General features: G+C 40.2%; 31 protein-coding genes across 31 annotated transcripts; 16 read left to right on the top strand and 15 right to left on the bottom strand.

Moving 5' to 3' along the window:
- Positions 1 to 1994: 1994 nt before the first annotated feature.
- On the bottom strand, positions 1995 to 4866 carry MELLADRAFT_70522 (uncharacterized protein; the record flags this gene model as incomplete). Its single annotated transcript, XM_007403701.1, has 7 exons — positions 1995 to 2530; positions 2625 to 2815; positions 2879 to 3206; positions 3277 to 3486; positions 3553 to 4115; positions 4179 to 4259; positions 4724 to 4866. The coding sequence occupies 7 exons, from the start codon at positions 4821 to 4823 to the stop codon at positions 2294 to 2296; spliced, it is 1710 nt and encodes a 569-aa protein (XP_007403763.1).
- A 469-nt stretch (positions 4867 to 5335) lies between these two features.
- Positions 5336 to 7694, bottom strand: MELLADRAFT_76369 (uncharacterized protein; the record flags this gene model as incomplete). The annotated part of the gene is made up of 6 exons (XM_007403700.1): positions 5336 to 5583; positions 5670 to 5949; positions 6013 to 6058; positions 6364 to 6698; positions 6769 to 6851; positions 6922 to 7694. 5 exons carry the CDS (start codon positions 7497 to 7499, stop codon positions 5690 to 5692), a joined length of 1302 nt encoding a protein of 433 aa, XP_007403762.1.
- Positions 7695 to 13997: 6303 nt separating this feature from the next.
- On the top strand, positions 13998 to 15030 carry MELLADRAFT_101382 (uncharacterized protein; the record flags this gene model as incomplete). Its single annotated transcript, XM_007403863.1, has 6 exons — positions 13998 to 14011; positions 14163 to 14262; positions 14424 to 14532; positions 14572 to 14626; positions 14785 to 14869; positions 15004 to 15030. The coding sequence occupies 6 exons, from the start codon at positions 13998 to 14000 to the stop codon at positions 15028 to 15030; spliced, it is 390 nt and encodes a 129-aa protein (XP_007403925.1).
- Positions 15031 to 15409: 379 nt separating this feature from the next.
- Positions 15410 to 16225, top strand: MELLADRAFT_58713 (uncharacterized protein; the record flags this gene model as incomplete). Its single annotated transcript, XM_007403864.1, has 1 exon — positions 15410 to 16225. One exon carries the CDS (start codon positions 15410 to 15412, stop codon positions 16223 to 16225), a length of 816 nt encoding a protein of 271 aa, XP_007403926.1.
- Positions 16226 to 22065: 5840 nt separating this feature from the next.
- Positions 22066 to 22872, bottom strand: MELLADRAFT_101380 (uncharacterized protein; the record flags this gene model as incomplete). The annotated part of the gene is made up of 2 exons (XM_007403699.1): positions 22066 to 22193; positions 22425 to 22872. The coding sequence occupies 2 exons, from the start codon at positions 22870 to 22872 to the stop codon at positions 22066 to 22068; spliced, it is 576 nt and encodes a 191-aa protein (XP_007403761.1).
- A 10837-nt stretch (positions 22873 to 33709) lies between these two features.
- Positions 33710 to 35011, bottom strand: MELLADRAFT_58711 (uncharacterized protein; the record flags this gene model as incomplete). Its single annotated transcript, XM_007403698.1, has 1 exon — positions 33710 to 35011. The coding sequence occupies one exon, from the start codon at positions 35009 to 35011 to the stop codon at positions 33710 to 33712; it is 1302 nt and encodes a 433-aa protein (XP_007403760.1).
- Positions 35012 to 38975: 3964 nt separating this feature from the next.
- MELLADRAFT_114936 (uncharacterized protein) lies at positions 38976 to 40281 on the top strand (the record flags this gene model as incomplete). Its single annotated transcript, XM_007403865.1, has 2 exons — positions 38976 to 39571; positions 39665 to 40281. The coding sequence occupies 2 exons, from the start codon at positions 39040 to 39042 to the stop codon at positions 40012 to 40014; spliced, it is 882 nt and encodes a 293-aa protein (XP_007403927.1).
- Positions 40282 to 40476: 195 nt separating this feature from the next.
- MELLADRAFT_101377 (uncharacterized protein) lies at positions 40477 to 41579 on the bottom strand (the record flags this gene model as incomplete). The annotated part of the gene is made up of 5 exons (XM_007403697.1): positions 40477 to 40683; positions 40791 to 41043; positions 41110 to 41197; positions 41303 to 41430; positions 41521 to 41579. 5 exons carry the CDS (start codon positions 41577 to 41579, stop codon positions 40477 to 40479), a joined length of 735 nt encoding a protein of 244 aa, XP_007403759.1.
- Positions 41580 to 42509: 930 nt separating this feature from the next.
- On the top strand, positions 42510 to 43322 carry MELLADRAFT_58708 (uncharacterized protein; the record flags this gene model as incomplete). Its single annotated transcript, XM_007403866.1, has 1 exon — positions 42510 to 43322. One exon carries the CDS (start codon positions 42510 to 42512, stop codon positions 43320 to 43322), a length of 813 nt encoding a protein of 270 aa, XP_007403928.1.
- A 167-nt stretch (positions 43323 to 43489) lies between these two features.
- MELLADRAFT_87111 (uncharacterized protein) lies at positions 43490 to 44873 on the top strand (the record flags this gene model as incomplete). Its single annotated transcript, XM_007403867.1, has 4 exons — positions 43490 to 43712; positions 43778 to 44208; positions 44266 to 44537; positions 44612 to 44873. 4 exons carry the CDS (start codon positions 43490 to 43492, stop codon positions 44871 to 44873), a joined length of 1188 nt encoding a protein of 395 aa, XP_007403929.1.
- A 1264-nt stretch (positions 44874 to 46137) lies between these two features.
- On the top strand, positions 46138 to 48574 carry MELLADRAFT_101375 (uncharacterized protein; the record flags this gene model as incomplete). Its single annotated transcript, XM_007403868.1, has 5 exons — positions 46138 to 46624; positions 46794 to 46898; positions 47003 to 47435; positions 47956 to 48357; positions 48478 to 48574. 5 exons carry the CDS (start codon positions 46138 to 46140, stop codon positions 48572 to 48574), a joined length of 1524 nt encoding a protein of 507 aa, XP_007403930.1.
- A 10175-nt stretch (positions 48575 to 58749) lies between these two features.
- On the top strand, positions 58750 to 61358 carry MELLADRAFT_87109 (uncharacterized protein; the record flags this gene model as incomplete). The annotated part of the gene is made up of 6 exons (XM_007403869.1): positions 58750 to 59135; positions 59205 to 59389; positions 59489 to 60184; positions 60325 to 60696; positions 60745 to 61075; positions 61142 to 61358. 6 exons carry the CDS (start codon positions 58750 to 58752, stop codon positions 61356 to 61358), a joined length of 2187 nt encoding a protein of 728 aa, XP_007403931.1.
- Positions 61359 to 63316: 1958 nt separating this feature from the next.
- Positions 63317 to 64179, bottom strand: MELLADRAFT_123801 (uncharacterized protein; the record flags this gene model as incomplete). Its single annotated transcript, XM_007403696.1, has 5 exons — positions 63317 to 63345; positions 63417 to 63482; positions 63597 to 63707; positions 63836 to 63901; positions 64032 to 64179. The coding sequence occupies 5 exons, from the start codon at positions 64177 to 64179 to the stop codon at positions 63317 to 63319; spliced, it is 420 nt and encodes a 139-aa protein (XP_007403758.1).
- Positions 64180 to 65083: 904 nt separating this feature from the next.
- MELLADRAFT_54536 (uncharacterized protein) lies at positions 65084 to 66622 on the bottom strand (the record flags this gene model as incomplete). The annotated part of the gene is made up of 2 exons (XM_007403695.1): positions 65084 to 66534; positions 66603 to 66622. The coding sequence occupies one exon, from the start codon at positions 66529 to 66531 to the stop codon at positions 65989 to 65991; it is 543 nt and encodes a 180-aa protein (XP_007403757.1).
- MELLADRAFT_32371 (uncharacterized protein) lies at positions 66555 to 68060 on the bottom strand (the record flags this gene model as incomplete). Its single annotated transcript, XM_007403694.1, has 5 exons — positions 66555 to 66778; positions 66864 to 67269; positions 67541 to 67689; positions 67763 to 67933; positions 68015 to 68060. 5 exons carry the CDS (start codon positions 68058 to 68060, stop codon positions 66555 to 66557), a joined length of 996 nt encoding a protein of 331 aa, XP_007403756.1.
- A 3143-nt stretch (positions 68061 to 71203) lies between these two features.
- MELLADRAFT_32479 (uncharacterized protein) lies at positions 71204 to 73592 on the bottom strand (the record flags this gene model as incomplete). Its single annotated transcript, XM_007403693.1, has 5 exons — positions 71204 to 71850; positions 71954 to 72091; positions 72167 to 72761; positions 72850 to 72992; positions 73079 to 73592. 5 exons carry the CDS (start codon positions 73590 to 73592, stop codon positions 71204 to 71206), a joined length of 2037 nt encoding a protein of 678 aa, XP_007403755.1.
- A 156-nt stretch (positions 73593 to 73748) lies between these two features.
- On the top strand, positions 73749 to 76515 carry MELLADRAFT_87105 (uncharacterized protein; the record flags this gene model as incomplete). The annotated part of the gene is made up of 3 exons (XM_007403870.1): positions 73749 to 74153; positions 74237 to 75890; positions 75962 to 76515. The coding sequence occupies 3 exons, from the start codon at positions 73749 to 73751 to the stop codon at positions 76513 to 76515; spliced, it is 2613 nt and encodes an 870-aa protein (XP_007403932.1).
- Positions 76516 to 77878: 1363 nt separating this feature from the next.
- On the bottom strand, positions 77879 to 79039 carry MELLADRAFT_58702 (uncharacterized protein; the record flags this gene model as incomplete). The annotated part of the gene is made up of 1 exon (XM_007403692.1): positions 77879 to 79039. One exon carries the CDS (start codon positions 79037 to 79039, stop codon positions 77879 to 77881), a length of 1161 nt encoding a protein of 386 aa, XP_007403754.1.
- A 520-nt stretch (positions 79040 to 79559) lies between these two features.
- MELLADRAFT_87104 (uncharacterized protein) lies at positions 79560 to 81116 on the top strand (the record flags this gene model as incomplete). The annotated part of the gene is made up of 3 exons (XM_007403871.1): positions 79560 to 80162; positions 80238 to 80326; positions 80393 to 81116. 3 exons carry the CDS (start codon positions 79560 to 79562, stop codon positions 81114 to 81116), a joined length of 1416 nt encoding a protein of 471 aa, XP_007403933.1.
- Positions 81117 to 81648: 532 nt separating this feature from the next.
- Positions 81649 to 86410, bottom strand: MELLADRAFT_46455 (uncharacterized protein; the record flags this gene model as incomplete). Its single annotated transcript, XM_007403691.1, has 10 exons — positions 81649 to 82049; positions 82120 to 82185; positions 82268 to 82396; positions 82502 to 82679; positions 82754 to 83088; positions 83159 to 83449; positions 83564 to 84062; positions 84153 to 84810; positions 84892 to 85189; positions 85267 to 86410. 10 exons carry the CDS (start codon positions 86408 to 86410, stop codon positions 81862 to 81864), a joined length of 3786 nt encoding a protein of 1261 aa, XP_007403753.1.
- Positions 86411 to 89339: 2929 nt separating this feature from the next.
- Positions 89340 to 90603, bottom strand: MELLADRAFT_58699 (uncharacterized protein; the record flags this gene model as incomplete). The annotated part of the gene is made up of 4 exons (XM_007403690.1): positions 89340 to 89803; positions 89859 to 90075; positions 90144 to 90257; positions 90334 to 90603. 4 exons carry the CDS (start codon positions 90601 to 90603, stop codon positions 89340 to 89342), a joined length of 1065 nt encoding a protein of 354 aa, XP_007403752.1.
- A 6547-nt stretch (positions 90604 to 97150) lies between these two features.
- MELLADRAFT_76364 (uncharacterized protein) lies at positions 97151 to 99888 on the top strand (the record flags this gene model as incomplete). The annotated part of the gene is made up of 6 exons (XM_007403872.1): positions 97151 to 97385; positions 97465 to 97652; positions 97772 to 98188; positions 98265 to 98841; positions 99081 to 99245; positions 99320 to 99888. 6 exons carry the CDS (start codon positions 97271 to 97273, stop codon positions 99553 to 99555), a joined length of 1698 nt encoding a protein of 565 aa, XP_007403934.1.
- Positions 99889 to 100186: 298 nt separating this feature from the next.
- Positions 100187 to 101869, top strand: MELLADRAFT_70516 (uncharacterized protein; the record flags this gene model as incomplete). The annotated part of the gene is made up of 3 exons (XM_007403873.1): positions 100187 to 100689; positions 100789 to 101663; positions 101760 to 101869. The coding sequence occupies 2 exons, from the start codon at positions 100294 to 100296 to the stop codon at positions 101257 to 101259; spliced, it is 867 nt and encodes a 288-aa protein (XP_007403935.1).
- Positions 101870 to 102455: 586 nt separating this feature from the next.
- On the top strand, positions 102456 to 104030 carry MELLADRAFT_70515 (uncharacterized protein; the record flags this gene model as incomplete). Its single annotated transcript, XM_007403874.1, has 3 exons — positions 102456 to 103151; positions 103238 to 103330; positions 103409 to 104030. The coding sequence occupies 3 exons, from the start codon at positions 102522 to 102524 to the stop codon at positions 103805 to 103807; spliced, it is 1122 nt and encodes a 373-aa protein (XP_007403936.1).
- A 2541-nt stretch (positions 104031 to 106571) lies between these two features.
- Positions 106572 to 109244, top strand: MELLADRAFT_76361 (family 27 glycoside hydrolase; the record flags this gene model as incomplete). Its single annotated transcript, XM_007403875.1, has 7 exons — positions 106572 to 106779; positions 106853 to 106932; positions 107009 to 107042; positions 107112 to 107264; positions 107381 to 108001; positions 108071 to 108503; positions 108573 to 109244. The coding sequence occupies 7 exons, from the start codon at positions 106594 to 106596 to the stop codon at positions 108773 to 108775; spliced, it is 1710 nt and encodes a 569-aa protein (XP_007403937.1).
- A 350-nt stretch (positions 109245 to 109594) lies between these two features.
- MELLADRAFT_101362 (uncharacterized protein) lies at positions 109595 to 110527 on the top strand (the record flags this gene model as incomplete). Its single annotated transcript, XM_007403876.1, has 1 exon — positions 109595 to 110527. The coding sequence occupies one exon, from the start codon at positions 109595 to 109597 to the stop codon at positions 110525 to 110527; it is 933 nt and encodes a 310-aa protein (XP_007403938.1).
- A 923-nt stretch (positions 110528 to 111450) lies between these two features.
- On the bottom strand, positions 111451 to 112572 carry MELLADRAFT_87097 (uncharacterized protein; the record flags this gene model as incomplete). The annotated part of the gene is made up of 2 exons (XM_007403689.1): positions 111451 to 112137; positions 112219 to 112572. The coding sequence occupies 2 exons, from the start codon at positions 112570 to 112572 to the stop codon at positions 111451 to 111453; spliced, it is 1041 nt and encodes a 346-aa protein (XP_007403751.1).
- Positions 112573 to 113959: 1387 nt separating this feature from the next.
- On the top strand, positions 113960 to 115572 carry MELLADRAFT_87096 (uncharacterized protein; the record flags this gene model as incomplete). Its single annotated transcript, XM_007403877.1, has 6 exons — positions 113960 to 114023; positions 114165 to 114320; positions 114423 to 114568; positions 114633 to 114758; positions 114815 to 115006; positions 115075 to 115572. 6 exons carry the CDS (start codon positions 113960 to 113962, stop codon positions 115570 to 115572), a joined length of 1182 nt encoding a protein of 393 aa, XP_007403939.1.
- Positions 115573 to 116202: 630 nt separating this feature from the next.
- Positions 116203 to 117463, bottom strand: MELLADRAFT_70512 (uncharacterized protein; the record flags this gene model as incomplete). Its single annotated transcript, XM_007403688.1, has 3 exons — positions 116203 to 117011; positions 117104 to 117195; positions 117290 to 117463. The coding sequence occupies 3 exons, from the start codon at positions 117347 to 117349 to the stop codon at positions 116732 to 116734; spliced, it is 432 nt and encodes a 143-aa protein (XP_007403750.1).
- Positions 117464 to 129446: 11983 nt separating this feature from the next.
- On the bottom strand, positions 129447 to 132016 carry MELLADRAFT_32282 (uncharacterized protein; the record flags this gene model as incomplete). Its single annotated transcript, XM_007403687.1, has 5 exons — positions 129447 to 129885; positions 129952 to 130104; positions 130183 to 130319; positions 130384 to 131463; positions 131594 to 132016. Coding segments are annotated over 5 exons (2232 nt in total), but the record flags the coding sequence as incomplete, so codon positions are not given.
- A 7184-nt stretch (positions 132017 to 139200) lies between these two features.
- Positions 139201 to 140036, top strand: MELLADRAFT_58689 (Hypothetical protein; the record flags this gene model as incomplete). Its single annotated transcript, XM_007403878.1, has 3 exons — positions 139201 to 139330; positions 139418 to 139453; positions 139534 to 140036. 3 exons carry the CDS (start codon positions 139201 to 139203, stop codon positions 140034 to 140036), a joined length of 669 nt encoding a protein of 222 aa, XP_007403940.1.
- Between the last annotated feature and the right edge of the window lie 647 nt (positions 140037 to 140683).

Here is a 140683-nt window from a genome sequence, read left to right as displayed (position 1 = left end):
TAAATAATATATACATTGGTATATATATATATATATTTTCTAGTTGCCCTCTGTCTAAATAAATAATATATACATTGGTATATATATTTTCTTTAACTTGGACAAGCAAATAAGGCCTTATGGGCATATGGTATATGATTTGTAGTTTCCCTGTGCTAAAATTGGTATACATTTTCTTTACCTTGCATATGATATATGATTTGTAGTTTCCCTGCTAAAATTGGTATATATATTTTCTTTAACTTGCGCAAGCGAATTAGGCCATCAGTGCTGTATATGAAGATATCATCAGGTACAGTAATCAGTAAATGGTCACTTTGTTCTCTTCAAAAATCCATTAAAACAAATAACTGGAGGTCTTTGATGGTCACACCAAGTCTTACATTCTATATATTATCTGACAACATCTTCAGTTCATATAGATTATGCACTTAAGATTTTTAAGATCAGAAAGATCATAGGACCACCACAAATCAGAATTAACTTGCATAGTCTAAGATATCAAGACCCATGTTTGAAACCAACTCACACATTATTGTACTTAGCAAAGATGACTAATAGTACAACAATCAGTTTATTAGCAAAAATAACTAATAGTCAAACAATGAGTTTTGGATACTAGACATGATATCTAGTATCATCTAGATATCATGTCTAGTAACCAGAGCCATGGTTAATGGTCATTGATCAAATGATTAATGTACTTAACAAAGATGACTAATAGTACAACAATCAGTTTATTAGCAAAGATAACTAATAGTCAAACAATAAGTTTTGGATACTAGACTTATTGTTTGTAATCATCTAGTCTCAATACATGATCTCAAGAGCCATGGGTAATGGTCATTGATCAATTGACCAATGCCTATAAACAGACTTACTACATGTTTGCAAGGTTGCTTGCAAATATGTTACACAATCCTGCACATGATTTTAAAGTGCTATGAAATGCAATCCAGTGGATGTGATACGCGTACACAAAGCAAGTCATCAGTATAGTGTCACTATAGTTATATCCAGTGTTTGCCATCCTGATACAATGCACTACATTTCAACTTGTGCAAGCAAAACAAGTCATCAGTATAGAAGACAAATATTATATATGCTACGACTATTATGTTGAGCCAGACAAACAAGACATGTATAAAGTATATACACTGGAATAGTATATCTTCGTCAATAAGCGTCAATATGTAAGAAATGGCATGACTTGATTGAAATGTAATCTGAATTAGATTACATCAACATAATCCTGATACATATAACACATAAGAACAATAAAAGGTCATTCTTGAAAGGCTTGTATCTGAATAAAAATATCATAAAGATTATAACAAACAACTTCCACTCACCTTGAACCACATAATTAAAGCAGATACAATAACAAACAAGTTCCACCAAGAAATTCCAATCAAACAACTTCCACTCACCTTAAACCACATATGTAAAATATCATAACAAACAAGTTCCACTCACCTTGAACCACATAATTAAAGCAGATACAAGAAATTTCAATCAAACATGTGCCACTAACTTGACACATAAACTTTGATAATGAAATTATAAATGGTTTCATGATTTCATATTTCATGAAACCATTCATAACATGTAAAGCTCTTGTTCATGGTTTCCCAAGAACAAGCATATCATACATGGTTTGTGCTTCAAAGATGAAACACCACATTTGTATCTCATTCCCCCTAAAAAGACACTATTTCAGTGTTCCAGACATCAAGTTGAGTTACTATCATTTGAAAAAACAAATGATAGTAACTCAACTTGATACTTATATAAAACTTATATAAGTATTACTCACAGTTTACAGTGAGTATATGAAACAATCAGTGAAAGTTGGCAATGTAGATTTTTTACGTTTATCAAGTTCCAAAGCTGACATCGAGTGATGAACTCAGTGATATAAATTCCGAAAGCCTCCATCTACACAGTATTTTAGTATTTGTCGCGCAAATGACTGTTACTAATTTATCAACTTTACAGCGATCAAACAATAGTTGCGATTACCACAGTGACAATTGAGTTACATATGTAATTGACTACAAAAGACTGTTACTAATTTATCGACTTTACAGCGATCAAACATTAGTTGTGATTTCCACAGTTACAATTGAGTTACATAGGTAATTGACTACAAGTTCAAACAACTTCAAGACAGGACCTTACAGAGATAAAATACATGAAATCTTAACAAATATTTCATCACAGGGGTCTTAAGCAGGAACAGCCGAAGTAATGAAATTAAGGAAGGAAGTGTTTCAAAAATAGAAAACTACAATTAAAAACGAGAATAGAAAAAGACGATTGAAAAGACAATAGAAGGGATCAGGGAGAAGTTAACAGATGAATAAGCCAGTACCAGTTCAAACACGTCGAGCTTTCTTCTTCCAAGACTCTTCCTCCTTCCGTAAAATCTTGCGACAAGTTTGGATACAAAAGTTCCCAGGGGGAAAAGGTAGCCACATTGAGGGATCACTGAACTGCGAACGATTTCTGCGAGCCGCTGAGATTCTGGCTGGCCCAGCATAGGTATCAGCATGGGCATAAAGCGCCAGCGATATGCGCAGAGGTGGGGACGTGATATCGGGGCCCTGTAAGATAGGGCTCACACCATGATCCAAAAGTTTGAACCTTGCGTGAATAGAATAGCCAGGATCAGCACATAGACTGACCCCAAGTGAGCCAAAGTTAAGGCGACCTCCAGTATAGTTACGTCCGTAAAAGAAAACTGAATCGAGAAGGTTGGAATTCTTGCCATCGCGATGGGTTCCGACTTGAATGTTGTAGTTGATCTGTTGGCCTATATAAATGATGTGATGTGTCAGGCCAAGTCCGAGGATTCTAAAACAGTCACTTTACTAACCTTGCATTATTTTGTTGTGCAGGCCCTGAATACGCTTGGCAAAAAGTGCACTGGAGTTACTCTCAATGAAGCTAGTGACTCTCTCGGCCGCCGCGTACGTCTCCGGATTTACAGCAGCATTGAGAGCCCTTGACACTTCGTAGGGCCAAAGGAGTTCTGGAAGGAGACGAGCATTTTCGATGCGTTGAAATAAACTTCCATCACCAAGTCCCATAATTTGTGGCAGGTGGTGATTAGACTTCGGACCTTCTCCCTCTCCAACATCGTCCAAAGTATATCCTTGTCGTTCCAAGCCCATATGCATCTTAGTGTCAGCTCTAGCAAGGTTCTAAAAGAGATGTCAAATCATGTTAGTGCGGTGCCATTGGGTTGATAGAGGTTTTGGTTAGGATTCATACCGAACCCAAAGGGTAACCAAAGGCCTCGTAAGGAAGGGAGCCATACACAGCACCTGGTGATGCCACAGGTTTGTTCTTTGCTCGAGAGAGCCGAGGTTGAATCGATTGACCGGTGGCCAGGACTTTGCCATCCTCATCGTTTGGAATACCGTTCATACGAGGTAGAGCATGGACTTGTGCGGCGCCTTCGAAAGCCATCAAAGCTCGATCCTACTAGCGAAATCAGTTATTCTGCGTGGACACCCAGAATAGGTAAAGACATGCAAGGTATCGTACCTCACTAGACATATGACCTTTTTCGCCCGGTTTCGAGGCTATCTTTTGACTTTTGGGTGCAGATTGGGCCTCTTTCGGTGGTAAATTCATCGCGAGCATGCGACCAGCCAAGTCTACCAGGACCACAGCTTTTTCGGATGCCAGTGGGCGCAAGCACTTAGACCTTTCCGAGATGAGCTTGTTCAACGAATTGAGAGTTGGATACCTAAGCCCGAATGGTTTGATTGGACCTGGGTTTGAGTTGTAGACATCGATTGTAGACTTGATGTATAAGGCACAGGTTCTAAGATCGTTTTGTCGGCCAGTGATTGAAGGGAGGGTTTCAAAATCAAATAGTATCTGGTCGACGGAATGAGGGATACAGCCGATTGGAAGATGGTCAGTTTCTTCAAGGAAATAGGCGACTGCAATGTCATAATCGATGACATCAGGTGTAATATTGTTCAGCATTTGGCGCAGGTATTGGTCACAGACAGAACTGCGCATATAGTTGTTGGCATATTGATGACCAGGGATGGGAGGTATGAAGTGAGGATCAACGTGTGGGGTTCGCGGTTTTGGTCCTACACAGAAACATGAAGTCACTTATACACTTATAAAGGACAAAACACGAAATAAATGCTTACTAGCCTGAGCTCGGTCGTACGGCTTAGAATCTCTGTTATCGATCTTCTCGTGCTTTCGAGAGGCTGGCATTCCTATGAGATCTGGTTAAAAGACGAATCTCGTTAATGAAGGGTGTGTTGGTGAATGCAGACGAGATATTGAGTAACATAAGAAGTTCATAAAATCAGTCTATAGTTGACTGAGGCTCGCGAAGAGCTTGAGACCTGTCAATGCTAATCAGCCGCCTCAGAGTCATGTAGCAGCCTGATGCCTGTCAGTGCTGCACAGAATAAAAATTAAGAACAGTCGGCGAGAGAAAAAGATGAAAAAAGATGAAAAGGAGAGGTTGAGACGAGTTTGAGACCTGTCAAGCTCGTGGCAATGAAGGGGAAAGGTAGGTATCGATGGAGCAGCCTGATGCCTGTCAGTGCTTCCCAACGAACCACGTGGAAAAAGGATAAAGGGGCCGATAAGTCGAGGAAGGAAGGAAGGATGCAAATGGGAAAGGTAAAACGAGAAAGATTGAAGAATGAAATGTTTAAATGTAGAATGAAACTACACAAACCAAAAAGCGAAAGGTTGTTGAATATTTGGAGTAACCCGAGGTGGGAGGAATCAAGGATGGATGGGTCTTGATGATTGAGGTGGGGTTGAGTTCGTTTCATGCTGTTGTGAGAGAAGGTTGACTGTCTTATAGCACAATCGTCAGGATCGTTTGGGAGAAAAGACCCTTCTGGGGAGCGGAATCACGGAAACTTGAACGCGTGTGACATTCAACCAGCTGTGAAGCATCCGATTTAAACCTCGTGAAAGTAGACCCTTGAAATACATATCAAAGTTGTATTTAACCCCAATCCAGCACAGCGACGATGAAAATGAAATCTATTATAAACGCTTTCAGCCATAAAATGATGACTGAGAGCGTAATGTCAACTCGTGATCACCCATTTCCGGGTGGCCTTTCCTGCTTTGGACAAGGACTGACAACTCACACCATTTGATTAATTAATTTAATGTTAATTTAATGTCCATGTTGGACCTTAAATTAATTAATCAAATGGTGTATCTGTTTGACCGTCAATTAATTAACTGATTACATCATGTTTGATGATTAAACGACTTTGATCGAGACAGTAGAATCCGATTTGAGTCTTGTAGAACTTGAGTTGAGTGTTATAGGATGGAAATTATAGGTATAGAGAGTAGTCATTTGACTAGAACATTATGACCTTTGATTAACATATTAATAAATGGACCACAATGGCTAACCACAGAGACAACAGCGAGTGGGAACCAACAAATGAAAGAAATGTATTAAGAAATTTTGGATGAAATAGATAGACTCGACTCAATGAAAAAAGGAAAAAACTGAAGGAAAAAAGATAGACCCATTTGTTTTGGTGACAGTCGGTGGCGAGTAGAAATCTATGAGGTCATAACCATAGTAAGCTGCGTGTAAAATGCAAGGCTGGGGCTGCTGCGTGTAGAGGTGTTTATTCATCATAGCTTACCATGCTTCCGAGAGTCTCCTTTATCCATTGTTTGTTGCAATATATATAGAATATCGCCCTTCTTCAATGTCGTCGATCCAAGTTTTTACTTGTTTGTCAGTAAGACGCCCGCCTTTGGCCCCGATGCTCAGCATCTCCTGAGTGACTTGGGAGTCGGTGGCTTGGCGGACGGCTAACTGGAGGCCTTGGAAAAGCCGGCTGGCTATAGTTGCGTGTGGATTGGGGGTCTTTGGATAGACGTCTTGCTTTGGTCCCTCAGGCGGCTTTGGCAGATTCTTTCCTGAAGAAAGAGTGTTAACAAACAAAATAAATAGTAAAGACTGCCTCATCATAGATCACTTACTTATCTCATGATTCAGCAAGTTGGTGAGCTTGGTCCGTATTGATTCCTGTGGGGTTTTGCTGTTGTGATTATTGCCTTTTTTGTTTTCAGCGGTCTCGATTTGTGCGGCAGTTGATCAAATAGCAAAGTCCCTGGCTAGGTGGAGGTTCTTTTTAGCAAATTCAGCCCATCGAGGGCATGTTGTATATTCGGGATTCCACATGGGATCGTCTAACTTGGTCCTTGGATTCTAGCTGGCAACGAGGAGGTGCGAATGGATACCAAAACGTTTAAATATACTTTGTAGCTACATGTAAATTGAAGTTGTGAGTTTGAATCGGTAATGTGGAATGTAATCTGGATTGGACTTACCTGAGTAGCCACTTTTCCAATCTCTTCACGACCCCTCTTCTCAATGACCGCAAGAGACTTTGCTATTGTCTGTCCCAGCACACCACTTTGGAGGTGTTTGGATACCTTGACCAGATTGGCGAGTTGGGTGAAATGAATCATATATTGAGTTACCTCTTCTTCTGTTGCGCGTTCTTCATCAGAAACCGCGGTGGCAATATTTGAGAAATGGGCGTAAGCTAGCTTTTCGAAAAGTTTTGGCTGAAATATCTCTTTTTCAGGATCGGTCAGTTCGGTCCATTTGCGGCAGTTTTGATTATGTTCAGCAAAGCCATCGGGTTGTCGGCCTGCAGGCACTGCATCAGAGTTCATTAGTATCAGTAGTTCATTACTGTTTGGAATTTTGGTCGAATTGCATGGACTTACTGGAGATTTCGACTGTGTTGGCCAGGCTGTAGCTCATCCATGTTGTGTAGCCGTTGCGATCGCGTGATATAGGACCTTCGAAGCTGTGAATAGTAAATAAAGATTACTTATTTGAGTTGATGATGAAAAGTGAATTGTATTGAAATTACGCACAGTGCGGATTCCAGAGTGGCAAGGGAGGTGTTTCCAACCAAAGAGAGACTCATCTTATCCATTGTATAATATCCCTGTAGCGCCTGAGCTTCACCTAGAACGTTTGATGGGGGTCGATTCTGAGTCTTGCGCTTTGGATCATTCAACATCCTCTCAAGTGCCGGTCGGCCCAGCTGTCGACCATTGGTAGAATAGTTCTCAAGGGTTAGTGATGTTGTGATGGGAATACGAGGTGGTACTGTTTTGGCAGGGTGTTTTCTCTTTGTAGCGTTGGATTGGGTGTTTGTTGGGGGAGCGGGTCTTGAGTTGTTAGCTGAGGGACCTGGTCTAGATGAAGTTCTGTCGGTGGGGTCTTCTTTTCGCATGTCGTCTAATTCTTGTTCTTCAAGTTGGAGGTTAGGTTGATAATCTTCATCATCTGAGTCTGATCCGTCAAGTGCGATCTCCTCAGGGGTTAGAGATTGCTTGTTATTTTTCTTCCGTCGTTTGTGAGGCGGTTTTGAAGGTGGTTTGCCAGATATTGAAGATCTTTTTGATGTTGGACGTCGCTTGGTGGGCTTGCGCTTGTCTGTAGGCATGGTGAAGGAGGAATATTGCAAGATCGGTGTGGATGAGGAGGATAAGAGTGAGTGGCAGGTTTGGTAAAGGGAGTGGGAATAGGGCAAGCGACTGCCAAGTGGTGAAGTTAATGGTGGGCTTGGTGAGCTGACCAGGGTGGGGTGGTGGTGCGGTGAGCTGGTGTACTTGGGGTGGAGTTTGGTGGAGTAGTGGTGGGCTGGTGAGTGTGGTGAGGTAGTGTGGTGAGCGGGTGAGTATGGTGAAGTAGTGTGGTGAGCTGGTCATCAACTGGTGAGGTGGTGTGGGTGTGGTGGGGTTTGTGGTGAGATTGGTGGGCTGGTAAGCCTGGTGAACTACTGGTAAGCTTGGTAAGTGACCAACTTAGCTCACCAACGGACTTGGAAGAATAAAAATTCAAAAAAAGTTCTAACTTGAGATCTAGCACTAGATCTAAGGGGAAATACGGAACATATCCGATGATAGGGCTTTTTTTCTCATCGGATAGTATAGGGGAAAATGATAGGGACACAGGTGGTCAGGTTGTGGGCGCGGCACAAAAAACATGCCCTTGGCGCGCCTAGGCGTTGGAAAAATCATCAAGATGAGGGTTGGCACACCTTTTCAAGAATCACACCGAGTCATAGGAGTTCTATGTCCTGTCACCAATATTGGAGACTTGGATACTTGCTGTGCGCTTTGATGCCAGCTTTTCTTAGCTTTTCTCACCTTCAAAAGGCAATTTTGCTGTAGTAGACAGCTCTAGTAATACAAACATCTAAAATATAAAAACGTACAAGCCACTCACATGAAGTACTGTGTCTTGGATCTGGTTCACTTTGCCCCAGGTTTCTTTTCATGATTTTCAAATGTTTCATTTTGATTGTGATAGTGTTGTCTTTGTTTGTAGTGCTTATCCGTGCATTTCCCACTCCGTGGAGAGTAAGAACTAATGCGTGCAATCACACTCTCCTTGTCAGTCAATGACAGTCAGAATACAATATGTAACATTATTTTTCTTTGTTAGTGCATGGCTGTACTGTTCTCACCAGTGCTTTTCCTGCCCGTGGATTGGAAGTCTACCTTTTCATTATCACTTTTCTGTTTTTGTTTGCCTTTGATTTGTTTAATTATACAATTACAATCTTTGTAGTCTTTTGACCTTCAACCCTTTTGTTCCTTTTCCTTGTGATCTTCAATTATGCTTATTCCAAATGTGGCAATCTCCAATGTCAATGAAGATCTTTTCTGCCTCTTGCTCCAAATTTTTTTTATCCCGCTTGGTATATGTTTATTTTCACCCTATAAAAATGCCTTGCGGTATGTACCAAAGTTGATGAATTCTCCTGAACAATTGGCCTCTCCCAAACCAGTTCACACATGGATAATCCTAGCAACACATCCTCTTAGTATACAAATATCCTTATTATTATTGTCCTGTTTTATTTTACTCTCCAATCAACTACTTCCTCTGTTGTCTTCAGCCTCACCATTTTGTCTTGATCTCCAGTTGATTTAATTGTATACTCAACCTACGCTCTGAAACATTCATATCTCTTCTGTATTCATCTTGCCTTGCGTGTAATCAATTCAATCTTTGCTTGCGAGCTTTGCTATTTTTTATTACAAATGCCCAATCTCCTATGACAAGCTTTTTGACTCTTCCTCTAAGTTTGTGTCTCACCCTTTATATATTGTCATTTCCACCCTATGAAAAGGACCTATGGCACCCACTTCATTTCTTGAACTCTCCCAAGTTAATTCAAACTTGAATCCACTTACCAACTAATCCTCTCAGTTTACAAATATCTTTATCATTAAATGGATTTTTGATGTTCAAATTATCTCCTATACAACTCTAGTGTTTGATTCAACCGTACAGCAATTTTGCAGTTTTGATTAGTCATCACTGCAGAGGTTGAACACAAGATTGAATTTGTAAACCTTTTTACCTGCCAATAACTTCACAGCTTTTACCCCTCACATGCAGCAGGCATTCAGTGGTGTACTCTTGACTTTGTTTAAATTGATCAACAATAAGGTCAAGATGCATTATGTCCCAAATTGTTGGTTCCCACTTTCAATGCACTTGGTTTTTGTTCCTCTTTTGACCTTCTGCTATCTTTCCCAAAACTTGTCAGATTTCAGCAAGAGAGATAGAGAGAGACAGAGAGGTCTAAAGAGCCAAATAGAGAAAAACAGCTATTTTTCAACTCCTATAGTCTCATGACTGTAAGATCAAACCTACTAATAAATAAAAATGATGCAGTTATATATTGCACAGAGTGTAAGGAAATTAACAAGAAGGAGACACTCATTTTCAAACTTCTCTGCACTATAAAATGGCACAATTGATTTGACCCAATCCATAAAAAGAACTTGATGATTTTTGATATCTCAACAAAAAGTACACATTTCTCCTCTTGATAATGAATCAAGAAATCAATGTTTCAAAAAGAGGTGTAACTCCATTCTGGTTTCTAAAAAAGAACCATAATCATCCAATTATAAGCAGGTGGGACAGGGGCTCTTCCAGTGACAAGAAGATGGGTTTAAGTCCCATTCTTAGTACATGGTACTAGTGGGTACAAAAGAATGTTCTGGTGGAAAACCAGCTCTGTTGATTCTTTGTAACCACAGCAAAATAGATAGAACATAATGCTAATTTGTAGCATGGATACTAACTACAGATGGTGGTGTGGGGTGGCCTAATGAGAGCAGGGAGGAGGAGGACGGCTAAGTTCCTCTCCCAACTGCCAAACTCAGTAGGCAAAAAGAAAGAAATGTCAAGAGATGGGCTTCTCTCCAGGGAGGTGGGCGGGTGAGAAAAAATTTCTCCAATTCTAGTGTTAGTGTGCTAAGACTAAGAATCAAGATGAGAGTGAGAAGATCCTGGAAATTGGCAAAGGTGGATGATTGAGAAAGAGACAAAGGGAGTGTGTGAGGGAACAAAGCATTGTTCCCCTCACTCATATATACTCTCTTTACAAGAGTGACCTGAATTACCAACCGCTAGGGCTGGGCCAGTCAGGACCCTTAACCTCAACCGAGGCCAAATCAACCACCCTGCCTACTGAAATTGGACTTTGACATACTGTTGAAGGCTTGGGGGTATACCATCAATACATCCATATAAACCTTGTATTCAGATTATAGAGGAGATCCATCTATTCATCACAAAGAGAGTTGTGAATTTGTTGCAAAATTGACTTTTATTGATTTTGTCATTGATACTTCTCAATCAAAAGATAATTTGGCAAATCATGGAGAATGATAATTTAGATTCAGCTTCAGTGACAAGTTGGTCCCAAGAGACTGACTTGAGTTCAGATCTTCAAATACTTCAGTCATTTTGAAGTGAAACTCCAGAAGCATTATATGAAAAAAGTGAGTCCAAATGATATCTCTGTATGGAACCCTATTCCAAAATAGCAAGTTCTGAGACCTGGTTCAGCAAGTTTACACCATCATGTCCCATCCAATCAATCACTACGTGATTCCACATACAACAAGAGGTCAACCCAATAATTTACTTGAAATACCTGATTCAGAAGTTGGCCAAGGACGGCCAAATTATCAAAATCCATCTTATCCTCAACTTCCTGAATTTGATCAACAAACTCATACAATTGATTCTTCTGATGATAATCAATTTCCAGATCAACTAGACATCTTCACTCCAACTGAACCAACACCTATCAATGCTTTTAGCTTTTCATGAATTTTGCAATTGAAATTGTGATAACCAAACTATAATTATTTTCCAGTGTCTGATTCTACTGTAAATTCTACATTTTCTTTATCTATTACTCATCAAGATGAAAACTTGATACATGAATCATCTACTCATTATACTCTTGCTCCACTTTTGGTTCAATTTTATGGTGAAAATTCCGATGAGAATTATTTAAATCATCATTCAAACAATGGATTTAACCACACAGTTGGAATCAGAAATAGAAATTCTGGAACATAAGTTTTAACTCCTGTGTACTGTCACAGTGACAAAACAAACCCAAACATTCATTGGTTGTTTATACTATTAGTAACTGGTTTAGAAAACATTGTTTTCCTTGAAGATTTTGCTTGGTGCAATAAATCTTGCACCAATCTTGCACGTTGGTCTTGCACAGTTTTTGCACAGGTTTGAGGACCATAATTGTACAATCATTCATGGGTATAGTGTGACAGAAACCTTTGGGAACATTACTGCTTTGAGGTACACTCTCATCAACTGTAAACAATAGTGGTACATGCAATTTCACAACTTGGCACATAACATATTAACATGGCCAGTTGAATGTTTTGGTAGGATAGGTTTAGAAATATGATATGGAGCGGTGTGGCATTGCTTATGGCTGCTATGGAGTATTACATGTTTGCAAGGGTGTTAAGGCACAGTTTGGAACAATTTGATACTATTTTTGTAAAAGTTCCCTTGTTGCAGGCATGCCCTCATATTCTCTAGTAGAATAAATAACAATACAAAAGGGACATTTTGGCTTCTTCTTTTTTTTAAGTGCATTGGGCTTTATTGCATTTTAACTAGCTAAACAAGTTGAATTGAACAGGACCAGTACACCTTGGAGAATTCAGCCATCTGGTCAGAGCAAAGAGTGTTGTTGTCATTCAATATTAAGAATTTATAATCTTTCTTCTTCTTCTTTTTAGGTTGCATCAATATCTTTTTGCAATGAAATGCAATTTTTAGTTTTAAGATTCACACCTATGTGCAAGCACAGCCCTTTTGATTGGGAGTCTGGTGGATGTTTTCCTTATAAAAGACAACAAAAGTTGAGCTTTTTATTAAACTGCCTTGCTGGTTATTACCCAACAAACTCCATAACGAGGTTTGACAGTACACTGTTTCTGATATTTTTCAATCAAACCCAGTTACGTGAGTACTTATTGGCGGTTTGTAAGAGGAAATGATGGTGATAACTGCCTCACCAGTTATTACCCAACAAACTCCGTAAAGAGATTAGGCAGTACACTGCTTCTGACATTTTTCAATCAAACCCAGTTACATGAGTACTTATCAGCGGTTTATGAGGATGATATGATGGTGATGATAACTGTCTCGCTGGTTATTACCCGACAAACTCCGTAACAAGGTTTGACAGTACACTGTTTCTGATATTTTTCAATCAAACCCAGTTACGCGAGTACTTATCAGCGGTTTTTCTTCTTTTGATTGATAAATTTCTTATTATCTCTTGACAACTCGCTCTTTGCTCAATGGTCGTTCTCCTTGGTTGTGGTCCTGTAAATATGAATGAAAATGTACAAATCTTTTAGTCTTCACAATAAAGTCTGATAGCGATGGAAAAACTTCAGGTAAATCTAGGAGTTTATTGGTGTTATTCCAATATACCTGGATACCTTCTTCTTTCATTTTTGATCTATGTATTTTTCGGATTCTTGAATAACGTCTGCAGTAAAGGAGAAAGTGATTAGTGTTTTCTCTAAGCTTGCATGTTTTGCACAGAGGTGAGTCAGTTGGATTTCTCTTGAATGAATGATCATTGAGGGGACTGAACCCCGCTCTAGGCCTTTGGTGATTCATTTGGTTTTGTGCTGAATGAATTTTTTCCCAGGATGAATGTAAATTGTTTGATGTTGAAGTTTGTTTGTGTTCTCCTTCTTAGACTTCCTAAGCTAGTCGGGATCTGCATGGTCAATTCTTGATTTTCTGCTGTTGAACTTGTACCTGCTAGTTCATCATCTGATTCATTTAATTTGACTCCCTTATGTCCTGGGGTCCAGTATAATTTTATTTCAGCTAAGGGAGGGATTCTCATTAGTTGGGTGCGGATTTTGATTAATAAGTGTTGGCCTGTTGTTGATTTTGGAATATCTTGGACTAGTTGGATTGCACCTTGGTTGTTGTTGAAGATAGCTAGGTTCTTAGGCTGTGGACGCTGTGTAGAGAAGATTTTATTAGCAAGTAAAATACCAAGCAGTTCCATTTCATGATTTGAGTAGTTATCTGTAAATTCAACTGCTTGTGCTCTGCTGATGGTTGTGGACACTGCTGCTGCACCTCCTCCTTCTTTTCTGACTGAACCATCAGTGAATATGATTAATGAGCTTCTGTCTTCTTCTGATTTAATTTTTTTCGGTAATAATTTGACCACCTCTTCTTTCTTTTTACCTATGTTAATGACTTCACCAAAGCTTTTTGACCACGGTGCTATAGGGAATGGGAAGATTGTTTCAATCTTCTCTTGAATTAGCGGTTCAAGGTGTTGCGGGCTGAGTATATCTTGAATTGGACTTGGATGAGATTTGCAGGTATTGTGTTGTTCAAATTTGATAAACTTGCGAGTTGGGTGCGATTTTTTTTGTAAGAAAACACGCCCGGCGCGCCAAGTGGCCCCTAGGCCCGCCCGAAAGAACCGAGAAAACCCGCCTCGGCGCGCCTACAAAAATATGAGCGCGCCCACAACCTGAAACATGTGAAATTGAAAGCACTATCAAAAAACAGCAAAACTGGGTTGACTGCAGCAGTTCCATACACCATGAAACGCGAAAAGTGTGTCAGGACTCAGGAGCATGCTTGATCCTTTTCCGAGCGATTACATCGGTTTGACGGCGCAAGTAATTCCGAAGAGCGTCCGACTGGTTTTGCACCGGGCAACTCTCCAGCCCCATTCTGAAACATGACGGCTTGCGGGGCGAATAAGCATCGGTGGTAACCGAATCTTACAGATCATCGCCAACCGGCCAAGGCAGGGCGGTGTGGTTGTGGATAGCTATGTACAACACCAGCAACGCCAATCGGAGGTGAGGAGCATGCTAGATCCCTTTTCGAGCGATCAGGTTTGACGACGCGATTGATTTCAAAGAGCGTCCGACTGGTTTTGCACCGCGCAACTCTCCAGTCCCATTCTGAAACATCTCGGCTTGCGGGGCGAATAATCATCGGTGGTGACCGAATCTGACAGATCATCGCCAACCGGCCAAGGAAGGGCGGTGTGGCTGTGGTTAATTGGACCCGGAAGTCTACAAATAAAGACGGATCTGCTCAAGTTGGCTGCGGTTACATAACGCCAAGTTAGCAGATCTTTGATCTATCATTAACCAATGGCACAGCCACTTATTGCGCCAAAGCCCCTCTACCATACCCCGACTCAGCAATCAGGAGTGCGTATGTATGCAGGTTACTTATCGCACAATCGACGGTCAATGAAACAGCTGCGCACCGCTTGTTGCACGTCATACCACACTCATACCTGCTGATATACGTCTGCATGTTTGGAGAACAGCCAAGGTTCAAGCTTGAAGGGATATCGCACTGTTCAATAGTTGTAGTCACCCTTGGAACAACACTGCAACAGTCGGAGAGCTCGGTCACATTGGATGTTTGATCTTGAGTCCAAGCTTTCGGCGGGTAGGCGTGACGTAAAATGATACTGCATATAACGACTCAACTCTACTTCGCTTACGTGAAGGTTTTTCATCGTGCAAATTTTATCACTATTTAACTACTCTAAAGAACTTCAGCATTGGAATTTTGTTCTGCAGCTAGGAACAGAGAGTCAGAGACCCTGATAGAGTATCTTCAAAAATATATCTCTGCAGTCTCACACTTCTATGATAGTCTTTTGAATATTCAAATATAAAGTGCCACCTCGGTTCCAGTATTTCTTTTGCCTCTGTATTCGATTCGATCAACATATCATTGTCTTTCAAGATATCAAAAATTACAACAAGACTTGAAGTCGAATAAATTTTTTGTTTATATAGAGAGTTTGAAGATATACTACCCTACCCTGATTTGGTCAATTTCAAGTTTTTTTGGTTCGTCTTGCTCTGAATCTTCTAGGCCATTTATATATATCTAAATCAAACTCATTTCTTTTTTGTCTTCTATGATTCCCATATTGAAGCCGCAAACGATCACAAGGTTCACAAACATCCTGTTATCATTATGGCTCTCTTCGCAAATTTTTTGACACTCTTCATAGCCCTTCCCAACCCTGTGTTTGGTTCGATAACGCCTTCATATGCCTTAACCAAAACAGATCCTTCAATCTCAACTGTTGCGCCCAATCAATTCTCGAGTGGTGTAGAATGGGATGAGAAAACAAATGAATTCATTCAAAAGTATCAAGACCTGAGACAGCTTCATGATTCTTTACTACGGAACTATGAACCATTAGCAAGAAGCGAATCAGGAAATTTGTTGCCGCCTTCAGAGAGTCGTATGGATTATAAGGATAGACGTTACAAAAAGCCAAGCTCCAATCTTATGACTCATAGAAGAACTACCCCAACAAATATAGAAAAACATAAATATGATATTCTGTCAAAGTTGAAGAGAATCGATGAAAAATTGAAAAAAATTGTCCCACAGGATGGCACGATGAGATATGAAGGCAAAAGAGTATACACTACTGATGAATTGAAATATGTTGAAAGCAGGGTAAAGGAATTAAAAAACGGCTATGATTACATCTATCTAGGTGACGGAAAATTTGTAAGGGTAGAAGAAGAAACTTGTGATCTCTCTGGAGTATTTGGTAAGATTAGAGCATTTGACGAAGATGGACAGACAATTCTTTATCAAACAGGTTGTTGTTTTTATAATTGGAATTCGTTTTCTCCGGGGGAGAGTTCACTTTTAGAACATATTGTTTGGATAACGGCCTGTTTGCCTTTGAAGGCTGCTTATGATCATTTTACAGAAAAAACTTGGAAAAAGTTTGAAGCCAAGTTTTTAGATGGGTTGGCGGGTTTATGTTGATATGTTTATGTACTTACATTTCAGATATACAGATACAAGCAATTTTTAAGAGTTGTGCAATTAACGGTCTTTTCTCTTTCTATCCCTTGTCTCCAGCAAGGCCACGTGTCTTTATTTGTGAGGTGAATATCACAGCATCAGCTCAAATTCACCTATGTGTGTAGCAGCACCTGAATGCTCAGCTTTGCACTGTTGGCAAAATTTAGTAGTGGGGTGATTTTTCACTACATATAGTTGTCTCAACGCTCCGCTGCCAAAAGAGAAGCGCTACAGGCTTAAGACAGCGGTGTGGAGCTTTGAATTGCTAGCGCTTTGCTTTGTTGATTTTTTGGCCCAGGTAGTGGCTGGGAGCAATCAGGATCATTCACATTTTTTCTTTCAATATGCACAAGTAGAAAAACCTGGTACACCCAGTTGCCTTTTTGGCTGGGAGCTGTCAAAAAACATAACACATACTAAGGGGAACTATAAGGAGTGACTAACTAAGTCAACAGGACAAGAGGAAACAAGATGAGAGAAAAACTTAAGAGAAAATAAACTACCAAGTGACAAGATAACAAATCAAGAGGAAATAAACATGTGACAAGATGAAATAATGAAATAAGATGATGCTGAAAATATAAGATAATAGGATAAGATGTATATTGACCCCAATTAGTCTACCAGATTAATGGCAATAAAATGAAGTGAGAGCTATGAAGAGTGGAAAGATGATGTAAGAGTCCATTCTCTGACTTGCTACCTATAGCGATAGGTAAGGGAGTTTGTTGGGGATGAGTGCTTCTAGCACCTCATAGGCTACGTATAGCCATAGTCCACCCTATAAGGCACGATCTTTACAATCAAGTCAAGATCGAGCGGGTTGGGGGTAACGGGGCCCCGGCCCGGGGCCTTGGTTTTCCTAAACCAAGAAGCCCCCAAGGTTTGGTTTTCTAGAACCAGGCTCACTTAGCCGGGGTCCTCCTCTCGATCTTTCCCTCCCGCCTGTCTCGAGCTTTCGGGTTCAACCTGTGGGACTGAGTGTGCCCGGCCGCCCATCTCTCAGTGGCCTGGCCGAGTGTCCTGAGCCTTCCGGGCACACCCCACTTACGCTCGTGACGCCACTGACCGCTCTGTCATCTTCTATGACCTTCTCAGCCTGTCGATCATGTGCTGCTCACTTTTGCGGCTCAAACTTTAAACTGATTCACAACTTCTTACAGCGTTCAGGTTCAAACCGGTCAGTCTTTTCTCACATGTGTCTCTATTCTACGTTTCTTTCCGCTTTGATATCAATTATTTTCTTTGCATTTCCCACCTTTGTGGCCACTCTCTGTCTTCAATTGCCTCTAGAAACTTCTTCGAGTCTAGCACGTCTTCTGGTGAGTATGTCTTCAAGTACGTGAGATAAGCCATTGAACTCCAACGTCCTTGCTTTGCTATCCTTCTAATGTCCATATCTAAATTGAATCGCAGGGATGCTCCGCCGACTCTGAAAGAGTGCCCGCTCCAAGACTTAATCCCGTGTTGACCCCAGATCTTTTTCACTCCGTTCAGGAATCTCATCTTTGATAACGGCTCCAGTTTCCCGTTTACTTTTGAGCTGAACAGCGGTGTTTCTGGGCTTGCATTCGGGTTTTTTTCTAGTAAGCGTGTTATTGCTGCTACTGGGTCTAAAACGTTGAGTTGTTGCTGAATGTGGATGATCTGGATTTCTCCGGGTAGGGCTGTCTTTGCTTTCCGAAGGTGTAATTTTATGTAGTTTGTACCCTTCTTCGAACCGAACTCGACGTGTCGTCTTAAGATTGCACCTTGGTCTGCTGCTGGGCAAAGCAGTTCTCCCAATCGTGCCATCCCCCAGAAGGCCACTATCCCTACTACTCCTATCAGTTCTTCGGTCTCCGACTTTCCGTGAGTTTCTTTCAATAACTTGAACAACTGGCGGATCACCACCGGGTTCTTTTCCGTGACTAACTCTTTCTTTTCTTCCTTTCTCTTATGTGCTCGTATCAATGTCTTCACCACTTCTGGGTGCGCCGTTGGTATTTTCCGGTGTTTGACAATTTGCCAAGCTCTGATGCCATCTAGGTATTTTTTGATCGTTGTCGAGCTCAACGGTTTTTCTGGTCCATCCTTGGTAAGTCCTTTTTCTTCTCCAGCCCATGCTACAAAATCGTATATATCCTCATCGGATATCACTTTGTTGGGGTTGAAGGCTCCTTCTGTTTTTTCTTTAAACTGAATGAATTTTGCCATCCCAGATGAATAACCGGAGAGTGTTGATGTGGCCCAGCTTCCGGATGCTGTGTGTCGGCCCGCTCTAGATGTGTTTTCGATCGCAAGTTGGAAATGTTTTGGTAGGTTTGTCATAGTTTTTTCAATTTGATTCAATTTTCTTGTATGAGAAGTCCTTTGAGATCTTTAGGAAGCGGGATTACCAGCATTTTTCTCCTGTGTTTCGAGGAGTCCAGACCCCTCGACAGTTTGTCGGCAGAGTTGTCTTCCGACGTCACACGTTTCACTTCGATACAGACTTCCTCTTTGATCAAGATGCTCTGGATCTTTCTCCACTCTAGATTTACGTTCCGGTCTCGCGATTTGCCGTTACGAATCGCGTTTTGCCGTTACGAATCGCGTTTTGCCGTTACGAATCGCGTTTTCCGTTACCGTGTTATCGGTAAGCATGATGAAGCATTTACCCTTGATGTTGAATAGCTGCATTAACATCAGGAGGCCTAGTCTTGCTGCGACTGTCTCCGCCCAGGCGATGCCTCTTTTGGACCTGTCTCTTTGCTCGTCGTTCCAACCTTGTCGAAGTCTAAATTTGGACCAGTGTTTCCCTATTATTATCCCCACCCCGTATGAGGTGGACGCGTCACCTACCCAGTTTACGTTCAGTTGTTCAGGTTTCGGGATCAATCTTTTTGGCTTCGCTGTCAATAGGGCGCTGTGCCATACCTCTAGGTCTTCTTCGACTGTTACTGGTGTTTCCCTCAAGGCCGAGGGGTAGTGCCATTCCGCCATCCACCTGTTGATATCTACTCTGTAGCAGTTCAGTTGGGGCAGCACCATCGCTGTGTGGTTGAGCTTACCCGCGATTTTCTGGACCTCCTTCAGTGTATGTCTTTTTTCCTTCCTGAATTCTTCTATCTCTAGTAGTCTCGTGGCAATCTTTTTGTCGGGTAATCTCACTGTCTTTTCCCTGCCGTTCCAGATGAACCCAAGGTACTTTTGCTCTTCAGCAAAGTCGTGCCTCTTCTCTACGTTTTCTACAATTCCCATCTCCTGGCTGACTTTGGATATATCGTTGAGATCAAAATGTAAGTTATCTGATTTTGACTTTACAAACAGGGTGTCGTCGACCCAGCGAAAGGCTGCTAAAAAGGGGAACTTTCGCAGCATAATCTCCTTCCACACATCTGCTACCATTCCAAAACTCCCGCATCCGGCAACTCCTCCAAACGTGATTCTGGTGTCTAGAAGGACCTGGTCTTCGAATGTCAACACCATAAGGAAGCGCCACTGATCTGGGGCTGTCGGAATCTGGCGATAAGCTTTGGCCCAATCGAAGATTGCCAAGAGTATGTCTTCGTCTAGGGAGCATAAAAATTCAGCAACGGCTCTGAAATCGTCCCAGGTAGTTTCGAAGTCGTATTTATCGACTTCCTCGTTTACTGACTGTACCATGGGGTTATCTTTTGGGAAAGACAGATCATTTATTGGTCTCGTCGTCCCGTCGCCGTTCACCACTGCCCCTAGTGGGTTTGTTCTGAAGAAACCAAAGTGTGCGTGGGCTTCTTCCTTTGAGTAAGGACCTATCATCCTTCCCTCTGCGATTTCAGTGGCGAAAGATTTCCTGATTTTCTCTTCTGCCGCTCTGGCTGACGCGTGGTTCGGCGGACAGAAATAAGGTACCCCTGCTACGTACGCGTCTCTTATCCCTTGATCAAATCCTTTCACTAACCCAATCAGTATGTCTTTATATTTTTCTGCCAAGTTGACCTTTTTCATCTCAGCTTCCCACACCCTTACGTTCATCTCGCATGATGCTTTTTCCGGCCATCGTGGTGTTACGGCCTCTCTAGCAACAGGAACTGTCCTTGCTATGGGTTTCTGACGGAAGGTGTCCGAGTGAATTTTTGCTTTCCCATAGCGTACGGACTGGGGGGGTAATTCAAGGTAGGCAGATTGTCTCTCAGGAGGTTTCACAAAACGTACTGATTGATTGGACTCAATCTGGGGGCTACAGATTAGGGTAGGAGGCAATTCATGCAGGTCAACTTTTCCGCTTCTCACTTGTGACTCTCAGCTGGTGTGTCATGTCTGTTCACCATGAGTGGGCATATGTCATATTGACTTCATTTCATTCAAATTTCTAAATAGGCTTACGCATAGCGTCCTTTCCTGCCTTTCCCACCTTTGGGGCTCCGGCTCCGTGAGCGGCTTCTTTTCTGGTACCGGTTTTTATCATCACCGCCTCCGTACCTCTCCCGACCTCTCTCTCGGTCTTCATCTCTTCTACGCGTCAAACCGCCTGGTCTCCTCGCCAGTTCTTCCTTCCTCTCATCTGAGGACATTGTTTTCCACTTTGCTGACGGGATCCAGTTCGGATCTGCTGGTCTGCTGTAAGAAGCCTCTGTCTTGACTGCTTGATAAACCTCGTACGGTTTCTTTGGAAATGCCGATGTTGATGATGCGGTGTGGTTGGGGTTGGACCTTGCTGCTCCTGTTAGAGGGTTTAGATGAGACAGGGGGCCTCCAGGTGCGTAAGGGTTTGTTCGATAAGCCCTTTCTTGGCGCGAATCAGCCATGATCTTTGCCTCTTCGAATATAGCTGACTGTAGAACGCTGAAATTCCTTATTTTGTTGTCGGCTGTCTCCCTCATTACACCCTGCCTAATTCCTCTGCAATACCTCAGTGCGATCATCCAACCAAAATTATCTCTCAACTCCATCACCACCTTTCTGTGGCCTTCAAACCGTTCGGCTAGGGTTTCCCAGCCTGCTGCTTCTACGTACTTAATGAACAGGCTAATACTATCGATCCAGTCCTCAAATTGCATGGTCATCTCTTCTGGCGGTGGCGCACCTCCATACACTCTCAAGGACGCACTTCCATCTTCGATTTTTGACTCCGTAGGTGCTTTACGTCTACTCCATTCTTGCTGGTCGTCAATGAGAAATTGTTTGTTGAAAACTGTCAACGGGATGAAGGATTTAAAGGTTTGTAACCAGTGAGTTAGGACGGGGGAAAGTTGGTTCAACCCTTTCTCCATCTCTTCGTCCGTGCTTGCCACCAGTCTCCTCCCATTTTCAATCACATCTCCATTACGTAGGACCAATCTTCCTTTCTTTGTCGCCATCAGCACCTTAATCTGTTCCTCTTCTTCTTCCTCCGTTAGGATCTCTCGAGTTTGGTTTGATGGTTGGCTGGGGGCGGGAAGTCTCATTTCTTGACCTTCAGAGCGGCTGAGGCCGTGTCGTAAATTTTGTCGATCTTTGTAATGAACATATCGAAGTCTTTGTGGGGGTTCTTCCGTTGGCCGATTTGTGTAGGGGGTAGGAAGGTGAGCACTTCTTCTCTCGGGAGTATCTTCTGCCGTAGAGTGGTTGTCGTGTCTCTCGGGGTTTCGCTCCCTTCTTGGTTGATTTTCGTAACCTCTTCTCTCTATTTTGCCTGGCTCGGTAGGGTTATGGAGGGGCTGTTTCCTGAGAGCGGCTTGTCGAGTCGGCTCTTGAATTCGCTCTCTCTTGGTTAGTGGCAGGTTTCCTAGCGACTCCGTGCTATTGGTTAGGTTTTCCGCGATGAGTGCGTAAGGTCGTGTGCTTGGAAGCCCGCTTCCGCTTGCCACTGGGTATGTTCAAGCGATGGAGTTTGCTCTTGGATTTTCACACCGATCCCACTGGTCGAGTAAGGCCATTGCTTCTGCACGGCGACCTTTCGCAAATAGGTACTCCACCCTATCGTTTGGTTGGATGGGTGAATTTCCTGTTCAATCGTAACCAATTCAAAGAACACAGGTTCGTCAGACTCTTTCTTGTCTTCCTGTCAGTCTCTTCATCCCCCCACTTATTTGGGATCTTGGGATTGCCATCAGACTTTCTTGCATCTCGGCTCCCCCCTGTCTGGGATCTGGGTAGCTCGGAATTTGCCAACCTCTTCGAGGATCTTGGCTACTTGTCATGGATGTTTAATTTCCAGATCTAAAACTCTGCTTACCATCTTCAAAGTGCAGTTGAGATTTGTCTCCTGAATCGAATATCGGTGAGGGTGAGCGCGCTGAAGACGACGCTCGTCTCTTCCCCTTGCCTTCTTCCCGTCTTTGGATTGCCTCTGGCCTCCAGGAGGTGTTGTCGTCCTCTTCTGATGGAATTAAGGATCCGTTTAGTAACTGTAGGGTGTCGACGTCGATCTGAGATTTGACCTGTTGAGTTTCCTCTAACTCTTCTTCGCTATCCGTCTCTCCTCCTTCGATTCTTGTTGGCTCCCCGTCTATTGGATCTCCGTCTAGGTCGTCAACCGGGTTGCCTCCTTCTCGGGGGATAGTTTTGGCTCGTCTGGGTGTAGCCAATCGTGGGCCAGGCTGTTGTCCCGTCGCCGCTGCCCTCATCCTGGTCAATGTCAACCTGGCTGCTTTTGCTTCCGCTAGCGCTATCGCCTCGTCCATCTTCTTTGATATTTCTTTCTTTCTTTCCGGGTTTGTTTATGTGTTGTATTGGCGTTTGAAGAAAAAAGAAATTGGGAAAATTTTTGGAAATTAATCAACAAAAAAGCTAGTAGCTCTAAACCCCAAGGGTGTCTTGAGCTACTACGGTAGATGGACTTGCGGTGAAAGGCTCTAGCGCTTGAGGGCCTAGAGCAGCGAGGTATGAGAAGGAAAGGTGTGAGAGCGAAAAACCTTTCCTGTGGTGCACGGCAGAGTGTCACTAGTCAGCCTCGGGGCCGAGTGCCATGCGGGTATCTCATTCTTACCTCCTGCGGTCACCGCAAGTCGTCATGGACCTACGAACCACCTGTGTTATGGTGGTTCTCTCAAGAAAACACAGATCAAGTATACTCATCTAGTTAATCATTGTGTTTTTTTCTTATTCTTCATATGTTGTTTGAACAGAGCAATGCAAGTAAGAACATCAGAGGACTGGTCAATGGTGGTGATACCTGCTCTCCACCATCCCCTACAACCAACATCACAATGAACTTAGGTGTTAAGGAACCTCTTTGAGGAACAGAAATATCAGTGGCCAAAGAAAATATTTGTTTTGATTGTTCTGAGGCACACAACATAGCCGCAATAGTAAGATAGATGTGTGCCAAGGAAGCAAGAGCCTGGAAATTCAAAGAGTTTACCTGTGAAACAAAGAAATACATACAACAACATATGTTCAGATGTCAGTGAGTAAAGACAACTTACATTCCACCACACCAGTGGAGATTGGCCAGGACAATTGGATAATCTACCTGCTGGTACAAGGTGAGCTCAGATGTCTGAATCAATTTGGGTGATTGAATAGTGGCAGATGAAGTAACAATATCAACCTGATTGAATGATATGTGTGAAGTAGAGGGGGTCAGTGATGGGGAAGAGTCTGGGGTAGCTGACCAACTTTTCCAAAGCTGAACTGAAGAGTCCTTCAACAAGCTCCTCATCTTGTGAGGCATGCTCTGGGTAGTGCAAGTCAGAGAGCTTTGATCAATACTTGGGATTGAGGATATTCACCAAAATTTTCACATTGGAAGAAACACCCCAATCAGAACAAAACAGATTGATATTTCCGTAATTTTGTTTTGTTTGCCATGTACTAGATAAACTACAATAAAACACAACTTGAAACAAACTCAAGATGCAAAAGAAATTTATTGTGAATTTTGTAGGTACAAACAGTTTCAAATGAGCCATTAGGTTGATAAAGGAGGAGCATGGAAACAAATCGATGGACTAGGATTTTGTAGTTTTTTTTGAAAAGATAAATTGGAAAAATATTGAATTTTAAAGCCCTGCTGAACAAGTGCTAACCCTGGATAATGTTGAGACATGTGGCAATCTTCAATCAAATCATGGGCCAGGTGGCTTGATCACATCTTTTTTTATTAATATAGTGGGAACCATCAAGAGGCAAGAAGCCACAGACCGAGGAATTTGTAATTACAACAAACAATCCGGTTTTCACCTGGTGCACTCTTAACCGTATGTATGGTCAAAAAGAACAAGACTTTCAAAAGTGGGTCTTCTGAGGATATCTGTGAATAGCCCGGAACAAGAGGACCCCAAAAATATCTTGATTTTTGAATTGAGTGATATTGGTGACTTTGACAATCTTTTTTGAAAACTTATCCAATTAAGTGGCTCTTGATGGTTCCCACTATAGAAATTCTTTAAAAATCACAAGAGGAAAGAAAGTAAGGCCAATGATTATGAAGATCCTCATGCAAAAAACTTGAGATCAAGATGAGCACACTAAAGGCTAGAGCTATTCAAGTTAGTTATAAGAAGAAAAAAACTTACAATGAAAAAGGCAAGAGAAACAAAAATGATCCAGTGATTTAATTAATAAGAACAATGCGTTCATCTGATTTTCTTTCTATTGTATTGCCCATCCTGATTAACTAACTAGTTGTAAAATAATTCCTTGAGTTCTGAAAAGCTCCTATAAGCCTTGATTGTAGTCTTTTATGGCAATCAAGCATCTCTTAAATCTTCCCACATTGTCAACAAGGAGGCTGAAGAGGACCCTGGAGAGCTACTATTGAGGCACTCAATGTAAAGAATATTTCCTTATGTTTGCTGTGAATTCCATAGCTTGTAAAAAGTCTGCACATTTGTATTGCTATGGATTCCAAAATTGACCAAGCCCCTTGCTTCTTGCTGGGCCTTGTTCAGGAAAGAGCAAGGAACTGTATCAAATTTTTATGAATTCAAACTTCAGTCAAGTATATGTGATGTAAGAATTTTTTTACATCATGTGCCTCAATACAAGCTGTCCAGGGTCCTATTGAGGTGGTCAAGATCATAATATGACTGTCAGCTCTCGAGCTCTTAAGCATGAAGCGCCAAAAGAGCTACAATAAAAAAATAATAATATAATAAAAATATTTCACTTCCTTTCTACATTTTTACAACACAGACAACAAATGTAAAAATGCAACTTAATAAAACACACAACTTCTAGACCTAGTTTCAAAGGTCCCAAAAGCTATCAAAGTAAGGAACTTCGATATAACTAATGATAGAAATAAAATAGTAACATATAAAAAATATAGAACACAAGTATATATTAAAACACCGACATTGTTTCCCGGCTTAGTATCAAAAGTCGCGGGAAAGAGATATCCTTACATAATGAAGAATTGAATTCATTGAGAGAAATTCTAGAAAAGAATTACTCTTCTAGGGAACTAGGTCGGAGGAAGCCAAAAAATCCATAGATTACCTAACAAACTAATCATGCCAAGAAAGGATCATGAGAACAAATTATTACAGAATAAACATACTACTGAAATGTCTTACCTAAAACTATACTAACGGATACAATATCACGTAAGGAAGGCAAGGAACATTTCGAAGCAACTAGATCATTAGCTTGGAAGAGAAAGCTGCGCAGCATTTACCACAAGCTGAACCAAGACATCAGAAAGGTATAAATACCTGGTGAGGAATCAGAAAAGAACGGACCTTACCTGATTTTACCCATACCAATATTTCTATTTAGAACCAAGAAGTCTAAAGCAAGAAATTCTATCTCTTTTCAATTGCTAGCTAGTAAGAAATTCCCGAAGAATAATCATATTAGTTCCCTTTTGAAATTAGTTATTAAATCAGTGTCACGCCTTTTATAAAAATTTCCTTTAATCACTAAAACCCCACCATTGCTGAGTTACGCTATCTGTGAATCTATCACAGGTTAGTCTTTCTCTTCCATTCTTCTGGTCAAGGACCCAGGTCTTGCAACTGAACAGTTGGCAAGATCCCTGTGGATTTTAAATCCCAGGCTGCTCTTAAACTTTCGAGTTTTAGAGATAATCACGGCCCAGGCTTGACCTGCTACCATCTGTTAACTTACAGTGGGCCTGTGATTCCAGTTTTATATTAAATCAAAACCCTTTATATTAGGAAATACTAATATACCTACCTTTCTCCGGCGTTCCTCAATAGATATCAAGCTTACATATTCCCCGTACCCAGCGGAATATCATTCAGGACCTCCTCACGAGTTGTTGACTAGACCAAATCGTGAGTTATAATTGTAGCCACCCTGACAATGACCAGATAGGGCTGGCCAAGCTTGCACTTTGTTCAGCAGGGCCTTTTTTGAGGTCAGGAATGTTATTTTTGACAAATCTGACAATGTGAGTCTGACTCAAGTGGCACCTTAGAGCCACCATAGCTTTCTGATGTGCAGTATAACTCACTCAGTCCACATTAGGAGTACCATTACTGCCCCACAAGCCCAAAACCCATACAGTATGATTTGGGTATACTCATGCTCATACTTGCATCCCTGGTCCTGACCAGATGGGATCAAATAACTGAGAAGAATGTTTTGCCTCCCAAAGATGCACCCATACATCCCATTTTATTGGTTTCAGGTTTTGATGGGTTGGAAATCACTTGCTTTGGATTTCAATTGTACTCTAGGTATTGATTCTTTTTCATTTTGTTTTGCCTTTGAATGGTAACTCCACCACGGTATCTCACTCTGTGATCCAGGAAACACCAATGGTACAGATCATCATGCTGAAGGTCTCTTTCACATCAACTAACAAAGTTTCTTATGCATCCATTTTATGTTTGACTTGTACTGGTTCTTTACTCAGTCAGTCTTTGGGTAATGGTGAAGTAGCATTAAGGGTACACAAACCTGGAACCCGACATGGAAAACCCATGTAAAAATCCCGTGACAACCCATCTGAATTTTGGATTTTTTTCACGGGTTTTTTAAATGGGTTGCCTTGGACAGGTTTGTACGCCCCAACCCATCAACCCAACCCATCCCTATATTTAAATTATGACTCGAATCTCTGTCCGCAGGCAGCTTCTGTCATCACTTGACGCCTCTATCTTACTTCATGTGTCTCTTCTTGCTTCTACCTCAACCATAACTCCATCCACTACCCCATCTCTCCTTCAAAACTTAATTGCTGGTTTAATTATGGTGTCTTTCATAAATTCTGATGACGATGACCACGACGATGGCAACCACGACGATTCGGACAATAATATTGGTCATCAAGAACGTATCATTATATTTTCTTACGCAATCATGATGTTATCTTCCATGGACAACAGGGCCTACATGAATCAACGGAAGAGAAGACTAGAAGATGATGAATCGATTCTAGGAGTTTTATTGAAGATCCGAGAAGAAACGAAAAGACAAAGATACCCTCTACCCAGGCATCGCAGGCCTCGTTGTAGTCTGAAGGCTCAGACTTTTCAAGCGTGGTTTGATGAGACCGATCGCACTTGGTTGATGGCGGTGAGCTCTTTCCTTTAATATCATTCTGTAAATTACATAGTTGATCAATCATTTTCCTTTCCTTTTGAGTCTAGGCACGCATGTCAAGGGCAGACTTTACAAATCTTCTCCACCAAATAGGATCATGTCCTATCTTCTACAATAACTCAAGTTGTCAGCAGGCACCGGTCCAGTGGCAACTATTGGTGGCTTTGGCAAATTTAGGCTTATCGGGAAATGGAGGCTCTCTTGTTATGAAAGCAAAACTTTTTTCTTTGGCAGGTTTGTCAAAGTCATGATCTTTTCACAAGCCACTCGTCTGATCTTGTACTGAAAAGGTTTGTTCTTGGATTTTCAGAGGGCAGTGTCGATAACTATACAAAACGCTGCATCCACGCAATTCTCCAGCTCGAGTCCAAATATGTACAATGGCCAAATGTAGATCAGCGAGCGAAAATTAAGCAACAAATTGGTCGTTCTTCGTGGTTTCAAGATTGTGTAGGCTTTATTGATGGAACGTTGGTACCTTTAGCATCTGCGCCCTCAAAAAATAAAGAGGATTACTACACACGAAAGTCGATATATGCTTTGAACTCTCTTATAATATGCGATGATCAGCGAAAGATACTATACGCCCATCATGGATGGTGTGGTAGCGCACACGATCAACGAGTGTTGAAGTCTACTCGTGTAAGTGCATTCATTTCATCACTCTCTATCCTCTCTCTCAAGCTGATATTATGAATCCTTTATGTGTAGTTATATCAGAATATGTCCTCCCATTTTTCACATGGAGAGTATATTCTAGCCGACTCTGGCTATGCTTCAATTGAACATATCGTTCCGGTCTTCAAACAATCACGAAGTGGGCCGTTATCAGAAGCTCAAAATCACTTCAACAAATCGATCTCCAAAGTCCGAATCGCATCTGAACACTGCAACGGCTTGTTACAGATGCGATTCGGCTCCCTTCACGAGCTGCGACTGTCAATCAGCAACGCCAAAGATGCTGCGTTTGTATGTGATTGGATTGCAGCTTGTGTAGTCATCCACAACTTCTTGATTGTGGATGGATCGGTAATGGTAGGTATTAGCATGTTCAGTCACTCAGAGACTGTAGATGAGCCATCCTGTCCAGCACAAAGGATGGCTTATTCACAGGGGCCAAAATAGATACTCACATACATGTGAGCGTTGTAGACTTTTTGGAATTCTCCAAAAAAGATTCATTTTCTTTCAGATTGATTCAATTCACAATCTTGTTTGTGTTCAGGTGATCATCCTGTGGTTCTCATATTGTACTTGACATTTATTGAGAAGGCTCATTTCCATCTTGGATGAGCAATAACTGATTCCCGATGAGTACTCAGGATCAGCTCATGAGGCACTGAATACTCAGCAATTTGTTCAAAATGAAGATGAGCACATGAACTATACCTTCCTGAGGCTTCATTTTTCAGTGAAGAAGCCTGCCCAGGGGCGTCCCATTTGAGCTGCTCAGCAAATACTCAGTAGCATCCCCTGACTGGATCACTGATGGGCCGGACTTTTCTCAGACTTCCTTGCTAAGGAATGAAGCCTGATAAAAGTGTCATCCTATCTGCTCATTGCTCAGCTAATCCTCAGTGATATCCCTGGATAAAGTTTTTCACACTGAGGGGCTGAGATCAACTGAGCAGCCCCTCAGCCAATACTCAGTGACATCCTTTGGAGCCTTCTGATCCGGCCAGGAATGTCCCTGAGGACTAGCTGAGCAGGCCCTCATCCAATGAGCAGTGAAATCCTCCGGATCCTCCTGATCTCAGGGATGCCCCTGAGGAATAACTGAGCAGCCCCTCATCCAATGAGCAGTGAAATCCTCCGGATCCTCCTGATCTCAGGGATGCCCCTGAGGAATAACTGAGCAGCCCCTCATCCAATGAGCAGTGAAATCCTCCGGATCCTCCTGATCTCAGGGATGCCCCTGAGGAATAACTGAGCAGCCCCTCATCCAATGAGCAGTGAAATCCTCCGGATCCTCCTGATCTCAGGGATGCCCCTGAGGAATAACTGAGCAGCTCAGTTGAACGAGCAGACGGGCCTCAGGCTTCATTCCGGAGCCATGAAGCTTGAGGCAAGCTTGGCGCTCTGTGATCCATCTGGGGGATACTTCAGAGACTTAGCTAAGGAAATACTCAGTTCAGCTCAGCCCCTAAGCTATACATTGGTGGCATCCCTTGGAACTTACTGAACCATGGAATGCCGCTCAGGATCAGCTGAGCAGATGGATCAGCCCTTCCTCAGACTTCTTTGCTCAGGAATAAATGCTGAGGAAGGCTTAGTTTGTCTGCTCAGTTCCTGATGATCACGTAATCAGCTGACAAACAGAAAGAAAAGGGAAACAAATGGGAAACAAATGGGAAACAAATTGGAAACAAATGGGAAACGAATGGGAACAAAACAGGAAAATTTCAACGCTCACATAGTTGTGAGCATCAATTTTTGCCCCTGTGATTTGGACTCAGTGGGACATCAACGCCGTGATTGTTTATTCCGTGATTTTTGTATTGAAAAAGGGTATTGAATTGTGTACAGACAGCTTTGGAGAAGAAAAGGAACTCTGTGTACTCAAAGTAGTCAATCGAAGATTTCACACATTTGTCTCTAGACCCGTTTTTTTGAATGAACTCATTTCCTTTCACTTCTTCTTTTTGGTGAATCAATCAACTGATTTGTACGCTAATTAGTCCAAATCGATCAAAAATTTTGTGTTTGAAATTGAATTTTTTTATTTCTTTACTTTCACACTGCAACCTGAACCAAACTAGAAGATCGAGAGAGAGACAAACATTTTAGAAAATAAAAGACAAACGACATTTTTTTAATTTTGAAGATCGATTTGATCTCGAACGAGTCATCTCACATATTTTTAAAGGTATCAAGTAACGAATAGTAAACTAATTTTCGAATAGTTCAAAATAACTCGATAGGATCAAACTCCTTCAGACACATATACTATAAGAAATAAGACATCTCGGACATCCTCAATAACCAAACATTACTCGATGAAAATAGATTGTAATCAATCTAGGTATCCTCAACAACATTGACCTACTTGATTTGATGAGGTTTTGAATAGAGCCAAAGTGAAATTGTCTCTATTCACTTTGGGTGGTGTGTGAATGAGATCCTGATTGAGTGGCCTCGGCATCTGGTAATTGAGATGGCTGGACATCGGGTAACAAGCGCAAAGCCAGGGCCTCTGCTGCAACTGGGTCCATGTTTCCACGTATAAGATCTACAACCATCTTGCTACGAGCGATTCGCAACTCCACATTCATTTTAGAAATTGCCAGGCTTTCTTTTGATGCCAATTCAGTTGCTCGAGTAGTTGTCATCATTTTCGATATTTCTTTGGTAAAGTTCAAACTGATATGTTCTTGAGACTGTGTAGCGCGGGTTTTGCTAGCCTCGCGTTCTTCTTTGGGGGGAGGTGATTCAAGATTGACATGAAACCTCCCAAAGAGTCTTGAGGGGACTCTTTAGGTGCAGTAACCATGGGTGTCGAGTTACTGCTGACTCGTAGACACTTGCCAGAGGGAGTAGCAGAAGGGGTGACAGGTCGAGTCGCTTTATTCGACTGAGTTGGTTGATTGTGTTCTTGGGAAGCTGGTAACTTGTCTTCAGACTGAAGACAAGGTGGCGTTTTGTCCCATGTGTAGTTCACAGATCCGGTTGGACTTTGAGACTGCTTGTCTTGATATTGAGAATCCGATGTCTGTACTTGTTCGCCGAGTGAGTCTCTAGAGGCCAAAGGGTGGGCGGAAGGTCGGTCTCGAAGAACTGGCTCAAGTTCCTCGTACCACGGACATCTACGGAGAATTCTGACTGTAGAAACAGTCTCAATCAGTCTCGATCCAACATAAATGAAGCAAGACTGAACAACGTACCCTGAAGACTTCCTTGATCATCATCATCATCTTTCTTACCCCTCCTCTTATTCCATTTGAACACAGCAATATCAGCTTTTGACACAGTGAACTCAAATCTTTCTTCGTCGTGATTGCCCTCGCCAGTCGCTTTTTGAAGACTATTAGCATCCCTGAACCATGCTTCGAGATTTCCAATCTAGATTATAACACGACAAGCAGATTCAGGACCAATGATAGATACTTACATAAAATGAGACTTACTTTTTTTTCACACTCTTGACCTCCTCTTTCTGCATGTCCTTTGGAAACAAGAAAAGCAGCCACTCTCTCACGTACTACCTTCTTCTGTTGAGTGCGCCAAGAATTGTAGTTCTCAAAATTGCTACACCATTCAGCAATGAGATCTAAGTTGGATTTGCCATCACTTTCAGGGGTGAACCAGCATTTCCTAGACTTGAAGACATCCGTGTCTTTCTCCTCGTTATGACTTTGAGTATCATCTTTGCCTGTAGTTTGAATTTGAAGATCAGACTCCGGTCGAGATGATTGAATGACTTTAGACTTCTGGGGAGACTTTCGAGAAGGTGCTGCTGCTGGTGACTTTTGAGGTCGTCCTCGTGGCTTCTTAGGCGGGTCTGAAGTTGCCATGATAGCAGGGTTGTTGGCTGATGGTGGATTGGGCATGGAAGGTTGGTTGTCTGATGGTGAATTTGAGGTGGTTACAAGCTGTTGAAGACGTAACCAATCCGCTGGGGAAAGGGTTGGAACCGTGAAAGGTGTTGAGGATAAAACGGGCTGAGATCCTGCGGTGTTTGTGCTGATTGCAATCAAAGGGGGTGGAACTGCTTGAACAAGGTTTGACAGAGACGGAGTTGGTGTGGGAGGGTTGACATTTGGCGTTGGTGTGGAAGCTGAAGGGGTAGTTGAGTCCATAACTCAACTATCTTTTTTTTCCCATGGGTCGAAAAAAAAAGCTGATTTCAACCCATGTAAAAAAACCCGTGAAAAAAATCCAAAATTCAGATGGGTTGTCACGGGATTTTTACATGGGTTTTCCATGTCGGGTTCCAGGTTTGTGTACCCTTATATTATGTTCAAGAAAAAATTCATCTTCAATCTTTGATAAAAATAAAGAGAAAGTCAGATTGATAAAGAATAGTGAAGAAGTCAAATTAAAGATTCCTTCCAAAACACTCTCAAACCAAATCCCTCACCTAGCTTATTTTCATCATTACAACCACCTTGTCAATCACATACTTCACCTGTATAACTATGTATGAATATACACACATACTCAAAACAAAAAAAAGCTTATCTAAAAACAAAAAAAGGTTCTCATATCTATCACCTATCTCAATCTCAAAAATTTACAAAAAAAATCAACAATTTGAAATTCTCTTTCAAAAACTTTCTTTATAAACACCACAAGACCTATCTTTTGCAACCCATATCATTTCTTTAAGTGTTCAACAAACAAATTTAATTAAAAAGAAAAGTGAACTGTCCAAATACAAAAAGACCATTTTTTTTCTCAATACAATTTTATACTAACTTATAAAAAATATTAAATCAAATCAAAATCAAAATGGAAATGAAAATGAAAAAAAAAATGAAAACCTAAAATGTACACTTATTTTTTTCTTATCAAAACATTTCATAAATCATCAATTTTTTTCTTTCTTATTCTCATTCTTAATTCTTTTTCAAATACAAAACAACAAAAAAAAATCAATGTAAATCAAAACCAAATCACAGAGAAAAGAAAAAGATACAAAGAAAGTCCAATCTTAAAAAGTATAAAGTGGTTTTTTTCGAAATTTTTAAAACTTAAATTCACATCTTTCTGTTACATGATAAAATTATTTTCAAAAAAACATAGAAAAGAATATAATCAGGATCAAAGAGAATAAGACCATCAAGTTTTTAAAAAGTCTTCATAACTCATCCAGCTGTGGTGTACAAGCTCAGACAACCAAGTTTTCAAAAAACACACTATCAACTCAACCAAACCGCGTATCTAAAAGAATCCCAAATCCGTTCAAACTTCAAATCAACAAACCAATACTTCCAAAGAAATTGATCAACCAAAACTTAAACTGTCAAAAAAAAAAAACTCACCAAAAAAGAAAAGAGACCAAGATTAATAATCAAACCAACTAAACCGATCCTTGAACCGACGATGACCCTCAGTTTTACCTTCTTTGATCTCAGAAGGTTTCGATTTCTTTTGAATGATTAAATTAGGTGGTGGTAAAGGTGGTAAAAGATCTAATAACCTGCGTTCAGCTTGATTCAATTGACTTTGATCTGATAACTTTTGACCCGATTGGATTTGTTTTAAACTTTTCACATAAGGTGAAAGTGAGGATCTATTTGATTGATGATTAGGTCTTGGATCATTTAGATGAGTGGGTGTAGTAGGTGAACATCCTTCTTCATGACTTTCAACTGATTTTCTTCTTTTTGAATCTTTTTCTTTCGACACTTTTTTGTTAGGTTGATTTGTTGAATTCATCAAACGTGATCCGATTGGTGAATGTGATGGACTAGTAGAAGGTGAAGAAAGACTTTTACTTAAAGAAGATGAACGTAACTGAGGAGAAGGATCATTAGATTTTCTAGGTTTTTGTTGAAATCGACTGATAGCTAACCGATGACGAGCCGAAAGTTCTGTAAAACTCATAGACTGAGGTCTTGATTGTGATTGATTTAGAGTTGGTTGATCAGGTCTTTGTTGAGGAGGAAGTGAAGATCTTAAGATCCCAGTCACGATTCGTTCAGGTTGATCATGAGAACTTGATCGAGATTCTTGATGATTAGCAATTTTCGAAAGCGGACTACGAGGACTATTGAGAATTGAAGAGATCGGATATGAAGTGTTGGTCGAACTAGGTGAAGAATGTGGTGATTCGAATGATGCTTGAATAGGATTCACATTAGGAACTTCTATCGTAGGTAATCCATGCAATGAATGGATCGAATTAGACGCTTGATGATATGATACATGATGACTGTTTGGCATGTACGAAAGTCTTTTGTAGGTTAATGGATTGAATTGGTTTGGGATCTGAAGCGGAGCATGAGTAGGAAATTGTGGTCGGTTGAGAAAGTGCGGTTGTGGTTGTTGTGGAATTTGACCAGCGGCACCGCAGTAAGAATGTCGACTAGCTGGTACTTGACGAGGAGGTGTTTGAAGGTGTGGTGATTGGATGAAATGATTGGGATTGAGCGTAGAGTTTCTCTGTGAGATGTGATTATTGTTCAAAAGGTTATTGGGATTGTTTGTTCTGTGAGAATGGTGTTGGTCTTGTTGTTGTTGTTGTTTAGTGTTCATAGTATTAGACTGAATCTGACTAAGTGGACGTGAAGTAGACTGGCGATGATGTTGATGGGTTGGTGAAGTAGTCTTAAAATGATTAGATTTATCTTCAACTCTAGACATTTCACTAACAATAAAAGATCAGATTGGTTTTGAAAAAGATTGAAAAGAAGCAAGGAGGAATGAAGAGTGGAATTGGATAAAGTTTTTTTCTTCTTGTTTCGTGATTCAGATTTAGATGATGAAACTTATGGAATATTAATCACAATTACCCCCCCCCAAGGATATGATAATTGAAGGTGTATGTATTCAATAGGAATCAACTCAAGCTAGGCTTGGGGCTTTGCTAAATGTAAGTAAGTAAGATGAAGGATTAATCAATCAGTAGATTTGATTTGGAGATAAAAGAAGTACAAAAGGAGTGATTAGGATATATATATAGTGAGAGTGAGAGTGAGAGTGAGAGTAAGTAAACTGATTTGATCCAATCGAGTTGATATTCTAAAAGTTTTCAAGTCTGAGATGAATGGATTGTGTACGGACTTAGATCTCAACTTTACTTGGACTGACTGGATTTCTTCATTCAGATTCACAAATGAACCATCACCAATGACCAATGACCATGACCATCTCAAGAAGAAGCATTCAACTCTTTTGACTCATCACAAGCATTCCCAAAGCTTTCTCTGTCTCTATCCGATTCCGACCGAAAATTAAATTTACATAACTTAACCAAGACGAAGAAGCTCATCAAACCCAAATCAAGAATCTTAAAAATTCCTTCCCTGTCAGTCAGTCAAATCAGTTTACGAATACCTCGGCCAAAACCAAAGCCAAGGTCAAACCAGTTGACTTGTGATTGGATTCGATTCGATTCGTCGGACTCGTATCTGTACACCATGACCAAGATGATCAAATCAATTCACCCGACATCAGAATCCAGATTGGACTGAAGCGAATTTCAAACTTTAAAGATCTTGGTACATACAATTTATCTTCGCTTAACGCAAACTGTTTATCACAGCTCTTCATCTCACAAACTTACACTTGATCACATCAGAACTCATCCTATCTCAGGAACAACCCATATGTTATGCTGTAACACTCAAACCTTGAGAAGTGCGTACAAAGAATCGGATTGATGATCTTTGACTTGTGTGTGTAGATTTAAGTGCAAGTTGTGTCATGTCTACCCCATACCTGTGCCAAATGAGAAGAACCTTATACATACATAAACTCACTAACTTGAAAGATTTTCATCCGTGAATCTTCAAAATAATAAGTAGTTACACTCAATTTACTAAAGCTTCACCAACTTTGCCCAAACTCGAGCAAATTCAAGGGGAATTTGTGACAAGGATTTTTGATTTGACTTCAACTAAGTCTTAGGAGCCAAGCCACCATTTGACATCATTCTTGTGAAGTGTCGATGGTTGACTTCCTCTGGCAGATGAGATCATGCCACAATCTCGAGATGAGAATCAGATGATGTAGGCAAGACGCGCTGCGTGAGTATGACATCCTGTCATCAATGCAGCGCACACATGAGGCCTAACGCTTTTCATGCTCTCGGGCACTACATTAGGGGTTCTCAAAGTTGGCCCGGTTTCAAGAAAACCCAGTTGACCCGGTTGCTTTTTGGCAGTAACCTTGTGTATCGAGTTGACATTTTTTGACAGATCACAGCCAAAAAGTCAACTGGGTCAACCGGGTTTTTACAAACCGGGTCTACTTTGAGAACCCCTATTGCGCATCAGAGGCAAGCATAAAGGTCATGATGATGAGAATCAGACCAGATTCGCCGGTAAACACAATGTTATGACGCGACATCTTACAGCTGTGATCACGCCTTGTCAGTCTGACCCCGCTTTTCTGAATCCTTGAAATACGGAAAACGCTGAAACTCTCAGTGTTCTGATGCGTTTCTCAAGAGGCAAGTACAAACGACACGAGGAACATAGATTGGAATATCAGAGGTATAGACATCGCTATCGCATGACAATGAATATTGCCGGAACAAAAACTGCTGGTGGACAATGTTTAGAGCGGTCTCGCCCCCACGTTGCTTCATATATACTGAGACGTTGGTAATAGCAGAGGTAGTACAGCGTGAACATGCTACATAAAGTTGCCCATCAGAGAACACATTGTTTTGCAGTGAGATCGAAACCCAATCAAGGCTCGGCCCCTATGCTTTGTTAATTTCCTTGCGAGCGTCAAGGCAACAGGGAATTGGTAGCAGTAGAAAGAAAGTGGGAACATATTGTCACCTATGTGGAGTAATTTTATCTTTGACAGCATGAGTATCTTAGCTCGTTGATACCTTGATAAGATGTGGCATCACAGTGAATTGTTTCCACATTTAGTGACAGTCAAGTGTGTCCCATCGCATAGTCCTTGGGCAAGATTGAAGTTCCTCTGATCAGAGTAGGTACTAGTGGTCCTCTGGGTTTTAAGCACAGCTCATACCTTGGAAAAGGAAGAAAGTTGTGAAAGTTGAGGATTTCAGGTGAGACCATCTCATTGTGTTCCTCTTCCACAAGATCTATAGACATGTAATCAGACTCTGTCTGATGGCTGGGCCTGCTTTGTCGTGTTGTCATGTAGTCAGTTTGTAAGTGATAGAGTGGGGGAGAGCCATAGCAGAAATAGTGGATTGTGATCGGAGAATGACTGTCAGCAATTGAGTCTTGCAAAATATAAAGTGCTGCTTTGATATAGTATGGTTCATTTTGGCATTTTAAGGGTCACAGAATCCAATTTTTCTACAGAAACTGCTTGAGTGAATGTCCCCTCAGGTTGCATTCAGTTAATCAATTTATGGCCAGAAATTGCATTATTTAAATTATAAAATGTAAGAAATGTACCATACTCCATTAAACCAACACTTTATATTTTTCGGAATGCAATTTCTGACCAGAAATTGCTCAAGTGATTCATCTGGAATTCTATCAACGATGTGAATAGGATGATCATTAGACAATTAAAATCTCAAGTGTGCAGAACTAACATGAACTTGTTATTTAAGAGTTCAAGTTCAAAATAATCATAAAAAATAAATCATCCAATTGCACACTGTGCAGCTATAGTAAAGAAATCACCAGACCAGTATCTAGGTAATGTCACTACCTCCTCCAAAGGATGACTGGAAGTACCTTCAACAAAAAACAAACAATCATACGATCAAAATTGAATACTTAGAAAGCCCTTGAAGAGTATGACAAGAAATACCACAAGAAGCAAAGTCAGGCAGATAAGTAAAAGTCAAGATATCCATCTGGCTTTAGAAATTTCTTTCCTGAACTGTCTTTCTCATGAGTCAGGACCATATACGCCACATGGGTGAAAATCCAAATGATCGAGTTTAAGATTACTTTCAGTTTTGACAAAAAGTTTTTCTTTTCTACAAGGTAGATTGTATGTATGTCAAAGTATGAGGAAAGTTTATTTGTCAAGATAAAATGTACAATTAATATTGTTTGGCCATCAATTTTAGGAAAATTCGGTTTTGGAAAACATGAGGTGTAAAGAGAGTACAACAGATTGAAGTGGTATCAAAGATCAAATTCCAAGGTTAAGTAAACTGAACCGGTTTACAAAGACCTATGAACCGAATCTTTTGATTAGATTCATGATGATAAAGACGTTCAAGAGAAGTACAATAAAGAATTTAAGAAAAGTCGAACTGCTTTTAAATTTTATGGGAGAGTGAATGAATTTATAAACTGGTGGTAAAACGTGGATAAGGAAGAAGCGCATGTAAGATGAGATTTTTCTACCTTATTCGTAACATTCACTCTTTAGTTGTTGTATGATTCTGATTCACCATGTTTGGACGCTGAAAGAAACAAAGTAGATGTTTTGTATAAGAGATATAGAAACAATGAGGTACGCAGTGAAGATTACTTGATCCGATACTTGATTTGGCCATAATAAGTCGGGCTTTTGAAGTCAATGATCCGGGACGAATCGGATATGTAAAGATGAGGAATTTAAAATCTGATCATCGTCATTCTCCGGCTACATAAATAGCACCACATCATTCCTCATCCGAATCCGAACCTAAACCTCAACCTACTTCCAATCACTTCTCAACTGATTATACAAACCTACTATCAATCCATCAATCCATCAATCCATCAAATCAAAAAATGTCATCCAATGCACTCTTACAAGAAGCTGTCCTTCGAGCTGCTCATCAACATGATTCCAACCCGAATCTCGATTTACCAAGTTCACCCAATAAATCATACTTGAACCATAACCATACCAAAGAATCATCTAATTCATCATCAGATACAGAAGATTTAACCATCACCACAGTCCATACACCTGTTCATCCAAGATCACCTCAACCCGGTTGTACTCCCATCAGTAGTCGACCTACTTCACCTACCTTTACAAACCAATCTTCAAACCTATCACCAAGTTCTAGTCCACAAAAAAACAAATCCAAGAATCGAGTTGGACTTAAAGCCAAAAGAGCTGCAGCTGCTAAACTTAAAGCTAATTCTTTTGATCCACTCTTGAGATTGCCTCAACAAATCAGTATTAGAATCTTTGAATTGATCGGTTTAGGTTCAGATGGGACAGGCGGTTCTCATGGTGATATCTTTTCAGGTGTAAGAGATTTAATGAAGTGTGGATTAGTTTGTCAGAAATGGAAAGAAAGTTCAACTATAAGTTGAGTGATTTTTTTCTCTTCAACTATCAAAGATCCTTTTCAAAAATCTTCATCGTACTGATTTTACTTCTCTGTCTTCTTCATAATATTAGATTTCATTTGGTTTAAACTTTATAGTTCGATTGGTTATTCTTTACCAGAAGAAGCTTTTGCCACAGCTACCTGGACCCGTAAAGATTCCAAGATAGATTGGTCATCAAGATATCGACTTAAACATGCAGTCATCGATGATCAACCGGTGCAACCAATCAAACCTCCAAAAGAAGGGATGACAGCTAATCAATTGAAACATAAAGAATGGGACGAAGGACCCGATGGAAAGTTTGCTAATAAGTTGGAAGCTAGAGCTTATTATAAAGAGTTAGGTGGTAGGAAATCTAAAAATAAGAATGTTAGAACTTACTCAGATCGAACTGGTTGGGATACTCTTGAGCAAGATTAAATTAGATTCATGTTATGTATCGTCATCTTCTTCAATTCAACAACTGATCGATTCACATCTGTACCTTTCAACAATTAGTCATGTTTCTTACCTACACTATAATATATATATATATATAATCATTAAAGCACCATTAACTTATTCATTAAAGGTTCATAAATTTCTCGTTTTTCTTCAGCTATGTCTTTCTGATCTACAACTCGATGCAATCATGTGTTGTATATCTACTAGATTGTCAAGATATTCATTTGCATCCATTCATCACGTAGTTTTTCTTGTGAAGTTTTATTGCGTAATGTACGTTGATTCTATAAGCTGTGTATGTTCCAAGACCGTGTTTTTTTGTGTGTGAACGAAAGAAAGTTTTGAGCCACATGGATTTAGATAGGATGTAATGAGTGCGTGGTTAGTACCACCATAGAGTTCCAGTTTGATAGACTTTTGAGTTGAGTAATGATCAGTCTAAGGCCATGGAAGGATCCAAAATTGAACCAAATTACTACCTTGGTCATCTGAAGTGATCTTTTTGGTTGTAGTCCATGAAATGTTATATTGATGAATTGGATCCTTTGAAAGTGTCAAGTTAAGATGAGATGATGAATTGAATTTGAATCTTAGTTCGACTTCTTGAAAATAATCATTGATCTTGAATTCATTAAACCCAAGTTTCTGAAATCAAATCAAAAAGAAACCAAGCAAAAGTTAACCAACACAAGACTTTCAGATATGGTTTTCATGATCAGAATGAGAAGAAACATAAAACTTGAATGACTAACTTTGAAAAGATTTATACTTGATTGATTGTTTAAAGCAATCTTGACGAGATAAAAATCAATTTGAGGTAAGATACTCAAATGAGAATAATGCATAAAGATCTTCATGACTTCTATACCTAAACCGATTCTTCTATGAGCTTTAGAAGCGATCATGATTTCTAATTCACCTATCGATTTCTCTTCTTCTTCATTCTCATTCTCATTCTCATCAAGAGAAGGAGATGTGTTAGATAGAAACAAATTCACATCACCACTATCTTCCAAGAAACCATTCATGATCAGATTCAATACCAATTTTGCTTGAGTTGATTTGACTCACATCATTCGATGATCACCTAAATGTGAAGACCTAAAAGATTGATTCAAGTTTCCATTTTCCAGTTGAAGAGGTAAAGACGTATCTCTTTCTAAAATGATAAAAGTTAATTCTATCCTATGTATCAATCAAAACACTCAATCCAAATCAGTTATCTTGAACGCTCTTTTCCAGAAATCCAATCCAAAAACTTAACTATCTGAATCATTTGACCAACTTTGACACATTTGATATTCTTCTTCTAGACTTAAACTTTCACTAGCCGTTAGTGTTTGTAATTCTAAATCTTTCATCCATTGGTTATACTGTTTTACATGCTCTTGCCTTTCCATTCAAAGTTATCTTCGATCAGTTCAGTTGACTCCTTTTGATCTTTCTTTCATTGATGAGTAAAGGTGAATGTTAAGTACTCACCGATAAGGTACTAACACTACCCTTGGTCCTACTAAGGCAGTATGTTCATTGAGCTTCATCTTTTGAGATGAGATCTTTGCTTGATTTCCTTTTGGTTTCTTGCTTGAAGGTTTAAGCTGAGAGACTGATCAACTCCGACACGAGTTCTTATGGCCCTGAAGAAGTTGGTCTCATGACCCCGGTTATTGAAACCTTGACCCGAGACAATTTGTTCAACTTTAAAAATCTATTGCACCGATTTTCATGGAACCAGTCCCATGCTTCAATTCCAAAATGAGAGGATGTCTAAATTCCCTGGAAGAGCAAGTATGACTTGATGACTTGCATCTTGATCAAATCGGTCATTCAACCGATCCGCCAACAAACAAATCTTCACGATCACCTCTCGAGATTTTCACTTGGATCTTTCTCGAAAATGGTGATATCATTTGGATGATTCGGGGAGACAACAAGATAAATATATATGAATTGTCTCGTATACCTTCTGAAATAAATCTGACTCGATTCAAGATCCTTACAATTCACCCAAACTGTAAATTCTTGAAATGCAATCCGAATCTATGGAATACGTGTAGACTCATACCGACATATAAACATGACATGGATTCCACATGTAATTTTTCCATGTCATGTTTGGTCGAAATTCATCTCCAAGCCAAAAACCGTCCGACATGACTCATACCGACACACATCGACATGGATTTTTGATTCAAAAAAACCGTGTCGTAACATGAGTCATTGCGGACGGTCTGACGACCGAAAAGTGTCATGCCGACAAAAAACATGACACCATATCACATCTAATAGATTTACCCGTTCACCACCGGTACATAGGTTTCAATATATGGCCTTTGTCTTTATATCCACTCTTTTTGCGCTTCTATCAGATTGTATCACTAGACTTTGGCACAAAACAACATAAACTATCTATTATCATAGTTCATATTACCAATATTACCACAACCCCTTTGTAAACATATTCCTTGAAGATGTCTAGTGTCTGCAAAAAATGCAACATCAACTTAGTCGAACAACAATACACACAATTTAAAATGTGTGAAGACTGCCTCAAGAAGCTTAGTGATGATGTACCAGCTGTTGCTAACAAGAACAGTCAACTCTCAAGTGCTTCTGGAAATCATGCATTTAATAATCACATATCAGTAGCAGACAAGAAGAAGGAATCACAGGCACTTCGAAACCGCTTTGCTGCAGTGAAATCACAGGAACGTCAAGGCCTCTCACGTCTGAATCAATCAGCCTCATCTTTGTCTTCTTCTTCGAACCAACCAACCATATCAGCCACTCAATCATCATACACTTTCACTGCTAAGCTCGCAATGTATCACCATGGCCGTATCAGCCAAACGTTCTTTCCTCATCATGCAGCAAACATCAAACTTTTAATCACTGAAGAGGAAACTGATCATCTTCTCTGGATCAAAGCTTGCCGTGGAATTTTTGAGCAGTTTTCTAGTGAAATACGAGAAATAAGGAACAACATTCCAGCATATCCACTCTTCTTCCAATCTGATTATTTCTATATCACATCAACTACTCGTCCTCCTGTTAAGATTACAACTCAAATGATCAAGGAACATCTCAGCAACACACGTAATGGACTTGAGCTTATCTTTGAGGGTGATAAATATGACAAAGATTATCCTTCGACCCAAGAAAAACTGAAGAAGAAAAAAGTATCAAGCAAAAAACAACCCACAAAAAAAAACACGAACCTTCAACTTCTGAAGAAGAACTCGATAGTGTTTCTAGCTCAGAGTCTTGTGTCAAAAAGCGAGTGAAGAAAACTAAACAAAGCCAACCAGCTACTTGTTCAACCAAGATTTCGGATGATTCTGCCCCAGAAACTCTAGAACTACGTAGCAATATTCTTCCGACACTAAACCAAAACAAGAATCAATCGTCCGTCTCAACATCATGTCTGAATCAAGATTCTGAGGTCGATCTCATGGGACCGCCAACTTTCTTGCCTTCCAGTGCCAAATCAAGTACATTCACATTGAACAATTCAACACACCTTGTTCCAACTCTTAGACATGACATACCTATCTTGCAAACCAATTACAACCACGAAACAAGATTCTCCACTCAGAAAGGTTTAAACTCGCTTCTTAGAGTCAACAATCATTCTCATGACCAAATGCTCACATCGATGAATGAGGAATCAATTGGTGAGAACTCTGAGCTTTTATATCTTTCTCTGTCTTCAAAATGCTGATTCCCACCTTGTATTTAGGTGCTTTAACCACATTCAATGATGTTGGTATCACACAATTTGGCACACCTTTTCCAGTTACACCTTGTTCTACACCTTCTACACCAATCAAGCTTATTCGTGGAAAAAATCTGGTGTTCCAAGTTGATCCATGTACTAAGCAGCCAGGTTGGAAACCCGTCAATTTTGAATATCATGTCTTTACTGAGCAGGAGATTGGTAGAGGCTCTTGTCGAATATGTTATAATGCATTAGGTGAAATCAAGGGAAATGTTTGCAAGATGGTCGCGAAGCAGCTCATAACAACCAACACTGTTGGGAAGAAACTTCTCCACTCATACACCCAAACCCAGCAGCTTTATATGGCTGTATCGAAGTATTTAAAGCAATTTCAGGCAAAATGCGCTTCTTTGAAAGATAAACCACTCATAGATTGTATAGCTAATTTACAGGTACACTTGATCAAATGGCTTATATGTGTCATACTACTGACTTATATATTGTTTTAGGTCGTCAACTCATTTGTGGTATATAGCGGAAAGTATGATGATCTTGATCCAAAGAATATATGGTTTTTTGAAGACTCACTAGTTGATCAAGGTAAATTCCGAAAATACACTTCAAATGTACATTTCAAAACCCAACAAGTTGGAGATCCAATTCACCTATGCATTGCAGCCTTCACCCACTATGTTTACGAGATTACAAGTCATCAACGATTGGTTGCTGATTTACAAGGGTCTGGTTTTTATTTGACGGACCCATTGATCCTTGATTCAAGGTGTTTTTTTTTCCTTCTGTTACCCACATTGTCATTGGCATCATCTCACAAATGGTTATGTTACATTCCTTTAGGAACGCTTGGGTTGCTGAAACAAATACGGCAGAGAAGGGTTTTGCCAACTTTGAGAACCAACATCGGTGTTATACACTCTGTGGTATATTAGATCTCCCCTTTCTTCCGGGTCAATCATCTTCCCAAGATCATCAAGAGAATCATGATATTGATTATATTGCTGAACACGTTAAAAATGGTGGTCGGCCTGATTTGAGTGAAAGTATGGCATCTTTGAATGTTCTTCTTGAAGAAAGAGATCGGGATGCATCACCACTATAGAATATCAATTTAGATCATTTATTGACTGTTTTTCTATAACTCATGATTTCAAATTTTCCTTTTTGAGTATCTCCATCGTGCTCACGACCTGAACAAAGCTATGTTGCCTCTCATTGTTGTTTCTTTTTGTTCTGTGACTCAAAAAAACACAGAAATGTAGTGTTCAACTTAAGTTGTTCTAAACAGCATTTAGTCACAATGTATTTCATTTTGAAAATTTGAAATTCAAAATGAAACTTTTAAACACAGCTCTGGTCTAAAGTCCCTTCTGAATTGCCAACTCTCCCCACCTATCAACTCAAACATTCCATCTTTCACTTTTGTTTCTTTGGGTAAGTATTTCAACTCCTCCTATCTTTCAAGTACCCACAATATTTAACTTCTTTTGTCTTCAATCAATTCTACCTAAAACGATTAGGACAACTGAAACCGAACCAAAGGAACCATTACGATTCAAGTTTCCCCAAATCACGATTTGATTTGGTTCATCATTGATAGGCCTTTACATGAGGCACAAAATGTGAAGTCAGTCCATGAAGGCGTGCACTAGATAGATGACAGATAGGAGTGAGAGTGAAAAGTAGCGTGTCATCCTTAATCCAGAAAGAGGAATATCATATTCCTTCTCGAGAGAGACGGGATTACGAAAGCCATATAATTAGATTAAATACGTCATAATATTGGAAATAAAAGAAAGGCGGAAGACATGATGATATATAGAGCATCAAAGAGAGGGAAGGACTTTCCTCCCTTTCTTTCCTTTTTCCTAGACCGTATCTTTTTCATCTCAATCATCTTTCCATTCACTGCACTGCATTAACTATCAATTATCCGTAATTCAACTTACTATAAGAATTTAAATTCAATATCAATTCATCCCTAGATTGATAATAAGTTTACTACAATCCTATAGGTTGTTACAAAATCTTTTTTGTTTTGTTTTAGATTACAAAGTCCTTTTCAGAAGTCCCATTCCCGTCTTTAGCGAGACCAGATTCATTGGTTTTTTAGTTACGAACTCTTCATAGTTACTTCCTGTTGCAATCTTTTAGTCGTTACTTCCTGTTTGTAGTTATTGATAGCAGTCACCCAGCAGATTAGCCTCTCTACGTTCATAAATTCATCCTCACTTAATCCGCGTCATTTCTCGATCCATCACATATCTCTAATTTTTTTAATTCATCTTAAAGAGAACACAAGTCGTCTAACAAATTGTTACGTCACACCCACCCTTAATAACATCGGTTTAATCTTTGGGTTCCAAATGGCAAACAATCAAACAACTAGCCGAATAACCCGTAGTGCTAGAGGAGAGGCTATCAAAGAGGGAACGGTCATCATCGCCCCCCCTTCATCAACCACGACCGTTCCACCCGCTGCTCCGGCGGATGATCTGGAAGGTACTGATGATCCCAACAATGATCAGTTGGATGGTGAAACGATTGAAGAGGAACGACGTGACGCGATAGCCAGGTCCATGGATAGCTACACAGGGGAGGATGAAGTGGAAGGTGATGAGGTAGAAGATCAAGAGTCTCAAGAAGAAGATTCGGAGGATGACACGTACAATGCAGAACACGACTATGGGAGTCCAGACTCTTCATCTTCGGGGGACTCTTCGGATTCATCCGATTCCGAGTCCAGCGCGAGGGCGGAAGATTCTTCTGAGGAAGATTCATTGTCATCTGATTCTTCGAATGATTCGAGCGACTCAGATGATTCAGAATTGACAGTCAAGGAGAAAAAGAAGCGTAAGAAATCCTTTTGTCTTGTCATATCATCCTCTAGCTCCCATCGTTTGAGCGCCCCTCTTTAGGGATGAGACTTTCTAGTCTACAGGCTACTCACGTAGCCCTGTTCAACATCTCCCACTGGTTGAGATTGGCTTCTAACAAAGCCGATGTGTTTGTACGAACATAGGTTCCAACATGTCAATCAAAGCGATCGATAAAGTGATTGCGAAAGCTCTTAAAGCGAAGGAAAAAGCTAAGGCCCTTTTAGCAAAAGAGAAAGCCCCTTCTAGAGGTAAGCAGACTCACCATCTGTATCATCAGGTCGTCTCATCCATGAGATACCGATGTCCAATTCCAATTGAATGGCTAAAAAACATTAACTTTCATCATACCTAGATAGGAAAGCGGTGACTAAACACGGGAAACAAGTGTCGTCTTCAAAAACCAAGTCTTCAGCTAGCAGGAAGAGCATCAAGAAAGAAAACGGCATTCGTTTTCAAGAAGGAGCACCTTGCAAATCTTCCCTTCCTACTCTCCAACCTTATTGGGGAGAGGCCATGAAGAACTTGTCAGATAACGTTCCCCTTACCGTTCTGAACCCAACGTTTGTACAGAAAGACAAAGTCAAAAGTAGAAAGAACCAACCCGCCACGTCTTCGTCTAAGAATACTCGTAACCGAGGTCTTACTCCCCCATCCGAATACGCGATGACTTTCGGTGAATGGGTGGACGGTATAACCTTGTTGAGAAAGTACCTGAAGAAGGTATATCACTTCTCGATCTTATCCGATCAGTTAAGAGGTCACGTGAAGCATGTCAAAGACATCAAGTAAGATCTGGTTTATTCAAGAATTTGGATATTCCGCTTAGAACTGACAGATTGAATCACAGACACTGCCAGCATTAAAGAGGTTCCCAGATGGGAATATGGGTCCTAGTGATCACATTCCCATCCTGCTACTGTTACACAGTTCCATGAATATTTCCTGAGTAGCCATTGTGATATATGTAGTCAATATTTTGAGATGTGTGGCTCAATCTGAACAAAGTTACAGCATGTATTACACATGAACTTCTTATCTAGATGAGCAGAAAACTGAGCGGACCTGTATGTAGCTGATAGCTAAGGATTTACTCAGATGTTTGCACATATGTAGTGTATGCTTTATGGCTCAGATGTGCAGTGCAAGATGATTTGATGCACCATTCTTCTCTCAATGATATTCCCAGCCTAGGTCATGTTCCGACCAGGGAACATATTTAATGCTGGCAGTGAGAGACGCTACCGAATGCTGGATGGTAGCTCTCCGGTACGATATCTTGTTTAGGGAACAACTGTTTGGTCACAGGGGTAAGGGCGTCCCGGTCCCGGATGCTAGTATCTATGTAGAAAGCATTGAGAGGGCGGCGAAAGAGAAGGCAACTCGACATGGTGAACTCAGCTCAGGGAATGAGAATCCATACGCTAAAGGAGCTCGATTCGAGCATCGTGATCCTATCACGGGGGTTTGGGAAGAGTCGACAACTACCCTGTCCAAGAAGAGGAAACGCTCTTTAACCCGACCGAACTTGTCCTCAAATCATAGAAGAGCAACTCGCTTACCTAGAGCTCCTCGTCTCCCAGACATCATCGAGATGCTCCCACCCTTACGAAGGGATCAAGCATCAGAAGTCCGTCAACCTAGTAATAGAGGAACAGTGCGTAGAGGTAGAGGTGGAGCGTCTAATGGTAGAGGAAGAACTCGCCAACAGTGAGTGTCCTTTGGTTGTTGGCACCTATGATGCGGTCTTCTTTCCCTCTCCTTTATGAAAGGGCCGTAGTGAGGTCGTTTTTTCTTGAAATTGTGTCGCTTTTTGGTTGTTGCAAAAAGCGCCCTCACCCCCTGTAGCACATGGTCTTATCTACCACCTTACTGTCCTTACCGCTCATCCAGTAACATGTCAGAGTCCTGTGAAAGTGTTGTATGAATGTTTGATGAAGGTTGGCTGTTTTGCGTTGGCATTCAACCCCTAGCTCAAATAATACGTATCGCTAGTTTTGATGTGATTTCCCCTGTCCGATGTTCCTCAGGAATATATAACTATGGTTTTTGATCAGCGTAATAACATTGTGTGTTCTCCCCTAAAAACTACCTCTTTGCCTTGGTTAGTCTAAACCAGAGATCAGCATCAAGACCTAGCCCGAATGAGGAAACGACATCTGCACCACAGGAGCCTACAGGTTTAACAGAAGTCCACATTCCAATAAGGGACTCTTCGCCAGGGGACCAGTTCGACTCTCTGCCAACTCGCTGGCCGGAAAAACCTTACTGCGCTATGAACATAAGGATGTGGGAAGAAGAGTTAAAGAGATACGACTTACTACCGCAGTTTAGTTTTGTTCTTGAGGGCTTTAGGAACGGGTTTGATCAGGGTATACCAGATCATCGTATTGGTAGTCTTCCTTTTTACTGCCCACCTAACCACCAATCCTTGAAGGAAGTCAGAGACAAGATCATGGAGAACATTCGTAAAGAAGTGCTGGCGGGGAGGATGTATGGCCCTTTCACAACAGCCAAACTACAATCACGGTTTCCTTTCTTTTGGTCGATCCCGATGGGAGCCGTCATAAACGGCGATGGGTCCTTTAGGCCCATCAATGACCTATCTTTTCCAAAGAACAATCCAGACATTCCCAGTGTCAACTCTTTTGTTAATAAAGACGACTTCAAAACAACATGGGATAATTTCTCGACGGTCTCCGAATTTGTAGCAGAAACAGAAGTTCCCATAAAAGCCGGTTTGTTCGACTGGGAGAAAGCGTACCGGCAAATCGGAACTCTCCCAAGCCAGTGGCCATTCTTACTGTTAACGTGCTTCTTAGGTTTTCAGTACATAGACACATGCATTTCATTTGGAGGCGTCGGAGGCTGTGGAAGCTTCGGTGGTCCAGCCGATGGGTGGAAGGAATTAGTTAAGAAACATTTTCGACTGAAAGAGGCTTTTAGATGGGTAGATGACAATCTTCTGATCAAAGAAGAGGCAAGCTCGCTAAACATGGAAGAAGTTGTGGCCTATAGTGCAAGACTGGGAGTAAAGACAAATGAAACCAAATTTTCCCATTTTGCCAATGAACAAAAGTACATTGGCTTTCTCTGGAATTTCAAGGAAAAAACAGTATGCCTCCCGCTACCGAAACTACAGCTACGAATCGACCAGCTCAGTGAATTTTTACGGCAGACACACTACTCTTATAAGGAGGTGGAGAAGATGAATGGTCGTCTCAGTCATGTTTCATACATCTTACCGCAACTGAGGTGTTATTTGTCTAGTAGCTTCCGGTGGGTGGCAGAGTGGCACGATAAGTACGCGAAGAGGATGATGGCGTCCGTGACGAGGGGGGACCTTAATGTGTGGATGGACACTCTTCAAAGCTTTCCAAATAGACACCTCTTAAAGAAGAGAGAAGTGACAAACGTCGGTTGGGTCGGTGACGCTTCGACGTCCTTTGGCATTGGAGTGATAATTGGGAAGGATTGGTCACAGTTTAGATTACTACCAGGTTGGGAAACACCTCTGGACCAACCCAAAAGAGGGATCGCATGGCTCGAAACGGTAGCGGTCCGTCTTGGACTACTGACATTGGCGAAACTAAGGACAATGGAAGGAAGCCGCTTTCTGGTCTTAACCGACAACACCACGACGGAAGGGGTGCTACGGAACAAACGGTCCCGTGATTTCTGGGTGAACCAAGAATGGAAACAAATTAGCTCTCTTTTATACTCTTACGACTGCCAGGTTGAACAACGAAGGGTAACTTCCCTAGATAATGCAGCGGACGAGCTGTCCCGGGGCATGTCCTCTTCCAAAGATTGGTTTAGGCAGATCCATTTAGAAATTCCAGAAGACCTCACTCTTTGGCTGAGAAACGCGACAGAAGAGGATCAGTTGGTGAGATAGAAGCGCTGACTGGAGCAGAACCAAACCCAGAGCTGGTTATAGTAACGTCGATCCTTTCGGGTGCCTTCGTATCAAATTTGTAGCTAGCATACTTGTGGCCTTGTGATGTTAAAAATGAAACAATGTGATAATGTTAATCCCCCCAATCCCATTGAAGCGATCCTTGAGAACCAAGGTCGGTTGCTTACGTAATAACGATAAATCCTGATAGCCCGGGGTCGATATTACGAGAGTGAGGCTGATTGATTCAGGAGACTTTCCCAAGGACCAAAAAAGATCCGTCAGGATTGCTGAGTCAGGAGGTTATAAATCCAGAGGATCCACGAGATGCGTTTTGGTTTAGAAAAATTGAACCCATCCCCCTGTTTATCTTCAAAAAGTTACCAATTCTGCTTCAGCGTGAAGGTTTAATCCAGACAGCCGTCTTTTAACTAGCAGTGGTAGGAAAAAGTAAGAGCATCAGCAAACATAGTACCTTCGCTATAACACGTCTGAATCGTTTTAAAAAAATTTTGTTTTTAGAAGATAACGGGATTCCAAGAATGAAGGACTTAACAACCTTTCTTCGAGTAAAAGATGACACTCCTCAACGACTCACGAGCACTCAGCGACACATGATAAAGGGCGGATGGAAGAGGAGTACCCTAGAATCTTATGCATCTGGTGTTAAAAAATTTAAAGTCTTTACAACGCAGTTCGGCCTACAACCATTCCCAGCAGCTCGGTCTACGATCAAATCTTTCATTGTATGGGCGGGACACAACCATAACGAAAAAGCTACGAACAAGCCAATAAGAGTGGTGACGATACACAAATATTTGTCTGCAGTCCGGACTTGGCACGATTTTCATGGACAGCGGTGCCCGACTATTAATGAGACACGAATGAAGAGTATTCTACGTTCGTCAACAAGGTTGGAAATGGAGGCGAAGCTACTGGGAGGCGACAGAAGACCTGTATCACCAAAAGCTTTAGCACAACTACTCGACTACATCCAGGAGAATGAGGTGGATCCGGTAGGGATTACCGCGTTGGTCCTCACAGCGTATTGGGGTTTGGCTCGAATAGGAGAACTTGTTTATAAAACAACGTCTTACAATAAAAGGGACATCCAAGCCGTTCTAAAGTCTGATTTGCAGTTTATATTGGTAGGAGGACAGCGGATGGCGAAGATTACGCTTCGTGATGCAAAGACATCCAAAAAGGGCGAGCTGCAGTATCTATTGCTTAGAGAAACAGGCGGCCGCCTTTGCCCATTCAAAGCTTTAGGACAGCTAGTGCGAAGGATGGAAAGGGTAAAAGACCCAAGACTTTTTATGACTTGGAGAGACGGTTGGACAACGGCGATAACGAGACCAATCTTCATTAAGGTGTTAGAGTCAGCTTGGGGAAAATCGAGCAACATGACGGGCCACTCCTTCAGGATAGGTGGCGCAACACTCCTGACAAGAGCAGGGATTAAAAAGGAAGAGATAAAACACCTGGGCCGTTGGAAGTCGGAATGCTGTTCACTGTACCAGCGAGAGTGGTCAGGGATAGAATGGCGGTGCGCGCAATATGTACTAGACAAGGAGCGATGCAAAATCCCTACTTACGTGTCATGAAATGTATCTAGGCCTCTTAGTTTCTGAGTACATTAGAAATGAACCTTTAAGGAGAGTCTGGCTGATTGAGAAAACGTGTGGCTAGCGACGGTGTGGGGAAGAGCCGGAGAGGCTCAGGACCGACACTAACCTGAGTGAAAGGAGACCCCGGCTCCCCACGCTCTAGTCTTTCAAAGGGGTAACTCCTTCAGGTTCTAGATAGGTTAAGAAAAACCTCTCGTAGAAGCCTGGAAAGGAAGTGACCTCTTGAAAACTGGCATCCCCAAAAATTCACAAGAATTTTCGGGGAGGCCTCTAGCCCACATAGTTTCTAGTCTTGTTCAGTAAAAAGACTGAAGAAGGCAAGACTCAATTCTTATGAAAGACAATTGAGTAGCGGAATAATGGATAGGCCTTTACATGAGGCACGAAATGTGAAGTCAGTCCATGAAGGCGTGCACTAGATAGATGACAGATAGGAGTGAGAGTGAAAAGTAGCGTGTCATCCTTAATCCAGAAAGAGGAATATCATATTCCTTCTCAAGAGAGACGGGATTACGAAAGCCATATAATTAGATTAAATACGTCATAATATTGGAAATAAAAGAAAGGCGGAAGACATGATGATATATAGAGCATCAAAGAGAGGGAAGGACTTTCCTCCCTTTCTTTCCTTTTTCCTAGACCGTATCTTTTTCATCTCAATCATCTTTCCATTCACTGCACTGCATTAACTATCAATTATCCGTAATTCAACTTACTATAAGAATTTAAATTCGATATCAATTCATCCCTAGATTGTTAATAAGTTTACTACAATCCTATAGGTTGTTACGAAATCTTTTTTGTCCGACCCACCCTCCCTAAAACAATTAGGGAAACCAACTTAGTGTGTTTTCCAGGGGAGACCCCGGCTCCCCACGCTCTAGTCTTTCAAAGGGGTAACTCCTTCAGGTTCTAGATAGGTTAAGAAAAACCTCTCGTAGAAGCCTGGAAAGGAAGTGACCTCTTGAAAACTGGCATCCCCAAAAATTCACAAGAATTTTCGGGGAGGCCTCTAGCCCACATAGTTTCTTGTCTTGTTCAGTAAAAAGACTGAAGAAGGCAAGACTCAATTCTTATGAAAGACAATTGAGTAGCGGAATAATGGAACTGTTCTCTTCTTCATGTATAGATAATGTCATTGATTGGTTCATCAACTTCACATTGACTATTTTTGTTTTTGGATCAATAGTTCTCTTAGTGATTAGATATCAAAACGTTATCTCAACCTAAATCAACCAGATTCAATCGTTTCCTTTTGATTCAACGATAACAAATCGATTCCTTTCGATTTAACGATAACAACTCGTTTCCTTTCGATTTAACGATAACGAATTGTTCCCATCTGATTGAACGAAAACAGTTTGTTTCGATCCGAAATCCATCGTTTTAATCCAGAATTGATAGTTTTGATCCAAAATTGACCGTTTCCCTTTTGAAATCAATCTTTTTGATTAGAAATTGATCTTTTCCATCCAAAATCAATTGTTTTCAATTTCTTTCATTTGGATCATGATGATTACGTGAGATCCAACTTGATACCTTCTTCCATGATGGTCAGATACCAGTACACGCAGAAGTCTCACAGGTCAATTTGATAGAGGATGGAATCAGATCTTGCATGTTCATTCTTCACTATGTGAATGCGGAACTACTTGATCTCCATTCCTCTATCAAATTGGTTTTGGATCATGATGATCTACGGTCACTGCTGAGGTTCAACTGTACTTGTCCTCCCCAAGAAGACTGGGTTGGCTTCACGCACCAGACTCTTGTGGGTAGGGTTTGACGCAGACCTTATGCAAGCCTAATCATCATTATCCAAGTGTGGGATGGACGCTGAAAGTGGGTTGCTATCTGACTGTAAGGGATCTTTAGCTGATGACCTTTTAATTTTGTCTTTTATTAGTGATAAGAAGAAATATAGATCTCCATCACAGAAACGTGGTCGAAAAAAGCTTAAAGCTGATCAAGTAGAAATTCGAATAGCAATCAAGAAAACCAAGATCATTGCTCATTGGCTTCATCATCCAAATACCCCAACCCCTTCTTCTGATCAGACGTTGAACATGAATCGAGCTGAGAAACAAGCTCACATTTGTGCTGAATTTAAACAGAAGATCCGTGATTGATTTGGTCTTCCTAGAGATGCTACATTCATCTTTCGAACTGAGCATGGAAAACAAAAACATTTATCACTTACGTTTGGTACTGTAGTCTTATTGAATAAATATGGAACGAAGCTCCTTGCTGTGGTCCGATTCAACAAACGTGAATATACTGGAAAACGGTTGAACACAGGAAAATTGAAGCGCGAACTTGTACCTGAATGTGCAAAACTCTTTGAAAACTTCAACAACTCAATCATGACTTCATATCAACACGGAACTACCCGATATCGCTGTGTGACAAATGGTGCAGCTGAAGCTCTGAAGCACATGAAATCTGGTCAGATGTTTGTGATGGGGTTTCGTGGTGGATATAGGAAGAAAAAATATGGTGGTGTGTATTTATTATTATTATTGTTTTAACTTTTCTATGATTTGGAGGAGAGTTTGATTTTATTCTTTTGGCTACTAGGTCCTTACGCTCTCAATCCGACTACTGCACGCCTTGTGGCTCGAATGGAAAATGACTTACGTCGTCAGATGTACCTTCCATATATCAATCACTTCTTAGCGGAACGATTTGCATCTCTATCCCTTGGTGCCTTTCAATCCAACTGTGAACGAGCTGCACAATGTCATCCACCATCCTGGGCATCAAAGTCTTTTTTCAAATCACCCAATGGACGTGTCTTTGGTTCCAATTTTGTTATCACACGTGATGAGTTTGCTAACAAGGTGCATGTTGATAACGATCACTCCGGCTATACCTTTGGATTATTTAGTCTGATTCATCGGGATACAGGTAGGTTGTATTGAAGTGGTAGAACCTCAAAGCATGGCTATACTAAAGGAGCCCGATTTGTATTTCCTGACTACAATTTTGACATTAATTTTGATGGATGTGATGGAGTTGTTGAAATGGTTTGGGCATCAGACATCAAACACTACAGTACTCACTCGAAGACTTTTACTCATGATCATCAACCTATCAAGCCAGAGGATGCAAAGATAACCCGATTCGGATCATCTTGTCAAATTGCTAAAAGTATAGTTCAACGTCTTAACCAGCTTACTGACATGCAAGACAACAGGAGCGATGAAGAGTGGGAAATTTACCAAGAAACATTAGTTGAAAATTATGCAGACGAGTTGATTCGTAAATGTGATATGATAAAATGTCAGAAGCAGAAGGATGAGATGGAAGCTTTCAAAGCAAAATTGAAATCCTTGTAATTTCACTTTTTTTTTCTATTTTTATAAACAGTTTGTCTCCTTTTATCACATTATGAATCAGTGTTTATTTTTTTTTCCGTAAACAAAAAAACATATTTGTCTCTTTTAATCAAGAACTAAAAAAACCATCCAAGAAAAGATGCATATAAAACATGAGTTTTCAAATAGAATTATAAAACATTCATCACAAAGTACCAAAAGAGTTTAGATCTTTTCCTTCAAAGAGAGTGCCATACCAGTTGTGATCTAACAAAGTGTTACGCATAAAGCAAAATGCAACCCATATATTAGAGTACTTGAGGTTCTTGTGTGAGAGATTCAAGGTGGGCATGATGAGATCTGCAACCAATGAAAACCAGTCAGGTGTGTAAGTAAACAAACTATGTATCTCAGGATAATCTTCTAAGATTTGACTATCTATGTCTTCAGGGGGGACATGAATCAACCCATCATCCCCATCAAACAACTCAACAGGATTTTTGTAGCAAAAGTCAGCACTGTGACCACTGGGAAGGGCGGAGTGAGGATCCTTTCTACGTTTGCTCTGGTTGTATTGTTCGGTAAATAGATCCAACTGCTTCTGAATGAAGGAATCCACAAATAAAGGAACAAAAGCCTTCAAAACAAGTAACAGTCAGCTTTCATTCTAAAAGGAGTAGGAGTATCACTTACCAATCAAGTTGAATGTCAGGGTCAAAGAAATCAGCTTCGAGTGAATTAAAAAGTCTTTGAACAACACCACGATTATGTCGTTGCATTAATTGACTCTAAAAGCACTCTATTTTCTGGTTCCGAACTGATTTTGTAAACTTGTGTCTTTTCAATGCTCGTTCCTCTGGAACTCCGCCGTGAATACAAACAAACACAGAGTGACTGGCTGCCATCTTCCCAGTCTCAGTGCCTCGATCAGTGTAAAGATACTGTGGTGCACCACCATACTTTTTAACACATTGAAGATAGTATATATCAATATGACGGGGGTCACTATTGGTGACATGTACAAAGAGACCCAGAATGCGGCGAGACCAAGCATTGATGAATCCATATATCCTAATGCCCCACTTCTGGAGCTTGTCATGACCGTCTGCCAACCATATATGATTTGGACCTGGACACCTAAAAGTACGGTGAACTAGGACTCTTCTTTGCCGACGTAATACTCCTTCTGGATCAATTTGCCTCAACATTTCTGCAAGACGGTCTCTGTTTGTTTGTAAAAAGGTAAGTATGCATCTTGTCAGATAGATTACAAGGTGAAGAGCAGACCTATGAATGTGGACATTGTGTTCCTTGAGTAAAATGTTCTTGATGGAACAAATGCCAGCTTCTCCTCCATTTTCTGACTGGATATCGGTAACAAGCTGGCCTACCTCTTCTTCTGTGTACTTTCCTTTGTCGATATCATCAACCTTACGAGTTAGGTTCATGTCTTTGCAATTACGAGCTAAGGTTGATCAGCTAATTTTGATATGATCCTCATTCTTCAAGCATATGAGCATCTCTTCGATTGATTTGCCTTCATGGAAGTGTTTGCTGATGGCATTACGTCTTTGAAGCTGTTTCTTGCGAAGGGGAGGCTGAGTTTTGTTGTGATTCAAATGTTTACGATGTCGATTGATTGTTCTCTTGGTCAGCCTTATTCCTTCTTTTGCAAGTTCATCTTGTATTTCTCGTATGGTGAGTCTGTTGTTGAAACCATTTTCCAGTACCAAGTTGATAATAGCTTTGTTGTTTTGTTTTGGCATTATTTGTGGAGAAGCAAGATTAAGGAAGAAGAGTGTGGGTGGAATAATGAATCAAGAGGTGTTGACTGTCAAGCTAGAAGGGTGTTGGTGATTGAGTGTTTAATTCTTTTTTTGGACTCTAAATTGAAATATTACAAAAAAAAACATCTGGAGTCATGTTGTGTTGGTATGAGACTTCCCGGACGGCATGATGTACGAGATGACTCATGTTACGACACGGTTTTTTTGAATCAAAAATCCATGTCGATGTGTGTCGGTATGAGTCATGTCGGACGGTTTTTGGCTTGGAGATGAATTTCGACCAAACATGACATGAAAAAATTACATGTGGAATCCAAGTCATGTTTATATGTCGGTATGAGTCTACATGTATTCCATACAAATCAAACCTCAGGTCTTGCCATGCTCAAATGAAAAGATGAATGTTCTATAAAGATCTCCTTTGCAAAGATTCCAGGCACAAACTAGTCTCACCAAGGCTACTAGCATTAGTGTCAACCAAATCCACTCTCACTTTTCGGCCTCCTTGACCGTTAAGCAAAGATGGCTTCAGTCCATGGCTCAATTTCTTCAATTCTTTTTCTTCGTCTTTCTTCCTTGATCCACATTTTCAGTGTGGTGGTTAAATTACTCAATGTTTCTTTTCAAGTAATATCTATTTATCTAAATAGCATATCATCAACCTAATCATCAATCATACAGTAAAGCCTTTTGATATTAAGATAAACTTTTTTCAGGACCACTAAAAAGATTTTTTTTCCTATCAAAGAACTTCTCTCTCGACCGCCATCTTCTATTTATCTTTTTAAAGGGGTACCTGTTTACCCTTTCTAATCCCCTTCTTTTTTCCCTTTTTCCTTTCTTTCCTACTTTTTTACTTTTATCATTTCTTCAAGCTTATCGTTGATATCCACTCTACAATCAATTTATTTTCAAAAATCCCTCTCCTTCACCCCTACATCCTTACTATCCTAAAGACACTTTCTCTTTATCAAGGAGAGACCGCGGCAAGAAAGTGCGTATTTATTTCTTTATCAGGTATCTTTATATCCACACCAATCTTTTATCCTATGAACATTTTGTGACCAGTCAAATGACTACAATTTTGTGATTTGTACCTGCAGAGCTCATCTGATTATTTATAGGATCCTTTCTCCTTTAAACCCAACCCACACACTCTCGGACAATACTTATCAATCAAATACATGAAGACCCAACACAATCGGTCCACTTAATGAATAATTTATTCACCTAATCATCATTATCATCAAAAAACACACACTTTAATCTTGATTCTGTTATAACACACATTCTTTCTGAATCTTACCTAATTCAATTCAGGTTTATCTCTTCTTTTTCGAAAGAATTAATAAATAATCTCTTTTTATATCTTTCTTTCATTCGCCTTTCTTGGTTGATAGATATACATTTAAAAAACTCATCTTTCTTTCATAGAAATAATTTACTTGAATACACATAATCATCTTCTTGTGATGTCTCAATTATCTGATTTGTCTAAGATGAAAAAGTTCAAACATAGTCTTACAACAACTCATTCTTCATTTAAAGGACTTCATACCAAATGTCAAATCCCTCAAGCAAATATCAATAACTTTGTTTCTAACCTTCGACGTGTGACACCTGATCCCACCGACTCAGATTCAAACAATACCTCAACAGATAACAATACTACTGGAGCGAATAATTCAACTGACGATGTTCCTACTACGCCCACCGCCAAACATCTAGCCAAGAATCTTACTTCAGTTACCAATACCACAAAGGCTGCAAAAGCTCCTCATAATATTAGTGCAGTGACTTTGACATTGCCCAGTAAGTCTTGTCAAACTGCAAGCACGAATGCTAAACGTCCCACAACGTGAGTAGTCCACCTGTTTTTGTTTTGAATCAGAATCCTTTAATCTAATCAAATGGTTTATCTTCAAAGCTCTCCAATCTCATCTATCACAACTCCTGAAGCACAAGCTCCAGCTTTGAATGTTGATCCAGATGCTGGTCAAGAAGCATCTCGTACAATGTCACCCACAACTCTTTATGCAATCAGTGGTGGAGCTACAATCTGTGTTGCAGTTTTATTTTTTGGGATTTGGAAATGTTGTAATAGAAAAAGAAGTAAGTGAATTTTCATCAATTTAAATCCCCAAAAAAGCTTTTTCCGAAAAACCCTTTCTTAACTTTTTTCTTTTCTTCTTTCTTTCTTTCTTTCTTTAGCCTGTGAAGGAAAACATAAATTGATTTGGGGAGTAGATGAATATCGAACTTCATTTTATGATTCCAAATCCGAAAAACCTAAACTGAATGATACCAAATTATTAAATAAGATTAATGGAAATCAAATTGGAGATGAATTGATTCAAGAAAAATCTTCTTTATCTAAATCAATTGGTCGTACTAATCAAAATCGAAATTCGAAAAATCGTGAATCTAAATTATGGGGTAGTGCTGAAGATTTAGGTGATACAACTTATCATATTCCATTACCTTATAATACATCCATCAATAAACAAAGAAATGAAACCAAATCACTTTATGAAGATTTAGATTTCGGTCCAGCCGTGATGTTAAGCCAATCTGAACTATCTTCAATCCCTTCAATCCCTGAAAACGTTCATCATTCAAAAGATTCTCAATTGGGTCTTGATTCTGATTACAATAATAGTAGTGTCAATGGTTTAGTTTATAATGGTTGGGAAAGAGCTCATCAAGTCTCATCTGATGAAATTTCTAATGAAGTCTTACCAAACCATCTATCGATTAAGAAAACCGAATTAATCAAATCTAAATCCACTTCTGATCGTCGTCATAAACCTAGACCAATGAAACCTAACTTTCCTACTTCTTCTTCTATGAATTGGTTAAGTGAAATCGGTGATCGGGAATCCGATCATCAAAAGGAGATGGAAAGACGTAAGAAAGATACAATCATGGGTTTGACTGATGCTTATGGAAATGCAAATGGATGGGGCAAGGTTGAACATAAGTGGTTTTGTCTTGTATATCATCTTTTGAGTGCACACTTTGGCTTACAGTTCTGAAATCTTTTGCAGTTGATCCTATGCCAGCAGACTCACATGTACTTTGTGATTTCTCATCGGACTTCCCTAGCATGCCTTCTGCAATTCCTTACCATCCCACCATCCAGCTAGCTATCCCTACGCCTGCTATGCTTCCAGGATCAAATTCGATTTCTAGGAGCCTTTTGCCTCATCCTAATGGTCTTCTTCCTGGTCATTATGCCTCAAACTCGAACCGACCATTGATGAGTCCATTAGAAGCTTCTAAGGAATTAGAAGATATGCTTCATTGTCTTGATAAAGCTTTATCACCACAACCTTCTCCAGCTGAAAGTGCACGTCATTTACAAGACCGATTTTCAAATTCAGGTTCAACGATTTATAACCCGGTGACACCATTCTATGGTCAATCACCTAATTTCAATCCTACCGTAGAAGAAAGAGATTGACAAGTGATTCAATCTATTCCATCATCAGATACACCTAGAATCATAGGAGACGCATCAGCCACCCTTACAAACCCTCCGACTTGTGGGGTAAGTTATTATTCCGAAATGTGTGATATCTCGAATTATACTGGACAAATTGGTCAACCTGAAGGAGTTCAACCAGGTCAATTTGCTAGATACTCTCAACTTTATCCTAACCTTCAAGATCTAAATTCAATTCAAAATCAAGAAAGCCAAACTGAAATCTTAAATGTTTTACCTATCATTAATCCTATATCTAAATTTGATTTACCTGAGTTACAATCTATTCAAACTTCACCTGAATCCAACCCATTGTATCCTTCATTCCAAACTGCTTCTTTACCATTACCTGAGATCATGGTTTGATCTGACCCTCTGAGTCAATCTCAACATATTAATCATCCTATTGAAGATGCTTATTGTGGAATCAGTACTTATGATCAACAACCACAACAACCAGTAGTAGTAGCAGCCAAAGAAGGTCTTTCTTCTCATCACGATGGGTTTATTCCACTTGGTCAAATGAATTTCAAAAGACAAGATCAACCCGATTATAGAAGTCCAACTTTTAGTGTCTATGGGATGTATAACAAATAATCCAACATCAAACAATCTTAAGTATTTGTTTTGTTTTTGTTATGTTTTTTGTTTTTTGATTTGTTTAGATTTGTTTTTTCTTTAGATTTTCTTCTTCTTTAGATTTTTAATCTCATCATAAGAATAAATCGTGTCATTAAATGAGATTTTCATGGTTCAAAAGAATCTTTTTTTTTAAATGTAGTTTTGATTTTGATCTCTTGATTTTGATTTGTTTCAATACGAATAAAGAACTCTCAAAGGAAAAAGATCTTCTTTTTTCTCTTTATTACACCTTGTAATATCATTTTCTTTGTTAATGTCTTTTCTTCTTTTTTTTTCGATCCAATTTATAAGTCATTCATTCATTTCATTAACTTATTATCTTTTTCTTCTGGACACTACTCTTTTTCTTCTAGTATATTTTATCTTTCAATCTTAATATTTTTATTTTTTTAGTTTTTTATTTTAGTACATATGAAATGTTTAATTTCCATTTTTAATTTTGAAAACTTGAACAATTTTTGATGGTAGAAATTTAAATTATAAATCATCGATTTCAAATTTGACCGATCAAGCCAATGAGCCAAAGAAGACCTTATTTTGACATGGATCAGATAAACCCGATTATCTGTGATCATGTTCTCGGCTTCGTCCGACTCCAGATAAGCACATCCTGATAAAAGCTTACAGTCAAACCGGAAAAGCTTGACCAATTTTGCCCGCAAAACTCGAGCAAATTGGCGGGGAATTGGTGGCAAGCTTTTCCGGTTTGACTGTACCAAATCAGGAAATCAAACGTGAGTCTATACACAAGAGTGCCCTGCTTACACAAACGAAATGGTCTAAAGCGTCTAATTAGCAACAAGACGTCGATCATCTAAACATCATATCTAACCTCATCCGATCAGATTTCAGGGTACAAATCTGAAAAGCAAGCCGATCATATCCTACATGACAGATTAGAGGGGTAAAAAGAAAAAGGATAGGCGAACCAGCTCGAAAGCCGGTTCGTCCGTTCAAGAGATTGTGCATCGGCTTACATCATGGACATAAACCCGCCAGATTGTCTGAGTGAAGCGAATGGGTCGCTGTGCCATGCGCAGACTCACTGACGACAGTCAGGTATCCTTGATCACCCAAGACTGCAAACGCAAGGTAAGTATGAAGAATTACCACACCTTAGAGTATATAAACTGGATTTGTAGGGTTTCGTGTTCAAATCCCGTTTGAAGGAGTCACTCTTCAATCGCTGTTTAGTATATGTTCCAACAGCAGGACATTCATCATCTCCAAAGCTATTCCTAGGCTAGGTTACAAGACATCTGGTCGGTACCAGATCATAATTTTATTGGTTATTGAATAATAGATCTTTTAGTAACTCTGGATTCGGAGCTATTGAGCATCAGCGCCGTCAACCTGTTCATCGCAGTATGATTGAAATACCTTCAAGTTATTGAAAAAGGTGATAGAAGCAATTGAAATAGATCAATTATGCTCGATCAAGAAATGACACGTGCCTTATCTGACTCACCACAAATCCTGCCGGTCCAATCCGAACTTGTTCTACGTCACACCATCGCCAGACTTTTGAACTTTTGCATCCCAATGTACCGAAATATGATTTCTTAGATATCCAACAAAAAGATCTTGAAGAAGTTTGTTTTACTTATTCAAAGATCACAAGACCTAGGTAGCTTATAATAATCCAAGACTCATCCAAAGTTACTAAAGAAATTGCAATCTCTAGAATTTTGACGTCAACTATGTACAACTGTTTGATAGCACTGAGCGGAAAACCAATACGATATATTAGAGTTTTAGCAAGCTAGATTAACAACTTATGATTCCATCAAAACATAAATGGTTCATCTTGATCTATCACTGCATAAGATCTTAACCCAAAAAAACACAACTCTTTCACAAATCACAGTATTCTTAAAATCCTAGAAGGTCTTCAAGCACCGTTCTTTATGTTATTACTTCGTCGGCTGGCAATCAGTACAAACTAAAAGTAAACACACCAATCAGTTAATCAAACGTTTAATTAATAACCAAAGCAAAAAGATAAAAACTGACCAAAGTGAGGTGAATTAGCAGGATTATAAGGGCAAGCATAAGATTTCTGACCAAGAGTATAACAAACTAAAAAAAGAAAAACCAAAATAAATTTCGTAGAATCAAAAAAAAAAAAGTTAATTTTGTGTGGTGCATGATGAAGCCAGATGATAGAATTTTTTTTGAAGATACTTTACTCACTCATATTATTCTTTGATGGATTATAATCATATTCAGAACACGATTGAACACTTGTAGTTTTATCTGTAGATCCAATGTATAAACACTTAGACATTTGAACAGTAGTGATATCTAAGAAGAAAAACACACACAAATAAATTAGCCTTTGAGATCAAATTTTACTAAAGGTTTACAATCTAATCTCAAATATATCAAAAGTAATGAAAAACCAGTTTATGGATTTGGATATGGATGCTTACCGGCAGTAATACAACTTTCCCAATTACATGTAAACTTTTTCGTATTAGGATATCCTACCTTACAAACTTTCATTTGTCAAAGATCACGAAAGAAGTCAACAAGTCCATCATTTCGTTCGACGTTAGACAACTGGTTCAAATCATTTTGGTAGTAGAGCTTTAAAGCCAATGAAAATATTCAAAAGAAATCACATACCTGCACTTACGGGTCCTTGAGTCACAGGGGCTTTGATGATCGCAAATCCTTCGTTACAAGCAAAAGATGGTATAGCCATCGATCCCTTTAAATGATGAATTGAAAGTCCAAGCAGTAAAATGAAGATCCTTGAGAATATCTGTAACATCTTGAGTTCAACAACAGAGGTGGATGAACGTCAATTGAAGTGATTTTCACTTTTAATAATTTGAAATAAGTAAGATTTCGTTCAAGAGGAACAAAAACAGATCAAGAAGAAAGCGTGTGTAGGTCAATCTGTAGTTCAGCTTGTCTTTTGTTCTTTTGGAATGTTGATTTCTCCTGATGGAAGCGGCGTCAGGACTCACGCTCACACCCTGCGCCTTTTTCATGTCTCAAGGCGTGGCCAGGGGCCGGCCTACCAGAGTCATGGGTCTTACCATGGCGCTTGTTTCCGGCATGTGGTAATGCGGAAGGCCAATTAGCGCCATCGGCCACCCACGTGCAATCGGGTGAAATCTTGGCCTGTTTTTCGTGTATTTCGATTCAAAATATGGTTTATGGCTTGAAGGTGGCATTGAGCGGGAACGCCGGGAGAACCCTTGCGGGCTCGGGAGCGACGACGCCTCGTGTCAAGAGGATCTAAGCTCAGAGTTTACGAGAGAACAAGATGACTCGTTCTAAGAGGCTGTTCGAGGTATAAATGCCAGGATGCCGGATTGCCCAGTACAAGTTTTCAAAGTTTTTTTGTTAGAGTTGATAAAGACATCGAAGTTTGGCAATGAAGGAAATGAGTACGAAAAGAAGAAACTGAAAAGACTTGCCTCACTGATTCACTTTAAGCACATCTCATCATGAAGAGTTCACCTAAAAATTGGTTTAAAAGCTCTATGTACTCTTGGATTGATCATTCCAAGTGGATTCAACTTTATCAAAAACAACTCAAAACTTGATCACCACCTGTCCCGCAAGGATTTTGTCAGGTTTGAAAAACTCAAGAAATGGTTCTAATACCAATGGACCCAATCATTGATATACCAAACTCGATTATTAAACTCAAAGAAAGTTTGTATACTTTGATCAAACTTTCCTATACTTTTCTCTTTTGGTATCAATCAATTTCTCTCCCCAAAATGTTTTTTTATAAAAAAATGATATATTAATAAAAAAAAGTAACATCTCAACATCAAAAAAACAAAAAGAAACTAGCAATATAATAATAAGATAAAAGACTAAATCAAAAAAAAGAGATCAAAAAAGAATAAAAAGGACAAAAATAAAAAGAGTTTGAGATTTTATTCAACTAAAGGGAGAAAAATATAGAAAAAAAAGCTTCTTAAACGAGTGTTGAGTTAATGATCAGATAAACCAAAAAAGAAAAGAGTGAGGAAAGAGTAGAGAGAAAGTAAAGAAATCCAAGAAGAAGAACGCATACACACACGCACGGAAACAATCACACAGATAGAGATAGAGAGAGAGAGACAAAAAAAATAAAGAGTTAAGTGAGGCAAAGACAGACAATAATAAAAAAAAAATTGTACGCAAAAAAAATGATGAAAAAGATGATTATCTAATAAGAGAGTTATTCTAAGAATCGTAATCATAGTAAGAGGAAAAAAGGAGAAAGAAAGCGAAAGCGGTTAGGAGAAGGAAAAAAAGAAAACAAGATTACAAAAACCTCCTTTTCTTTCACCTCTCTTGGTCTAATTTCTTCATGTATGAATGATATTGAAATCGAAAACAAACATAAAGCGACTGTCATTAAAAGGATTAGGATAGAAGATAAAAGGTTTGTGATTTCTTGGTTTCTTTTTCTTTGATGAGAAACCCAACATCATCAAAGATCAAATACACACACACACACGTAATTGCAATCGACCGAGGAAAAAGAGAGATGAAGAGAAAATCCAAAAGACCGCATTCATGTATGTTCCTTCGCCAAACGCCGCGAGTTGAAATATTGATCGTAGGTGAGCGATCAAGCACAACGACAGGTCAGGAAATTGGCCAGCTTAGTCCCAAAGCTTTTCTTCGGTTTAGGAGCATCCTCGTGATTGACCAAGGGTTGTTGACCGGCAGCTTGATGAGGTGACTGAGCTTGAAGAGGTGGTTGTAGACTACGTCGGTAATCTTCCGTCGGTTGGGATTGAGATTGCTGCTGTTGCTGAGTACCATAACCATAATTGTTATTAGATAGACCATTATTAGACGGACTGGCATAAGGATGTAGAGCAGAATTTCGATGGTTTTCCATCGTAGTAGGAGGAGCAATAGCTACCGTAGAAGATGGTTGGGTAGGTAATCCCCCCGGCATGTTGGTACTCAGATGAGTCGAGTTTCTTTCTTGTTTCGATCCTCTCCTGCCTAGATTGGAAGTATTGTGTTGAGCGGTGGCTGATCCGTTAAGGGCTTGTTGAGACGCTCTGAGCGCATGTCTCTCGGCTCTTTCTCGTTCGGTCTCTCGTGGTTGGCGTGATGATCGATGTTGTCGTGGGTCGTGTGCAGGAAGAAGGTGACCCATGTTCTGTAGCCATTGATTGATGATCAGGACAAGGCTAGTAGTTCAAGTGAGCTGATGAGAGTTCCACTTACAGTTGAGCTGGCTTCCCATCCTTTACCGTTGTTCAAGATCATCCAGTCATAAACCCCATCCTCAGCCTCGCCAGTGTTCTTGAGGACCTTGGTGAACAATTCCCGCAAGAAATCGTAATCAGGCGTTTCTTCAAAGCCCAATTTCCTTACATAGTTCAAGTAGATGCTGAACTCCTCTGAAAAAGAGCATAGACCGATGATAAAGAGACCAGAGTTATAAGCTTCATTAAATTCAAGATGCAAAGCAAAACTAAAACAAACCTGGGAAGTTTTCACACAACTCCTTGATCGGAGTACTCTGTTTCTTTTCACCAATCTTCTCATACTTTTGTTTGTTAGTAGCAGCTTTCAAACCTTGCCAAGGTAAACCACCTCTCAAAAAGTACATGAACACATGACCCAAGGCTTCTAAATCATCTCTTCTAGATTGTTCACGACCAAGATGGGTGTTGATAGACATGTAACGAGCGGTACCAGATAATGATTTACGTTCTCGGTATGGAATATGAACCTTTGTTTTCGGGTCTCGATATTGTTTGGCCATTCCAAAATCAACCACATGGACGACATTGGCACCTTTAGTCATGGGTCGTCCGATTAAAAAGTTGTCAGGTTTGATATCACGGTAGATAAGATTCTTTTCGTGAATGGTTTGGACTCGGGTAAGCTTTTTTATCGGTTCCATTTAATTGATAGATTGATAGATGTATGAAAGGATTCATTCGAAATGTAATGACGTCGATGTATTCATTAAAGCGATCAATACATGAGTAGTAGAGAGTGCGTTGAAGGAAATGCAGATTCAATTGGGGTAATTGATGAGTCAGAAAAATGAATCCGATTCGAAATCCGATTGGCGGGTTAATAGGGGTGTAGAAAGCTAATTAGAATCAATACATCCAATTTCCAGTTGTAAGACAATGAAAAGATCCACGTACCATCTGTTTAGCAGTCATAACCACAGTCTTGATACTAAACTTTCGACCACACATATCAAACAAGTCTTCTAAACTGGGACCCAAGAGATCGATGACCAAGATATTATGAAGACCTTCTTGACCAAAGTAATAAACTTGAGGAACACCAGCTATACAAAATAAACCAAGAAGACCGAAATCAGTACTTTTGAAGATATAAGCAAACGAAAAGGAAACACTAACGAGATCCAGCCAAGATCTTGTAAGTGCGATATTCATCTCTAAGTTGAGGAGCATCTGATTTGCGTGGTTCGAATTTGATGGCTACGGTAGTTGAGTTAAGTAAGTTGGTACCTTCAAAGATAACACCGAATGAACCTTCTCCAATCTTTCGACCGACTCGATAATGAACACCTGAATGAAAGTCAAAGAGAAAGGATTATTAGAAAGAGTATAAGAAGAGAAAGAGTTTGAATTGAAAGATGAATGACTAACCGACTACATTGGAAGAAGAAGCATGAGTAGAATGAGAGCTAGACATGGTTTATTGATGAATCTATATATATATTTATGATTTGTGAATCGGATGATAGTGAGTTTGTTAATAGGAGTGGTGAGTAGTTGATAGTTAATAGGAGTAGTAAAGTAATAAAGTAGTAAAGTAGTCAATAGTCAATAGTCAGTAGGATGAAGATGAATAATAAATTCAAGTCTTTAAGCGAGAAATTAAAATTGAGAAAGAAAGAAATCAAAAAAATAAATTAAATTAAATTGAAAACCAAACAAACTCAACTTAAAAACTAGTTTTTAAAAAAACTGCATCGAATCAAAAGTCAGTTTTTTTTAAAATGTTTCGGAAATTCGGATTACATACACAACTAAAACTTTATGTAATTAGATGGCTTTTAGATTCAAACTATAATCCATTATCTACATACACCTTAGATCTAAACTCAGACAGACTCAGACTTGTGTTCTTCAAGCTTTCTTTCCATTTCTTCACTTTTTCACTTTTACAGTGATGGCAACTAATGGCAATCAGTTCAAATTCAAATCCAACTTCACTTTAACCAAATCAATCAAAACATTCCAACCATCATTCCACTGCCACCGTTCTTCACTGACACATTTATACGTAGAATCCTTTGTAAACTGCATATATTACTTTGTCTTAAAAAATCCCAACCATCTCTCATAGTAACCGTAAAGAAACTCTACGTTAGATCACATGGTTCATTCAAAATCGACACATGAAAAAAAGTTGAATATGAATCATGAAAAAATCGTATTGATCAAGTAAAACAAACCTTTATCTCTGATCCTCATGGTCATCTGTCTATGACATCACACTCCTCATATGTCTAGTTACATACACCTTATCAAAAAAAATCTAATTCTTTATAAAAAAAGAGAACAGAATTTGAAGCATACTTCAATTTGGAATCGTGATATGATGAAATGTGATTTGAGTTAAAAAGACAAAAGTGGCAAACGAAACACAATGCCTTCTTTTCCAATACATTGTACCTCTTCCATTCCGTTTCTTCATATACTCGCGATCATCATCTTACATGTAAAAAGACTTAAAACGTGTTTAGAAATTTATATGATCGATTCAGTTATGCAGCTGAACTTTGATTACTTACTCAAAGGTTAAAATCATTTAATCAGATACATACATATTCTGGAACAGTTTGAAGTGAAGCAAGCTGAAGGAAGTCAACTTGTAGTTGATCAAAAAAGGATACATATCCTATCATTTCAAGATAAGTACATTCCTTGACATGATCAACAGATAAACCATGATTCCCATGATCTGAATGAAACCAAGTGTAATCATGAGATGCACACACACACTGTCACACATGAGATATATGTAGATCAGGTGATCTTGCTTTGATTCTAATTTCTGACAAGTTCATAATGTCAAAAGTTGAGATCAGCAGGGTCTGTTTCAGCAATGTTGCCTATATGACTTATCAACTTGAAGATAGAAATCTATCTTGATATATTTACAAAATATTTATGATGAATTGCAATTGGAAGTCAAGTGTTCATGAATTTGTTGTGATCCATTCATCCGGTATACTTGGAAACCATCAAGGTGATTACAAATCAATCCATTCAACTGAACACAAACATACAAAAATAATCCCCGAATTGTTTCTTCTTCTTATTCAAATCAAGAAAAGAGGGACAAGAGTATGGAACTTCATTCTGAACTTCATCCATAAGTTTTGTTTACGCTTTCTTTAGTTTTCCGCATTATCCTTTGACGACTTGGCTTGACAATGATGATATTAAGAAAATCACAAACAAACATCGCATGATACGTAGCAAAAGTCTTTTATTGTTTACACCTTCTGTTCACTTCCTTTCAAACACACACACACACACACACATAAACTCCTTCTCTTTCTTAATACCAAATGAAATATAAACAAGTTCCAATTCCCAACATTTTTCCAAAAGAGATTCCAAGACTACCATCCTCCTCTTTTAAACTTGTCATCATATATCTTTTGAACCAACTTGAATTCCTATTCTTCTTCTTTCACCTTCCAATCATCGCAGCTCGAGCCGGATTCATCATCATTCGTCCACCACCACTACCACCACCACCACCTCGTTCACCTTCCTCGCGAACCGGTGATTTCTCATGTCCATGTCGATCACCATGCCTTGAAGATGGTAATGGAGCTGGTGATTCTCGTGCTCGGGATCGTCCTCCTCTATCCCGTCCATCTCTATCCTCTCTTCTAGATCGCTTCGGCTCTTCACTACCTTTCCGTCCAGATCGATGATCACGTCCACCATCTTCCTCTCTTCGTCTGATTGATTGATCACGCTCTTCATCACGTCTCCTATGACGAGGTTCATCATCCTGAACCACCCTGCGCCGATCATGGTCTGGGCCATCTCGTGCTCTAGAATGATCTAAGCGAGCACTGTCCTTCCAACGTCCTTCGTGATCATTGCGGTGACGAGGACTCTCGTGTCCACGAGCTGGTGGTGAGAGAGAAGCAGATTCACGTCTAGTTGCACGAGGTTTGATCGCATCAGAGCCACGACGCGAGCTGCGGCGTACTGGTGATGGTGAATCTCGACGAGAGTGGCGCCTGGCAGGGGGAGGCGATGGAGAATCGCGTCGATGGGTGCGTCTAGCAGGGGGTGGTGATGGGGAATCACGACGAGAGTGGCGTCTAGCAGGGGGCGGCGATGGAGAATCGCGGCGAGTGTTTCGTCTCGAGGGAGGAGGCGATGGAGAATCACGACGAAAAGTACGTCTGGCTGGTGGTGGTGATAGAGAATCGCGTCCAACATTTCGTCTGGGTGGTGGAGAAGATGAGGATCCATGTCTAGCGTTTCGACGAGCCGGTGGCGGAGACCTAGATTCATATCGACTGCGACGTGGGCTATGCCTCTGTCTTGAATCTTCATGATGGCGATGACCATGACGAGGACGACGATCATCTGAGCGATCAGATGCTTCACTACTTGAACTAGACAATTCTGATGAATCCTCGTCACTTGAATCAGTTGATGATAAACTTGAACTTGAATCATCATCTGATGAAGAAGATTCGGCATCCTCCAATTCACGACGTTTAGCCATGATGATCCTATATTGCAAAAAGAGAAAAAGTCAGTATCCGTCCACAAAGAAAATAACGCCAGAGGGACTTACTGTGGAGCTCGTTTGAGGTGTTCACGCATTTCTTCAGTCAAAACTCCTAATCCAATACTAGTAAAGTAGTTGATCGAAAATCTAGTATTCTTGGGATTATCAATCGGAAATAAGCCATTATACCAAACTTTCATTTCTTCATCCTTGAATCGATTCGCCAGTTTTGGTAATCCTAAACTTTCACTTAATTCTTGGAACATAATCTTGACAAAGATTCTAGAAGAACTAGTTGTATCATCTTCATTCATCTTAATGACTTCAAGTGAACTCCAAGGTATAGCATCTTGTGCTAAAAGGTGACCAAAGAATCTTGCAATGTTTCGTAATCGATTGGTTTCAAATCGATGGATCGTATCATAATAGTTTCGAAAACATTCTTCAAATGTCATCGTCCAATTCGAATTCAATTTACAAAACCTTTCTCCCAGCAATCCATAAAATTTCGAGTATGATCTTTCTTGTGAACAACACTCTACTATCATGTTAGCCAATTCTAATTCGAGTCCTTCTGGTATTCCCGCTTTTAATAATTTGTGACCTGCTTCTTCATGATCGAGTGAGGACATGATTGTAAGGTAAACATGACGTCGAAAGTTGATCAAGTTTGTACCCGTGTGATCATGTATAGCAACCTTGCCATCGACTATCAAGATCCAGCGATGAGAGTCAGTTTGTGCTGAGCAAATGACAGAGAAAATAGTGAAAGATGGTATACATACCGATGCCTGTTTCAGCCTCAGCCTCACTATCACTGCTTTCATCGCTACCACCTGCTGATGTATTTGAATCTGAATCAGAATCAGAATCAACTCCCAAGATTTCGTTCTTGATGGCTGTATATTTCTCTTCACCCTCCAGATAATCGGGATCAAATTTGAACACATCTACAAAATATAGCGCGTCAGATCACAGAGATTGAATGATGTGAAGTGAGATTGAAGTTGAATAGAAGGACTCACTCAAGCCTTCTTGAACTTGTAAGTCGTCATCAAGATGAATCGGATGAGTAATGATATCATCCTCTTCAACGAGATCCAATCCTTCAGGTAAGACTGGATTATCCTTGAATCGATCCTTACGAACTTGAAACAAGACTTCGATCATATATTGAACCCTTTTGCTAATAGTAGCTTCATGTAAGATTGAACGGAATCGTTCATAAACACTATTATTGGCTTTAGGTTCAGCCTCCGAAAGGAAAGCGCCAACTTCTTTGGTGAAACCAACCGCAATCTCGACTGAATCATCAGTGGGTTTTTCGAGTAAAAGAATGATCATCTCAAAAGCTAGGAGATGATGAGCGACTTGTTGGTTGACTAATTGAGCAATAAAGATCGTAGTAGCCACGCAAGTGACTTTATCGTTTCTTCTATAAGCTCTTCTAAACTGACTGACAACCCTTGTGACTAATAATTCACCCAAAGTAGGTAACTTGGTATTGATGATCGAGACGAGCGCAGCAAAGACGGGTGTGAATGGAAGCGAAGAAGCTTGAGCTCTCATAATCGATCGAACAAATAAGCCACGACCACGAATCAAATTCTCGCCAAAAAGCTGATGGCGAATAAAGATACGATCAGCGAAAACAGAAGCTTGGAGAATGATCAGGATTGAAGAGATGAAAAAGAGAAGAAAGCATTACCTCGGGTACAATGTATTTGATGTTGGGAACGTTGACTTTATTGATGAGACCGTTGATTGATTTCCTTAATGCATCCCATCTCATACGTTGATACTCAGGACTAGAAGGGTCGTTAGTTGCCAGTTCAGCTTGAAGAGCTCTTACTAAGATCAGAAACAAGAGAATAGAAATCAGTGAGGACAAATGAGAAGACTGGATTGAAACCCGAAGAGGAAAGAGGTGGACATACACTTAGCCGGAGGAATATAAGCACCACCAGCTCTAGTAGCAGCGGCTTTTTGCATTTCTAATTTAGGATCGGGTTTAGGTTTTTGATGAGACGATAGTTCTTGTTCAGCTAATCTGATTCGAAGTTGATCTTCACGTTCACGTCTACGAATCGGATCATCATCTTGAATCCTAGGAATCTGGATGTTGATACGATCGATGGGAATAGGAGAGTGCGGTGGTGAGATCGGGTCAGGTGATAGTTTAGTTCTAGTTGACTGTGGATGATCTGGACTGATGGATCTAGAATTCCTAAAAAGAGAGTTGATGGTGAGTTTTAAAGAATAAAGTGATGGAAAGGATTGAAGGAATACCTTTTTCTTTTTGAAAGTGTTTGATTTGATTGAGAAAGAGGTGAAGACATGGTGGATGGATCGATGGATGAATAGTAAGACGAATGGTCTTTGGAGTGAAGTGGTGTTGTGTTTTGTTGTTGACCGATCAAAGTTGACGAGAAACCCAAAAGCTGCCCTCATCAATTTTCAAATCAACACCGCAAATTCATCGATCCGGTCCGACTCGTGACCTGGCGCTTCCTGCTGGACCTGCCCGGGACCAGCATACAAGAATCAAAACATGAGAAAGCAAAAGACCTCATGAACCATTTCCACTTTCATCAACTTCATCATAAAATGGAAACTACCAACTCACCCTTCACGACTGAATTCAAAATACAACTCATTCAATCTCACAAATCAATCAAACCAATCATCAAAAAAGAACAAGAATCAGAAAGCCAACTCATCAAAATCAAATCTAAACTAGAATCTTATTTAAATTCAACTACTCAATTCATTTGGCATACTTCTAAACCGATTCTTTCCATTAACTTTGATCAAGAATTCATTCATGGTACTTTATTTTATTCTGATTCGATTCAAGATGAATGGTTTTTGGTTTGGTGTTTAGTTCAACTTAGTCATGCTTTTCCTACTTCAATTCTCATCAGTATAAATGATGATGATGGTGAATTCTTATTAATCGAATCAGCTGATTATTTACCTAAATGGATCACTCCTCATCTTTCCAAAGGCAGAGTTAAGTTTTTTTTTGAATTTCATTTTGAATGATTTGATATTTTGATCATTCCTAATCTGATGATTTTGTTTTGGATGAACAGGTTTGGATTCAATCGGGTGATTTACATCTTATTCCATTGAATCATCCATACGCTCTGGATTATCAACATGATCCATTACCTCATCAAATCGCATTCGAAATCTTTAAAAAACCATTAGATACCTTTCCAACCATTGCTTCAAATCAAATCAATCAATCTATTCAACTTCGATTAAATCAATCAACACCAGATCAATTAATTCAAAATCATCTCTACAATACACATGCTTATTTACATCGAGATATCTCAAGAGTTTTACGATCGAATCCTAATCTGATCGGATTGGCCATCCAAGCTTTCATGGAAAGAGATCCACAAACCTTTAAAGTTTGTCAAACAATGAATCGATTCCCACCTAATCCGATTTCCAATCAGCCCAACTCTTCAAACCAGATCAAACTGAGCCCTTTGAAACTTACCAGACCGTTATATGCTTCATTACTCAATCATCAACAAACTTTTTATCCTCCAAAACCATTTGAAAAATCACAATGGTTTCAATCTCTTGATTTTCATCCATCATCTAAATCTTCAGATCAAACTCAAGAATTCAAACGTAGATTACTAGGCCTTAAAATCAATTGTGGATTTGAAATCTTATATCATCAAGAACTGGATAGTTTTCAAAAATATCTTAATAAATTAAAATCAGTTGGGTATTTTAAATCAGAACTGAAAGGTTCAAAAGAATACAATCAATTAGAATCGAAAGCTAAAGAAACTTTTTTGAATCAAAAATCAAGTTCGATTTCATTAATTGATTTATTAGAAAGTTCTTTGGATCAAACTGATGATTCAATAGACGAAATGAACTTTGAATCTGAAAGTGATGAATGGTTAGAAATAAATGAAGAAGAACTTCAACGATTATTTAAACAAGACCCCCCTGAAGTCAATGATGAAGCTGAAGATAATTCCGAAAAAGTAACAGTAGAAGAAGAAAGAATGGCAAAAGAAGATGTGAATAAGATGATTTCGTTTGCAGAAAGGATGGAAAGTTTTGTAAATGGTCAAGGAAGTCTTGAAGGAGCATTACATTCTGATGATGAACATTCATCTGATGAAGATGATGATCAGGATAGTGATGATGATGATGATGATTCTGAACAAGAAGAACTTAGAGCTAATTTAGGAGACCTGAAACGGAATAAGGATTCGAGAGATTGGACTCAAGCTAAGATGAGTGATTATGATGATCATCAGAGTAAGAAACGATTAGAATCGATTGTGCCTAGTTTTGATCAAACTGAATGGGGATCCAAATCAAACAAAGATGATTCAATAAATTCAAATGCTCAACATCCTAACGATCAGTCTTCTAATTTAAAACCAAAAACTCAACTTTTCGATCTTCAATCGACTTCTCAATCCTCGATTTCTAAACCCGATTGTCAATCTTTGAAATCTGAAACAAAACTAGATTCATCCGGTTTAACTAAAGAATCATATGATGGAGTGTGTGATGAAGAAACATCAGAAGAAGAAGATGATGATGATGAAACATTCAAGATGAATCTGGACAATGAAATGGAAATGGACATTGAAATGGAAATGGATACAGAACGTGATGAGTTTTTAAACTTTGCACGTGAAGCTTTAGGATTAAGTGAAGAACAGTACCAAGAAATCTTAAGTAGTCGTAAAGAAAGAGGAGGTCAGAATTGTTTCACTTTTTCAAGTCGATCAAGAAGCTGACCAGTAAAAATCTGTTTGTTTGTTTTACAGCTTATGTACCACCACCTATAAAAACTAAAGAAAAAGAACCGATTGAGACATTCATCGAATCAGAAAGACCTCAAGTAGATAGAAAAGGTAAAAAATCAGTCAGATTTCATCAAGAAGAAACCCCACAAGAATCGAGATTTGAAGAAGCCGAACCGATGAAAGTGAATGAAAAGTTAAATGATTTTGAAAGTATGATGGATGCGATTGAAAGTGAATTAGAAATCCAAAAAACCAAAAAAGGAGGCCCGATTCCGAACCACTTCACCGGACCGAATTATCAAACCGAAAATGAAAACGAAAAGGATGAAGAAGATGAAGAAGATGAAGAAGTAAGAATAGAAGATTTAAAAATGAAAGAGATTCAAGAAATGATGAAAACCGAATTAGAATCGATTGGATTGATTGAAAAAGATGAAGAATGTAATCCAAGTGAAAAAGAATGTAAAATGATCACAGGCTTCTTGGATAGTTTTAATTCTCAATTGAATTCGAATGGACCTGTTGGAAATTTAGCTGGTCGGATTGGAATTAAGATGATTGATCAATTGGAATGAAGATGGATGTTTTTGAGAGGTCAAAGATTGAATTGTTCTTTTCTTTTTAAAAATATTGATGATTGGGGTTTCTCTTTTTGGGTTTGAATTCGTTTGTATAGGTTTTGAGCGCTTTTTTATGGAACTGTTTGATTGTGAATCCTTCTTCTACAAAATTCTTATGAAAAGTGTATATCTACATATCAACTCAACTAACTATAATTTAGAATCATAAATGATGATGTAAACAAAAAGAAAATTTTGAAGAATGAGGATTTTGAAAAGTATCCTCAAGTTCTTGGGAATACATACCAGATTGATGATAGTCTGTGCGAGATGAAAATGAATGAAAATAAGTTTCATACAAGATCAAGATGACCCAAATCAGATGTCAAGGGGTCTCCAAGAAAGAAAGATTCAAAAAACCAAAGCGATCATGTTTCCAGTATTTTTTAATTGAGAATTAAAACGCATCAAGGCAGGATCAGAAAAAAAGGATAGGCGAACCAGCTCGAAAGCCGGTTCGTCCGTTCAAGAGATTGTGCATCGGCTTACATCATGGACATAAACCCGCCAGATTGTCTGAGTGAAGCGAATGGGTCGCTGTGCCATGCGCAGACTCACTGACGACAGTCAGGTATCCTTGATCACCCAAGACTGCAAACGCAAGGTAAGTATGAAGAATTACCACACTTTAGAGTATATAAACTGGATTTGTAGGGTTTCGTGTTCAATTCCGATTAAAAGAGTTGATGGTTTCTGCATCAAACCTTATATTTCCTTCAAGGGAATGCATCTCAACTGACATTCATTCGTAATTGTATGTTGTAAGTGTTGGGGGAAATTTTCTTCCCAGACTCGTGCTATGTCACAACTATCTCAAGACAAGGGTTTCAGCTTGGGCTTTGGCGAATCGATCGGATAACATATTGTTTAAATTTCTATTCGTGAACGCTCGCAATGCTTACTTCACAAACAATAAAAGGTTCATCAATTGTATTCAGAGTTACAATTTTCAAGAAAAGTCATCATATCCTATAGCATTGGATGACCAAGAGATCAAAGTGAGATCAAATCTGATTAAGAATTTCAAGCTATATATCTTTTTCCAAACTTTTTCTCAATCAGTAGTTTTACATGAGACCAAAAACAAAAACGATCATTAAATCTTCATCTAAGTTACAAGCTAAAACAACCTCATTTCAAGATTGGTTCAGACACGTGATCTTTTTTAAATATGATGAAACTCTCGTGAAAACTTTCAAAGGCCATTCATCAGAGTCTGGAGGGTAAGTCTTCAAGTTTTTAAGAATCCATTCAGCTAATTCATAAGATTCACTTTCAGGTTGCTCCTGTGGGATTAGTTTCAAACAAAATATTCAAATCAGACATGTAGAACAGAATCAATAAGATCAAATAAGATTTCGATCTTTAATACTTCTTCAAAACTAACCTGTAAAGCTAACCAATAAAACGTCAAGATTCCTAAACAAGCCGTGCGATTCTCAGATCTGATTTCTTTTGCCAACAAAGTGATGCTTGAATTTTCTTCAAAAGACACATTGTTCAAAAACCGAGACTTCAAAGTCTCTGAATTCTTTGAAGCTATCGAGTCCAGCATCTTGATGATCTTATTAGATAAAGGTATTGTTAGTAATAATTCACTGAGATCAGTTTGTGAAAAAAGCCAACGAAACAGTAACCAAGAAGTTTCAGCATCGGGATAAGCTAGGAGATTTTCTTGAATGCTAGTTAGAAATGTATCTGTGAATATGTTTTTGGAATGGATTGTTTGGCCAAAAGATGTATTCCAAGACTTAATAAGGTAAGTAATATAATGAGTACATGAATGATCACGTGGATGTGATCGCCAGAATGTCATCAATCTTTGAATCTCTTTGTCTAGAGAAGGTTTCATGTCTTTGTAACCTAGACTGAATAGACCATCTAGTAACCACATCCGATGTCGCCACGCAAAGTAATTACGAGGATAAATATCGGCACATATTGATGTGAACTCGAATTCTTCGTCAGAAGCACAACTAGCTGGTGCTATTGTTCTGTGAGACTGAGATGACTGAGAAATGATTTGAGCTCTGGTCGAAGGGATTCTTTCACTTTCTTTCAATAGATATGTTTCGATCAAACACCATCGACGGTGTTCCCAAAGTGTAGAAGATTTGGCATGTGATGCTATCGATAATACCATTGTGGTGAATGTAAAGTCTTGAATCAATGATTGTCTTCGAACTTGCAACCGGGTTTTTGGGCTAGCACGATCCGATAAATTCTGAATGAGCCGTCTACGACATGATGCAGCAGTTGTGTGATCGGGGTTTTGAATCAAAAGAACCTTGGTGATATTATCCAAATCAGAGAGAAGTTTGTCGACGGTCAAATCATCTTCCAGGTACACTTGATCGTCTTTCAGAACATCAGAAGGCTGATCATCATCGAGCTTGAGAAAAAGTGTGAGGTTCCCAAATCGTTTTTTGAATTCAGAGTATACTTTCCCGAATTCGAGACAAGCGTATCCATAGACCATATATAATGTTTTTTGATGAATCGCCAGCTTATCTTCTTCATAGATATTATAGGGATGATATGGGTTCGGATCTTGATTAGGAATCAGAGGGCATTGAGATATTTCGATGGCTGTTCTACGATTAAATTCGAATTGATCGACCTGATGAGTTACTTTCAAGATTATATCTCACTAATTCATCATTATTTGGAAATAACTAACATCTTTAGGTTGATGAGGATGTTGACTAGTTGATGATATTGATTCTGAGTGGAATCAAGATGTATTGAATCTGATATCATTTGATTTGATTTGATTTGATTATGTTGATGAGCAAATAGAAAGTGATCAGGTTGATGTTATCATCAAAGTGTTCAAATCGAAGTATGAAGACTTAAGTCAGTTATGTCACACTTAAACCTTAAGCTGAAGGTTATAAACTCAAACTCATCAAATTGATCAAAACATCATCATCAACCAACCAACCACACACTCTCATCACAGTTCATCCTTTACTGTTCCAATATAGAAAACTTGATTCATGACTTCCTCAATCAAAAACCAAAGAGCATCAATCGCACCTCCAAGCACAAAACAAAAGCGTAAAAAAAGAAGAAGAGCCACTTCGGTACTTTCAACTGAATCTAGAAATCGACAAGGTTCAGTAAGACCAGCCGATGATGAACTTGCAATGGTTAAAGCAGCAGCCATGAAATTATTAGATAATACTTCTGATCAAATAATACCTAATATAGACTTAGATATGGTGATCGGTCCGGTTGACTTACGTGATCGACTTCAAGATTCATCATTAGCACGACCTATTAAAAAAATCAAATTTGAAGATGTTTCATCAGAACTTGATCAATTGACTTCAACTCATCTTACTCACTCTGGAAGCTCGAGAGACTTAAATGATAAAGAAAATCAACCTGATCCCATTCATAAACCGAACAACAAAAAGAAAACTTCATGTGGTCCAAGTCTGCTTAGACAATGTATCGATCCTCTTGCAAAATCACAAGATGAAATCGTATCTGATACTTATGAGGATAAGGGAGAAAGGTTTGAAGTCAAGCTTCGTGATATCTTTGCAAAGAATGCGATTGTGAATGCTTTTCAAGCTACTTTGAATGAGTTTCGGGTGAGTTTAAACTTTTGATTCTTGGTTTCCAGAGTAAGAACTAATGTGATCGCGATCATTATATGGGGCTTTTAGTATTACCATCGTAATAGAGGCGTTTCATCTGAAGCTTCCGAAAGTTTACTTCCTCTCACTGAATCTCAAAGACGTTCGACCTCTCTCTTGTAAGTGATCGGTCCTGTTGGATACTTTTTCGAGTCATCTTACTAACACGTCTTTTTTAACCTTAGATATTACGGAACTCCTAGACCTACACCGCCAGCCTCATTTCGCAAGAAGAAAGCCTCCAAAAGACCTAAACTAGAGACATTTGTACCGAATTCAAGAACATCATCCGAAAATACACTTCCAGTTTCTGCTCCTAGACAACCTAGCCCAGTTCTCTCAGATTTGGATATGGAAGAATACCTTGAAATGTTTGGTGACTTTATTCCACCTGAAGTACTAAACCAAAAGAATACTATCAATACTTCAGAAAAAGAAAGTGTTGAGGCGTCATCATCTAGTGCTGTCAAAGTCACAACCACACCAATCACCACACTCGAAGGCACAACAAAAGAGGACGAAGAAGAAGAGATGATGATCAGTCAGAATTCTTCTAAAGCCAATTCTCCCATTCCATTTAACCATTCAACTTTATCAAGCTCATCAACCACAAGAACGACACCTGTACCAGCTCATCCTTCAATCATCGAAACCCCAATCAATCCATCGCTCGAATCAAGTCTTGAACTTCAAAAACAATCATTAACAAACGCGTTAAATGCACAGTATTGGGCAGGATATTATACAGCTATCTATCATCAATCTGTTGGATTCACTTTACCGAATGCAGCACCAATCCAAGGTGCATCTTCTAAATCTCTTCCTTGTCCACCTGATTCAATCAATAAGACTGGTTGGGAAGCTGGAAAGAATGCTGGATATCATACTAACCCCAGTGGATCCAGATGAACGACGGAGAGGATGATGTTTTGAGTTTAATGTCTGATTCTTTGCATGTAACATAATAATATATCTTTAATTATCTTCAATGACTTACCAATGAGCTTGAGTATAATCAAGCATAAGAATGTGCTTTCAAATATATAAAGTCCACTTTATATCTCGCATACCAAGTGATATGAACTAACAAAGCTCCTTAATAGGCCCTTGAGCCAATCATACAATTTGATTTTCAAAGTTGAATTCGAAACCCTTCAAAACCTAGACATGAATTGAATATCAACAAGGATTTTAATCAAAACCTTACTGATATCAAAGCTCAATTGTACAAAGAAAGTGGACTTGAGAATGATCATTCCACTTTTGGCTGATCAGAAATACTTAATCATGAATCTTTGATTGCCCTTCTGATTTATCAAACAAAAGATAATAAAGCAGTCTTTCACATGTGACAACCCTCACATCTCCAAACCCAAGTTGAGAAGAAATTCTTTCAATTCCAGAAAAGCTATATTCAAGAGCTTCACTTTACTCTAGATTTACACCAGAACCGTTTTCCTTTGCTTTTCTTTCAAAGGAGTGATGTACAATAAATACAAACACTATAATTGCTATCTCGCTATCTATAGCGCCAAAAAAATCTCCTACACATTTCCTCAAACCCCATTTTTTGTTTTTTTTGTATATATCACACCTTCACCAACTTGACATTTCGCAAACCAAGAAAAAAAACCAATGATGATCTTTTATAAATCTAATCATCTTCTAATCCATTGATGTTCAATCTATTTCTTGGTTCATTACCACCATTAAACTCTGCTTGTTCATCTTCATCTTCTTCTTCATCTGATCCTTCATCGGATTCTCCTTCTGATCCTGACACATTCGGTGGTCTTTGTGGTAATGGAACCGAACGTGGCTTTCCAGTCTCATCCACCAAACCTTAATGTACAAACAATGAGAAGATTAGCTAAAGAATTCCGATGGATATTCATTAAGCGAGATAACTTACACTCGAATACGTGGTCGAAATAATCTTGTAGTTCATCAGCTTGAACATACACATATGAGCCCGTCTCTGATCAGATGAAAGACCGAAAAATGAACTTTTCTCAATTTCGACAAACAAAGATATATCAAAAGAGTTCAAAGAAACGTACCGTTGTAGGTTCTTGCATTGTTAAACATCAAATGGATATCATCTTTGAATTGCTTCAAAGTTTTGTACTTATTTTGAATGTTTTTCGAGATTTGTCTCATTGCAATTGGTTTTTTGATAATTTGATAATCTAGTAAATGATCACCAAGCGATAGAAAGAAAAGAGTGAGAAAAGTTCAATGATGAGAATCAAAGCGTTAAAATATATAAGAGAAATGAAACAGATCAAACTCACAATCTTGAAATTGTTTACGATGAACAAGGTCAATGAACAAATTGATCCTTTTCTCCCCAGATTCTGGAGCAATCGGCTTCATCAACGCATCATAACACTCTCTCATCACTTTTCGATACGCATTCAATACCCCATCATCTTCGTCCTCGTGTGCATTCTTTCGCTTCTTGTTGGTACTCTATAAAAGCATTCACAAATGAGACAAACCTTGGTCACCCCAAAATAAGAAACGAGCGAGAAAAAATTTCTCACCTTTCCTTTGCCGCGTTCTTCTTCACCGTCCATTGATCCATCAAACATACCCGCAAACAAACGTTTTCGTTTCTTGTTAGGTTCTGGAGAATTGACAGTACCAGAGTTTGTTCTACTCAATCTCCTTCCTCGACCACCTTCTCCTACAAAATCATCATCCTCGTCGTCTTCCTCTTCCTCTTCATCGTCATCCATCTCACCACCATCGTGTTCCGACGCCATCTTCTTCATCCTATTAGCCGATCGAACTGCTTTTCGACCTCGTTTCTTAGCAATTACTTCTGTCAAATCTTCTTCGTTTTCTAAAGCTTCCAGGAACTGCTCTTCCGTCAAACCTGAGCATCATTAAAACACCAGTTAGTATCGATCAACGATTCAGTAGATGGATACTACAATCTAGCCTACCATCATCATAATGCACCGCATTCCTATTTCGAGGCTTCCTCACTCCTGGTTCCCCTTCTTCCTCCTCTACTGCATTCGGATCCACGACCACCGGTGGGGCAATCTCTTTCGAGTACACATGCGGGAGTTCTTCTACCGTCATCAATCTTTCGGGAACAGGTTCACCGGCCTGACCACGTGGAGTTTGCTTCCAAGCTTCTATAGCGTTCAACGTGCGATCTTTGTCCATCTTGGTAAAGATCTCAAACTCTTCATCTGACCTCTTCAAGATTTCATTCAATTCTTCATCGCCTGGTGTATGCGCAACGATCAGATGATACAAATTCATCAGTACACTGGCACCTACGCAGAAGAACGAGTCGTTTCCCCGAGGGAATGCGCGACGTTAAAAAGAAACCGACTAACCTAATTCATTATCACCCTCTTCTTCATTATCATCATCCTCTAGTAATTCTCTCAAGAACATCTCTCTTTCTTCCGCTGAACTCTTGTGATCAAACCTACCAGCCTGAATAACTTTCTTATCCATATCTAACTTGAATTGAGCTTTACTCATGATATGTTCCTCTACACTTTTACTCGTGATCAATCTCAAGACCCTTACTTCTTTCTTTTGCCCGATCCGATGTGCTCGATCTTGTGCTTGAAGATCTTGATGTGGATTCCAATCTGAATCAAATATGATAACTGTGTCTGCTGTTTGAAGATTCAATCCCAATCCACCAGCTCTAGTGGAGAGGATGAAAAGATGTATATCACATTGTGGATGATTGAACGTCTTGAGTAGATCTGCTCGCTCCTCTGGTTTCGTCATACCGTCTAATCGAAGATTCTTGATTCCACGATAGGCACAGTAATCTTGGAAGATATCCATCACCTGAGTCATTTGGAAGAACATCAGAACCTTGACAAAAATAAGAACAGCAAATCATCAGCTTCAGTCTGACATCATTGCCTTGATTTATCGAATCTGAATAAAGAGATTTCTGCATACTCGATGTCCAGTCGCAAATAGTTTAGGCAAGACTCGATCCAAGAGCTCAAATTTTCCAGCTGCTCGCCAAAGGGTATCATTGGTAGGTTTATCAGGTCCATTGATGGTACGTTCAACTTCTTCAAACGTAAACGGATGATTACAGATCTTCTTGAATTGCATAATCACATTCTGTAAACCTTTCATGATCCCACCAGTCCCATTATTCCCCTTCAGGTTGTTAGCATAACTATCAACATCCGTCCAGATCACCTTGTGAATCTTTAACATGTTGGTCAATTTGAGTTGTAGGCCTGACATCTTGCATTTGATCACTCTCTCCACTTTGTCCGGTAACTCAGACTCGACATCTTTCTTCAATCGTCGAAGTAAAAAGGGCCGAAGCACTTTATGAAGACGACGAATGACGAGGATCGCTTCTTCTTCGTTCAATTCAATCTTATCTTGACCACCCGTGTTAGCAAATGGGGTATTGAACCATTCATCAAACGATTTTACTGAATTGAAGACTTTCGGCAAGACAAAATTTAAAAGAGCCCATAATTCGGGTAAGTTGTTTTGTAACGGGGTACCAGTCAAGATGAGTCGGTAACGAGAGGAGTAATGAGTGGTCAAGGTAAGAGAAAGTTTGGATTGCGTATTCTTCATACGATGTCCCCTATACACAAATTTGATCAGTATTATCAGTAATGAGTTCGGTCTTGCCACTTGATAGCTGCTTATTTAGAGAGTAACTGACTCGTCAATGATCATATGGATCCACTTGATCTTAGATAAGACCGGTCGATCTTTGATGATATATTCATAGGTCGTCAACAGTACTTGAAACTGACCACTGCGAAGCTGCTGAGTTTGAATCTGTTTACGGACGTTGGGGGAGCCTTTGTAGAGAACCACTTTGATCCTTGGTGCCCATTTTTCGAATTCAAGTGTCCAATTAGGCATCGTGGAAAGGGGAACAATCACGAGATATGGACCTGGTTGCTTCTTGTGCTCAATGAGCCAAGTGATGAGTGATATGGTTTGAATGGTTTTTCCTAGACCCTGCATGCAGACAAAACAATCGATCAGGTTAACAATGGGATCAGGAAGCTGTTACGAGTGAGGAAGTCACTAGCCATTTCATCAGCCAGGATACCATTCAGTCGGTTATTGTAAAGAGATACCATCCATTGTAGTCCTTTGACTTGGTAATCCTTGAGGGTACCACCCGTCAGAAGTGAACTTTGCTTCGTCACTTCTTCTTTGATTCGATGTGCAACATTGTAATAATCAGCTTTACCAGCGTCTCCGGATGCCGCACCAGTGGCTGCGTTCGCTTTGTCGTCATCAAAGACTGGTGCAGCACCGAAAGCACTTTCATCGATCGTTGCTGCCGCTGATTGTACACCACTGACAACGATTTGACCGTCTCGATGAACCGCGTCGTTTTGTTGTTGAAGTACAGCTTGACTGAGTGAATCCAAGTATTGATCAGTTTGACGTAAGAGATGGGTGATTCGAGTATCTTTGGCGGTATCAATGAGTTTGAGATAGGCTTCTTCATCATCTGCCTTAAGGGCTTTAAGACGTTCTTTACTGAGTCTTTCGATCCTTCGTTGTTCTTCTTTCTCAGCCTCAACATGAAATTTCAAGACGGACTTCCCAAGTTTCCTGAAAACTTCTTGACTCTCTGCATGAGCAGATTTGAGACGATGAGCATGATTCTCAACAGCTTTGATATAATCAAGATGCTTTTGTTTGGCGCGTTGTTCGCGTTCGGTCTTTTGACGTCGTTCGCACTGTTCAGTGACGCGAGAATCACGCAGGGTAAGCTTTTTGGGGCGTTTGGTCGCTGTGCGATCTGTCACTAAGCTAAGTTTGGTGGCTTGATTGTATCCAGTAACGATTTCTTCGCGTAGGGCGCGCTGACGGTGTAGGAGTCTGAGTGATTTGATAGCAATCAGACTTTTGAGCTTTTGAGAAGTGGCTGTGGAAGAACCTTCAAGTTGAACGGGCGTATCGGGTATGCGGGCGTTCATAGATTCTAGCTCTCCAAGTTCCCATCGGATTCGCCCCTCAATAAACTTTTCTCGTTCAGCTTTCAAAGTGTAAAGATCGAGTCCAGGTGGTAAAAGACTAGGGACCATCCAACCCTTTGGATTTTGTTGACTCGATCCTTGCCAAGAGTCCAGCGCGTAAGGAGCTCCGTTCGGTAAAACAGCTGCTGGATGAAGGTACGCGTTGTAGGGATAAGTTGAAGAATTGACATAATCCATATCAGTCTCTTCATTGAGTGAGCGCGCGGAGTCCTCGGACTGATTCCGTTCGCTTGATGGATCAGATGGACCGATGGCTTGCTTTAGAGAGTCATCGAGGGGTAAATTTCTGGCCAATGTTTTAGTCGCGATGATCTGCGCTCGTAGTTGTTGAGCCTGAGCAGGATCGAGCGGGAATCCAGAAGGGGGAGGTGATGCAATCGAGGATTGAATGTTGGTAGCAGTGTCAGTGGGAAGAGTTGACGCAAGAGGAGCCGTTGGGTTTGATTGAGGATTGGCCATGGCTGTAGAGTTAGGAGGAAGTGAAGCTTGAGTTGGAGGTCCAGAGAGTGATAGATTTGAGATAAGTTGTGGTGATTGAGTTTGTCTTGATGATTGTTGGGTGGCGAAGACTGCTTGCTTCTGAAGCTCTTGAAACCAACCTTCGATTTGAGCAAGTTCAGTTGAGGATTGTACTGTAGCACCCTGACTGATCAAAGTGGTACGTCGCTAGTGTTCGAGTGAGTGTTACAGTTGTAGGAGAGAAAGAGATTAAATTGAGTTTGATTTGTGTACAAAAGAGAAGTTTCAAGCGATAGGATCGAGATGGTAGATTGACTATCTTGGATTTAGAAAACTGAGCGAGAAGAACAGATAAAGAAAACTAATGGAACTCGAAGAGTTAAGAAGCACAGAGAAGGTTTATTCTCATGGTCACTCATACAACCACACCCATACTGGTACTTAAGATGCACTCGAGAAATGCTTTAAACTTTTCTATAAATACTCAAACTATTGAAGAATTGAGATTGGTTTTGATTTGAAGAAAAGATTAACTTACATGTTGTAATGCTATCACCCTTTCCCTCATATTCATATTCATATTCATCTGATTCGGATTCGGATTCGGATTCGGATTCGGATTCGGATTAAAATTCGATCCATTCTGTTGGTTAGATGCCATTGGATTCAATCAACACTCGACCGTTGACCAATCGATCTGGATTCGTAGTTTTAGAATTTAGGACGGAGATGAAGAACTTTCAAGCCGAGCGGTCCGTACGGAGCTATGTATACAGATTTATTATTAATGTGAACAAAAGTCTTATCAAAATCTGCTTCAGTGGATTTGAATACTTTAATTTTGAAATTTCTTTTAATTTTCTTCTTAAACTCTTTTATTTAAAATCGTCCCTATTTCGTTTCACTCTGAAGTCTCTTAAAAATTGCTAATAATCAACCAAACTTAACAAAGTCCCTCGCCAAAGGCCCGAGCCCCAGCGAGGGACTTACCGCATAAACTGAAATCCTGGCGTGAGAAGTGAGCTATATTTGCTCCAAATTCTCTACATCTGTTTGTTTTTTTTATCTCTCAATAAACATGTCTTGCAACAAAGAAAGAAGAAAATGGCCAGGGACCATTACATATTTACCAATTGCAACCGCCTTTCTATCTTGCTGGGAAGTTATCTTTTTGAGTAGTTGAAGATCAATTGTTTTGACCGCTTTCTGAGAAATACAGGCTTTGAGCCGGCTCGCCGCTGCTGAAAAATGAAAACAGACCCATTTTTGATTCCCCAGTAGCCCAAGTTCCAGACCAGATTTGGGGGAGCTTGCAATTGGCTCATATGTAATGAATCTTTGCCATCATCCTTTTATTTACCTCCGAGACCTGTTTATTTAGGAACAAATCGAAGAATTCAAAGTAGCGTTTTTTGTGCCAATACAGGCTACTTCTCACGCCAGGATTCTGTTTTATGCGGTAAGTCCCTCGCTGGAGCTCGGGCCTTTGGCGAGGGACTTTGTTAAGTTTGATAATCAACCATTGTTTTCTTAGGGTGCTCAGCCGGGTCGGATCGGATCAAGCAGCCAAATTGATGTCCGGCTGGTGATCTCATCATACTTGACTCTCATCCCTGAACAACGATTTGTTGACCATCATGACTCCCTAAATCTACCTTCAATGATGAGCATTTACGAGAATAATGGTATCAAATTGAAAAATCGGCTGGCAGAAATATGAGCGCTCAAATGCTTTTCCTGAGCCATCATTGTGTAGCTGCAATGTGAGTGCGGGGGGGGTTATTCTGGAATATCTGATTTGATCACAAATGAGAATATGCAGAAGCAGAGACGAAAGGAACAAGGTGTAAGGTTTTGGCCAATGTAATGCACAAACTATGTATTATGGAATGGATGAATTGAATCCTGACAAGTTGTAGCATTTTGTCATTCATCGCTACCTCATTTTTCCTGCTGCTCTAAGAATTTTACCCAAATTGTTTTGTTGATCACTTTGGTTGGTGAAGATTGATAAGGCCATCAGACAACCCTGTGAAGTAAGCTCCGGTATGAGCTTGATTGTGAGAAGACTCTGACTTGGAAATTGTAGCTCCATGTCTGAGCCATAGTTTCCCGAGCCCTATTTTGGTAAAAAAAATCCTTTGAAGATTGGTACTACATTGATAATCCTTTCCAGCCTTACAATTTCACGTTGCACCACTCAGAGAGCACCACTCTTTTGCATACACAAAATGTGATGCAGTCTAGCCCAACAATCGCCCCCGTGGCCAGAGTCTCGCTATCCACGTGGGTCGCGATGATGAGTGACTCAGATGGAATCGATCTTTAGACTTGCAGAATACATTGTTTTTGGATATAGCGAAACCCAATACAGTATCTCAAGATGACTCGTGGTATACCAGCCCAATGGCAACGCCAGATTCCGTTCGTAAAAGGTAAAAGCAGACAACTTCACAGTTTCGATACTTTTGAAAAACCCCTTTCCGGTGTGAATCATTATCGGTGTACAATTGCTGGTATAAGTGTAGAGAAAAGCCAGCTACCTCAGACAAAAGAAATACATGATGAAAATGAAATGAATTTGACGATAACTTTTGCATCATTGCTCGTAAAAAAACCCATTGAACGAAAAGAACGCCATCACATCTCATTTCGGAACTTCAATCATCGGGTGCAGATTGTGGTTCTCAGCGGCAGACACTTCACTTTTTAACCAATCCCATCTCAAGTCGTCTGGTAAAGCGCAGAAGAAAGCAGCATTTTCTTCGGAGCGTAGTACACATGCTGCAGCCATACGTTGTGATGTGTTTTCGAATTGTTCCTTAGACGCTTCTCCAAATATCAGGAGTGCTTCCTTCATATTAGGAAATCTTTCGCGTCTGATCATAGCTTCTAGTCTGCGTTCCAAGGCGTCGTGTGCCTCTTGCTTGATTCGGTCTTCTTCCAACTTACATGCTTGCTGTAGTGATTCAGTAAGGATAAAGGACTGGCTAGAGCACATTCGTTTCGGGTCCTGAACGTGGATCAGATCAGTCGAGCCAGTGTCGGATCCACCAGGAGGTCGACTGGTATCTTTCTCGTATGATAAGTCGTGAGAAACGGGTAAGGACCCTGGATTCGATGTATGTCAGCGACGGAAACTAGGAGAGGGTTGACAATAACTGACCATTGAGTTCGGCATGTTGCATGATGTGAGGGTTGTAGGGGGTAGAGCTCGGTAGCTGCGGATTGACCATAACATCTGGTTGAACTAGCAATGGTGATCCAAATGCTTGGGAGGCATTGCGTTTGCGCCCGGATCCTGAGGGTTCGCCAACCAATTTGTCGAGGACATCGTAAAGTGGGAATCCTCGGTCGCGGAACAGTTTTGCCTTGGGACGTGCCTGGCAAGATAGTAAAGTAAGCGAGATGTGAATGATGAATACAATGAAAGTGAAGATAAGAAATTCACTTTAAGATATTCATCCCAGACAGCAGCAGAGCCAGTGACCGTATGAGTTGAATCGTCCCATTGGAAACCAGGATGAGAACGCAGTTCGCGTACTGTGTTATATTGGGATTTTAACTGAAAGAGTCGAAAAATAAAGTCAACATCAATACTGTAGTTATCGGTAATGCATTATGAGATCATGTTGATTTACAATTTGAAAATGATTCTTGAGTTGTTCACGAGTCCATTGACCGTGATACTTTTTGATGAATTCGCTCGTCACTTCCGCCCAAGCTTCCCTTCTAAAACCAGATTCGGAGCGCTTACCCAAATGAACTTGAGTTTGAAGTAATTCGATTAAAGTTCGACTCCTTGGCTCAGACCAAGAAGCCGAAGTTAAGGAGGGAGAGTTATTTGGAGTCCCGATAAACTTGGGATCATTTTGGGGAGGACCAGAGAGGACTGGAAGGATTGAAGACATCTAGAGTATGTTCAATAACTTTTGTTGATTTTTTAATTGAGACACAAAATGGCTGGATAACTGAGGAAATCGATCAAGTGGCGAGAGTATGCTGAGTCGAAATAATTCAGATTGAAGAAATGTAGTTTGTAACTCGTTTTGTAATTCCAGTCGGATTTATGGATTTTTTGCGAATGTTTTTTTCTAAAATACAGTCAACAGTATTTAATCATATAACGTGACAGAGCGTGATAGGTTTTTGCAGTTTTCCAACCCTAAAACTGTCCAGCTTTACACAGGGCTGTCCCCCGGGGCCGGCCTCCATGCAAAGCTCCTTTTTGAACGCACATGACACTGCTGTGCATCGCTCCAAACAAGACCTTTATATATGTAGTAGGTCCAAACTCTCATATATGGAGTCAGCTCTCCCCTGTTGTGTTTGTCTGCACTCCAGAGACGTGCCCAACCCTTTGCCCAGGAATTGTGTGTTTTTATGCCTAGGGTCAAGTCTAGAATTCACAAAAGCGGCTTGTTGAGATAGATATGGGATGCCAGATATTGTGACTGGATGAAAACCTAACTTAACCAAGTCCCTCCTCAAAGTGCAGACATTCTCTAAAGCCTGTGGGAGGGGAATTACAACTTAAACACAATTCACGCGTGATAAGAACACAAAATTTTGGTTTCTTGACTGTTTTGGATTCCATCTGCCTCAAACACTCTGCCACACACCGGTTTGGGAATTGTCAGAAAGCTATTTTCTTCTGTATCTTGTGCATATTCTTTCTGCAAAACTCTGCATCATTGATAAGAAGTTGTAGCAATGAAATGAGATTAAATCAACGCAACTTTGGGATATCTTGATCACACAACTGCAGTGACAACTGGCTCTCAAGAACTGATTTGACCCACATGAATATGTATGTATAAGTAGTTGCAGCAGATTTGTATGCAAGTATCTTGATTTATCAAATAATTAATCCGCTTGATTCTTGGGTTCTGGAGCAGCTCAGAACAATCTGAAGAGGGAAAAAGAACTGGAAAAATTTGCCTGTCATATTTCACAAGAGCACCTTGAAGTTCCAGACTGTGTGAAGTGGTGAGATCAATGTATAGAGATGGTCACCACCAAAGCAAAAATCCTATCAGGCTTTGGAGTATGTTTAAGTTGCCAGCCCCCCCTCTGCAGGCTCTGGGGACATCTCAGTGGTTGCTGGAGCTAGTGGTAAGCTAGGATGAAATCAGAGTGATGTAGAAGACCATGTGGTGATTTAGAGCTGTGTGAACAAATTCCTAAGTAGTGGAGCATATTATGGTGACAGTTTGATATATGTGAACCTTTATTTGATTGCAGCCTGAACCTTCTATGAACAAACCCATTCCCAATTGTTATTCATTCTGAATCTTGATTTCTGTGTAGGACAAGACTTTCTGGTACAACTCTGTGAGTCAAACAAATTGAAAATAAGGGCTTTGATTCAAATACATGTACATTCAAGATGAGCTTTATATCAGTCAATGAACATAACAGATGATGGGATAATTGATAATAAATACAATATGATGAGACAGTTCTTATCACCACACTGTCACATTTGAGATAGGATAAATTCAGGATATACAAATCATTTGCAGTGACTGCATACATGCAGTATCACACATAAGAAACACAAGAAAACAAAAGCTGCTCAACCCCAAAGTGAAACAAACTATTAGACTAACAATGTATGATCCTAGTGAAAGTCAAGTTGATACAGAGATGCAGATGAGGGAGTTTAGACTGAGTGGCAGGCATGATTACACTTGATGGTATCCTCAGGCAATGGCAATTAGGCCAGATTCTTGCTGCTAGATCTGGATTTGGCTAGTGTCACTGGGCATAATCCAGGGAAGTGCGTGTCTTTGAAATTTCTTCTCCAACACATGGTATTATCAACACAAAAGCTGTGAAGTGAGTTTGGGGATGTCTTAGGTGACAGAAGTCAATGAAGCTTGACAGAACTTGGGATCATCTGTTGAACATTCAGTGAAGATTTGCCACCATGAAAAGAGTGGGTACCAAATTCAAACAGAAAAATGATGTGTCAATTGGGACTTCTTGACCACCAGCCTGACCACCAGCCATGACTACTTGAATGTGATATGATGTGACATTATCAACTGTCAGAGGAGTGCCAGTACCATGAAAATCCAGGAAGCTGAGTGACAAGAGTGGATGTGATTCTGTCACACAACCTAACCAGCTCAATCAAAAAAACCTGTGAATTTCCATAAGCCCATTGATTTGAGTTTGGTCTGTATGTAGAAGAATTGATTGAACACAAATCCATATGGCCACTGAGGAACATCTGGCCAATGTCCTTGAGAACCTGAGCCAACACCATGTCTGTCTACCTGGAGCATGCTGACATGCACACACCAAAGACCTTGTGTAGAAGGTGGGTAGGCACTTTGAAGGGGTCTCCAGAGAGTATAAGAGGAGTAAGTTGAACATTCTTTTAATCACTTTGGACTTTATAGTTTGCTCCAAACCCATTGGAAAATATGGTAACCACTGCTCAATCCAATATGATTTGTCTCTTTGAGCTCAACTCAAAGTCTCATCAACCTGAAAAACAGTTCATCAGTTGACCCCAGGCCCCACAGTGATATTATGTTGAGATCATTTTCAAATCTTGTTGAAGTTGCAGTAGTCTCTGGCCTGCCAGTGACTAGTGATTGGGGGCTGTGAAATTTAACACACAACTGTTGGTGTTCAATTGACTCAAGATGTGAAGAAGAAGTGTAGAAAGTTACGAGTAGAAGACGAGGAGTTACAATCAATAAATTACATGTTGAGAAAGCTATGACAAAATGAAAATACTTCTAACCCAATGACGTCAATGAAACTTGGAGCCTTTATAAGATAATTAGTTCTCAATCGTGTAACGTTTCTCTTTCCTCATCTTTGGAAAGAGAAACGTACGTATCATCAATTTCATATTTGTTATTCTTATAATCTTTTTATATTGTGTTCTAAACTAATTCAACATAATGTTATAGTTATCTTTCACTCAGATCATAGAAAGCTCACTTTGATTCGTGTGCTCTAAATCAAATCAATTCATACTATAGGTACTTAATCTTGTTGTTAACATCAGAAGAGTTGATACTTATCTTTCATATTACATTTGTACTTTCTTATTCTTGTTGTAGGTCAGAGTTCATTCCTTATAACAGGATAACTCCAAGTGATCTTATCCAACTTATAGCGCATATCAGATTCCTATTTGTCACAGGAATTGTTATCACAGACCGTATTACAAAGCTTTCAGACATTTTCAACAACAGTCCACACATAACCTAGTTGACCCATCTGACTTATTCATTAGGATAAGCAGCAAACTCCAGGTGGAGTCCAACATTTTGTAACTCCTGGTTCCAGTGCACCTTTGATTATGGATTGGCCTATAAGTTGATGTTCAGGTGGGGTCAGTGGGTCACCCATGGGACTTTACTGTGCCAGTGTCCCCTGTATCAATACACACTGCGCAGATGTAGTATTTTTCCACTATGCAAAATGATTGAAATTAATGTCAAAAGTGATTAAAAATCTTGCGTTAATGCATAAAAATGCACCATTAATGCAGAAAAATGCAGCATCAATGCAGAAAAATGTAGTTTTAATGCACATGCAAAATGGATGCAGAAATCCACCTTTTTCAATTTTGTTTGTCCTTCAGGTCAATCATTTTTCACTTGGGAAGTATACTACATTTGCTCAGTGATAGTGTTTGTACCACTTATGTTTTACCATGTCTTTTTTGTGCAGGAAGCACTGTGGTGCCACTGATCTTGCACATTCTTCTAGGACAGTGCAAAGGGAGGTTTGTTGGATACTATGGGAGTTGGAATCCATACTATACAAGTTCGAATCTCAGTTTTTTAGTCTGAATTGAAGGTTTCAATTTTTTTTTTATTTGGTACTCAAGTGGTTTGAAATCCATGATGGGTTTGTGGTGTTTGAACCAAGGCAACCCTAAGATCAATTTGATGTTTGGTAGTGGAAGTACATAGGCCCTGATGATAAATCTTAAGAAACTGGTTTTATTTTCATTGTCAATTTCTGCTTTGAAAGCCTCAACTTGAGTCAAGGTTTCTTGAGCACCATTAGCCAGACGCACTCCTTGTCCCTTATTCTCTTCAAGTTTGGTTCTACTAGACCTGAGTTATAACACTCTATTTAAATTGTTTGCTGAGAGATAGTTTGCTGCAGCTCTGTTATCTAGGATGGTGTTGAGCAGGAAGTTCCTGAAGTGACTTGTGTAAATGGTAGGGAAGATTTAGGTATGTTGTTGTGAGAAGTTATGTTAACAACATTGAGAGAGAGAGTTTTGATCCTTGAAAGATCTCTCTGTTCTCCAATCCATAGATTGTCTCTTCATCCAGATATTCCATGTCTTTAGGGACTTGTATGCTGATATGTTCTTGTAAGTTTTTTTAGCACTAAGTGGTGTTTAGTGCATGCTGGCATTGACATGTTGATATCTCCAGTCCATCTGCTTCTTTGAGTAGTGGAGTATAGAATTAAGGCCTCTTGGAGTTGATTTGATTGGGGTCTTTGATGTCTAAAGTAAGATAGGTGATACCTTTAGAGATTGTAGAGGGACTACATTTGTTCCCAAATGTTAAACAAGAGTTACACCATCTGCAGGAGAGATCTTAATTTTGGTTCTTCAAGAGTTTTGCCAGAGCTTTGTGCTCTTTCTTCAAATCATCATACTGATCTCTGTTCAATGCTTCTAGACTTCTAAGGTAGTTCTTCTGCATTGTGGTGAGTTTATCCCTAGCTTAGAAATTGAGGTTTATACTGAGATTGGATTCTTGGGAGGCTTTGACAATTGTTCTGTCTGGAGAATGGTGTGGTTTCCATTTTTGAGCTAGTGGAGGGGATCAAATCTATCATAGGTAGCTTTGATTTCTGGCAGTCTACTTTCTGATTGATTGGTTTTCTAAAGTTTGATTTAGAGGAAGTTCTCTTAGGACAACCTCTAATAACATGTATTATCTTGTGGCACATGTAGCATTCTACCTTATATTTATAAATCAAATCCAAGTCCATTGGCCCAGAGGAGTTGGTAACCACGCAAGGTCTTCCAAATGTTGAAGGCTAGTGATGGAAGCTGTTCCAAGGGGAGTGACAATTTCAAGTAAGCTATAAGTAAGAGTCAAGGTTTGATTCAAAGCCTGATGGACCAGCTTACAAGCAAATAGATGATAGTATATACTCTTTCCATCTTAAACATGTTATCAAGAAAACATGCTGTTAGGCCTCCTGGGTATCAATTTAATATTGAGATTCAAGAATCATGGTAGGACGGCTGTTTTCCAAGCTTCATTGATGTTACCCATTCTGTCTCAAGTCAAAGGGGATCATCTAGTATTCCTCACCAATTGCAGAAAATTGCCTGGTTTGGTTGTAATTACTTAAAAAAGTGCTCAAGTATTTGATTGTAATCAGGTGTTCCAGGGTGTTCCGGATCCTCATATTACAATTTGCTATGCTACAACTTGTTAGTTTTTTTCATTAGTATATACAGCTGTTCCAAGAATGGTTGATTGTAAAAAGTTCATCAGCACAGCACATATAACACCTGTAACTGGTTTCACCAATTTTGTCTAAAGTAACATGAACACACCTGGTGTGCACGCCAGCCACAGCCTTGCTGTGTCTGTCAAATCTTACTAACCAATGAGAAAGGGATGTACTCACTGCTTGCCATGAAAGCCAAGCAATGATCATAGATGATTTAACAAGGACACATGATTGTCATGAGAGGATCCTCTTCATTCCATGTTGCTCCACCTTGTGAAAAGAAAAAACTTGATGAAACCAAAACTATGAGTTTTGAAGAATTTTTGAAAGAAGAAAGCAACCATTGCTGGAATGGTTGTAGATTTGCCATACCATGCTAGAATTTGAGTGTTTGTCTCCTTTTGTCATCTAATTGTTTTGGTTATTGAATTGTTTGTGTTCATAAAAGTCTAGTCATTTATCCCTATTAGAGAACATTAGTAATGCATTGATGCCCCAAGGATATTCAAGGTACACAAGCTTGATGCTTAAGCAAAACATAAGGCAAACGCTCTCAGACCTCGCAGCAGAGACACATAATTTACGTTACATGCTATATTTGTGTTGACCCCCAAACTTTGGGAGGGATTCGAGGCAAGAGCAAAGAACACTTCTCTGGAAAGGAGTACTGTAAACTATGCGCAAGAAGAAGGCAAACAACTTTTGTCTCTGGTAAGAATCTTTGGTAGGGAAGGATTGCAAGGAAGGTCGTTTGAGGTAAGTCCCTCGCTGGCTTCAGCCTCACAAGGTGAGTGTGGGACTTTGTTGAGTTAATGGGAGTTGTTGAAGATAGGATGAAAGGATGAAATCCAATATGCAACTGGTGTCAGTGATGATGTGAAACTTGAAAACCGATCCAAATACAGTTCACCAAGATGAAGTGACAGCCGCTGTGAAGATAAAGTTTAATCTTGACTTCATCGTCTCTTCCAGTCTCTTCAATTTCCAGTTCTCCAATCGCAAAACCTTTTACCTACCTTATCAAAATACCCACTTTGACTAAACCTTTAATTTGATAGATAGTTTTTCTTTCTCATTTGAATTCACATTAGGATTTTGAATTTTTAATCGATCATGTCTTCTCACTTCGTCGGACTTCCAATCAGTGTGGAACTTTCAAATGGAAATGTAGTACAAGGAGTGGTTAGTTACATCGATCAAGCGAATGGTAAACTTCATCTCAAGCAAGGTCAGTCTTAATCACCTTTAACCCAATCAAATCTCATCTTAATCTTAGACCGTGAAGCTCAAATTTACATTCACTTCAGCGCGGCTTTGCAGATTCGATGGTACCTTGAGTTCTACTCAAGATGATCTAGTGGTCGATAAGGATTCTGTGAAAGATTTGACTTTACTCAGCGTACGACCAAGTAATTCACCATTGACCAACAATCCGATCAACCAATCTACCCGAGCTCAGGATCCTAATCAGACACCTCATTTGGCGAGACATGCTGTGCGTGTACTCTGGTCTCTCATGACGTCAGAATAATTACTATCTATCAATGTTCTTTTCTAGTGAAGGCACTTTTACTTACGTCCTTCAACGGGAATCTTTGATTGTGCATCATACAGTCAGAACAGATCTCCTCCGCTCACTCTGGTCCACAAATCGTAGCTCAATCCGAACGACATTCCTCCAATCTACCTCACCCTTCGACAAACTCGACGCCCGAAAGCGATCATCTTGGTGATAGTGTGGCTACCCTTACTTCTCCAGCTGCAAACTCACGAACTAAGGTCCCTCGTAGGCGTCGAAAACCGGTGAAGGCACATCAACAACGAGCGTCCCATCTTGCGGTCTCATTTCAGGAAGTTAGTACAGGTGGGGAGAGCAGCTTTTCAGCTAGGGAAGATACAGATGGAGCACCCTCTCCACCCCTTTCACCTGGTGCCTCTGCTGATTACGAATCAAACCCAACGCAAACAAAGTCGGACTTCAGTAAAGATTTTGACTTTCAAGCCGGTTTACAAGCATTCGATAAAGCCAAAGTCAGTCACTTGATTCTTCCCATCCATTGACATGTATGCTGATTGCTATATGTATTGCCGTGTTTGCCTCTTGAAGTTATGGGCAGAAATTGCACTGGTGGACGCTACCGATCCGGCTGATCGACTGGTGGCCTATAACAGAAAGAAACCGATTTCTAAGAATGGAGCTAGCTATGAGACACCCCGATCACGTAATTTGGGACCAAACGAAATGGTTTTATCGGCTCAGGAGCAAGCTGTCAATGGAGTGGCTGTCGCAAGTCCCTCGTTGCAGGCAAATCAGATATCAACGCCATCGCGACTGATTTCTACAGAAGGAAGACCTGTATATCCTGTTACATTTGAGCGTCTTAATCAAGCCTTCAATTTGGCTTCGGTGGAATATGGACCGAATTTAGTACAACGTATCGAAAATGGAGCTCGATCAATCGCCCAATACATTATCAATCTCTTACGAAGACGACACGGTCAAAACAGATCAATGATAGAAAGCTCTGTGATCTCCTTCGTAGTCAGTTGTAATGCAAATAAGGGTTCATCTGCTGTCAGAGCTGCCACCTTACTCGCCAATAAAGGATACACCGTTTGTCTCGTTCTTGCCAATGCCTATGGAGATCGAGCTCACAACGGCACGACTAATGGTACCGCGTACTGTAGGTTATTCAATGATTTGTCATCATACACGCCGGTGATCTAATGCTCAGGAATAGTGTTTCCCTGCGCTGTGCCTTTCGGGCCCAAGTCACGACGTTGACCCACCAATCATTTGAATTTCAACTAAGGCTTTATGATTCCACGGATGCCGCTCTGGTGACTGATCTCCAAGGTAAACCTACTCATGATGTTATTGGTGATTAAAGTCATGATTGAAGAAATGTAATCTTTTTTATAGATCCAGAATTACCATCCTCACCCATGTTGATTGTGGAAGCGCTGGCTGAGAACTCCATCTCACATGTCTCAGACCAGCGAGTCATCAATCAAGATTTGCTTTCATACATTAAAAGAGCTCCGATCCTAAGTATCGACACTCCTAGTTATGTAAATTACGACACTGGTCAGTCCTCTCTAGCAAAAGTCGTATGATATCATTACATCAAGAAGCTTCACTGATCGAATGATATTGTATAGGTGAATTTTTAGTGAATCAAGATTTGATCCCCAAAAGTCAACACCTAATCTGTTTGGCAGCCATACCACAAGGCATCGTAGAACATCCTAATAGACCCAATGAGATCTGTTTAGCAGATCTAACATTACCATCGATTTGTTGGAATGAAGAGAATGGAGAGAAGAAACCAGGTGAAGAGAAGAGAAGAGTACCATCTGTTTGGGGAGATGATTGGATAATGATGTTGAACTTTTGAACACGAAAATGATCTGTTTGTTATTTGTTTGCTTTTTTTGATATATATGTGTGTGATTGTGTGTTCTTCTTTCTGGTTTCATTTGATTGTCACATGTCGTTATGAGCAACCTCTCATTTCAGAGATTTATACATATATATATATATCTTTTATTTTTTTGATTCTTATGTGATTTAAATTTGCAGAGTAAATGTGAATAAGAATCAAACAAGAACGATTGACAATGTTGATATGTTTTTCTTTTCTTTATGATTGAAAGTTTAAGATACATGAAGTGGTTGATTTGTTTTGCGAATGAATGTAAAAAAGTCATATAAACGTCTTTTTTAGTTGATGATGAAATTGTATGAGGAGAGTGGATTTCGAGTGGAGGATGTTGTGATGAGAGTCCAAGAAGAAGGAAAGATTAGAAGTGATTTTGATTTAGTCTGCTTAATAATTCCTGAAGGTTGAATGATGATGGAGTGATTATGTAAGCAAGTGCTATGATTCTGATTTCACATGCTTGATGGTTGTAATTTGTAAATAAGGTTTACTTAACTGAATGTTACAGTTACATAAATTCAGTTTGAATGAATTGTAATTTTTTTGAATTTTGATTTGGTTTATTAAACTCCTTCTCTTCTCCATCCGATTCACAACTTCACAACTCATCTCATCTTTCCTCTCAATCAAAATCTTATCATCAATCAAAATCTTATCATCAATCATCCTAACAACAAGTTCATCAATTCAAGAATGTCAAACAATCCAAACAGGTCATGGCTTCATTCAAATCCTACAATCTCTTCAACCCTTTTAATTCAACATCAATCAAATTCATTCAATTCGATTCAAACTTCAACTACTACTACTACCACAAGAAGAACTACCATCTCATCTCATTCATCTGATTCTGATTTACCTAATCATCATCAATCTAATTCGAACAGTCATGAAAGTATTCATACATCTATAGGTCTCAACTTTCCTCCTCCACCACCACCACCTGAAAGACCTCTCCTTTCTCCTTTACTTGCATTGGCTGCATATGCTGCTTTGGCTATGGCTGCACTTACTGGATTGGCTGCTGTTTTACTTACTGGATATGGTTTAAGTGCATTTGATGATGCTAGACGTCGACTTACTGGTGTGGTCAGTCTAGAATCCAATCAGCTAGTTTCATTACCTTTTCCCAATTGCAAAAAAATCATGATACTTATCACACTTTGATTCTTCATTTCATTTGCTCAGGTATCTGCTTATCATCCATCTCGTTATAATCCTAGTCAATCATCAAATTCTACATCCGGAACTCCACCTGAGACTTCACAACACGATCGATTTCCGCCATCAGTTCGTACATCAGCTCGAACTCAACCTGCAGGTTACAATGTACAAACTCCCATGGAAAGTAGTGAAGAATCAGATGAGAAAGGTAGTACAGAAGGCAGTGGTGGTGTTGGTAGTGGTACTCGAAGGACGACTCAAGAAGAAACAGCAGCAGATTGTAATACAGCCGAATTACATCCACCTAGACCACCACTTACAGTTTTAGTGGGTTCGGTGATTTTAACTTTAATTATTGTGGCCGTTAGATTGATGGTGATGTGGTGGATGGGACAACAAGTACCTAAGAATACAACTAGAGCATTCCAAAATGGTAGACGTGCATATGAAGCTGCTAATCGTCGAAATCTTTATCAAACTAGGTCGATGTGGTAAAAGCCATTTGATATATTTTAATCTTTCTAGAGAATTATGTTTTCTCACTTGATGAACACTTTCAATCATCAATCAATCTTATTAGCTTTTCGTTCATCATCAATCATCAATTTTTTAAGCTCAAAGTTTATCATTGTATAATTATCTTTCACAAGTTTGCTTTTTACTCTTTTTTCCCTTCAACTCGTCATCATCAAACACCAGTTTTTATAAAGATTATGAACCAACTTTATCACCACTCGATTTTACACCGAAGCAATGTTTTATGTAAAAGAGTTAAGACCCTTTAGTTTTGTATGGTGTGTAGAATTGTACACATGTAAACTCTTACAAGATATCTGTATACTTTTTCTTTGGTTTCGTTGTGATTAAGTTAATATTGTAATGTTTATCAAATATTTTATGTGTGTTTTTTCCCCTCTCCTCTCAGACTCTATAGAACAAACTTTTAATCCGATTTTCTTTTTTTTCGTTTGTTTGTATCAAATTATTATCTAAAGTCTTAAAATGCTTAGGTTGTTGTTGTGTATCCTGAGTCTTTTCATTATAGTATAGTAATGCATATATCTATAGTATTGATCTATCTAAATATATTTATTATTCAATCAGTTCATCTAAAGTTCTTTATTAAAACTTTTAAAGATTTCTTTGTAAACTTTCATTTATACAAGTTTGAAAACGTCTTCTTTTACGAAAAAAAACAAAAAAAACATCACTTCTAATTTGAGACTTCTGATTTTTAAAAGTGTTCATGTTTCGTGTTTATTTTATATTGGCAGCCTGGGCATTTTTTCAATTGTGAAAGAAAACTCACTTTTGTTTTGGCAAATATCATGTTGTTTCTGATAAAGAAAAATCAGGTGGAAAGCTGGTACATACTGTTTATGGAAAACAAAACAAGAACTTGAATCTGTAACTTTTTCTCCAAGCAGGAATGAACCCAATTGAGTAAGGCTCACTCAAGAAGCAGCTGTGACTTGGTTAAGTTAGCCAATTGAGTAATTTTGAGAAGAGATGTGCGCGTGAAAGTCAAGGAGGTGAGTGAATCGATTGACGAATAATTTTCTGTGAAATGCCATGTGATTTTGGTAAATCAGATGACGATCAATGATGATGTCATCCTACAAAAATGGTAATTGGATGATCGAAATCAAAAACTATAAAAAACTACCTTATAAAATCAACTTCAGCTTCAACTCATTTCTCTTTACTTTTCTTCTTTACTTTTCTTAAACTTCTTTTCTCAAAAGAACATCCCAAAAATGAGATATTCAGTCTTACCAAAAGCTTCACATCCACCTAATCAATCTACTATCTTAGCCAACAAATTACAATCTCCTCTCTTTCCTTATGCTCGGTTTAGTTCTAATCCTTCTCTCTCTTATACATTAGAAAACTTACTTATCTCTGCTTTGACAGTCGTCACTAGTTCACTTGATTTTTTATTTACTCTATCGGTTTGGATTCCAATAGGTTTCATTAAGACTATATATGAAAGTTTCATCAATCCATTAATCAAATTCTTTAATCAAGATCATAATTTATCTTCTTCTTATACAACTCCTCCTAGAGTAGTTATCATCTCAGGTGGTAGTTCTGGTATAGGTGCTCATTTAGTTCAACTTTATGCTTGTCCTCAAACCGTTTTGATTATCTTGGGTAGAGATCAAGAAAGATTAGAACATGTGGCTAAGGTGGCTAAATCATTGGGTTGTGCTTCACTTGAAACTCATTCCATTGATTATGCTCATGATGATGCTGAAGAGAAGATTAAGAGTATGATTCATCAAGTTAAAGAAAAGTATGGGGTGATTGATGAGATCTTTTCGGTGGCTGGTACGGTGACTTTTACGGATGATCAAGAAGGTGAATCTGAAAGATGGGGCGCTAAAGTGAGCTTGATTCGATTTCTCTACTCTTGATTCGTTTAATGTATTGATGTTCTTTCCTTTCATTTCCTTTCTTGCGTATGATTTAGACGGCCAAGAGATTAACCCAGGTCAACGTCGCTTCGACTTATGCTTTCATCATGAACAGTTGGGAAATCATGAAGACCCAAAGGCATGGAAAGGTAAACGACGTTTTCTAACATCTACTATAATTAAAGATATTGAAAATGAGCGATTTGTTTGATTTCTTGGGGTTTTAGATTTGTATCATTGCTTCATCAGCTGCACTTTTCGGTCCACCTCAATTCGCATTCTACGGAGCATCCAAAGCGAATTTACTTTCCTTTAGTCAATCACTACGATCGATTTCGACTCCCTATAACATCAATGTGAATTGTATTTGTCCAGGGTTTATTGAATCAGGTATGACAGCTGATATGTTATCAGCCGGATCTACAATGCCACCTATGATGTTAGCCGATACACTTCAAATGGCACAAAGGATTCGTTTGGCAATCAATCAAAACCAATCGGTTGTAGTTTGGCCACTTAATCAAGTCTTACCTCTCTTGTTGGCTAGTAAATTGAATTGGTTAAATGCTGATCTTGGTCGTTGGGTGGCTAGTAAGATTGGTGTGACGGGTGAAATGGTTTCTTAAAAAGCGATTTACTATATATTATGTTTTAGTTAGTAGCATAACCTCTGTTTGACTCGAATGATAAGATTTGGTTACAAAAATTGACTGGTCATTGAATGTAGTGTTGTTGTTGTTTGATCTTAGTATTGATTGGAGTTTGTCCTTCATTATTATGAAAAATTGAACTTTCATGATTCATCCATTGAATTGGACTCAATGTAAACCACATTATTGCCAAATCTTGAATCCAAGCTTCCTGAAAGCATTGATGCAAATTTAAACATGTGATATTTCTTGGTGGACAGGTTTACAAAAGTAAAGAGTGGGATTTGGTAAACAGCTGATTTCCAAGTTATCTCAATGAAAGTATAATTTGAAAGATTGATAAGCTGATCCTCTTATATGATGTAGAGTCACCGTCATTGGTGAGAAAAAGATTGGAGTTTGATATAATGTGCATACTCCCTAATTTGATGAATCTTCAAAGGCCACAACCACAATGTGTGTCCGTTTACCTATGTCTAGGGTCTGTTTTACTATATCAAGAGATGTTTATTGGTTTTGTTGTGGTTTCTTTACTTAAATATCTTTTACTCTCTTACTCACTACCTCATAAGAAGTAAAGAAGTTTATCTAATCACTTCAACGTGATTCCTGGCCTTACAGCTCCCGTACTCACATTTATCGTGATTTCATCAAATCACCTGCCTTTGCCTGATTTATCGATTCTCAGGAACAAATTATGGAACAGAAATGATGATATTACAGGGAAAACTTGAAAGATTAGCTTCAATACACTACAGATAAATCCCTAACAGTGAGGTATGTTGAGGCATGATTTGTAGGTTGTGGTAAGCATGAAAATTTACAATTACTGATCAGGTGATTTTTTTTTGGTTTTTTTGTCTTTTGTGGTTTAGTCAATCTGAGCTATTTATGAAGGGCATTCTTGTATGTGAGTTGGCGTTTTACAGATTGATATCAATGATATTTGTTTGACTAAGAATAACACAAATCACGGTCTGGTCAAACGTCTTCTTCTTCATGGATTTTTTTCGGGGGTTTTGTCTTTTGTGGTATACTTAATCTGAGCTATTTATGAAGGGCATTCTTGTATGTGAGTCGGCGTGTTACAGATTGATATCAATGATATTTATTTGACTAAAAATAACACGAATCACGGCGTGGTCAATCGTCTTCTTCATGGACATAAAGTCTCAGCGATCAAAAGATGCTCACCTAAGTGAATTTGTGGTAGTCCTTGGACGATGAATGTCTAACAACGCTGGGATATTGTTGAAGAGCAAAGTGCCGAGCTCTTGTTTCATGCCATCCTAAACGTATCAAGTCCATGACCATTTTCGATCGGGCCGTGCGCACCTTGAGCTCCAACTCACTCCACTTGATGTTTAACTCTTGCTGGGTGAGATGCTTGGCCTCAGATTCTTTTGCAACCAACATGGACATCTTGTTGATGGGATTCAAAGAACGCTGTTCAGCTATGCGTGTTGTATTGGTACATTCTAATGTAGTTAAAGATGCGCTCAACTTACCTTCCCTACCATTGTTCGAGACGGATAAAATTTGATTTGAAGACGAGATTGTCAAAGATAAAGTGCGCGTTTTCAATGGGGTTTACTGTTATCGCAGGAGACAGAGTGAGCTATGTCTGTTCTGATTTCGGTCAGTCTGGTCATGGAAGAAGACGGATTGAGTAAGACGTGTTCTGACCTCTTATTGCGTTTGTAAGATCTCTTTTTGCTTACTTCGAATTCGTCACGGACCTAGATGATGTGGGATGATGAGTCACCAGGCTTTTGGTTTGGAGAGGGACTGAGTCAGACCTGTTATAAGACATTCCCCGTGGTTTGGCCATTTGAGCCATCCAGCCATATATGATATGACACGATCTTATGGCTTCATTTGGATCCTATAATCGCATGCTTTCATGCGATAATGCAGGATCCACATCATGGGCCACAGCACAGGCTGTGTAAGTATATATATGGCCTACCTGGATTGCTGGGTGCACAAGATTTGGAGATACCATGCATACTTGCGGCAAATGTGACTAACGCATCCGATTGCTTTTGAACAAGATCAAGAAGAGAGCCCTGACTTCCTCATTTGTGCTTGGGATTTTCTATGTTTGGATGTAGCAGAGACAATTGTCATCATGATCGTTGCTTCCGCAATTATGGGCACTAGCTCAGGCTCAAGAGTCAACACGCATGCAGTTGAGGGTTGTGATTCTCAAAGATTCTCAATCTATGGTGTTGAGCAAAACTTCAGCGGCTTGGTTGAGCTAGGGGCCTTTAGTCCGTTTATTATTTGTGATATGATATTCCGTTTCGGTAATGCTGTTCACATGATATTCAGTGGATCTTTGCTTGTTATCCGAGGGGCCGTCGCGTCCCGAGCGTATTCGTCTTTTACTTGCAGGTCGAACATTCGAGATAGATGCAAGGTTCTTATTAGCTTCCCCTGAGTCTCGATAGGCCAACGGTCTTGAAGTGGGTCGACGCATTTTAGTACATAGATAACGAGATCTGCAGAAAAGCTTTGAAACCGAATGTTGATGTATGCGCTCAAAGATAGTTTGGATGTTTCAAGAATCAGTGAGGTGGACCGTGGTTGTATGAAGTGCGTCATTGATCGGTTAATCCCAATGCCCATCAGTGATATGTTAGGTCACGTGTGTGTATGTGTAATTTGATTTGATTGATCATTTTGTTAATCCAGTGTTGGTTGAAGGTTCAGGATGATTTGACTCCAGAGTTTGATTGGAAAATAACTCACCAGTCAGGATGTTCAACTTCCATAAACTGTTCTACTTCATTACCTTCTCATTCGTCTATCTCTATCATCAATCTCATGCAATCGATCAGTTGGTCCTCTCATCCGATTCCACTTCGCCACCTTCAACTCCCACCACATTCCACAGTGGCTATCGCGGTTGGTCAAGTTGGAGTTTACAAGCTTTCAAAGGTGTTGTGAGTCTTGAACCAAGCTCTTCTCTGCCGATCAAAACATTCTACTGTTCTAATCACATCCTTGTCCTTCTAGGGTTATGGATTCTACTGGTTAGATGAACAACATGTCAAAAGTCAAGCAGCAATATTGGCAGATAAATTTGCGCCTCTAGGGTAAATGGACGTACATCTGTGTATCACTAAGTGTCTGTAATTGACATGACATGTCGATCGCTCATTTGTTTCTTAGATATGATCGTATCAATTTGGACTCTGGATGGCAGGTTGAGTACACTCATATCAGGAAGTTCACGAATCAATCTCTTCAAACTGAGCCTCTTGAGTACTCATAGGATCCCGAATTAGATGAGTATGGCCGAAGGCAAATGGATCGGCTTCGCTTTCCGAGTGGTGTTGCGGGACTTAGCTCTCATTTAGCTCGAAAGGGCCTCAAACTAGGACTTTATTACCTACCCGGCATCGAAAGTGCGGCCGTTGAAAACCAGGTATGTCCAGTCTTGCCTTATCTTGTCTATGTATCATACTACAGAGCATCTGCTCCCTTCTTCTCAGTCACACGATCTAAATTGCATACCCTCCATTTGTTTCACATGACCTACAGATTAGGATCCTTGGAAGCGATTATACGGCGGATGAAGTGATACATTGTCCAAAGTCACGAAACAGCGGTTCACGAACACCACATTGTCATCGACCATTGGCCAACGCATTCGGCGTTGGGTATGCTCTGAATTATAGTCATCCAGGCAGTCAGCTCTATGTTGATGGTATTGTAGAAGAGCTCTACAGATGGAACGTCAGTTTTGTGAAAATGGATGGGAATGTACCAGGCTCTTCATTCAGACCTACGTCAAAAGTTGCATGTGATACTCGACCTGACCTTCTTGCCTGGCGTCGGGCGATTGATCGCGGTTACGAAGAATGGCGGCATGTTGGAAGGGAAAGAATTTGGCTGGCTGCCAGCTGGGAACTCCCTCCACAGGAAGCTGGCCCTGTCTTGGATGTGACTGCTGACAGCTGGAGAGTTGCGATTGATGTGGAAGCCTATGGACGCAAAATGACTACGTTTGATCGAATTGTTCGCAATGCTCGAAAGGCAGCTGGTTGGACATGTGTCGATGCTCATCGAAGGTGGCAAGGATTGATCGACATGGATGCAGTTTTAATAAGTGACATGACTCTGGCGGAATGTCGAAGCGTAGTAACGATATGGGCCTTGATGGTGCGTGTGATCCTTTTTATCCTAAGCTTGAAGCCCATACTTGTGGTCTGAGAAACTGTTGATCAACAGGGTACCCCATTCTACTTGGGAGATGATCTACGATACCTTTCAGATGAGCGTAAAGCGCTCTTGTTGAACTCGGAAGTATTAGACATACAACGTCAAACAGGAGATCAGCCAGCCCGATTACATCATTTCAATGCGACTCGTTACTTTGAAGATCAAACCTTTGGTACCTTAGCAACTGACTGTGCAGTATGGTCACAAAAACAAAAGCTTGTAAGAGTCTCGATGGGAGAAACTGAAGAGATTGGACTTGGTCCGATTTGCTCTGGTGATGTACTAGCCACGTCTCAGGAGGCATTAAAGCGAGAACATGTGCGAAAATTTAGGCAGGACGATCAGCAAGTAGAGTGGCAACAGCAAATTTGGGTCTCTGAGTTAGATGACGGTCGAATTTTCTTAGGGATTGTGAACGCTGGTGATCAACAGTGGTGGGATGGTAAGTGAAAGATGACTGTATCTATAACTCGTATGAGCTTAGTAAGCTGATCTATCATTCCACAATTAGGACCGATCGAGATCGAAGTGAGTTTAGGTATGGTTCAAGATGCGATGAATCCTAAACGAAGAACGACAAGGGTGAAGGAATCGATTTATCGAGTTCGAGACGTATGGCGACGAACCAGTATTGGCTTCATTACCTTTGACTCTCGATTCACCCTTCGATTGGATATACACGACTCACTATTGTATGCGTTGACTCCGGTGTAGGCTTGATGCCCAAGTGCCCAATTGCTACGATAGTAAATACCTGCAGCATTATGGTCACAAGCGGCCGTATGACATGGATTCAAGCTGGATTTTTTACAATTTCAGGATGGAAACAATACCGAAGAATGTTACTTGGTATTTTAACTTCATTGATCTCGCTTCATTCTACCTTTTAATTCCTGGTGTACTTCTGTATAACCAACTCAAAATATCTTAATTACCCTCTCCATGTATCTTTTGTTCATCCTACCAGTCTCGAGTGTTTTTTGCTATTTTATCCTATTGAAAACTCAACAGGATATGTTTCTATATTCTTTTCATGTTTTGTTTGTTTGTACTGATCGATTGTGTGGTACACATATGTCGTATGCCTGTGCTGTTGCTGTTGTTGTAAAAAGAATTGTGATGAATTGATTGTTGTTGATCATTGATTGGTATTATAATCATTCAATAATTTATTGAGAGACTTCTTCTTGGGACCCATCTGAAAAGTCTGATTACATTTTACAGAGGTTACATGGAATGATACCTGATCTTCCAGCGTGGAGCAAGAGGAAAAAACATTTCGTCCCTTGTCGTTCTCTTCCAGAACATTTGTAGTACAGCAGGTGTCCCAAATGCAAAAAACACAGGGCAGCCCGCGAAGAGCACATGTATCCGATAGATCCGGACTGTGCTACCGGACCTCAAATTGTTGAGACCCGAGGCTCGAGCAGAGTGATCGACTGAAACCCAACAAAAGACCAGCGTCACTTTTTTTGTTTACCACCTTCGCCACTCAAGTTTAACTCCAAGAAACAGGAACTACACATATATCATATGCCTGAAGAGAATGAGGAAATTCCACCGGCTTCGATCAGACCATACGAACACGAAAAAGATTTTAAATTTATCAGATATTTAATTGGAGCGTCAATTTTATCAAGAACAGGTCCAGCCAATATTCATCTGTTTTGGTCAAATCCATTAATATACATATGGGTAATCATTTCAACTACATATATACCAATCAAACGAATGTTATTATCTGATGAAGAATTTGGAAAGGATGAATTTAAAGAAATGGTAATCGAAATTTTAATGAAATTACCAGTTTTTGTTGGACCTCCATTAATTTTATTAGTTTTACTTAATTGGTGTCATAGAAGATATTTTAATTCGATTATGAAAGAAGTGATTTCTAGAGAAGATATGAAGAATCCTAAATCTTATTATAATGGTCAAACTTTTCAAGGAAAAGGGATTGGAGAATCTTCAATTTGGGTACTTGATTATGATGATAGACAAATTGGTGTAGTTGCTATTGAAAAATCTTTAGATTTAGTTAATGAGATAAAACTTAAAGATGGATCTAATTTGAAAAATCAAGAGGAAAACAAAGAAGACTTGAAAGCTAAATTTGATGATTTTCATCTAATACGAATTCGACATTTAGCTACATCTGTACCATTTAGACCAGCAGGAATCGATTTAGAATTATTAAATTTTTCGGTTACAAAATCTTTTAAAGAAGATTTAAAAACAGAAAGAATCATGATTAATTTAATTCCTATATTAGATCAAGTTCAAATTGAAGCAATTGAAGCAATTGGATTTATTAAATCAATTTCAACTCAATTTAATTCTAAACCTTTTTGGAATCGAATTTGGTTATTTTTTAGATCTAATATTGGTTGGCCTGATTGTAAAGAAGTTTGGAATGAAGAAGTTTGGGTACTTGAAAGGTCTAGATTTGATAGTAAAGTTGATTGATAGATTTTTAAACTTCTTCAGAAGTGAGTAATTGAATCAGAATATTTTTGCTGCATATTTCAGTATATTTTATTCTTGAAAAAAATTCATAGGGGCGTGTGTCTGTTTGCAAACATTATATGATGCGGTTGAGTTTTTATTTTTTTTGGTCTGTGATGTAATAACAAGATTCAAGTGGCTGTAAGACTATCATGTTTCAGGAGGCAAGCTCTTCGTGATTTGATTTGAGAAGCCATGAGAGTGAGTGAAGAGTGACTATGAGACAATAGGGAGCAAAACATCTTGCAATTCAATCAAGGTGTAGATGAATGGAGCTTGACATGGCTTCATCAAGAAACATTTATTTGGTTTCTGCAAAGAATGATACGCGAATTCCTACGTATGAAAAAGTGTGTCAACGGCGCTTCTCAGCTGTTGGAAGATCAACCTATTTGCGCATTACACTCTAACACTTACCAAACAAAATCCTAGAGAGGAACGAAGAGTAAGTCTGCTTGTAAGAATGATTTCGTAAGCCTGATCCTATGTCTGCTTTGGTAACAACAACCCATTCAAGATATTCAGCTTGTACACATAGGACGCAGGGGATGGGAAAATCTAAGATTGAAAGTTGAAGTATTTCATGGTTGATGAAAAAGAAAAGATAAAATTCTAAACAAGATTGTAAGGTACAAACACATTTGGAACGGAATGAAACTCAATCCTGGTGCAAGCAATTCCTTTCCGCAGGGACAGACCTTTGTGATATACATTCAGCTAGCCTATTTAGTAACACAGACAAAGATATAACAACTTCATACAATAGAGGTAGGACACACTAAAATCTACAATGGAAGTCGACATATACAAGAATGACGGTATTATTAAGGAACCTCTCAAGCAGAAAATTATGAAATGGATATATATATGTCTGTATAATCAAGTTACGTCGTAGAGCTTTTCGGGCCTTCCGAGGCTCCCTCACCTACCAGAGAATCAAAATCACGGTGTAAAACTATCTGAAACTCGTCAAGATCGACAATACGAGAAAGTAGTCGATCGATATACGCTCTGATAGCTTGATTTTGTTCAACCAAAGCTTCTAATTCTACATCCCAATGTGACTGCGGTGCCAATTCTGGGAATCCAAGACTTGGGCTGGGAGGTGCGAAATCTGAATTGAGGGTGTCAGGACTGACTGGTTCGTCAAGCTTCAAACGAGCAGATGCGGAGGCGTTGGGATTTTGAGCATATTGGCCTTCTCCAGTACGAGAATTCGAAATCCCCGAAGTATCTGCCCCACTCGCATGGTTCGATGAGGATGATGGGTCAACTAGTGATGAGAATTGAGTATGTAATTCTTCAAGTTTTTTGATCTCTTCATTTAGTTGTTCAAGTGACTGTTTCATGTTGACAGCTTGTTCATCATATTCTTCCTCCAAGTCACGAAGTTCGGCCATTTCTTTCATAAGCTGAGCCGGATCTTTCATGAAATCTTTGGAGACTGGTGGATTGACCTGATCTTCTTGTTTCATGACCTCTTGCAATTCCTGGGAGAACATGTTGACGTTAGCTTTCAAGTAGGACTCGTACTCTTCCCAGCTTAGTTGCTCTTCATCCCTAATCCTCGCCTAGCAAGCGTAAAACAAACGGCGTTAGTTAGAATGGCTTTTTGTTGTGGTGGAAGAGGATTCGAGAAAAAAGCTCATTACATGATCTTTCAATTTAGCTTTGACCTTTTGCAGTTGATTTGTCAGTTTTCGTTGTTCATCTTCTGCATTTTTGAAGGCTGAGATCTGTTCCTCTTGGGCTTGGTATTGATGTTCAAGACGAGAGCACTGTGCAAGCTCTTGATCGATTCCCTTTTTTACTTCAGCAATATGAGCGTCTACTTCTAAGACTTGAACCTTGCGTTCTTCTATAGTAAGTGAGAGTTCTGAAGTGGCCTTCTCTAGCTGTTTGCGTCTGGTACGCTCATGTCGGATTGCCTTGATTAACGAAGCGCGATCCAGTGGCTGGGAATCTTGTCCCTGAGGAATTTTCGGCAGGTTTCGCGGAGTCGACATCGCCGTTGGAATACAGAAAATGTGGACTAGCAAATTGGGCGATAAAGGTTTTAAAAGCCTGAGTTAAAGGGGACAAGGTGATGTCGAGTGAAGTATTATTGAGGACGTGTGAGATGTGGTATGATGATGGAAAGGAATGTTGCTTTTTGAGTTCAAGTAGCAGAAGGATCCTCATACATATATCTTGTAGAGCTCGTAGAGTTCCTGACCGAAAATGGATAAATGATGAGGAGCCGAGGTAGAGAACCTAATTGTCACAAATGAAGCTGACTCAGAATGGAAATTCTTGTCGGCCAAGACGCCTTCAAACCGAAGGAGGCAATGTATGAACTCAGGCTCATGGAAAGCGAAGGAGCGCATCAGTCGAACAAAGCGAAAACAACAAAAGGTGAAAGTCTATCTGCGTGTTCAAGTAACTATTGCGCATCATGGTTCTTTTGACCTAGGAATGCTCAGAGGATTATTATTGACTTATTTATAATAAACAGCATTACCCCTGTTCCGGGAAAAGAGGTATTCAAGACTAAGGCGTGTACCTTATTCATGTGACTGCAGTCAGTCCTGTCACACACTATCGTATCACGACGGTCAAGTAGCCCATGTCAGGCTCGAGCCGGCGTTGTTCTGATCAAGGAAATATCGACGGTATTGGTATATGTTTTCGATGGTGAAGAATTTGACAAGACCTTGACGCGAAGCCATGATCGCGCTGCGCTGATCTGGACTCGCGAAGTTATGGCCCCTGATGCGCACCCATTCACATCAACCTGCCTAACCAGTGGATTAGAGTCGATACCACCCATGTCAAAACAGATGCACACCCGTCTTTCCTCCATATGAATGGCGACAGTTGTTTCGGGTGGAACATTAGCGCATTCTTCTTTTGCTTTGCTGCTAGTCAGCCTGCACTCATCCCATTTGACTCCAATAAAAGAAAACTTGAGGTAGAGGAGAATTAAAACCATTCAAGGAGTAGCCATATATACCCTCTGGATCCGATACGAAGCGGTATCTAAAGTATACCTCCCAGGGCCCAGGGGAGATCGCATGGATATGGTATCTCCATAGAGCTCGAAGACTATCAGAAATACTAGAATTATATGAACACGATCATAAGGACGGTTTGCAAAGTGCAAAAGGAGCGCAGTTTGTTGATATGCTTCTGTTTGAGCTCTTTCCCTTCGAGAAGTGACACCTTTGTTTCAAGTGCAATTTCCAACCCGAGAAAATAAGATCCCGGGGTCTGATCCGAGCTCTCTCGGGTAAGACTCGGGTAGCTATAAATTCCTTCGACTGGGGTGATTGTTTGCTGCTGGTCTGACCTTTGCGAATGTGACGATGATTCAGGTATTCAAGTAATCAGCAAAATTCAAAATAGTAATCAAGTATGAATATTCTCACCTTGGAAGATGATCCCTACCGGCCCAACTTCTTCGAACTAATCGCTCAAGGTTGGTCCAAAGTTTGGTTTTTTGAATCGGTTCATCCCGGGGGTTGTCAAATGATGATGTGGGGTTACTGGATGTCAGAAGACATCACGCCAGCACCACTTTGCTTATTTTGCTTGACCTTTCACGACTTATTATGACCAGATCAACTTCGCGATCTCCTCAGCCCAGTGACTCGTTATGTGCTCTCGGTCTTTGCCCAAAGTCATCCGAGGTACTTGCTGAGGATTGTCAACCGACATGACGAGTGTTTTGCTTTATTGATGCTTTTCATCGAAAGGTACTATTTGAAGAATTGGGGTCAGCTGGAAAATTTGTCTTCTTATGCCTCGTAACCTATTGCAGGCACCTGACAAGCGGAATCTGCCATTGTAACTACCGACTATAACGTATAACCTCCAGGCGGCTCTTTTGCGGAGCATTTCTATGGATTGAAGCGCCGACGCCGACTGGATAGTAATCCCATCGAGCCAAGGATCTTACTGAATCAAACGAATGACCACGGTGACCTGAGAACCAAACATATCAGATATTCCCTTTTCTGTTTAGTAAGTGAGATTTCAATTATCAGTCTAAAACCTCTCATCAGTACTGACCTTGATCCTGTCTCAGGTGGGCATCCCATATTTGCGTAAAAAAGCTCGAGATTTGTACGAAAGGCTGGGGGGAAGCACAGACTCTACGCTTTTAGAAGACGACTCCGGGATGGGGCTCAGAGTACAGCAGATTGATCCAAATGTGAGTTGAACGAAACCTGCTCGTTGGTTTTAGCAAGCATTGATGAGAAGTGACAGGCCAATCAGCGACAACTGTTTTATCATAGGATATCAGATATATACAAGCTCTTATACCCATATACAAACGCTGCGTATGAGGCTATCAATTTAGTCTATAGTCTTCAATACCTTCTTGAACGGAGTCCTTATTGGAGACCTTTCGAAGCATGGATGAAACTCGAAATTCGTCGTCTCAGTGGCCAAGATTATGTGAGTCCTGCCAGATTGGTGAACAGGCATGTCAAATGTAATCAATGTCGAACCAACTTTTATTCTAGCAACGTATGGGGCAGAAGATTGCTTCGATGGCGAAGTCTCCATTTCGTCGAAATCAACGAACTGGTGCCCGACCCTCATTACTGAGACTACTCTTGAGAATAATCCAGCGGGGCACAAATGTCACTCTCGAATCACTCAAAGTGGCCCTACCATGCTCGATCTTTGCGTTCAAGTTTCTTGAATGGTGGTACTCGCCTTCTAACATCCGTCGCACTCGAACTTTTGGAATGTCTGATGAGGCTCAAGATTTGTACATCAAGCCTCCAGTATCACTTAGACCTCATCCAGAAGGCGTATTAAGCAAAGAAGGCAAGCTTATACCGGTGCGCAAAGGGCACTGTCCGATTTGTCGGTCAGTCCTCGTCAATTCGACTGCCTTTCCTTCAGGCTGGGTCTGTTGTTATAAGTGTGCACATTCGTATGTGTCTGATTTCGGAAGATGTCCAGTGACATGGTATCCTACTATTTTGGCTGATCTGAGGAAGATCATCGGATAATCTATACAAGCTTATCACTCGTACAATGACAAACCAGGCTACATGGTATCTGAGGTTTGGAAGGTCAGACACTTGTTATATTCATTTTGTGAAACAGATGTGTTTAAATTGTAGGAAATGCTGAGATGATGGAGCGTTCAAGTTGTCGATATCTGTAGTTTTGGCTAACTATAACCTCTGTCAAATGAGGTGAAATCACCCCAGACATATATAGTTGCCTGTTTTCAGAAGATGTGTTCCTACAATTTGTCAAGCCTACTCGCGTGTTCAGCTATGGACACTCGTGTCTTGTGACTTGCCATCTGTTCTTCCTCCTCACCAGTGTCAAAGTCCATACATACAAAGCAGTGCGGAAGCTTTCACCCATCATTGCAGAACTCTGAGCTTGTACATTGGGTTGGTGGGCTCTTCGTCAGCCCCGATGCGTCTCCTGCAAATTCAACGATGCTTTTGACTTGGTTTGATAGGCGACACTTATGCCAAATTTTGATCTTGGCAAAGTACTGAAAAGTCAGCTGGGAATCTAAGGATCTCGAGTTGATATAATTGAGATGGTAGAACATTGATTGTTGCTACTTAATCATTGCGCATATAAAGTATATGGGAGTTCGAGAAAATCTTCTCCAGCCAAACGTGGAAAATGTTTGGGATAGCTTGCTCATGCCAACATTTCATGTCAAACATCAAATAAGATATGATACCTGTCAAGTGAGTGAGGTGATTAAAGATCATACATTGTCATTTCCACCTAGTTTCGCAGAATTTGTAGTATGCTGAAAAAAAGTGTTTCAACTGTAGACAAAAATTTTCCACACGACACTGGCTGCATTGCTGTGCCGATGAAAGCGGTCAGATCATGCGTATGGCTGTTTCGTTGAGCTTGGATGGTACGGCTCGCTTGATTGAAAGAACTAGCCACATCTGGTAACGCGTCGCGGTCCGTTTAGAAGCCGACGATGGGAAGACCCACTCAACCCTGGGAGAGGGACTAAACTACATTTTTACAATAATGTACTTTCCACAACGTGTACATGGCGGAGAATGGAGTACGTTGAAGAAGTCGTAGAACGCTGAATTGAATGATGGTCTTAGCTGGATATATTTTCAGAAATCTTGTGATGCAATGTTGGTTGATTTGATCATTTCAAGTACGATAGCTTCATTCCTCCATCGGCGATCCGCTGAGAAGGTGTGGGTATTTTTTCCTCTTGATTTCTTCCAGTCGTTCTGCGACAGTCGGCTCTTCGTAGGACACGTAGGTTCCTTTCGCAAGCTCTTCTTTGTAGCGCGTCATGACAGTCATGGTCAAATCTTCAAGGTCGGCTAACCCCTTCATCAAGGCTTGAACGGCCGACTTATTATCATACATCTGGATTCGCAGATTCAGCTTAGGTTCAGACGGGTGGGGGAGCGAATATCCACAGAATTCGACATCTGGGCTGTGTAGATTCAATTGGATGAGGTGAATAACTTTTTGTCAGATCAAGTTTACGAGCTTGGATCTAGAGAATTGTGGTATGGTTAGACCGACTTTTTCATGATTATGTACCGTAGAGAATTTCCAAGAGTGTGGTCCTCGTCTTTGAGACAGAACGTCGCGGCGCAATGTGTCGCACCTGCTAGCTACATCCAAGCAAAAAGGTATAAAAAGTTGATTAAAAAGTATCAGCTTCCGAGGTCTTGCGGGGATTGATCATGATGCATGAATAAAACGTACAATGGTAACTTTTTCCGGATCGACTTCCTCGACGGATGATACTTTCGGGTCCACCTCCATACTGTAGACAGAAGGTAAGTTGCTTCAAGATGAGATCTCAGACTGGAGAAAATTGAGGTGGACCCGCCGAGCTTGAGCTGAAGTTGAATCCTTTTTGAGAGCAGAGTGGAGAAAAGAAAGCAAAAATATGTATTGGCATTCAAAAAGCAAAAATCCTTGTATGGTGTGTTAGACCTGAATCCTGGCCCCGACACCGCCCTTTCTTCCAGGGAGACCGGGTCCTCATGCGAGCACCGATGTCGGTCCGGAACACTCGGCGACGGATTCACAGTGAAAGTTACTTCAGTAGGTTCTTGTAGCCATGCCATGCCACAAGGTAAGTTATACACATATTAGCTTTGCAATTAACATTATCATCTTGAGACATAAAAAAATCAAATTTGCATTACCAGGATGACATCCTGTACACTGGGCTTCTTGCGATATGGATGCATCTTGAAGAGTAAATTAAGATAATAGCCCAAGATTGGCCTCAATATAAAACAACATCAGAGAACATGGCTTCATGTGGTGATGAGAGTAGGAGCATTGTCAATTTGGAAACTGATTTCTACAGACTCAACTTTATGAATCAATGTGCCTCTCTGGAGTCAAATTCCCTTCTGGGTGGTACCTGCCATAGTCTTGTTTCATTATAGCAGCTTCAAATATCACATGTGAAGCCTGCTGATGAAGAGGTTCATAACAGAGCTCCTCAATTATCAGCCATGGGGCATTGACCCTGCAAATGCTAAGAATGCTGGTGAAGAGCAGAACCTACCAAAACAGTGTGAAATGTTAGAACCCATCTTCATACTCTCAGGTATGCAGAGTGCATAATGGAGCTAGCCTATCAAAAGATGCAAAATTAGTTGAGCACTTTTTTCTTTGCTGTAAGGCACACAGACCTTAAACTGACCTAAATATACAGGGGGAATAATTGAGAACCAAACATTAAGCTTGAAAGCCTGTAGTGAATGATCCATTGAAAGTTTCCCCTTTCAAAAGATAAGAATGTAATGATCAATGATCCTCAGCTTTGGTGAAAGAAGCTGAGGATTTGGTCCTCTTTTAGATCCATAAGCATCTGGCGTAATGAATACATCATTGAATCAGACCTTTGAATCATTTCTGAATTCTCAAGTTCATGCACCGCAAAAATGGAAAAGCATCCTCATGAGCTGAGAATAGTCCTCTGCACTGTGATTCCCTATTTCGAGCATAACCCTTTGTTCTCTCTTTACGCGCTTTACGCGCTTTTCAATATGCCCAATATCTTTTCATCGCTTTTAAGCGCTTTCCATTTATTTCCTTTCTCTCATATTTCGTATTCCTCCTTGTTGTAATCGAAACGGACCGTACCGGATCCGTCTCGATCTAACCCTACATTGTTCTAACTCGTATTACCACTAATTGTAATACCGGATCCTGCAGTACCGGATCCGGCGCGTCACTACCTAAACATCTTGTATCTCGGCGTTCTCGCCATTCTTATTGTATTTCCTTATTTCCTTATTTGTGCTCCGCCCAAAGATGCTCGTCTATATAAAGACTTCGCATCTCCCAAGTAATCAAAGCCTCAAGTTACTTCCTGCTCATAATTCGCACCCTAACATTGTGAGTAGAATCACAAATATATATTTGTGTGTTTTTCTAAATTCTTTTTGCTTCAAACTTTAATATCTCTACCAACCAGATATCGAAAAGGTTTCCCGTTAATCTGTAACCCACAATCCTAACTCTGTACCTCTGTTATACCGTTTTCTAGAAACCCTCATCGAAATACCCTATAACCAAAAGATACAAACATCCCCACAAAAAAACAGATTAACCCCGTTGTAAGTCATCGTTATTTCCTAGCTAGTCATCCCGATCTCCTTCGACACCTTTCCCTCAATTAGTTGAAGTAACTAAAAGAATTCCCTTACCTTTTACGCACACAGAACCAACAACCGATTTTTAACAAACCTATTCTCATCGCGCTTATAAAAAAACCCATTTGATTTTTAAATCACCGTTAACACAACTAGCTCTTTTTGAAGAAGTTAGATACTGTACGCTCAACCCGTCTTATAAGACCCTGATCAGGTCTTCCCTCGTTTTTTACTTACTCCTTTTTTTCTTTTGATTCTGTGAACAGTCACTTTTTTCAAAATGGAAGACCATAACGGATATGTCAACATCCCCGCAGAGGACCTCCGTCTAATTAAAGCCCAACTCGAACAGTTCGGCATAGAAGCGCAAAACCGTGACCAGAATCACGCGCGCGAAATTTCTGACCTCAGAAATCAACACCAACAAATCTTCCAACAACAAGCGGAAGTCATCCGCCAATTTGAAGCCCAACAACACAACCTCTCCACCGAGCATTATCAAAAACCCGACGCCTTTCGCGCCGAACCCAGAAAATTTACGGGTTACGGCGATAATGCAGAACTATGGTTTTTGGAACTCGAATCCAATTTTTGTATGCATGGATATCCAGAAGCGGTCTGGGGCGAAATGATCGGCTCATATCTAGATGAAGAATCTCACATGTTCTGGCATGAAGCTCGGAAATCGCAAGGCGGTACCATATCGGATTACCACAATTTCAAAACCGAATTCTTAAAACAATATAATTTCGACATGATGGTCGAAGAAATACAAGAGAAGATAAAAATATGTTATTACAAAGGAGATATAAATGATTATATACTCAGATTTAGAAGATTAATGGCATACATGCCCTTGGATGTTCTCTCCTTCCAAGCTCGTAAATTTGCTTTCACCGATAAACTCCCGGCCCACTATCGAGAAAAAATAAATAATAAAGAAGACATACGATCAAAAAAAGACATGGAATTAGTATACGCGGTTGCTAGAGAAGCGGAACGAACTGTCAAAATTAATAATTGAGGCTTCAAGGGTTATGACCACAAGCACTCGACTCCGAACAAAATCCCTGACAGAAAGCCCCACTTCAACTCGCACCGCAACATCTTCAAATCCTCGAACCACTCCAACCACTTTGGCAAGCCCCACGCCGTCACTAACGGTTCAGGACCTATGGACTTAGATAACGTAGACCTAACTACCGTGGAGTGTTACAACTGCCACGGGAAAGGACATATGTCCAACAAGTGTCCACAAAAGAAGAAGACCTTCAACGGATCAAAAGGTCGTCAAAACAACTTCAGCCGTCACAAACCTAACCTATTGCTCATAGACCATCTTATTGACGTTCCCTCAAACTCTTCTTCCCTTGATTCTTTCATTCCTCCGTTTCAAGATCATGAACTCCAAGAAGAAGAATTCTTTATAACACCTTTCTCGGATGCGAATGGCCAGGTCTTCAGGGCCTCAAGAGAATCGAGTGAATCCCTCGACGGACCCACTGAGGATGGAAGAGAGTATCTTGAGAATTATAAGAAACATTACTTAGAAGCCCTTCGAGATATGAACCCGGACAACTTTCTAGATTTAGAACAAGAAAGAGCGGCTGTCGCTAGAGTCCTGGAAGATGCCGAGGAATACAGATGCTGTAAGTCGTGTAAAGCTTACGGAAATGAGGACAGCCCCCCGACAGTGTCTAATGGTGTAAAATTCTTTAACCTAGACGCGAATCAAGTCAACAATGTCAACAACAAACGTCCTCTTTGAGAAGACACACCTATCGAAAAAATCCCAGCACACGACCCCAATAGTAATCACGATATCTATTACCTGGGCGTAGAAGAAACTTTAAAGAAAGACCCATCAAAGAAAATAAAGATGGACAGTACACTAATGGATGGATACCAATATACGAATTTCCGATCTCCCTCTCCATTACCCTCTCTGGACCCTGTAGACTTGGCGGAAAGAGAATTGGAGAGTGTTGAGACCTGGAATCGAATCTTATCAACCTCCTATACCAACTGGGCAAATAAGACCGAATTTGGGTCCGATTGTACTGCCGACGAAGAAAATACTAGTATCGCGGCTATCGAATCAAGCTCGATTTCACCTTATGAAGATGACCCCCGTATTTCCAACTACGAATTCTTCAAAGCGAGAGCTGTCGACTTACCGCCCCCGGAGCACATACCAGCCGACCTGGCCATGGTGGAGATGAAGCCAGTTCTTCCACGTAATGAAGATTATCACGGCATAGATCTTGCTTCCCATGAGGAAGAAGCGAAAACCTCACTGCCAATCTATCCATGCCTCTTCCGGAACATCCCACTTGACGCCATAATCAACAGCGGTGCCGCGGCGAACTACATCTCCACGGAACGCGTCGAAAAAATGAAAAAACTGTGCCCAGGAAGAATTGAAATCAAAACCGTTGAACAACAGAACGTCAGGCTCGCCAACGGAGCTCGGGAGTCCTGCAATGAAGTCATTATTTTCGAGGCCGAATTCGAAGATGATAGAAGTATGGCAACATTTAAATTCGATGTTAAAGCCTTCATACTTCCCCTCCCAAACATATCACTAATCCTGGGCCTACCCTGGTTAAGAGAAGCTCAACCGCTCGTCAACTACACCACTGGTAATTACGTTGTGAAAAACGGATTTACCATCAGACCGAGGAATTACGAACCAAAGCTCTTCACAATTGAAGATAAGAATTTTGGTGATAAGTTAGCTCATAAAGCTAAAGTTATAGCCCCGGAGTGTTGGAGAGACGAAGTGGTCATGATGGACCGATCCTATAAACATCATATTGATACTGGCGACGCCCGACCAATCAAAACGCACGGTAGACCACACACCCCTCCAGAACACGCAACAATAAAACAATTTGTAGAAGAAAGCATAACTCAAGGTATTATCGAGCCTTCAGATTCGCCGTGGAGCTCTCCCCTGCTACTTGTTAAAAAACAAGATGGATCTAATAGAGTATGTGTGGACTACAGAGCTTTAAATAAAGTTACCAAGAAAAATGCTTACCCACTACCTCATATCGATGATGCTTACCTTTTTCTTTCCGGCGCTAAGTATTTTTCAACTATAGATTTGAAGAGTGGTTTCTGGCAAGTACCAATGAACAACAAGGACAAAGAAAAGACAGCGTTCACCTGTAGGTTGGGTCATTTTCAGTGGAGGGTAATGCCGTTCGGCTTATGCAACGCGCCCGCCACGTTCCAGGAGAAGATGAATTCATTATTGAAAAACGTAATTGACAAGTTTGCTTTGGTCTATCTAGACGACGTAATCATCTACTCTAAAACCGAAGAGGAGCACGAGAAACATATAGAGGAAGTTTTCAAGATCCTACAAAAAGAAAAATTAGTCGTCTCAGCAAAGAAATGCCAATTCGGAAAGTCCTCCCTACTGTTCTTGGGCCACATCGTGGACGGAGATGGTATTAGAACAAATCCAGAGAAGATTAACAAGATAGTTGAGTGGCCTATACCAACTAACATCTCACATGTTCGTGGATTTCTCAACCTGTGTACTTACTACGAACGTTTCATCTTAAAGTTCTCCGCTATAGCTTCACCACTATATAGATTGACTGAAGGATCGCCTAAACCCGGCACGTCAATCAAATGGGGGGATGAGGAGCAACTTGCCTTCGAAAAACTCAAGAAATGCCTTTGCGACACAGTTCCCTTGCAACACCCAGCCCCTTTTAAACCTTTTGTACTAGATACCGACGCCTCTGGTACTAACATAGGCGCCGTACTACAACAAGACACAAACATGGAACTTGAAAAAGATGTAAGCTTCGACTATAACTTATACCAAAAAAATCTTAAAGACAAAAACTTAAGACCGATTGCTTTCGAATCTCGGAAACTTTCTAAAACGGAACAAAATTACTCTGCTCAGGAGCGCGAGCTACTCGCTATCGTACATGGACTCAAGCACTTTCGGGGTTTCGTCAAAGGTTTGCCAGTTCTTATACAAACCGATCATGAATTGTTAAAATACTTTAAAACCCAAAAACATATTAATCGCCGGCTCGCACGTTTTGTAGATGAAATAGAGTTCTTCGATTGCCACATCATCTATCGCCCTGGCAAGGAACAGCTCGCCGCTGACTCTCTGTCACGAAAACCAAACACAGAATTTGACAAAGAACCGCCAGAGACAGCCGCCGCCCTCTGTAATATTGACGACGAAGAAGAGGTATACCACAAACTGACAGAATACAAACTTAAATTACAAGCTGGAGTCGACCCCTCAAGCATTGGGACCGGAGATTTTTTAATAGACGGTAACTGATTGATCAAGATCAACCTGGAAAACTTATCCGAAGAACAACACACCGTCCCAACTAGTAGACTTCAAGCAGAAGGTATCTGTGACCAAATACATATTGACCTTGGACATCGGAATGAAAAAGATGTCATCGACGCAGTCAAGAAACGATATTGGTTTCCTCACCTTTCGAAAACCATCAAGGAAGTTATCAGCCTGTGTGAAGCTTGTCAGGTTCACGCCGCCCCATCAGGACAACAAGGTATGCCTATTCAGTTGATGCCTAGGGGCGAGCCTTTCAGAAAATGGGGCATGGATTTTGTTGGCCCTTTACCAAGGACAGCTAACGGAAATCAATTTCTCATCACAGCCATAGACTACGGAACGGGATGGGCTTACGCAAAATCTTTACAAAGCACCTCCTCGGAAGCAGCTGTAAGTCTGGTGAAAGAAATCACTTTAAATCATGGACTTCCAGAAGAAATTGTTACTGATAACGGTTCCGAATTTATTTCACACAATTTCAAACAATATTTGAAGAAGAACAACATCAAGCAAAAAAATACTTCTCCTTATCATCCACAAACTAACGGTTTGGATGAAAGGTTTCATGGTACCTTAGTTAACGCCCTACGTAAGTTTTGTAGTCCTTACAATCAGAATCTATGGGACGAGTACATTAACACTTGCCTTTTCGCTTACCGCGCCTCTTATTCACATTCCATGAAAGCCTTGCCGTTCTATATGGCTTACGGTGAAGAGGCAAGGTTGCCATCAGAAGAAGTAAGCATTAAATTTGACAACTCTTACGAAAACTTAGAACTAATCCATCGACAACGTAACCTGTCAGTTGTCAAACTCAAGAAGACAAGAGAGCAACTCATCAAAGAACTTAACGAAAGGGCGCAGACGAGGTCCACAGAGACAGAAGAAACATACACCGAGCGAAACCTCCGCCCGGGAGACTGCGTCCTCCGAAGGTTTGAAGGCCGTCCATCGAAATTACACCCAAAATGGGATGGTCCTTTCATCATACAGAAAGCAGACCCCCACGGTACGTACACTTTGATGACATCCAACGGTCATGTCTTAAAAGCTAAAGTAAACGGCTGCCGACTTAAAAAATTTAAAGGCAATCCAGACCGGTTTTACTTCGCCTCTAGCAGACTTCAAAGACGAGATTCCGCCGCTGCAAAACGAAGCAATGGGACATCTCGTAATGTGCCGTGAATCCTTTGAAACTGTTATCCATAGAGGATCAGACGACTTCATAACAGACTTCGGCATATTAATTCAACAATTAAATGAATCTGTTTCAAAAGAATTGAGCCGTCCAATCAAAGGGAAACATCGTGAGTAAACTGGGAAGTTTACCGTCTTAAGGAGGGGATGGTGTGATTCCCTATTTCGAGCATAACCCTTTGTTCTCTCTTTACGCGCTTTACGCGCTTTTCAATATGCCCAATATCTTTTCATCGCTTTTAAGCGCTTTCCATTTATTTCCTTTCTCTCATATTTCGTATTCCTCCTTGTTGTAATCGAAACGGACCGTACCGGATCCGTCTCGATCTAACCCTACATTGTTCTAACTTGTATTACCACTAATTGTAATACCGGATCCTGCAGTACCGGATCCGGCGCGTCACTACCTAAACATCTTGTATCTCGGCGTTCTTGCCATTCTTATTGTATTTCCTTATTTCCTTATTTGTGCTCCGCCCAAAGATGCTCGTCTATATAAAGACTTCGCATCTCCCAAGTAATCAAAGCCTCAAGTTACTTCCTGCTCATAATTCGCACCCTAACATTGTGAGTAGAATCACAGCACCAATCCCAAATGCACGCTGAAGTCCAATCCAATGACCTATAAGAAGCGACCGCACAGCCCATCCATAGTAAAACTCCCCCCATCCGCTTCACACTCTATCAAATCATCACATCTAAGCCCCACAATAAAATCCACCAACGCTTACTTTGAAATCAACACTTCTTTCAACGCACACTAGCCAATTGGGCGGCGGGCGCCGCCATAAACCATGGAGGACGTACATGATGAGTAGTGATATCTAGTACCTGATGAAGACAAAAGAATAGAAGCAGCTTACCATATTAACACAATGATTGAATTTAATTAATTGCCAAACAGTGATGTCAATTTCACTCAAGCTCTGCAAAAATCAAGAACAGGAACGATATTTTAGATCATGGTGAGTCGCAGAACCAAGGAGAGTCTCTTGCAGTTAAAATTAAAAACCATGTTTGTTTGTTCTTTACTGGGTTTGCATGATGTAGCAAAGACTGAGGAAATCAAGATCAGTAATCATTGGCTTATAGATACAACTAATGGTTTCTTTGGCTCATCATACTACACATGTTATTGTAAGATTGTGACATCATAGTTTGACTTTGTTCTATATAAGATCCTGTGTGCTCTTTACTTAGATCTTTTTCTTCATCAAACTCAAACATTTATCTTTTGCAAAATCTTTCTTTCATCCAGATTGTTCATCTTTATTTTGGTCAAGTTCTCAGCTTACAATAAGCTGATTACCTGCCTCTCACAGGTAATATCCATTTTAGTTGGCCCACCACCATGCCGCTGTTATGCAAGCCATCATTTACATATTTTGATCAATACCCATAAAGTGTGTAGGCTCTCTACCCAAACTGATACCTGCTTATATGAGTTCTATGTCACTCTGTAGTGTTCCTCTTCAGTTGTCGGCTTCCAGGCTTTGGCTCCGCCAAAGCCACAAAAGCTCTGGCTGATTGACCAGTTGGTGAAATTTCTGGATCAATTCTTGAACTTTGTCCAGGTTCATCTTAGCAGTGATTTTGGAACCAGCAGCCATTTCAGCAATGTATTGTTTGAGTTGAGATATACCATTTTGGCTTCATACACAATTTGACCCTTCACAGTTACTGTAGTCTTTGGGGAAGTGGGGAATGTGACCACAGAGAGGGGGAAGCATAAGAAACCTCACAACAGTATACTTACTATTGCGGTACATGGGTGCAGTGCTGATAGCCTTGCAACAGTTGCTGAGAAGGATCTGTCCAAACTACTGGGCCAGTTGATATTGTTCTCCTTTTAGCATGTCAATTTTGTCAAGCATCTAACAAAGCTGGGTTGGCTTGGTTCATGATCACCAGAAATTAAGAATGTGAACATGATCAGCTACAGGTTGGAATCATGATGAATTGAGAACTTGCTTTGGCAGGGATGACCCAATCTACTGTTTGCAAACAGCCATAGATACTGCAAAAAAAATATGTGAGCTCCAAAGAAAGCTGCTACTTCAGAATAAAAAACAAACGACAATCTCCAAAGCAATCTGACAAACCTAATTCCAGACTGAATCAAAATGACAGGCTTTCAAAGGATTGAAGACCAGCTGGATACTTTGAATGTAAGACTTGTTAAGATATCCTATCTTGATGAGTGTGGTCAAAGATCATTTCCTGTTTTGGTAAGTGTGATGGATAAGAATGGAGGTGGTAAATGGTTCTGTAGTAGTTGTATGTGATGCAAGACTTAGCAGCAAATCTGATGGTTAACAAAGGGGCTAATGCATGGAAGTTGAATCAAGGGATGCGGCTGGATTTCTTTGGGGGTTTCCTTCTCTATTTGTAATTCTCTCTTTCCTCTTTTCTGATTCTTTTTGTGTCGAAAAGAATCAGTGAGTTTTTCATCTTTCAATTCAGATTTTGATCATACTGTTAACTGATATCAATACTGTCATCTTAGAAACTTTTTTATTGTTTCCTGTTCATCTTTCCTTACGCGCTCTTCTTTTATTTCGAGCTCGCAGGTAGATAGAAGTCCATCTACTAGATTCCAATTTGTCTCTTTTATCTGATAAGCTTTACTTTTTCACTTTGTTCTTTTGTTTGTGGTCTGTTAGGTTAGTTTCCTGTTCTCGTCGTTGACTAGCAGACAAGCTTTAGTCTGACGCGGAACCTGTGCCCTCAGGTGTGTGGTGTCGAAAAGAATCAAAACTTTTTTATTGTTTCCTGTTCATCTTTCCTTACGCGCTCTTCTTTTATTTCGAGCTCGCAGGTTAGTTTCCTGTTCTCGTCGTTGACTAGCAGACAAGCTTTAGTCTGACGCGGAACCTGTGCCCTCAGGTTAGTTTCCTGTTCTCGTCGTTGACTAGCAGACAAGCTTTAGTCTGACGCGGAACCTGTGCCCTCAGGTATCCTTTTTCGTACTATTGCATTGTCTAGCGGTGAAGTCATCTCAAGACTCTTTTTAGATTCTTGTGTTCTGTTCCGTCGAGAACTTTATAAGACTCCCCAGGTTGCTTGTGGTTGGCATTTAGTTAGTTTCTTTGCTTACTATCACATATGATTGAGTCAATTACAATCAGCTTGATTCAGATGATTGGGAAGAGATGGAGACGATTTAGTGATTGTGAAAATGATATACTAATTGTTTACCAATCATTTGTTGGCCAAGAGTAAGACAATCAATATGAGAGGATGAAGGCAAAGTGTTGATTGGTGTGGAAGTACTGAGTCCAATCATCTTAATTGGTCCAAATGAGTGTTTTGGTAGATCTTAAGGCAATTAGTTGTACAATTGCTTTAAGTGTTGTTCCATGGTTGTGATAGATAGATATATCAAAAAGCTTCGCAAAATGTTGAATCAATCCTAGAAGGTACAGTGTAACGCTTTAGATTTTTGATACACCGCTTAGAGCAGGGTCTTTGAGTTTGAATATCTGATTTAACAACCAATGATGGTGTGTTGGAGATGTAAAATCAACAGTCCCCTTTGGATACCTTTGACATGAGTCAAATGTTTCAATTCTATAATCCGACCAAGCTGATTTTTGGGGCTGAAGCTTGGTAGCCTTTGTGATGAAGGCATCTTATCCCAATGACTCTATGGCTTATCAAAAGATGACTTATCATGCATTTCAAGATCATTCCAATCAAAATAACAAAATTGAGATAGTACCTGCTTTGCATTGTCTAAACACTTACTTTCAACGATTGATCTCAAATAATAAGATGTCAAGGCCCGACTCTCAAAGCTTGCAGACCTTGTGATAAATTAGATAGAGCCGGCGCGCCATCATCACGATTGTTCTTTCGACTGATCTTTGAGCTTTTGATGAAAAATGAAGATCACATATAACCTTGACCTGACGAGCTTTGTAAGAGAACGATTTGAAGATGAGTGAGAGTTGAAGGTGAATGAATCATTGAATTTGATACTAAAGCACCTTCAGTGTTGAAGATGTAATTATAGATCAAGATGAGTTGATGTCAATTACAAAGTGATCAATCCAATGATGATGGGATGTGAGCTGATGCGACCAAATCTGCTTGTTTGATTTCAGTCGGAGAAAGTAATTCAATTGAGGTTTTTGAATGAGATCGGATTAACTTGTATGATAGATGACCAGTTTTGATTTGATTAGTAATATGAGTCTTTGCATCTACAATTTCTTGCAGCATATCTTCTAATTGATTTTCTTCTGATAATTCAAAATTTATTCTTTTTCTAGATAATCTACTTTTTGTTGGATGATTTGATATGATTTGATATTCTGATCGATCGAAAAAACCAAATTCATTTTGATCTTCTTGATCTGATGAATTGGTCAGACTGGGTTCTTCTTGATCCAGTTTGGGTCTTGGGATCGATAGGTCTTATAGTAAATTCAAAGCTATGATTCTTTCCCTGTAGGTCTGTTTGAGTCCTTCTACTTGAGTTTGTTGCATTAAATTCATTAGTTTTGATGGTTTCATCACATGCTTCTTATCTTCAGGTATTTGAGTCCGACTCGAGGATCCTATCAAATCTTTGTTTGGTCTTGATGTCTTTCATCGGTTCAGACGATTTGGAATTCCAGCTGTTTCCCTTAAGGTTGGTTTAACCTTTATCGAGTTTTTTGAGTTCGATTCTATCCCTATGAGTTCATCCAAATCGGACCTAAAGAAAGCTTTTGGAAAGTTTGTTTGATTTCGTTTTCACAAGAGTGGCAAGAGCGTGATTCAGTGGTTCTCTTTCATCTTCTCTTCGTTGTAACTCAGTTTCAGAGTTCTTAATTCTCCCAACAAGTTGAGTGATTTGTTGATCCAAAGTCCTGATAGAAAACCTGATTTCGTGTGACTTAGCAGCGTCTTCATCATACTTAAGTGACCAGGTCGTAATCTCTTTGACGGAATCTAATCGACTTCTGTTCGTATGTTGATATCCTCCGGAGACCGTACCTTTCTTGTCAACCTTGTCACCATCGAGAGTGATGGCACTGAGTTGATGACTACGAACATATGCACCAGCGATTTCAAGGTCGGGACATACGATAGTCTTTGCGAAGACTTGCTCAAATGCTAAACGATATGTGGGATCATATCGAAACTTTTTGATTCTAGGAGAAAGCACCACGTCAGATATTTGACAGAAGCCATGAGTTGTCAATTCAAAAATTACTCACATTGCTACGACATCATTAGTCGAAGGATAGTTGATTTGCTTCGGTCGTAGACGATTCAGAGGAATAAATGTACACCTTCCCTTTTTTTCCCGGGTCATGGCTTCAAGTACACGGGTAACTGTCTCGTCGATGTCTACGACCACATGAAACAGGCTGAATAGATGACATATGCGAAGACATCGTGAAAATATTCAGCGCTGATATAAGAGAGAGGCAGTGAGACCGACTTACGAGTTCCCAGCCGTGGCTTCTGTTGCTGTCTTGTAGCGATCCTCAACTTCGAAAAGCGAATACAAAGGTCCATAAAGCCCTTCAATTTCACCATCACTGATCAACTTTTGAATAATCTCCAATCCTTGGGCGGTATTCTGTAGTAAAACTCGCTGAGATCAGATAGACTCAGCCACCGAAGCTAAATGGAAGATGACTGACTCTATCCATCGTCATACTTAATTCTTTCATCGCTTTATCGCGTAAGGAAGCTGCATGTTGCATTGACCGCGATACTTTGGTATCTTCTTTCCATAGTGCTTTACGCTTTTCGGTCAATTTGTTGTGCTCTTCTTTGTCTTTTGAGAGATCGCGTGCTAGCTCCTGCAAACGTCGTTTGCGTTGGTCGAGTTTGTCACGGGCTTCTTGCGATTGACTTTGTACTTCAGCTAACGATTGTTTGGTCCCGTTCAAGTCATTGGAGACTGATCTGATCATGCCCTCGGCTGACTCTAGCACGCCTTTCAGCTTACTGATTTCAGACTTCAGGTGGGCATCGCGTTCTTTCTGAGTTTTGAATTGGTTCGATCTTCCCCGTTTGGCATAGAGTGCGTCTACCGTGTTTTTGACATGGGCCAAACGTTCTGTACATGCGTTCGACTCTACGGCTTTGGCTGCCGCTTGAGGAGCCACAATCGCGAGTTCGCGCTCTTTATCTTGAATCTCCATCTGCAGTTGCGCTAGCTCCTCTGACAATCTCTGCTTGTTCTTTTGATCTTTTCCTCTCACGTCTTCAGAGTCTCGCAAAAGGCATTCTACTTGAGTTTTGGCTTTGATGTTATCCCTTCGTTCGGTTTCAACTTGAACTTTTTCAACATCAAGACTCTCTACATTACGTTTAGCTTCGGCGAGATCAGAATCCAATTGAGTAATTTGACGTTCTCTCGCTTGAAATAGAGAAGTTCGATCAGCTACAGTTTCAAGCTCTTGACGACGATCTGCATCAAGTTGTTCTAAACAATCATTGGCTTCTTTCAATTCACGTGAATAAATCCCATATTCAAGACATCTCCTTTCTCGATCCTTCTCATGATACTCTTTCAATTCTTCTTTTTCTTCATCTAATTCATGTAATCGAGTTTCAATGTATTCTAATAATTCATCAATCTTCACTCGTTTTGAGGAGGTATCATCCATGATTTTGACTGATTCAGTACGTCGGTCTCCGTAAACTTGGGTACCTGCCACTTCCTTGAGTAGATTGAGTCTTTCAGAATCTTTGATGTTGGTGAGATGAGTGATCTTTCACACACAAGAACATCCCAGCAATCGTGACGTTAAGCAAAAGCCGGTGTGTAGTGTAAAAATGACAGGTCAGCTAAACATCGTTCACAAAGTGTGAGAAAACTACAGGGATATCTAAATGACTGACCCTTCCCTGAGGGACAATATAATAAGGATTACTTCTGCTAAATCCAGCTGATTCAAGTAAAGACATGATCTCCCCTTTAGGTGTAGACTTTTTGTCCAGAGAGTATTCATCCTTCTTTGAACCGATAGTCCTTCGGATGATCACTTGAGTCTTGCCTGTTGGAAATCGATGATCCGAGTTATCAAAGGTAGCTTCCACAAAGGCTGAGAATGTCGAATTATTATCAGCACCCTCGTGCAAAAGACTTTGTCTTTCCTCTCGACCCAGAGCATTATATTGATCATTTAAAAGAAATCGAATTGCTGAAAAGAAGTTGGATTTGCCGGAACCGTTTCTACCAACGACCACATTGACTCCAGGTGAAAACTCTTCTACTATCGTAGCATCTCGATAAGACTTGAAGCCTTGAATGGTCAAAGACTGCGAAGACCAAGAATTTTGATGAGTGTCGTGTGACTTGGGTTTTTAGGCAATACAAAGCAGAGAATGATCAAGATGAATTGTCTGACTTTGATAAACATCGCTTTCGTCAATCGTCGCTAGGTCAACACCTCGTCGAGGGTTAAATATCAATTTTTGTTAGTTAGGCTCTCTCGGAGACTCTCTTGGTCTATTTTTTTAATTTACAAGTTAAAACTCGACTCATGATGTTGTTGAAAATTGTAATGTTTTGTTGGTCTTGAACTTCAAAGTGTTTAGTATGTTGATATCTCTTCTGAACGGTTATAATTCTAATCCCATTTTACTTCTAGTACTTGTGTTGAGAAAGCATGGTTGCGGGTTTTCAGTTGTGAATTGAAATTTTCTTCCAAAATTGAAAGCCGAGACACATTTGGAATCGGAATCAATTTCTGTGATAAATAATTAAGAGATAAGTGATTTGGTTTAGTCTTACTACCTTTGCTAAAAAAGTTGACCGGGTCGACCGCTGATGAAAGAGAAGTGAGCTCGAATTTGGCCGCAGCCTGCTGTGCAGCTGCTGCGCAGGTCCCCAAAATCCAAATCCGATGCACCCAAAAAAACTTCAGGGTCCCAAAATCACAGCCTGCTGTAGGATTGGTTTCAACCCCCTGGGTCCCATTCCATTCATATATTGATATTTTCTTAAATCAACATGGTTTTACACCCCCACATGAACCCTCTCTTTCTGGATTTGACTCTGGATTTACCTGAGGTATGGTTATATTTCTCCATGCTTTTGCTTCAACATTTGATTAATGCACTGTCTGATTTGTTTTTGATCACACTTTGATTCCACAGACATCACCAACAGCAGCTGAAAGAGGACCACTCCAACCTGAGGAGAATGAAGAGTTTGTTTTTTATTTTGATTGTGAATTCTTTGTACTAGACAAGGAGGAAAAGTCGGGTTTTGCACTTTATAAGGGCACACACTGTGCGGTTCACTGGAGCTCAACTCAATTTGACTTGGAACAACTGAAGGCTGCATGTGCTGAAGCAGCAATCAACATTGCTACTGGAAAATCAATGACACCATTGATCAAGAAGTCGATTTTCAAGGACTCTGGAAAGTGGACAGCCTTTATTTCAAAAACTCAAAATTTTCCCAAAGGAACAAACAATACTCGCAAATTGTTAACGGCCGAGAATGTTCAGACCTGGGTTGAAGAAGCGCATGGTCACTATCCGAAAAAAGAGGCTGGACTTTGCTATGTGGCCCTTCATCCAAACAAAGTCAAGGAACAGAAAAAACGGGCAAGTTCTATCTTTCTTCCCAGATTGATTCAAAGCTCACATCAGTTCCCTTTCCAGGCTGCTCGAGCCGAAGTCATTACTGCCTTGGCAGAGCAAAAAATAGCTGAGCGCAAGCGGAAACGAGGACCATCCAAAAAGAAGGACGAGCACGCATCTGGCTCTGATGATTATCAGTCTGAACATGTAAGTAGAGTGATCTACCCTTTCCTTCAAGTACACACCTTTGAAAATTGCTGATGCTCTTTGAACTATCAGTACAAAGAGGAGAATTACGATTCTGATTCAACCATAACCTCTGAGAAGGCTATGTCTCCGGAGAATAAATGGGCTGCTGAGCTTGTGAAGCTTCATAAGCTAGAAGTGAATTACAATGATGACTATGCCCCCATAATAGACCCAAAGAATCCAACTCGATATTTTGCTCTGACGCTAGACAAAGCTACAGAGTGGGCCAAACATCGAGTAAGTTGTTTGCCTTTGTCACTGTCTTTAGGTCAAAGAAGCTGACATCTTTATATGTCAGAATGATGATGAGGTTGATTTTGATCATCCTCCGGCTCACATGAAATACGACTTAATCAAGAAAAAGGACAAGGCTTCAAGAGACACACCAGCTGGCAGTGGGCATCCCTTTGATGCCTCATCGATTGCTAATCTATTTGTTGGTGTGGTAAACGCCATTGAGACCGCTCGATCACCTCAAAAGCCAACTTCAGCTGCTCCGGATCATCATCGCGCCAATCCTAATCATTCTAACCAACCTGAACAACCAGTCACCTCTCCTCCTCCCTCATCATCCCCACCAATTGTTTACGACCCTTCGGGACCAAATGGCATTGACGGCTTTCTGGACTTTTGTACCTTACCTCCTGACCTTCATACAGAGACCAGGCAGATGTTAAGAGATGCGGGAGTGAGTGATTACAGGCATATCAATAAAGAAGATTTACCTCGCGAAGATCTTGCTGAGAAAGGCCTCAACAAGATAGCCATCAACACACTCTACACCAACGCTCAAAAATACAAAAAACGCTGCCGTCAGCAAAGAAAGGCAGTTCGAAGATGATATCCTCAAGTAAAATCTCACCCCCCGATCAAGTTCAATTCAAATACATACGCTTCCACTTGTTCTCTTACAGATTCCCCCTTTGATTCTATTTAACCCAAGATCAAATGAAATTTGAAACGACATACAAATCTATCTTGTCTCAGCAGATAGTGAGAACTCAGTAAAATAGGAGATTATTATTTATGAGCACTCTGATCCTTTTCAACACAATTGCCATCATCTTTGAAATCGCACTCTCATATTAATGATACAAGAGAAAGATCATGCATCATTTGAATGATGCATGTAATGATCGATTGACCTAACAAGTTGGCACTCAAAGTTTTTTTTGGTAACATAGTATTGATTTTTATTCTCACCGAGTCAAAACACAACAAACAACATGAGAACAAGGAGATGAAGGTCAAGAACCTGTTGAAATCTTTGCTGCGGTGTTGTGATCGAGTAAATGCGATTTGAGGACTCCCAAGATGATTTCAAAACTGATCGCATAGAACTTAGAGCTTGGATGCGATTATTTTTGAGATCGCACTCTCACCATGACGATCTGAGAGAAATATCCTGATCAGCCATCATTCAAGTGATGGATGTAAGTAATGATTGATTCACTATTGAATCTTTTGGTTGATCGATCTGTGATCGATTCCATTTTGGTTGATCGTTCTATTTAACAAACGATTTAACAATCGATTGTTTTCTTTGTCACTCTTACTCATCAGTCTTGGACTACTGCAAGGCCAATCCAGAATGGGTTGGGCTTTTCTATCACTCAATGTGTCTCTTGATTTGGTTTGAGTTCACAACAAAGGTTTACCAAAGTGATACATTGCAAATTTGTTCACTTCAATCCTCATACCCGTTCTTCAACATGTGAAAAAAGTTAGATAAAAAGATAACAACTGAGGATAAGTTTAGGAATGATATCGATGGCAGATGAGATTGTTGCAAGGTTTTGATTGAGCTAATTGGCGAATTGAAATGATTTTTTTGAGAAAGTTGATTGACAAATTCAACATTTAGACATGTACATCTTGAGACATGCGATATCCGGAGCGACGGTAAAGTTTTTTTGTTAAGGTGGCATCGAATGTTTCCATGGCTGCCTTACGTATCGGTTCCTTAGGGTTTCTAGTGTGAGACAGAATTTGGGACCTACGAAGACGATATTTCAAGACGTTGAATCCTAATTCAATCGGATTCAACTCTGGACAATAGGCAGGTAGATATCGGAGGAGAACACCTACCAACCACACTTGTTAGTAAAGAGTAGACACTCAAGAGGAACTGAGGCGAGATGGAAGATGAAAAACAAACCTTTTCTTTCACATAGCTCACGAATGTGCCCACCATGATGGATGGATGCGTTATCCAGGACAAGTATACTGTTGGGAGCTGGGTATCGATTCATGCGGGGGAGCTGAGTTATCATGCAAGAGATTAGTGAAGAGATTAATATAGATGAGGATGCAACCTACCAGATTGTATTCGAGAAACTGCTCAAAGCGTTTTCGTTTAACCGAGCCCTCTACCACCGATAGAGCCAAGATGCCGTGGTAACTAATCGCAGGGAGGAGTGAGAAGCGACTCCGATAGAGTTTGGGAACATTGCGACTAGTTCGTGACCCAATTTTTGCTCGCTGTCGTACTCGCAGGAGATCACGCCCGCAGATCGCACTCTCATCTATGCAGATGTAATGAAATCAAAATAAAAAAGGAAGAGAATCAATTATCAAAGAAAATAATATAGAGAAGAGAGTGTACACACCAGTGAACACCATAAAATGAGAAGGAGTGTCCATGTGTTCATTCATCCATTGGAGTTTAGCCCAGACATTCTTCCGAACATTGCTCACTGCGGCTTTCTTCAAACTGATAAGTAGGCGGGATCGAAGTTCAAGTTGGATTGTACTTTTTGAGGGCATTATTCCGTGTGCATTGTAAAGCTGTTCCCGCACCTCGTCCAGGAAAAGTGATGGATTCTCGTCGATGATTCTTTCCATGAATTGACGATCATTGTTATTCAAAACTCGGTGTCGACCTCTTTGCTGGTAATCATGAGGATCTCGGATAACGGCTCAAGTGTGGCGGTAAAGAGCCATCCATCGCCGAAATGAACGTTCAGATATGGGCTGTTTCAGTCGGCGTCGAATGATTGACCTAGGGAGTCCTCGTAGTCGCCAAGTCACCGCCAGGACTTTGATGTCTGGTGAATAATAACGATATGGCATTTGATGCAAAAAATCAAATCAAGAATAGTGACGGTGAGGATGAGGTGGAGTTGAATACAGGCTGCAGGCTGTGATTTTGGGACCCTGAAGTTTTTTTGGGTGCATCGGATTTGGATTTTGGGGACCTGCGCAGCAGCTGCACAGCAGGCTGCGGCCAAATTCGAGCTCACTTCTCTTTCATCAGTGGTCGACCCGGTCAACTTTTTTAGCAAAGGTAGTAGATGATATGTATCATGGACTTGGTGAAATTGATGATTTATTTGACAATGATGATTGATAAGATAAAACAGAAGGTTGTGGTGATAATGGAACAGTCAAAGTTGATGGTACTGGGAGAGATGGGAATTGGTTGTGGGCTGTTGTGGGTGGTTGGACGACAGATTTGTTCAATAGATTTGTGGAATAAGAGTCAGGGGTTGTATTAGGGGTGAAGCAGCTGGGTAACAAAACAAATAATTAAGGGTTTAAACCGATTTTGCCCAAAATTTGAATACTTTTGGGCGAACCGGGTTTGCTCTTAACTTGTACACCACGGGGGCACCCTGACCGCCAAATGGTTGTCCCAGCCGGCCGCCAGCAGACCGCCGATCGTTGCGGGGAGACTGACGGCCTGCGGGTAGCCAGTTTGGCGACGACCGTGTGCCAAACAAAAGGAGGCCTGGCCGCCCAGCATGAGGGCGGCTTTGTCGCGCCTGAGGTTTGGCCTTGCGCGACCCTTTGACGGTCAGCAGGCTATGTTCAAAACCCGAAGAGACTCATTCTCTCGGGGCCAAACCCCAATGCGCCTCATCCGCGCTGGTAATTCAATTGGGGCATGAGCAGCTGTGACGATCCAAAACGGTTCATAGCGGGCATAAAGCGGAGTGCATTACTAGGGGGGGAACTCAAACAGTGGAAGAAACTATTGTATTGAACAAACGACTGAATGGAGAGATCATTGAAAAAGAAATGAAAACATTTTTTGGACTTTCAATATGATTGAAGTCTGATTGATTTCTCTGTCAATTGTGGCGAGATTCCAATCATCAACAAAGGAATAACAAAAAACGATCAAAAAGGAAACAATCTCCTCTTCCTCATCCTTTATCTAGTCCCAAGAAATCTCGAGTTCTACAACATGATTCAAAAAGAATTAAATCGGAAGCGTTTTTTTGGAATAAATCAAATTCTTACACAGAAACTGTTAATCAAACTACATACTTCAAATCATTCGATCTCTCCTCATCGAATTTCGTCTCATATTGAAGAATATCAGTATTGGAAAGCGTTTTGTTTACAACCCGCACCTTCACAACAAAAACGACCAAGGAGAAGATTTGAAGAAGTCTGTTTGTTTCCTATTTAACTAACATTTTAGACCCAGCAAGATTATTTGAAACATGTAGGACTGTGACTGGTCTGCAAAGAGCCAAAACTTAAAGCGAAAGGAATTGAACAACGGTTTAATTTTCCTTTGCTTTTTCAAAAATATAGATCGAGAGACTTTACGGTTCTATGTATCCTGGTTGTACCAAAGCATATGAAACATGAAATCATCTTAATGCACATGTCTTGATGCAAAAGAATGGTAGAGAACGACTTCCAGAAGGTCTGTCTTCTTCCTTACCACGACTTATTACTCGATCCAAAATCAACAGTTCACTTTTTAAATAGCATTTGAAGAGGTTAGGAGAGAGTGGAGGTGAGAATATGATTTAATGGGAATACAAAAGAAGATAGGTGAGGGCTTGAAACTTGTTAAAGAGCATTGAAACACCTGACTTACTCACACTTCTCTTCTTGGTTCCTGGGAAATCGATTATTGTACGGAACAGGAATGGATGAATCTCACTTGAAAGATGAATGTGAAATAGTTGAGAGTAACTGCTTACGCCTTAGTGTATAGAGGCCCCTTGACACACAACTTGTAGAGCGAAGGTAATTGAGAGCAGTTGAAAACTGTGAAGGTGACTGAGAAGTTATAAATTCTTCAAAAGACGAAAACTCAAACTTGAGGATGATGCTTGGGGGGGAAACCAAAGGAGTGGGCATCTTGTATCTCAAGACAGCACGCGAGAAAGACCTGAACCCAGGGGGGAGCACGCGACACAAGAAAAACTTGTACGCAGGGGAGGCTTTGCGAAGTCTGTCCTGCCCTGTCCTGCATGGCTCAGCAGTCAGTTTTGAGAAGGTGCCGTGCAATACCGACTGCTGGCCAAACAGGCCGCCTATGGGTCCGCATGGCGCGACTACTAGTCAGGCTGCAGGCTGTTCTGGGCTCGAACAGGGGCAGCCGAGGAAGGCCAGCCCGGGGTGGCCGTCGGTCTACCCAGGGGCGAGCTTCGGGTCAGAATACGATCCGACGTTTTCAAGACCAGTCAGGATCAACTTCTGACCAAGGATCCCCCCGTGGTGTATGACTTGTATGATCTAAACACCATGCACACTTTGAACTGCTTCATCATTGCTGCAATTATCGCCAACCGAGTTATCACTCGCCCTGGTAGCCTTGATTCTGTACTTGTCCCTGCTCATCCACAAGATCTTCAGCGAAGAGCTATCACACCTGATGTTCTACTCAACAATGGAAAGCTAGCTCAAGGTCTCAACGCTAAATGACTATGACGATGGGAACCTCTTGTAATGAAGGCGATCATGCTTGTCTTCAAGGTGGTTTTGCCCAATGTGTTTCCGGAAAATATGTTAGCCTTGGTTGCTCCCCACCTACTGTTTGCTTTGAATTACGTGAGTTTCTGATTTCTGATATATTGATATCTTTACTTGAATCATCAACTGATATACAATCTTATTCTCTCCTTTTTGCATCTCTAGCTTTGTTATTGAAGCCTGGCTCTGTTCCTACTTGCAGTGAGTTTCCAACCAAGTGCTTCTTATACGTTGATTCTCTACAATCCTGTATGCTAATTCTTGTTCTCTATTCTCTATAGCTACCCCTGCCGATGCTGCTGCCCGAATTTCTAATACCGGAGTCCAAGGTGGCGTCAAAGGAGACGGAACTGAAACACCTGCTGGATCTAACTCGACCTCACCCATTGCTGATGCCCCCTCACTCAATGGAACTGACATGGGAATGGGAGACATGAGCAACAATACTATGTCTATGAACACCAACGCGTCTGATGCTACCCCTGATCTAAACGCAACTTCAACCGCCAATAACACTGACGCAGAAAATGTCCCTTCAGCTGAGTCCACAGGTGCCGATGCGCAGAGCTCCTCTGCCTTAAACGCGACGAACCCAGTCGATGATGCTGACAACTCATTCGCCGCCGCGTCTAAAGCTACCAAAACAGACAACGCGAAAGCTTCCACCTCGAGCCCTGTTGTTTCTGCCAACTTAACCGACCCCCAGGCCGCCATTGATGCTAATTCCAGTGTTTCAATTAACTCTACCAGTAACTCGGAGGATGAAGACTGTGTTGAGGAATGAATATAAATTTTTGCGTATTTTTATCTTTTGCTTATGAATTAGCCTGATTTGTCGTTTGTTTCATGCGAAGAATGAGATAATTCAACTGTGTTGAATAATAGATATCAATTGCCTGCGAGTACTGCGCAACAAAAATGGTTGTGTATTGGCAAGATTAGAGCCAGATAAATGGTGTTCTGAAGCTCTTGGCAGCTCATTCGCGCTCTCCTTAAGACTGCTGCATCCTTTCACTACCTACCCATATCTCCCAATTGAGCACGAGGGAGCAAATAAGGTCCATATCCTGTTGATCATGTTCCCTTTTGAACAGCTTTAGCAAGCGAATTATGGGGCTAGGTTAATATGGACATGTTTAAGTTACCACCAAAGGATTTTTGAATGCCTGCAAATAGCTTGTGCATATCCGCAAGTCTGGCTCGCAGCGCTGCTAGGCCATATTTGGAAAGCGCTGCGCAGAACGGGGTGTCTCAAAGCCGGCAGCGTTAAGGGCAGCGGGTCTGGGGTTCAGGGGGTTTTGGGAAGCTAAAAGCGAAGTTTTTTCTCGCAGCGCTTCGGAGCGTTGCAGGCAAAAAAAAAGGTTTTGTATTTTCTTAAAAAGAGAACGTAAAAAAACTGTAAAGAAAAGACCGTAAAGAAACATTAAGAGA

The sequence above is a fragment of the Melampsora larici-populina genome (genome assembly GCF_000204055.1).
Source record: "Melampsora larici-populina 98AG31 unplaced genomic scaffold MELLAscaffold_1, whole genome shotgun sequence".
In the NCBI taxonomy this organism is placed as follows: Eukaryota; Fungi; Basidiomycota; class Pucciniomycetes; order Pucciniales; family Melampsoraceae; genus Melampsora; species Melampsora laricis-populina.
The sequence above is the reverse complement of the archived record's forward strand: the minus strand, read 5'-3'. Positions and strand labels throughout refer to the sequence as shown.